We start from the raw sequence: 130156 nt of genomic DNA, 5'->3' as shown, positions 1-130156 counted from the left end.
GGCTTCTGGAATGGGTAAGAATATGGAGAAAGGGAACAGGGAAGGCTTCTTTTGGCAACACCCTCAGCCCCTGTGGCTGGGGTCAGCCTTTTGGGCTGCTCCTGTGCCTCTCGGTTCCCTCCCTTTCCAACAGCCCGAGAAGAGATGGGCGGCTCCAGAGTCCAGGAGAGGCTGGGGCTGAGGCAGCTGGGGCTTGACTGCCCGCCAGCCCCCTGCCCAGGCCCCTCAGCGGGAGTGGAATAGTGGCCGGGCAGCCCCTCCCAGGCTGCTGTCTGCTTTCCTTTGCCCCCTTGGCAAGCGGGGGAGAGGAAAAAGGAATAATTAAACCCAAACGTCCTGGTAACTTTTTCCTGGAACGCGAGGATGCAGGGCGGGAGGCTCTGGTCCCTGGAATGGCGGGTCAGACTGTCTGTCGACCCCCGCCTCCCTCCCCACTGCGGCCCCACCCTGCTTTGGTGGTCATCAGGCCCTCCTGAGCCTCTCGCCTGTCACCCGGCCTCCCCCAGCCCTCCCCGCTGTTCCCAGGACTGTGTCCTGACTCCCTAGCCTGAATTCCACAGCCCTGCAGCATCTGGTCGCCGTGAGTGGCCTGTGTGCCAGCATCCCCACCTAGCTGTCCCAACCAGATCCAGGGAATTGCCTTTGACTTTTCTTGGAATGAGGTGAAGAGTGGCCCCCAGAACCTATGTCCACCAGAATTTGTGAATGTGGTCTTATCTTCAGATGTAAGGATTGCAGGGGAGGATGTCGAGTTGAGCTCATCTGGGTTCCCTGGGTGGCCCCGCTCCCATGACAGGTGTGCTTTTGAGAGACAGAAGAGAGAAGACGAGACAAAGGGAGACACACAGGGGAGACAGCCACGTGCAGCCACAAGCCCAGGAACACCTGGAGCCCTGTGAAGCTGGGAGAGGCAGGAAGGATCCCATCCTGGGCCTCCGGAGGGAGCACGGTCCCTTAATATCTAAATTGCAGACTTCTGGCCTCCGCAACTGACAGAGTTTATTTCTGTTGTTTGAAGCCATCCAGTTTGTGGCTCAGTGATGGCAGCCCCAGGACACGCACGCACTTCTCTTCCCCATGTTCCTGTGCCCCCAGCCCTTCCGTGCTGCTTCCTGCCCCTGTCACCTCCTAACTGCACCCATTGTCGGGCCAGCTCTCCCCACCACTGCTGCCCTCCATCCAGGCCCGTGGCACCTCCCGGGTGAGCTTCCTGGGGGCCAACAGGGCAGGCCTAGGCACGGGAGGGCAAGGGGGATTCTGCTGAGTGGGAGGGACAGAAGGAAGGCCTTGCAAGCTTGCAAGCAATATCTTGGAAGAGTCTGTGGTGACTGAGGGCCCAGGCTAACCTAAGCAGGGAGGGAGGTGACCCCAGTGACCCACCGAAGACCAGGCCCAAGGAACAAGTCCGCCCCTGGAGCCCCTGCCTCCTGGCCCTCTCTGGAGCTCCGTGTCTCAGCATTGCCCTCTCTGCCTTCCCCACCTCCTTCTCGGGGCTGCTCTGGGCCATCCTTGCTCTCTGCCTCCGAATGCCCACTGGGGCGAAGCTCTGGGGCTACCACTCACGGGAGATGGATCCAGGCTCGGGGTACCAGCTGGTGCTCCTGAAGCCGGTTGTGGCTAAGCACCGGCACGCTGAGGCTGTGGATGTGGCTTAGTGCGCCCTCTGTCACCTCCTGGATAAGGTTTGTGCCCAGGTGCAGCTCCTAGGGTCAGGGGTCAGGAGTCGGGGTGAGGGGCCCACCTGCCAGTTGTTGGCCACCTCGTCAGGCTCCAACTCTGGCTGTCCCCATTCTCTGCCAGCATTGCCCCCTTCCACCCAGCCATGTCTGTGCAACTCAGGTGCCAGTCTCTGCCACTCTTAGGCCCATGGCAGGGGGTGGATTTTCAGGGGACTGTATGGTCCAGAAAGAGGGTATGGGCCTTACTCAGAGACCCCAGAGGGTGCAGAGCCATCCAGGAGGTCCCACTGTGGACTTCTGGAAGGTTAGGTCAAGTTGAGGAGAGGCCTGAAGCCTCGTGAGTTTTAGCGCACAGATGCCCCGTTGGCTGCTCCACGCCCCCTCAGCAGAAGCCGAGGCAGGGTTGTTTGACTGTTAACAATGTTGCCTCCCCATCCTGGGGGCTCCAGCTCACCTGCAAGGAGGCCAGCAGGCCGCGTGGGATGGTCCGCAGTCGGTTCTGGTCCAGCTTCAGATAGAGCAGGCTGCAGAGGGGCTGGAAGGCCAGGGGGGAGATGTCCCTGTCACGCAGCTGGTTCCCTTCCACCTCCAGTGTCAGCAGCTGGCTGAGCCCTGCAGGCGGGCAGAGGGGTGCGGTGAGCCATTGCAGAGCTCCTCCCGGTAGCTCCAGAACCCCTGCCTGCCCCTAGAGGCCAGGGCCCCTTACCCAGGCTGGCAGTCTCCTCTGTGTTCCAGCCAGGCTACTCTGGGCACTCTCCCGAGTGTACCTCCCAGAGGGCAGACCCACCCCTTGCCAGCCCCTGTCCTGGAGGGGGGTACCTGCCCAGGCCTGGCTCCCTGGGTCCCTGCCCCTGGAACTTGCCCGCACCATGGAAGCTGCTGCGTTGCAGGCCCTGCAGGAGGTTGTCGTTGTTTGAGCTCCTGCAGGGAGGCAGGTAGGGCTGGGACTGTGGTCAGCGAGTTCCCATTCAGGTTCAGCTGCTTTAGCCGCATCAGATTCTGGGGGGGCCATGGGGAACAGGTGGGCTGGGGTTGGGGTCCTGCTGGTCGGGGCACAGGTCTTCCTGGGCATGGCTTTGGGCCCATCCTGACCAAGGGCACTCTGTTGGTGGCATCATGGCTTCCTAGTTCCCACTGAATCCAGGCCTGTCTGGGAAGGTTTCTGTTTGCTCCTATACAGGGCCTGCAGGCCTGTGCTGCTCCCCCTACTCCCAGCGATGGAACATGTCACACCAAATTGCGGAAGCCCACCATGCTGGGTGCTCTCTGCCATGCCTCCTTCAGGCCTTACCCCCAAGCAGCTCCACCCTGCAGGGAACGGATGCCTTGGGTCGTCTGGGACCTGCCAGCCCCAACCCCAGCCCAGGCCCCCCAGGAGCAGGTGAATGGGCCGCAACATACCTTGAAGGCATGGGGGTGCAGGCCTCGGGGGTCCAGCTTGTTTTTGCTGAGATCCAGCCACTCCAGGTTGGCAGCCCCAGGAACGTGTGGGCTGGGATCTTGGCAATTTCATTCTCTGTGCGCACATGGGGCAGCCATATTCTCTGCCCCCTGCCCGCTGCCACTCTGTACCTCCCACACCAGACGGGGCTGCTCAGGAGAGCCAGGGTGGGAGCCCAGATGTCGGCCTTCTCACCCCTGCCATAGGGGTGGGTGTGGGGGGAGGAGGTCACCCACCTGCCAGGTAGAGTGTGGTCAGACCAGGGTCGGTCAGGGCAGGGACATGCTTCATCTTGACGTTGCCACAGGCGATGACTGCCTGGGCCAGGAGGCACGAGGCCGGCAGAGAGGGCATGGCCTGCTGGGTGGTGCCCAGGTTTGCGTGCCTGTGCCTGTGCCCGTGTATGCTTCCTGGTCTTTTCCACCCACGGCCCAGGGTCTTGGAGGTGCTGCCGCCACCATCCCAGCCTTAGCTGCGGTCCTTCTGTGGGCACTGGATCCTTGGCCCAGGTTGATGGGAGGTCCCTGGAGAAAGAGAGATAGCCCCCATTGGGTCACAAGCAACAGGGGCCCACTGAGGAACAGGGGTTTGCCCAGGGCTCCCAGGGCCTGCCAGTTACTCAGCCAGCCTGGGCTGGAGCGACAGGCTGCTGGGACCCCTCCCCTCAGCACCAAGGGCAAAGGCCCAAATGGGGCTCTGAGCCTGGGGAGGGGACGTGACTTTGGAGGGCTTCCCTCCTACCCCGCACTCGAGGGCACTTGGCTTGGAAACACTGGGAATGGGGCAGTGTCTGGGTGGCCAAACTCATGCGTGGTCTTGTCAGTCCCAGCAGGCCTCAGGCACCACCTGAGGGCCGCTTGTCCTTGCCAGTTCTCACCTTTGGGGGGCCTCCTGGGTTTCAAGCCCCTTCCCTTGTCTTCCCAGCCTCCTGCCTTCTGACCCTGGTCCTCCTCGGTGGCCGCTGCTCCCTCTTGAGCTTGAGGGTCCCTGCCGGCCTGCCAGGGCCTGAGCTTCAAGGGCCTGGGCTTCCCTGCCCCAGCCCTCCCAGCAGCTGTGGCTTGGGGCTGAGCCCACTCAGTGACCAGGCCCTTGTTCTGACCCTGCTCCTGCTCCGAGGTCACTGGGGGTGACTCCTTTCTCAGGGCCAGCCCTGGCCTGGGGGGGCGCTTTCCAGCAAGTGGAGGGAGACTTGGTAGGGGTTCCTTGAGCTCCCTGCTTCGGGGTGGGCTGAGACCGCAGCTGGTCCAGCTGCCCAGCCTCAGGCTTGTCTGGGCGGCCAATGCCAGGGATGGGCTGCAGCTGACCTGCGGAAGGAGCCATTGTGGGCTGGGGGCCTTGTCTCCTTTCCCCAAAGGGCTGTCAGCTGCTAGCCAGCCCATCGCCCTTCCTCTTTACTCAGGCCTCACCCTGCCTTTCCCTTCCCTCCTGAGGAGCACTGGCGAGAGAACAGGGTGTCCCCACCGTCAGCAGCAGGCCAGGAGACTTTGGGGCCAGTCACCCAGACTGCCTCTCAGAACTTATGCAGGTCCTCACTGTGGGGGGCGCTACAGGCCCATTAGGGCTAGGGGGTTGGACCTGTGGTTGGGCCCAGAGGGGCTTCAGCAGCCCTGGGTAGAAAGCCTTGGGCTGCTCAAGGGATCTTGGGTCCCACCTCCCCCTCACTTCCCCAGTGTGTCCCAAGAATGGGGGGTAGGGCATGGCCCCAGCATCCCCTTTGCCCCATACCTGTTGGTGAGCAGGGACCTCACATGTGCTTCCTGGGGACAGCTTCTGGGGAGATGAAGGGGTTGCTGCTACTTGGCACAGTTCGCTTTTAGAGATGAAAGCCCCAGTGTCTGCTACAGGGGGTTTGTTGGGGATTAGGCAAGCCCGGGCGCCACCTGGCCCCTTTAGAGGAGCCACTTTAGAGAAGTGGTGATAACCCCAATGCCTCCCCTCCTCTACGGAGCAGTTCCTCCTTAACCAGGGCCAACCATGGGGGGCACTGCTCTGTCTGCAGAGGTGCGGGCCAGACCCACCCACCTGGCCCCTCCTGCCCTACCCTCAAGCCTGGGGTAGGGCCACCAAGTGTGGCTACAACCACTGGCCTATAAGACAAAGGCCACACTCATAGCCCATGTCCTTGGACCCCTCGAGCCCCTCTCTGCCAGTGACCCCACTTCACCCCCAAGCCCTATACTTCCAGCCTCCCGAGATTCTTCTTGTCTCAGGAGGCATTGGGGCAGCCAGAGCAACTGCTCCCGAGCACAGCCCGACCCGTTTTCAGCCTCACTGTAGCGCCTGCTCCCAGGGAGTCCTCTTTCTTCCCTCACCCCTAGAGTCTGCACGCACCCCTCGCCCTCCAGGGAGTGCTCTCTCAGGGCCATGGGGCCATGGGCCCTTTGCAGCCCTGCCTGAGTACCCAAAGTGGGCCTGAGGTGGGCAGCCTGCAGCAGTCTTCTTCCTGCTGGTGCCAGCTACTCACCGTTGGGGGCCCCTGGTGGGCCGAGCAGCAGCTGCAGGGTGGCCAAGCCCATGGGGGTTGGTGGGGTCCCTCCTGAGAATCACCCCACTCACAGTGCCAGGATGGGGAGCAGCACACTCCTCTTGGCTGCCATGGAGGGAAGGAGAGCTGGGAGAGGCACGGTGGCGGCCACAGCAGGACGATGGCAGATAGCATAAGTTGGTCATTCTCCCTGAGCTCCTGGCCCTGGCTGCGGCACTCAGAGCCTTCCCTACCCACCCCAGCCCTTCCCTGGGAAGGCCCCCTTTCTGTCGAACAAACACCTCCCCAGACCTTGTCCCCAACTCCCTACAACGTGCACTGCTCCCACCTGAAGAGAAAGACAGATGGCCCTTTCCCCAGACCGGGCGGCCCTGCCCTTTTGCTGTGGGGCCCGCATTGATTCTCCGCTGGCTCTGGCCCAGTGGCCTCCATGAATGGGGCTTCTGTCTCACACGTGGCAGGCCTGAGAGGCCCACCACAGAGCCAGTCGGCCACCGCAGGCTGCTGGGCCCTGCACTCATGGCTGCGAAAGGAGAGGGGGTGGGTGCCAAGGCCATGGGCTTCTGCCGTGGGCAGCAGTGTGGAGGCCTCCGGGTTCCAGAGGAAATAGAATTTGCGGGCACAGCACAGGCAGCGAGGGTACACCTCCCGCGCCCGAGACCCCAGCGCTGCTTGGGCATGGGTGTGCCTTGGGCTGGGCTGGCTCCTAGTTCCTCTGCTTGCCCTCCACGTCTCTACTTTCTCCTCTGTAAAATGGGGTAGGGGGCAGACCAGATGTTCTGTGGCTGTCCTGACCCCATACATAGGAGCATGGGTGTTCCAGGCACTGCCTGGGTGAAGCCATGTCACAGGTGCCCCGCAGACTTCTTGGCCAACGGTCTGGGGTCTCTGATGTGCCTAAGCTGCACGCGTTCTCTTGGTCAGAGGGGCACCTGGGGGTCAGGATAGCATGAGGTGGAAAATAGGCTGGGCTCGATGAGGGGACTGCTGGGTGGGGCCAAAGGGGCGTGTGGTGGAGTAAGGGGCAAATAAGTGGATGTCTAGCCCCAGTTCCCAGAGCCCACCACCCTCAGAGGGCTGCCAGAAGTCCCTGCTCCAACCGGGGTGTCCCTGCAGCCCCATCCTCGGGTTCTGCTGTGGGAGCCAGGGTTGGGGGGAGCAGGCAGGCGGGGGCTGGCAGAGAGGACTGATCTCACCGCCGGCTCAGCTCTTCAGGGCCAGGGTTGAGGAAGCTTTTCCTACAGCCCTGTCCAGAGTTGACTTAGGTTTGGAAGCGATCTTAAGAAATGAGTTAATTGTGGGCAAGGCTTGGGTGGAGGGGAGAAGGGAAGCAGTGGAGGAGGGGCAGGGGCTTGCAAGGGCCATCAGGCAGGAGTCTCCATCCTGGGGCAATGGGGCAAAGTGTGAGACCCAGAGGGGTGCAGGGCCGGTCAAGGTGGGGAGGAGGCCTGGCAACTGGGTCTTCACTGGGCTCCTCGAGGAGCTGACACTCCAGCTAACAGTCCCGTAGGAGCCACATGGGATCCTCTGCCATATCCAGGGCACCTCCGCCGTCCAGGGCTCTGGTTTCTGACCTGAATTTGGACCCTGCCACGTACAGACTAGAGACAGGGACCATCTGGGGAGTCAGCAAATGCCTCTGGAGTCAGGGATGAGGCCACCATCTCCTTGTGCGTCCTGTGGGTGACACAGGATGGTCGTGGGCCAGTGTTCTGCCTGGGGGCAGCTGCCGAAGCTGGGACAGGGTAACACTGGGGCACGGCAGACTTGAAGTATGCCGCCGAGACTGAGTGAAGCTTGCCCCAGGATCCTGCAAGAGAGAGCACAATCGACTCCCCATTTTACAGAGAAGGAACAGAGAAGGAATGGGGCTCACCCAAGTGTCGACACCAGAGACCAGGCCTCCTGCCTCCTGGTCCAGGCATCGCCTGAGAAACAGGGTAGGTCCCTGCCTGAGGTGAGCCTAGAACCTGGGGTCTGGACACTGGACAGTGATGGGAACCCTGGGTCCTCCCCTCCCCCCGCCTGGGGATGGATTCTGGAATCCTGGCCCCCTACCCATTTCCCCTGTTTGCACTGCTCCCCAGGCGCTGACTAAACATCCTGCCATCTGGTTCCCATTAGCTGGGCTGGGGGTGGGGGAAAGCCTGCTCCCAGGTTTCTGTGGCACAGCCAGCCCAGAGGAGGGAGGGACTCTGCTCCTACCCACCTAGGCAGAAAGGGGTGAGGCCTGGGGTCCTCTTGGTTCCCAGCTCCTGTGGAGGCCTAGCCTCCCTGCCCTTCTTCCTGGTTGGGAGCCTGGTGGCTGACCCGAGTGGGCCCCTGGGGAGTGGTACTCCTGCCACCCACTCAGTCCAGTCCCAGGGCACCCGGCCATTGTGGAGACCTTGAAGGAACCCCCATGGAGCAGAGCCAGCCTCAGGGGCTCAGCAGAGCCAGAGGCTCCCAGCAAGTTTCTGCCTTGCCCTCTCCCCCGCCCAAGAGCTCACTGATGGACTTGTGCTGAGACAGGCAGGCCCCAAGCCAACAGTAATCCTGAGCCCGGTGTCTGGAGCAGAGGGTGGGAGGGCTGTTGGGATTTTCCAGGAACCAGGGATGCAGCCCGAGGGTTGCTGGAAAGAGCTTTGGGCTCCCAGTTCTGCCATGGACAGACTGGCCATGTGACGTCAGGAACAAGCTTCCCTCCTCAGTGCCCCAGTCTACTCATCTCAGTATGGTGGAAACAGGCTCCTTAGACAGTTCTAGAATCTGAGAGCCAGAAGGGGCCTAGAGAAGCTAGATTACACGATCAAGGTCGCTTCTAGTTGTACAATCCCAGGATTCTAAGGTCAAGGAAGGAAGTCCTGTCCCTTTTCCTCCTTCCCCTTCCCTTCCATGTAGCCCACTCTTCACACACATGCACGCACTCATGCACACACATACCCTCTGCAAGGAGGGACTCAGATTGGTAGCCTGGAGGATGCCAAAGCAATGCTGTTTGTCCCTCAAGGCTGTCATCAACGAGGATTGGAGAGTAGATTCTTTGCTCACTGACAGGGAATCAGGTGAGGACTGTGAGAAAGTGACATTTGGGCAGAGGCGTGAGTGAAGAGGCCATGGCCATGCAAAAAGCTGCAGAAAGAGCCCTCTGAAAAAGAGGGATGGCCAGTGCAAAGGCCCCAGGTGGGAAAGGGTTGGGCCCAATTTGAGCATTGGCAATGACAGCAATGTGGTGGCGCAGGCTGAGTGAGCCGTGGGAGGGTGTCTGTCCGGGTGGGCCGGCTTGCCTTTGTCCTTGAAAGAATCAGGGAGCCACCTTGGACTGCTAAGCAGAGGAGTCACAGGACCTGGCCCCCTCAGGCTGTGGGGTGGAGCACGAACAGATGTACTGGGGGCATAAGGGTAGGAGGTGGGAGCCAGCGTGCATCAGCTGAGCCCGCCAGGGGCCAGGTGATAGTGGCTGGCCCAGGGTGGAGGCAGGGTTTCAAGAAGGAGTGGGTGGGGTCAGGAGCATGTGGGCCTCAGGGTCAAAGTCTGGGGGCTGTGCCTGCTCTCCTGCTCTCTACAGGAGCACCTACTACGTGCCTGTCCTTTTCCCAGGGCTCAGGGCAGCCAGAGACACAGCCTTGGAGTGAGCCCCAGAGAAAGGGAAGAGGCCCGTTCTTGAGCTTTCCACATGTTGTCTGAATAAAAACAACAGCAGTTTGTGGCACATGGGTGGGATTCTCTGGGGACATGCTCCCGTAGTTATCTTACATGGTCAGTAACAATAGGGGGACTTTCCCCCTTAAAGCTTGGAGAAGAAAAAAGTCCCACTTTCCATGCCCTCTTCCTGTTGCCCGCAACTCTTCCCTGGAGGAAACCCATCTTATTTTAATGCCACTGAAACCTCAGAGGATCTGGTCCCAATTAAATGACTTTTCTTGCAGATGCTTTGGTGAGCACTAAATGCTTGAGACCTGGCGATCCTGCGCTAGAGAGCCTGCTAGGGGGTGGGGGTGGAGAAAAAAAGCAGGGAAGGGGAACACAGGATCCCAAATGGGACAAGGTTGGCTGCGGATGGTGTAGAGGGTGCCAGTGGAGTGGGACTGCAGAGGGTGGCACGCAGCAGGGACCGGCCCATAGGGAGCAGGGCCGTGGTTGGGATGGGGGCATAGTAGTTTCCCACTCTCCTTGCCCGTGTGAAATTCGAGTTCATTCCCGCCCATATCGTGGCTTCGCTGGACTCCGTGTGAAAGCGGCCCTGCCCCGCCCCCTCGGGTGGGCTTCGAGGATCTTGGCAGGGAACGGAGGTTGGGCAGAAGCTGGAGCTCAGGCCCGGTCGGGGAGCTCGGGCAAGGCAAGAAGGCGAGGCGGGCGCCCCCTCCCCCGGCCGGCCCTCCGAGCGGGCACGTTCGTGTTCCTGTCCTGGCGCCCTCGCCTCCCGCTCCAGACGCATGTGACTCAGCCTCGCAGGCCTTGCCAAGCCGTCTAGACCCGAGCGTCTCCCCGCGGAGGGGGCGATCCCGCCCGCCGCCATTTCCTTTGCCGCCGCCTGGGCGGCTGCGCCCCGCGCACGTGCAGCTGAGCGCGCCCCCGCCCGCCACCTCCCGCGAGCCGCGTGCACGCGCAGCCGCTCGCCCACCCCGGCGCCCCCACCCCCGCCCCCGCCTGGCCCAGTGCATCCACTGCAAACAGGCAGTGTGAGGGCAGAAGCGGGAAACCCAAAGGTCCCCAGGGCCCCAGACCATCCCTCCCATTTTTGGGGCCCGGGGCAGAAGGACAAAGATGGACAGCTGGGTCACTGCCTCCCTGCCAGCCAGACTCTGTCCACACCCCCTACAACTGCCTCTGGCCTCAGAGCAAGAGTCGCCCTGGGTCGCAGGCCCTGCCCTCTTGCAGGAGCCTGTGGCCTGGGAGACTGGGCGGGGCCGGTGATGGTAGCACCTCTAGGCCCACAGGAGGCGATGGTGATGGCGATGGTGGTACCATGCCGACTGCACTGGCTGCCGGATGTGCTCTTGCAGGAGCTAGTGGCCTGGGGGCAGGACGGGGCAGATGAGGCCCCTCAACTGCAGGAGGTGAGGATGGGGCCCTAAAGCAGGAGGCCCAGCATAGGGACTAGAAGTGACAGGAAGAGGAAGCCAAGGTCCCAAGGTAGCCTCTCCATTCTCATATGCCAGTAGACTCCAAAGATGAACACAGAGGCCTAGGAGGAGAACGTTCTAGAGTCGAGTCTTCAGGCAGCTCCCAGGTTGACAGTGTGGTCCCTGCAGAGCCAGGGCCACAAGCTGCGGGACTCCCCCAAGCTTACAGCCACTTCCTTGTCTCATTTGCAATATCCCCACCCCTGCTTTCATGTTCTCCACCTCTTCCCCCATCTGCGAGGATAGGGCTGGGTTTCGGGTGGGCTCCTGGTTGGCGCAGATGGCGTGGGCTGCCTGCAAGGCTTGGGTACTGAGCCTGCATGCCAGGATGCGGGGTGGATGGGTGACCAACAGCTCAGCCTGGCAGCTTAGCAGCAGAGAGGTCCCAGGAAGAGATGAGGAGAAGGAAGAAGGAGAGGAGAACAGGAGGGGGAGGGAGAGGAGGGGAGGTAGAGGCAGCCCCCTGGCTTTGCCTTGCCTGCGGAGAGCCTCACACTCAGACCATCCTGAGCCTGACCTCATTACTCTGTCACATTTCTCCCTCAAACCCAATGCCAGGGCTCGCCACTTTCTTCTCCCATGGGTGTGATCAGTTTCTCATCTCAGACCTGAACTCTCCCCGAAAACATCTCACACGCACACACGCGCGCGCGCACACACACACACACTTGCCTTGCTTCAACAGCTTGCCTTTGGTACTCTCCACCCTTACTAAGGAACTTTAGTTCCTTAGGTGATGGAGGACACTTCAGTCCCTCAAAGGCTCCTCCTCAGGTTCCCTGGTTCAGGGCGAGGAGTCGAAGTGGCCCCGTGGAGCAAGGCCTTCTAGGGCTTTAGCTCCGACAGCATTCCAGGACCTAGGCGCCCCCAGGCGGGGTGGCCCCCCTCAGGTCTAACTCCGGCCCCGCCAGAAGCAGACCTGCCTCTGCAGAGAGGAAAGTCCTTGGACTTCGGCTTCCTTTGATTCGCGGTGTCTTCGGGGGATGGGTGGGGGGGCCTGGTTGATTCCCGCTGCACCCTGGGGTCTGCCCTAAAGGTCATATGAAGAGCAGGGCCCAGATGCTCTGAGGACTTTTCAATACCCTCCACAGGTCAGGGAGGCTGCCCGCTTGGTGAGCTCAGCTGCTTGGCCATACATCTCTGGGCCCACCACACAAACTGAGAGGCCTCAAATGCCACCAGCACCTGCCAGCCCATCTCTGGCACAGCGGGGCTAGTGCCTGTCAACCAGTCTCATTTTCCAACCTGTTTTCCAAGCACTGGCACAGCTGAGGCCCTGCTGGGACGCATGGCCAACTTTCCTCCATAACCAGGACTCCCCAGCTTCCCCGCCACATCCACAGCTTTCCCCCAACATCCTTCCTCCAGGTCAATGGGTCCTTCAGCCACATTTTTGCCCCCTGACCCACCCAGGCCTCCCTCACAGAACCCGGGGTCTGTGGGCTGGAATGCCCCTTAGAGATGTGCCCCCTCCCTCCCCCATGGTAGGACTCAACCCTCCACATACCCGCCCACCCACCTCCCTGGGCTTGTAGACCTCCTAGGACCGGGAGCTCCCTCCCTCTCCTGGCAGCCACCTGGTGTTCAGACAGTGCTTTCTGGGAGGAGTGCTTTCTTGCATTGAGCTTGAGTCCACATTTCCAGAAGCTTCTACCTCTGGGCCCCTTCTTTCCCCATTCCTGAGAGGCCCAGCAGCCTCTCTGTTCCCTCCCCAGCCTCCAGCTTTTCCAGAGGAAGATGCCTGGGAGGTGCTATGATTCCGGTGGCGGGCGGCGGGTGGCTGGTGGTGGGGTGGCGTGGGCAGGGAAGCTGCGGCCTGCTGCCGAGTCTTCAGCGACCATCTCCATGGACTGAGGGCTGGCCAACAGGCTTTCCATGCAGGGGGATGGTCTCCATAACCTCTCAAGATGGTCTTCGCCTCTCAAGGCCCTGCCAGTTCCTTGAGGTCCCGTAGACTGAACTGCTGAGGTTGGGGAGGCCTGTTTAGCACACTGGTTCCATGGAGCTGGGTGGAGGAGGGAGATTTTCTTCCAGAGTACACAGGAGCTGGTTTCTTCCCGGTCCTCAGGAGCAGAGGATATGGGGAGGGTTGGGGGAGGCTGCCACACTGCCGTGGTTTCTTCCTCCAAATTCCCCAGTCCTAGGAAAGATCCACAGAAAAACCCACAAGAATTTGAATGTCTGAGCTGGGGCTGTGATTGAAATGAAATTTTCTAAAAAGAAAGAAAGAAAAACAAAAACAAAAAAGAGGGGAAAGAAAAGCTTAAAAAAAAAAATATCCCAAAGGCCCTGACGGCCCTCAGCTTCCAGAAGGGTCTGAGGCAGCAGCCACGTGGAAGGGTAGAGAGCGACCTTGAGGCACTTCGCTGGGCCTGTGTCGGGGCCTCCCAGGCTGAGGTCCCTTCCTGTGACCCCCCGGACTCCTGCCTGCTCCCTCCTCCCAGGACAGAGCGAAGTCCCCTCCTGTCACTTGGATGACTGCAGTTGGCTCCCAGCAGGTCCCTGGGTCTCCCTGACTCTAGACTTGCCCCCTGATCCCACCCTCCAGGAGATGGCAGGGCAGGGCATGGAGGAGGACAGACGGGCGGCAGCTGCCTGCTGCTGTCTCCTGGCTACTGGGCACAAGCCACCCTCCAACTCCTTCCTGCCTTGTCCAATCAGCAGGTCCCAGGGTAAGGGGCATTCAGTGAGCTGGGGGCTTTGCAGGTTTGGGGGAGGAGGGACTCACATATTTCATTGCAGACACATTGAGTCTGAGGGGCCTGAGGGATGTAGAAAAATCTGTTAAGTAGACAGGATAGGAAGGAGCCACAGATAGCCCCAGGAGCCGTGAGGGGAGCGGGGCCCAGCATATATTATAATAGTGCTTTGCATGCGCCGGGCACTGTCCCAGGGATTCCATAGGAATTATTACCGCCTGCCATCCTCATTAGCAACCCATTGGGGAAAGTGCTCTCATTAGCTCCATTAGGTGAGGGCAAAGAGGCACAGAGAGGTTAGGTAACTGGTTCAAAGGCCCACAGCTGGTGAGTGACAAGAAATTTCCCTCTAACTATAGCGTGAGCATGGTGAAGAGAAGACAGAGCCCCGTGCTGGGAGAGGAACGCTTCAGTCCCAGTCCCATTCTGCACCCAAGGCTCCCCTTGGTCCTCCTGGGAACCAGAGTCCCCCTTAGTGGTGGCCCAGGAGAACCCGATCAAGGCAGGAGCGCCCCCTCCTGGAAGAGCCTCGCTTCGACGCGTCATCACTCCCGGCCGGCAGCAGGGGCAACGCCAGCAAGGCCAGCGACTGAGAGCCAGCTTGGCCCATTCGCCCCGCCCCCTTCCCGGTGTCCGCCCCGCCCCCTTCCCGGTGTCCGCCCCGCCCCCTTCCCGGTGTCCGCCCCGCCCGCTTCCCGGTGTCCGCCCCGCCCGCTTCCCTGTGGTCCTGCCCCTGGGTGGTGCCGGGGCGAGGGTGGGAGCCCGGGGCCCGCGCCGGCGGAGCCGCCGCCCAATGGGAAGTGTCGGTGGGGAAGGGGGTGGGCGCAGGCGGGTGGGCGGGAAGAACAGTGGAGCTTGATTGGCGGTCGTGCCGACCAGTGAGACCAGGGCGTAGGCGGGGCGCGGCTCGGAGCGCGAAACATGGCGGGGCAGGACGCTGGCTTCGGCCGCGGCGGCGACGACTACTCGGGGGACGAGGGCGACAGCAGCGTGTTCAGGGCGGCTGTGGAGGTGTTCGGGAAGCTGAAGGTGCCGCTGGCCCAGAAAGCCACTCCAGGGCAGGGGACCGGGGAGGGCCCTGCCCGAGGCCCGGGCGGGCTTGCTGCGGAAGTTCGCTGCGCCACGCGGCCACCGTCGCCAGTTCCGGCTGCGCCCTGTTTCCCCCCAACAGGGGGTGCTTGTGGATGATTCATCTTTGCTCTTTGGGGTGCCCCAGGCCTTCGCTCTTGCTGTCTCCACGGCCTGTGACTGGTAGTTGGGGCCAGCACCGCCTGTGGAACTGCAGTACCCGGGCTGGGCGCTCGGAGCAAGTGCAGACACAGAGGACGCAGGCCTGGCCTTAGGGATCTTGCGGAGTCTCGGGGGACAGATGGGCAGAGCCTCGTGCCACTCTGTCAAGTCAGTGAGACTAGGGCTTGGTGTCAGATGCCGGGGGTGATAGCTTCCAGAAGTCCTCTACAGCCCCACAGGACAGAGCCGTCACTGCAGCAGTGAGGAAAGCTGGCCCAGGAGGTCAGGGAGCTGTCCCAGGTCCCCTCGACCCGCTCGCTCCTTCCCCCAGCCACTCCCCAATCCTGTCCACGACTGGCTCAGTGGCCCCTCTCCCCTCTCCGTCAGTCCCGAAACCTAGGACTCTCTCTTAAGTCTTAGCCTCAGGCGTTGCTCCTAGGTCCTGCTGCCGCAAGAGCCCAGAGTGGGAGTACTTGAAAGAGGTGGGGTCTGCATGCTGCGGGAGATGTGGGGTTAAGAATGGGGGAACTTGAACTCTTGGCAAGATGGCAGGACATGGGTAAAGAAAAGGGTCATGGGAGCTTGCAAATGTACACTGAGGGCTGCGTGCGGTGGCCCGCGCCTGTAATCCCGCCACTTTGGGAGGCTGAGGTGGGCAGATTACCTGAGGTCAGGAGTTTGACACCAGCCTGGCCAACATGGTGAAACCCCATCTCTATTAAAAATACAAAAATTGTACAGGCATGGTGGCACTTGCTTGTAATCCCCCAGCTACTCTGGGGGCTGAGGCAGGAGAATCGCTGGAACCCAGGAGGTGGAGGCTGCAGTGAGCTGAGATCATGCCACTGCACTCCATCCAGCCTGGACGACAGAGTGAGACTCCATCTCAAAAAAGTAAATAAATAAATAAAATAAAATGATGTACACTGGGACCTTCAGTGAATATTGCTTTCCTTTTCCTTGCTTAGGACCTAAACTGCCCCTTCCTCGAGGGTCTGTATATCACAGAACCAAAGACGATTCAGGAACTGCTATGCAGCCCCTCAAAGTACCGCTTGGAGATCCTAGAGTGGATGTGTACCCGGTAATGCGTCGGTTTCTTCCTCTTCCCACCTGGGGTGTGCATGGGCGCCACCCAGCCCCACCTGGGGAAGATGGGGTTTGTGGTTACTGTGAGTAGCTGTCTTCCCAGAGGGCTCCACCTGCTAGCCTGGACCTTGGAGTGGCAGACGGCTTGTCTGGCAGCCACTGCTGGCCCTGGAGGGACCAGCCCCTGGCCTGGGAACCTGGGAGGCTGGGAGGTGAGGCAGGACTGGAGATGGCTGGGTGGAGTGTGAGGGTCTTGAGTGAGCTCCCAGGAGGAGGCTTTTGTGGGAGGGGGCGCAAATTTGCCTGACTCAGGTGGAAGCTGGGGGCACTCGGGGAACTGGGGTCACCTGCTGGCCAGAGAGGAACGGGTAGGAGGCCAAAGCCATGCCCCTCAGGTGCTTCTACAGGTTGAATGTCCCACATCCAAAATGTCTGGGGGTCGCAAGTGTTTCAGATTTCGATGTCTTCGGATTTTGGAATATTTGCATTATACTGGTTGAGCGTTCCTAATCTGAAAATCCGAAATCTCAAATGCTCCAACGAGCATCTCCTTTAGCGTCATATCAGCGATCAAAAAGTTTAGGATTTTGGAGCATTTTAGATTTTCGGATTAGGGATATTCAACCTGTAGTACTTCTGTAAGTACCAGAAACCGAATCCTTTGAAAAAGCCGCCAGGGAGCATATGATGACGTTGTCTGATTTCGGTCTGGCAAGAATTCCTTAGGTGTTTTGAGAGTCCTACAAGAGAATCAGATGGATGGGAGTTTTCCTGTGAATTTCCCATTGCCTTTCTTTGTATGTGACTGCGCCCTGTCAGCCCCATTTAGGGCCGCCTTTTCATATCCTTTCAGTAGAACCTGGAAGCTGCACCTAGTGTTGGTCCTTGGTGTGGGTTGGGGCAGAGCTTATGGAGCCCCCTGGATTGTGGAGGTCAAGGCCCTGTGGGTTTCCTTGGGGCTTCCGAGGCCTCCAGCACTTTCTGTTCCTGCTCTGCCCCCTGCTGTGATGGTGCGGTGACTTGAATAATAGCCTTTACTGAGTCTGGCTGCTTGGGCTTCTGCAGTGTGGATTTTGAGTGTGTTCAAGGTTTACTGTGCCCGGCCTTGCACAGTGCTGGGTGAGTGCCCTCTTCTTTGAGCCTTGTGCTCAGAGATGTTTCCGGCAACCCCGCTGTCAGAGCCCAGCCTCCTGGCCTCCCCCTTCCTTCCCCAACCCCACTTGCACAGAACCTGCGGTTATCTTAATAAGTCACAGAGACGAGTGGTGCTGTGGAGGCAGCCAAGCCCAGCTCGATCTCTGTTGCGGTCCTGGGGCAAGTGTGGCCTCTCCAGGGAACAGCCACCAGCCCTTTCCCACCACATGAGTCAGCAGGCTCCTAGAGTGATGGCAATGGTGAGGTGTAGCCAGACTCCGGCAGCCTAGTGGAAAGCGCCTCCTTCTTTATGAAAGGCTGCTGTGGTGGCAGGTGCCTGGGGCTCCCTGGTAGGAGCCTGTGGTCCCAGTGGCCGGAGGGATGTTTCTGGGCCTCAGTGTCATACTGGGCTTGGGGCTTGGGGCTTGGGGCTTGGGGCTGGGGGTGCAGTGCTTGGGCTGTGCTCCCCTGAAGGAGGAGACCCAGTGGAGGGCTGAGCTGTGTGTCACCTGCGGCGCTTGTCTGGGTGTTCTGGGACTTCCTACCTTCCATGCGCTGTGCATGTGGATCTGGTTTTGCCCACCAGATGGCTTTTAAGGTGCCATGCTTCTGAGCGGCCCCTGTGTGCTGCAGTCAAGGCCAGGCCTTCACTGTGCCCAAGGTGATAAGCCTCAATTGTGACCACAGACTGTCGCAGCAGGAGCCCCCACATGGCTGAAAGCAGGCCTCACAAGCCTTTTCTGCAGAGGGCCAGGTGGGAAGAAAGTGCTCCACCCTGGAGCAGTTGATGCTGACCCAGGTGAGGCCGGGGAAGGTGCCAGGAGCCCGGGGCCAGCCCTCAAAACCCACCCGCGCCGCCATGTCGAGAAAGAGCCCCGAGTGCTGGCGGCTTCCCTCTCTGCCTCTGCTGCAGCCATCTTTTTTTTGTTTTTGGTCTTGAGAAGAATTTTCATCTCAGTATCCAGATTCACATTTCCAAGGTAAACTTGCTGGAATATTCTTTCCCTAATAATTCATGGAAATGAAATCCATGTGACACAAAAGTAACCATTTTAAAGTGAGCCGTTCCGTGGCATTGAGCACATACACAGGAATTCACTTTTTCCAGCGTGTGCAGAAGGCCCAGGGGGATTTTCTGGTTGTCTCTGGCCTGACCAGCTCTGCTATTTCCCTGCAGGGTCTGGCCCTCACTGCAGGACAGGTTCAGCTCACTGAAAGGGGTCCCAACAGAGGTGAAGATCCAAGGTAGGTGGAATCTTGGTCTATTCTGAGCTTGTTCACAGCCTCCTTATTGAGTTGTGGTGCATGTTCCATTGGACCGACGTTTTCTTTTAGGTGGTACACGTGGTGTGGATGTTGCTAGAGCCTTCTTGAACCCCACCCTTTCCTAGGCATGGCAGGTGGGAGAGCTCCTCTCGCAGGGACCTAGAGCACATCAGTCCCTGCAGCGCTGGTGGCCAGAGACAGAGATTCTTGCCGATGCCAGCAGTGGTTCTGTCTTCCTGTGTCAGTGGTGTGTGACAAGCTGTCTACACGTGGCATTTCTAGGGGCGCCTGTTGCTCTCCAGTGGGACTTGCCTTGTAACCTCCTTTCCATCATTTCTTGGTAGAAACTGTACTTAACCTGGTAATGAACAGTAGATAAAGGCGAGCAAAATTGTAGTCCCCAAGTTGATGGCTAAATTTTCACCTTCATGGTGATCTCTCTAGAAGTTGGTGGAATGTCAAAGGTCAAATTTTTCATGGGCCTATGTCTATTCTGGCCACTCCAGGGTAGATAAGCTGGACCCTGGAGTCGTGATTCCTGCCCCAGCTGGCATTGCCACGTGAGTTATCTGGGGCCAGTTCTCCCTGTGCTGAGGTGGGCCAGAAGAATGAGGTGTTGTTTTAGAGCAGCTGGTGGGCAGACCTGGGCCACACAGAGGCACTGCCCTTCTCCCCGGAGCTGCCATGTCTGGTACAGTCCAGATTCTCTGACGCACACCAACACATGTGCGACCTAGCCCAGCCTTAGCCCTGACACCGCCACTCCCAGCCTGTTTTCTCTCCTGTCAAGTGGGGATGAAACCCAGTCTTGCCTACCTCATGGGAATATACTGAATGTCAGACTTGTCAGAGTGCAGGTGGGAGAGACCAGGACCAGTAGGGCGTGAGGATAGTTCAGGAATTCATCTGACAAATGGTTAAGGAGCAGCCACCACATGCGAGGTACTGTTCTGGTCCTGGGGTACAGCAGTGAGTTCCACTGCTCTCGTGGCGCTTGCATGCTAGCAGGGAGAGACAGGTGCGCGAGGGTAGGAGAATTGTCCATGCATCTGCCAGTGGGAAGCACTGGAAACAGCCAGCTGAGGGCTGAGGGATCCTGCAGGGCTTGGGGGAAGGGTGGTGCTGTCGACATAAGACGACAGGAGGGGCGGAAGCCAGCGCGGCATATGCGGAGAGGAAGAGCATGTGCACAGGGCCCCAGGTGGGCTGTGCCTGGCAGCTTGGAGGCACAACAAGGAGGCTGGTGTGGCTGGAGTGCAGGGGAGGGCAAGGAGTGAGGTTGGGAGGGGACGGGCCAAATCAGGCCAGGCCATGTGGGCCAAGGAAGGCCGAGTTCTGCTGTTGGCTGTAACGAGATCCCTGGCCCACTGTGGTGGGAATAGGGCGCCCGGGGAAGAGGCAGGGAGAACGGCGTGGGGCTCTTGCAGCAAGTGGTCCAGGTGAAAGTTTGGAGGGGAATGCAGGAGGCAGCGCTGGCCAGATCCTGGATTTGTAGGGTTGGCTGGACTCGCTGAGAGGAAGAGAGGGGTCAGGGAGGACTTGAGGATGTGGGGTTAAGAAGGTGGTGGTGGAACAGGCTTGCCTAGGCGTGCAGTTGGCATTTGTGTGGTGGTCCTGGGGTTACTGAGTGCTTCCCCACAGACACTCTGCTTACTTCCTGCAACAGACCCTCCAGGGCTAGGGGGAGGGACAGGTCTGGCATCAGCCCCAGGCTTTATGGCTCCAAGTTACTCAGAAAATGCCCTGGGCATCCTGGCGGATGTGGCTGGACGATCTGCAGTGTGCACGGCACCAGATTCCCCATGCCTGAAATGCAACAAGGCCTGCCACCCCCAGGGCTGCCGGCAGGGTGATAGCAGATGATGGCAAGGTCCTTTAGGACATGGCCAGATGGGAGCAGTGATTCCATTTGCTTTGGCCTTGTGAGGTCTTGGAGAGGGTGGCACACAGTGCACTGTAGAGGTTCCCTGACCCCTGTCCAGTCCTCAGGCAGCTGCTGGCTTCTGCTCAAAGCCAGAGTGAGTGACCCCATACCTGGGAGAGCATTGGGTACAACTCCCGATTTTCAGACAAGGAAGCTGATGCCCAGAGAGGGGTGGGGCCACTCAGCAAGAGGCAGCGCTGGCACCTGGGTGCCTTCCACCTGCCTCCTGGCCCACACTGGTCTCCTGCACTGAGTCTGGCCTGTAGGTACTGGGCTTCCCGGGTGTCTGCTGTTCGCTGCTGTCTGGGCAGGTGCCTGCTGTGATGGGCTCTTTGTGTTTCAACAGAAATGACGAAGCTGGGCCATGAGCTGATGCTGTGTGCGCCAGATGACCAGGAACTCCTCAAGGTAAGGGGGCCCCTGTCTGCTCTGCAGACGACACGCACACTTTCTGCCCTGGGCAGGGAACCTCGTGGTGCCAGCTGACGTGGGAGGATTTTCCTCCCCTAGTGCCTTTGAGGTTCCTCAGGCCCTGGGGCTGGCTGAGTGCCCGGGCGGGCTGCTTCTCTAGGCACCCCTGGGGCCAGAACTGCTGGAATCCTCTTGGGTAGACCCTGCTTGTCCCTGGGGCACAGGGGAGAGGGCAGCTGTGCAGGTAGGGGCAGATCTCTGGCTTCTGATGACCAGTGGGATGGAGAGTGTCCTGTCCTTGGTTGATTACTTCATTCTTCATTCATCCCAGCGCCTGGCTCCCAAGCCCTTGTGGCCTGAGGGTTTCTCCTGAGGTCCCTCATCTACCCCGCAGTAGGTGAAAGAAACCCCAGCACCCACATTATCGTTTCTAAATTTTGAAATAATTGTTTTTACTCGATGATTATGAGTAACGCTACTATGAACATTCTTGCATATGTTTTTTGACTGAACAGGTTTTCTTTTTTTTTATATCTGAAGAGATTTATTCATGTGACCAATGGCCTATGACATAGCCCCAGGAGGTCCTGAGAACACGTGCCCAAGGTGGTCACTTATGCAGTGGCACACTGCATAAGATGTCAATGAATACATGTGAGATGCACATTGACTGGTTGAACACGTGTTTTCAGTCCTCTTGGGTATACAGCTAGGAGTGGATTTGCTGGGTCACAGGATCACTCTGTGCTTAACTTTTTGAGGAGTCCCCAAACTGTTTTCCGCTGTGGCGGCACCATCTTCCTTTTCCAGCAGCAGTGCGGGAGAGCTCCAGTTTCTCCTCATCCTCACGGGCACTCGCTGGCATCCGTCTTGTTGATTCTAGCCACCCTGCTCGGTGTGGGGTGGTATCTCATTATGGTTTTGATTTGCATTTCCCCATGACCGATGATATGGAGTGTCTTTATGTGAGCTTGTTGGCCATTTCTGTATACGCTTTGGAAACATTTCCATATTCATGTCCTTTGCCCACTTATTAATTGGGTCACTTGTCCAGTGAAGTTTTTTTTTTTTTTTTTTTAAATTAATAGACTTAATATTTTAGGGTAGTTTTAGGTTCACAGCAAAAGTAAGCAGAAAGCGCAGAGAGTCCCCACAGGCCCCCTGCCCCACACATACACAACCTCTCCCGCCATGGACACCCTGCACACAGTGGCTCCTTTGTCACAGTCCGTGAACCAGCATGGACACATTGTCACCCGAAGTCCACATCCAGTGAGTCTTCTCTCCTGTGGTTGAGAGTCCGTGGTTCTTCACGTGCCAAGTAGTTCTCTGGACATTTTACCTATTACTTTGGCTCTGGGAGAATGTATTTTCCACACAATTTTTTTTTTTATTTTTTATTTTATTTTATTTTTTTTTTGAGGCGGAGTCTCGCTCTGTCGCCCAGACTGGAGTGCAGTGGCGCAATCTCGGCTCACTGCAAGCTCCGCCTCCCGGGTTCACGCCATTCTCCTGCCTCAGCCTCCCAAGTAGCTGGGGCTACAGGCGCCCGCCACCTCGCCCGGCTAGTTTTTTGTATTTTTAGTAGAGACGGGGTTTCACCGTGTTAGCCAGGAAGGTCTCGATCTCCTGACCTCGTGATCCGCCCGTCTCGGCCTCCCAAAGTGCTGGGATTACAGGCTTGAGCCACCGCGCCCGGCCACAATTTATATTTGTATAAATATTTGTGCTTTAGCAGGCACTTGACCTGCTTAGGTTTAAGCAGCAAGTTCAGCTGCCTCCCTCCTGTTGCCTGCGGTTCCTTCCAGCATCAGCTCTGTTTCTGCAGCCTTTGCATGGCTCTTCGGGTCCCCCCTGTGTGTGCACCACCCAGTGGTCAACCTGGGAGTCTTTGCTGGGCTTATCAAGATCAGAGCCACTCATGCACAGGTGGGCCTGAGCCCAGGCATTATAGATTTGTGGGGTCACTTTCTTGAGCTGTTTCCTCTCCACTGTCTCTTCAATACTTTCTAGTTCCCTGGGGCTCCCTTTTTCTGTTCTCCAGACATAAACCACCCACTTCCGTGACGGTGGTGGCACGGCCAGCCCCCTGCCAGTCTGCAGGAGAACTCAGAATCCTGGTGTTCCTCCCTGACCCACCTGCTGCCATTCGCTTCTCAGAGCGTGCCAGCACCTGCCCCGTGCTTTCTGCCCAGCCGCGGGAGCATTGCGCTTGCTTTATATTTCCACATTGGCATTGTGGTAAAATGCACTTTACATAAAATCTAGCATGTCAGCCATGAAAACAATTTCCTAACAGGCCCTGTGGGAGCTCGCTTCTCTCTTTTTTTTTTAATTTAAAAAATTATGGTAAAGTACACATCACCTCAATTGTACCACGTTCACCATTTTTAAGTGTGTGGTCCAGGAGCATAAGCACATTCACGGTGCTGTGCAGCCATCACCATCATCCAGCCGCGGAACTTGTTCATCTTCCCAAACTGAAACTTCGTCCTCAATTTTTAAACTGTGTTATAGCATACAATTTAGTGGTCTTTAGTACATTCACAATGTTGTATGACCACCACCTGTATCCAGTTCCACATTTTCATCACCCCGAAAAGACCCTGAACCACTGAGTAGCCACTCTCCATTCCCCACAGGCTGTGGCAGCCACTGAGTTACCATCTGTCTGTATGTCCTTGGAGTGGAGTGCTGGAATATGTGGCCTTTGGTGCCTGGCTTCCTCACTGAGCACAAGGTTTTCAAGGTTTGTCCATGTTGCAGCAGCACGTAGCAGGATTGCATTCCTTGTTATGGATAAACAAAGGAATTGGAGAATTCCGTTGGCATTATTGAGACCTAGGAGTTGAAGGAGGGAGAAAGGAGATACAGATTTAAGATCATTAGGTAGGGTCAACCCTTGTAGTCCTGAGTTTTAATTGGGAATATCAGCATGAGCCCCCAGGCTTCAAGCGATCCTCCCACCTCAGCCCTCTGAGTAGCTGGGGTCACAGGCATACACCACCACACTCAGCTAATTTTTAAAATTTTTGTAGAGACAGGGTCTTGCCATGTTGCCCAAGCTGGTCTCGAACTCCTGGGCTCAGGCGATCCTCCCGCTTTAGCCTTCCAAAGTGCTGGGATGACAGGCGTGAGCCACTGTGCCCATCCTCTTAATATATTCTTACCTTAAGGAACATATATGTATTTCCTTATCTTATGCCCTGAAAATGCCTAGAACAGTGACATCCCAGCTGTAACACAGGCGGAAACACAGAGAGCAGCAGTCACCCAAGACTTGGGTCATGTCCGAGGAACTCAGGAGCCAACTAGCAATAGTCAGAGAGGGGCCAGTGGGAGCCTCCTAAGCATAGGGGTTGCAGTAGACAGGCACACTCCACATAGGCCCAAATCCAGGTGTTCATAATGATGTTTTATGAAGTCATCAATTTGACACTAAAAACATAAGCGACAAAAGAAAAAGATCAATTGGACTTAATTAAAATGAAACACTGGTCCACCAAAGGACACCATGAAGAAAGTGAAGAGACAGAAAAACCTACAGAATGGGGGAAAATAGTTGTAAATCACATGACTGATGAGGCACTTGTATCCCAAATCTTTTAGCAACCCTTAGAACTCAATAAGAAAGACAGAAAACCCAGTTCAAAACTGGACAAAGTGTCTGAATAGACATTTCTCCAAAGAAGATGAACAAATGGCCAAGAAGCAGATGCAAACATGGCCAGCATCACTGGCCATTAGAGCAACACAAAGCAAAACCATCATGAGATGCCACTTCACACACACTAGGATGGCTAGAATCAAAAAAGGAAAGGAGGCTGGGCCTGGTGGCTCATGCCTGTAATCCCAGCACTTTGGGAGGCCGAGGCAGGAGGATCACTTGAGCTCAGGAGTTTAAGACCAGCCTGGACAACATCGTAAGACCCCATCTCTACAGAAAGTAAAAAATTAGCCAGATGTGATGGCACACCCCTGTAGTCCCAGCTACTTGGGAAGCTGAGGCAGGAGGATCACGGAGAGCCTAGGAGTTCAAGGCTTCAGTGAGCTATGATGGTGCCATTGCACTCCAGCCTGAGCAACAGAGCAAGACCCTGTTGCTTAAGAAATAAAAGGAAAATCCCAGTGCTGACCAGGATGAGGAGAGATTGGAACCCTCCTGCATTGCTGTAGGAATATAAAGTGGTGCAGCTGCTGTGGAAAAGTCTGTCAGTTCCTGAAAGATGGCAACACGGTTACCCCGTGGCCCAGCAGTTCCAGTCCCAGCTGTCCACCCAGGAGAAGTGAAAATACACATGCACACAAAATCCTATACCTGAGCGTCCATAGAAGTGTTATTCTTAATGGCCCGAAAGTGGAAAGAGCCCAAATGTCCATCTACTAGTGAATGTATAAACTAACTAGCAATAAAAAGGAAATCAACTGTTGATCTGCGCTAAGACACACGTGATCCTCGCCAGCCTCATGCTTGGTAGTGTATGATTCCATTGCTGTGTAGCATCTAGATAGGCCAGGTCAGTGCTGTGGGGACGTGGCAGCCCGCTGCCCCCAGATCACCTTGGAGCACATGATTGTGGCCAGCACCACCATGCAGGCAGTGAGCCCTCCCAGTGCCATCACCCCTGTCCTGGGTGCCCTGAGCTTCTCGCACCTGTGCTCCTGAATCTTCCTCAGTTGGATGTCATGGTGATGCCCAGTCTCTATGCTATTAACAGTGTTGCCAATTTTACCTTATCATTGCCCCCGCTTGCCATACACTGTTCTGAGGAATGCACCAGAACGGACTGGCTCAGCCAGCCGCTGGAAAGCAGGCCACCGCTCAGCCCCATCCTGTCAGCTTCATTTGTTCCCAGCGGGGACAGCAATCCTTGGAGGAGAACAGGCCTTGTCCTGGAGGTGTCCCTGTGGGCTGTGTTCTGTCACAGCAGACCCTGCTGTGTGCTGCCCGCCCACCCAGCAAGCCATGCTGTCAGCTGCACGACAGACACATGCTCTCATAGGTTTCTGCAGTGCTTGGCCCATTCCGGCATGTGGTCCCAGCATCATTACAGCCCAAGGCAGGGAGCACTTGCTAGTCCAAGACATTGCCGGGCAGGCACAGAGTCGTTGATGGGCCAGAGCCCTCCTTTCCACTGGCTCCTGGCAGGGGTGGCATGTGGGGGCAGGGGCACTGGGGGCAGCTGGTCTTGGCCTGGCTTAGGCGGAGCCGCTGAATGCCTGCGGCCTTCCTTGCCCAGGGCTGCGCCTGCGCGCAGAAGCAGCTGCACCTCATGGACCAGTTGCTTGATGCCATCCGGAACCTGACCGTTGGCTGCTCCAGTCGCTCGAGGTAAAGGTGTGGATGGCCCAGGTGGGCAGTATTCACGGGCTTCTCTTGGTCGTAGTTCTAGAGCTTTTCGGGGCCGAGGTGTCACTCCCCCTCTGATGCTGGCTGAGGTGGGACACCCTCCTTGGGAATCTGGCTGGCCAGTCGGGCCAGGCAGCGTACAGGCAAGGGGCGGCTGTGTCCCAAGGGTGCTGGCTGCTGCCCAAGGCCCTGGGGGTGAGTGTGAAGGTGGGATGTGGGACTCAGAGCAGACGGGCCAGGCACAGAGGAGGGTGAGCACCTAGGGTGCCCCATGGGTGGGTGGGTAGGCGGACAAAAATGGAGGAGCCAGGGCAGACAGATGGGGCAGGATTCCGCGCAGTGGGGCTGGTCCTGGCCTCTGGGCCTAGCCCCGATGTGCCTCTGGGGCCTTCCCTGTGGGGCTGAGGGCCTGCTGGGCCAGTGCTCTGGCCTGTGACGGTGTGGCCCTGGGGGCTGCCTTTGCAGCCTGATGGAGCACTTCGAGGACACCAGGGAGAAGAACGAGGCCTTGCTGGGGGAGCTCTTCTCCAGCCCCCACCTGCAGATGCTCCTGAATCCAGAGTGCGACCCATGGCCCCTGGACATGCAGTCCCTCCTCAACAAGCAGAGTGATGACTGGCAGTGGTATGTGCTCCTGGAGGCCTTGGCAGCAGTACCCTGGCCTGCTATCCCAGCCCTAGGCCGCTTGGTTCTGTTACTGCAGGCAACCCTGGCAGCGGTGAGTTGCAGGTGTCCCCTTTCTCTCCCTGCAGGGCCAGTGCCTCTGCCAAGTCCGAGGAGGAGGAGAAGCTGGCGGAGCTGGCCAGGCAGCTGCAGGAGAGCGCTGCCAAGTTGCATGTGCTTAGAACAGAGGTAAGGGTGCTAGCTCCTGGGAGAGGGAAGCTTGGAGGCAAGGCCCTGCTTTGTGACCTCCTTCAGCACGTGAGGCTTAAGTGAGGTTGCTTGTGCACTGGGCCTGACATGTTCTAGAATACTGTGGTGCTCATTCCGTGGGGAGGTGAGACGTGGGTGCTGTGGCTGGGGGAAGGGATCAGCCTCAGGTATTGGGCGGTGCCCACGCCTGAGCACATTGCCATGTGCCTTGCCGCATGTGGTCCTCCTGGCAGCCCTTGACCTGGCCTCTGTTTGATTGTGGAGGAGACCGGGGCCCACGGGAGAGTGAGTGACGGGGCTGAGGCTGGGAGCCAGAAGGTCTTGCCCTGGCTTGAGTTGCTCGGTACGGTTTCCCTGTCTCCCTGTTTCTGGAAGCTTTCTTCCTTGCCCTGATTGTGCAGTGTCTGAGGTGAGGGCTGATGGCAGCCTGGCTGGCAGGCAGGGCAGCCTCGAGGGACTCTGCCTCTGGCTTTGCAGTACTTTGCACAACACGAGCAAGGGGCCGCTGCGGGCACAGCCGATGTCAGCACCCTAGACCAGAAGCTGCGTCTGGTCACCTCCGACTTCCACCAGCTAATCTTGGCTTTCCTCCAAGTCTATGACAACGAGCTGGGCGAGTGCTGCCAGCGCCCAGGCCCTGACCTTCATCCGTGTGGTCCCATCATCCAGGCCACGCACCAGAATCTGACTTCCTACAGCCAAGTAAGGGTCCCTTCCCCACCCCTCTTACTGCCCCCCTCCCCTGTTCACTCAGAGCTTATATCCTGCTTGGGCTCAGGGGCCTCAGTAGTCCCTGACGAGGGACCACAGGGCAGGACCAGGGGCTGAGAGGAGCTGGGCTGGGCTGGGCTCCCTGCGGGCCAGTGGCGTGGCAGGGCTCTGGGCCCCTCAGTGGGCTGGGGCAGGTGCTGCTTCTGGTCCGTGGACCTGCCCATCTCAGTGCCTGCCTGTCTGCCCATGAGCCTGCTCAGACAGGACGGGAGGAAGCAGGCTCATCAATGTTTGCTTGTTTTGTTGTTCCACATGTGAGATCCCCAGAGGCCAACCTAAAAAGCCGGCTTTAGTTATGATGACTACGGTTGTTATATGCGCAACTCTGCCCTTGGCTCAAGGATTCCGTGATGTTTATTTTGTTTTTTTAACTGAGAGGCTCCAAGCCTTCCAACTTCTAACTGGCTGGTCCTGTGAGACTCCTCGATCAGGGATGGTGAGGCCACAGGCCTCTCCTGTCCATTTTTCTTGGGACATTTATTTTCCCACCTTGCCAGTTGCTGGGGCTGGGAGGACATGCAGTGCTGGCTGGCGTGTCCCTAGGCATCGAGGGTTGCTAGAGTGACATGATAGTGTGGCATCCCCGCTGGGCCAGGAAGAGGGGACTCAGGTCTGAGAACTCTGATTGGTGACTTTCCTGCTGGGAGTTCTGTCCCTTACCCTTGGCTGTCTTTTGGGTGAGTGCCACCTGATCGTTGTGAACGGGGGTGGGAAGCAGGAGATGCCATCGCTAGGTGAGACTAGCGGCATTTAGTGCCCGCTCGCTCGCTTGCTCCCTCCCTCCCCTCCAGCTGCTGCAAGTGGTCGTGGCAGTTGCTGACACCTCTGCGGAAACCGTGGAGACGGTGAAGAAGCAGCAAGACGAGCCCATCTGCTGGGGCGGCAGCAGCTCCGTCATGAGTCTAGGTATGTGGCCACCCTCCTGGCCCTCTGCCTGGGGCTGCCCCATGCGCAGGCTCCCTTTTCTGTGCTCCACTAACCCTGGAGGAGCATTTGGGGACCGGCCCCTTCTTTTGTTTTTCATTTTCTAGTGCATGTTTTCCTTCACTTGAAAAAATGCTTTCAGTGGATTATCAAATGAAAACACTCATCGTAGAAAATTGGGGTAACCCAGTAATAGAAAATGTGAAGTAAATGATAGCAAATGCCTGAATGGAATAGTATTTGACAATTAAAAATGTTACTTGGGCCAGGCGTGGTGGCTCATGCCTGTAATCCCAGCACTTTGGGAAGCGGAGGAGGATGGACCACTTTGAGCCTAGGAGTTTCAGATCAGCCTGGGCAACATGGCAAAACTGCGTTTCTACTAAAGTACAGAAACTAGCTGGGCATGGTGGCATGCACCTGCAGTCTCAGCTACTTGGGAGGCTGAGGTGGGAGGGTCACTTGAGCCCACGAGAGGGAAGTTGCAGTGAGCCGAGATCACGCCACTGTACTCCAGCCTGGGTGACAAACTCTGTCTTTAAAAAAAAAAAAAAAAAAAAAGTTAAGGAAAATGGGAAAATACTTATAATGAGGGCCATCTTCCCAGAGTTGATTTTTGCATATGGAGTGAGGTGTGGGGGTCCAGTTTCCTTGTATCCTATATGGATACACATTTGTCGCAGCACCATTGACTGGAAGTCACTCTTTCTCTCATTGATCTACAATACCATCACTCTTGCTAATTATTAAGTATCCATGCATTATGTGTGGGCTTCTGGGCTCTTCTCTGTTCTATTCCTTTTTTTTTTTTTTTTTGCTATCCCTGCACTAATACCACATTTCAGGGGGCTAGAAAATAAAATAAACAGCAAAATAAACCCAAAGAAAGAAGGTAAAGCCAGTTTTCTACCTCTTCTAATTTATTTTTTAAATAACAGATCTACTGAATTCAAATTCATATAACATAAAATCTGTCCTTTTAAAAGTGTACAATTTCATGGTCTTTAGGATATTCACAGAGTTGTGTAACCATCCTCTCATCACTATCTGAGTCCAGAACATTTTTATCACTCCCAAAAGAAACCCCACATGATTAGCAGCCAACCCCCATCCCTCCCTAGCCTCAACTCCTGGCAACCAGTGTCATAGAGATGCTGTCTGTCTCTATGGATTTGCCTGTGCTGGACATTTCCTATAAATGGAATAACAATGTGTGGCCTTTTGTGTTTCGTGTCTTTCACTGAGCATAAAGTTTTGTAAAGGTTATCCACATAGTTCATTCCTTTTCATGGTTGAATAATATTTGATGGTGTGGATATACTACATTTTGTTGTAGTTGGTAGACGTGGGTTTCTACTTTTTGGCTATGTACATTGTAAGTCTTTGTGTGAACATATTTTTCTTTTTCTTTTTCTTTCTTTTTTTTTTGGAACGGAGTCTTGCTCTGTCACCCAGGCTGGAGTGCAGTGGTGCAATCTCAGCTCACTGCAACCTCCACCTACTGGGTTGAAGTGATTCTGCCTCAGCCTCCCGAGTAGCTGGGATTACAGGCACCCACCACCACGCCTGACTAATTTTTGTATTTCTAAGTAGAGATGGGGTTTTGCCATGTTGGCTAGGCTGGTCTCAAACTGCTGACCTCAGGTAATCCATCTGTGTTGGCCTCCCAAAGTACTGGGATTATAGGCATGAGCCACCGCGCCCAGCCTCTTTAACTCTGTTTTTTAAAGTTATTTTTTAAGTGGTTGCCTTTAGAATTACAGTTAGCACCCTAACTGAAAACAGTCTAGTACCAAATTAATTTCAATAGTATACAAAAACTTTTTCCTATTAAAGCAAAATATGTTAGTGTTAGGTATTTTTGGTTATACCATTTTAATTCCCTTGTTTCTTTAACACTTTTTTAAAAAGTTATTTTTAAGCGGTTACCCTTAGAATTGCATTTAGCATCCTAACTGAAAACAGTATATTACCAAACTAATTTCAATTGTATACAAAAACTTTGCTCATTAGAATGAAGCTATATTAAATGTGTATATTTGTACACATTTTCATATTTATCAGTGTTGTTACCTTTATTGGAGTTCTTTATTTCCTCATGTGAATTTGTGTTGCTATCTCGTGTCCTTTCATGTCAGCCTGGAGGCCTACCTTTAGTATTTCCTATAGGGAAGGCTCACTAGTGATGGACTCCCTCATTTTTTATCTGGGAATGTCTTCATTTCTCCTTCATCTTTGAAGGATAGTTTTGCTGAATATAGAATTCTTCTGTACTTTGAATGTGTCATTTCAGTGTCCTCTGGCTGCCAAAGCTTCTGATGTAAAGCCAGCTGGTATATGATGAGTCTCTTCACTTTCTTTTCAAAATTCTGTTGGTCCCTGGCTTTGGACACTTTGATTGTAATGTGTCTTCGTGTGAATCACTGTGAATTTATTACATTGGGAGCTTTTTGAGCTTTGTAGATGTGTCATTCATGTTTTTCATCAACACTCAGCCAGGCAGTTGACAGCTGTTTCTCCTTCACGTCTTGCTTGCTCAGAACCTCAAGGTCAGCCAGAGGTGAGAGCTCAGGGCCTTCTCAGGTCTCTCTCTCTCTGGGATTTTCACAGCCCGGCACACGCACATGGTCTTCCAGATTCCAAGGACTGTGCAAGAGCTTTGCAGAGCCTTTGTGGACCTCTGATTCTCCAGCCCCGCCTTCTGAGCTTCTTGTTTAGTCTCTTGTTTGCCCCGGCTATTATGCACTGCCTCAGGCAGCAGCAGCTAAAGCATTTGCTGTAAATGTTTTCCACTGTTGCACCCCCAGTTAGTGGTTTCAGGTCCATAGCCTCTGAGTCCTCGTTTTGGAGACTGTCTTTGAATGAACCCTCCAGCCAACTGTCTCCTCGGAGAGCCAGGCTTCTCACTGCTCTTAGCCTCGGCACATATCTGCCCCATGTATACCAGGCCCTGAGGAGTCTCTTCTTGCCGATTGAACTGCAACAGAACCCTCCACTTTAAAATTTATTATAGCGTTTATCCTAATCACCACTGTCACTATGACTCTCTCCCCAGTTTTTATAATTGCTGTTAGTAAACTGCTTATAATCTATGCCATCATTCTTATAATTGGTATTCTTAACAGTGTGCCATCTCACCTGTGACTGTGGCACCATAGGACTGGTGGCAGGTCTTGCCTTTCAGAAAAGCCCTTTATAGCGTCTTGGCTAAGATCAAGTGTAGTGTCTGTTCTTACCAGAAAGGCACCCTTTGCATCCAGGCTGTGTGAACTGGGCAGTGCGTTGTGTACAGGGAAGTGTCTGTTCACCCTCGAGCCCCAGCCACCTCGGGGGTCTGGAGAGACGCCAGGGGAGTGGGCCCAGGGCGGGCATCGGCCTCTCTTGGGGCTTTCAACTCAGCTCTCATCAGTTCAGCATCCTGATTTGGTTTGAGATGAATTCTTAGTGTCTGGACACATCAGAGAAAGGGTCAGCATCAAATCCACGCCAAAGGCCACTCAGGACAGTTCTTTACTTGTCCCGTTTCCCATCTGACCCCTTGAGGACCCTGGTCTCAATGGCCCTCCTCCCATTGTGGAAGGCCTGTGTTTCTGTGCTGTTTCCCCTCCCAGCAATCTGCATGCCCGCAGCCAGGCTCTGTTGGAGGTGTGGCACCACCTATGAAGTGAGGAGCAGCCGGTGTGACTTCTGGGCTCTTGCCGGGGGCGTGGCCTGTTGTGAGTTGGGAGGGCCTTGGCACTGTGGTTCAGCACCACCCACCAGGAGTCGCCCCCCAGGCTTCCTGAAACCTCACTGCCATGAAAACATCAATGTATTTGGAAACCAAAGCAATATTGTCAGTGCAAGAATGGGGCAGGAGAGTTGAGGGTACCAACAATGGAGAGATGCCACCGACCCTGGAAGTGGTGACGGGCTCAGCGGGCGAGGAAGGCGGCAGCCGAGAGGACAGCCCAAGGGGCAGCGGGGTGCCGGGGATGGGGCAGTGGCGAGCAGGTGGAAGCAGAGGGCACAGGTGAAGCAGGTCTGGAGAGGGCCACCTGCATGGGGTGGTGGCCCCGGCGAGACCCTAGCCTGTTCTTCTGTGAAGAAAATGATGGAAATGAATAAGCAAACCAGCTCCCAAGCTGCTGGCCCGGCCCCCACAGAGCCTGAGCGGCTCCTAGCTCGGCTCTTGATGTGGCTGATGTGGCTGACGGCAGCCCGGGTGAAGCCTACCTTTTCGCAGTCTCTGAGGGTCCATGGGCAAGAGCTGACTCCTGCCTCACCTCTGTGGAACTCCTCCAAACTGTCCTCTGGAGAGATACCCCACAGGCAATGGCTCCACCACAGCGGACCAGGTGGAGTGGCAGCTACCCAGATCCTCTCCCCAGCCGCGGTGGCTCGAAAAGCAGCCCCATACAGGAGAGAAGGAAGCCCTGGATGAGCAGGAAATCTGACCCAAAGGACTTTCCGACACTATTGAATACACTCAGTGCGACATCCAGACGTGCCTGGACAGCTGTGAAAACCCAGCCACAAGGAGACTAGAAACGAAATGAGGCTGGGATCTCTAAGAAGAGAGAAAAGAGACAGAAAAACCAGCACAAAGATCAGTGTCGTGCAGGCCCCAGCCAGGCACAGGGTCTCCAGGACAGGGGGCAGGGGAGATGGAGGGCAGGGCTCCGGAGGAGGCGGGCACACAGAACAAGCCAGGTGAGTGCAGGTGCTGAGCACAGGGCGGGTGGGACCCACCTCCTGCCATCTGGAGTACAGGGGCCGAGGGCTGGGGCCAAAGCTTCGGGAGAGACGACCTGTGGCCTCAGGAGCAGCCAGGATGCCTTACAAGCACTGAGGGCCCTGCACACCCGGCCTTGGGCTCTGGACCCTGCCAAGCTCTGCACCAAGAGTGAGGGCAGAGCAGGAAGGCTGGGATGGAGGTCTAGACGATTTGATAAGGGCAGATGCCACATGAGGGACACAGTCTGGAGCCTAGGAAAACAGTCTAGAGCAGTGCGCATTGCGGCAGGAAGCCCCTTAGCTGGGATGCCACTGGAAGCTGATGGCTAGTGGAGAGGGTCCTGGGGCAATTCCAGGCGGGCTGAGCACATTCCCCAGCTCAGTGTCACCCCGAGGCACACCCCATGATTCCTGAGCTTCAGAGTCACCCTTGGGATGGGCAGAGGATGACAAATTCAGGGTTCACAGCACCTAATGTCAATGCTAATGACCTCAACATGTAAAAGGCAAAGTGTAGCTGATAGTGGGGCCATGGATGGGGAGTGGACAGGCAGGGCAGGTGAGGGGCTGTGTCGTCCTCCTCTGTCTGCTGGGGGAGGGGGATGATGGCCATGGTCTAGGGTTGGCGACTGAGAGGCAGATGTGGTTACGGCAGATAAGGTGCAGTGCAGTCACCACGCTCGCCATCCGATTGGGCAGCCAAGGCCTTAGGGCTGTCTGTGTGATTGGGTTTGTTGTGTGTGCAGTTATCCATCTGATTAATACTGAACGTGCCACTGAAGTCAGGACAGTCCCTGCCTCCTCACTGTGTGCCATATGCTGCCCCTGGGACTCGGGGGGCAAGGGGCAGGTGGGTGGGGGCACAGCTGGGTCAGCAGACCCTGGCCTGGGTCTCGGAACTGTGCTGCGGTTGGTGTGACCCAGCCCAGGGCTCTCAAGCTCCTGGCCTGGCCCCCACAGAGCTTGAGCAGCTCCCAGTTTGGCAGTGCCTGTCCCTTCCCTGCCGTCCTGGTGGTAGCTGGGGCTCAAGGAGGATCAGCTGAGGACATGTGCCTTGGGCGGTGGGCAGGAGGCACCTCGCCTCTTGCGCCAGGCTCGCTTTCCTGTTGGTTTCTTTCCTCTGCAGCTACCAAGATGAATGAACTAATGGAGAAATACAAAGTCTTCAGTGATGGCCCATGCAAAAGCACAGGATAGTGGGGGCAGGAAGCCCTCTCCCAAGATCGAGTTGGCCGAGGATGGATGAATGTGGCAGCAGAAGCCGTTGCAGCCCCAAGTTGTGCTCTAGGCAGGGGCCTTTGGCCCCTTTGGGGACAGAGAGACAAGATGGGCGGTTTGATTTGGACACAAAGAAAGCCTCGGTTTCTAAGCAGCCTCCTTCAGCCTGCTTTCTGCTTCTGCAGCTCCGCGTCTCTCTTCTTCCCCCCAGCCTGAGCTGCTCAGGTGGCCCAGGTCTGGGCAGGCTGGCCAAGGCCTTCCTCTCATCTTGGCGGGCCTGGGCTGTGTCCTCTTCCTGTGGCTTCACTCCTCCCTGCTGTTGCCAGCCACTTGCAAGCAGAGACCCCACTGCTGCCTCCCCTGGCTGGCCTCAGGGTCCTGTGTGAGACGCACCCCTCAGCCGCCCTCCTTGAGTGCTCCTGGATCCCACACGGGGTACCTGTTTCCTGCTCCTCCCTGGCTGGGCACTCAGCTCTGGGCTGGGGAATTTAGCCTGACTGGTTGTCCAGGAAGATGCTATCTGGGTTTCCCAGGGTGACCCAGTATCTCCCTGAGGAGTGTGCCTGTCACAGCTGCCTCCCTCCCTGCGAGCACTGGAACAGGCACAACTAGTGGGGCCTCTGCCTCTTTGGGGCCATTGTTGCACCTGCTGCTGCCCGCCCCACTCTGCTCCTTCCTGGTACCATCTCCTTTGCTTCCCCAAGGTCCCTGTGGGCACACAAGGCAAGGAGGCCAGAAGGAGCCAGGTGCCAGACCCCCTCCATCCCAGTTGCCTGAGGCATCCCCCAGCCACCGCTGTAAGAGGTGGGAGGCCAGGCAGGCCTGTGGTCACCACGGTCCAGGTGCACCACCTGATTTACAGGCCAAGGGACTCCTCTTGGTCACCTCTCTGTGCCCCCAGCATGGGGCTGGCCCTGCCGTGCACCCACCACCAAGGGTTTCCTCCAGAATGAAGTCTTCAGGGCACCACCCCTCCCAGGACTGGGAAGGACCTGGTGCCTCTTGCCTGGAGTGGGGTGGGCAGGATGGGTCCCCGAGACGGGGGTCTGCAGGACTGGGCTTTGCTCCTCCTGTAGTCCCCGGTGCTCCCGGCCCACCCCTAACGTTGCTTGTCTCTGCACAGCTCCCAGGCCACGCTCATCTCCCTTCCCCAGCAGCCGCTGTTAGGTGCACGGTAGACATGATGAAGCGACGTCCTTAAAGCAGCGTCTCCCCTTCGCAGTGGGAAATGAGCCGGCAAGCTGTGTGAGCTGGGGTGGGCGATGCGTGGGCAGCCCCGAGGCTGCCCCATCCCTAGGTTTTGGGGGAGAACCCCATTCCCCTTTGGAGGCTGAGCACGGCATGTGTGGGCACCTTGTTCATACTCCAGAGCTTGCTTCATCCCCATGAGCAGCACCTGATCTCCAGTGACAGGGGAGACTGAGGCCTGGCAGAGAGGACCTGCTGCCTTTGTGTGACTGGCCCCAGGCCTGTCAGGCCTGGCAGCCACAGCCTGGCTGGGTGGAGGTTACTGCCTTCTGCACCACTCTGGCTTCCTCCCTGTGCCTGTGAAGAGCTCCTGGAGTCTGCGTGCGTCCCGGGGCCTGCTTCCTAATCTGTAAACATGGGGCGTGTGTCCCAGTGGCTGTGAGCTAGCGAGGGGGCGGAGAGCAAGCCGGCTGCGCAGGTCCTGCAGCCCCAGGCCTCATTGTTGGCCAACAGGCAGCTGGGGGCGGGCCGCCGCTGCTGATTAAAGGCCGCCTGGAGCAGCCTATGTGGCGACAGGTGCCCATAAGCCCAGGAAGCCGGTCAATGCCCGCCCCAGGTAAGCTGGTGCGGTGGGGTTGGCAAGGACAGTCGCCCCAGGAACCTGGGGGCAAGCAGGCAGAGGCCAGCTCGGGGCCAACACCTGTGTGCCAGGGACAAGGCCGGGGAGCTCGAGCCCAGGGCGAGCTGGGCGCACTGCATGGGCTCTTTTGGGTGGCTGCTTGCCTGCTTCCCCGCAGCTGGTTCCAGGGCTGGAGACCCAGCGTGCTATGCCCCAGGTTCCCAGCCAAGGCATTCCGGTGAAGGGGCTGGACCCCGCCGAGGCGTGGTCCCTGAGCTGCCTCTGCCTCTCCCAATCCCTGCTGGGGACTGTGGCTGGAGGCAGGCAGTAGAGCGCTCGGAGGCCTGCCTTTTCTGTTCGGTAGGGTGGCAGGAGTGGGGCTGATGCTCCCAGAGCCAAAGGTCACAGGCGCTGTGGTTGGGGGGTGACAGGAAGTGAGCCCCAGAAGGGTCAGAGCTTTGGCTAGGGGGAGGGTGGTACACAGCAGGGCCCGGGCGAACCCCTCTCTCCAGTCCTCAGAGTTTGTGCCTCTCGCTCTGGCAGTTTGAGGCCTGGCTATCCCCGTGGGAACATCACCATGTCCGAGGCATCCCGGGCTGAGACCTTTGTCTTCCTGGACCTGGAAGCTACTGGGCTCCCCAGCATGGAGCCCGAGATTGCTGAACTGTCCCTCTTTGCTGTCCACCGCTCCTCCCTGGAGAACCTGGAGCGCGACGAATCTGGTGCCCCAGTACTGCCCCGGGTCCTGGACAAGCTCACGCTGTGCATGTGCCCAGAGCGCCCCTTCACCGCCAAGGCCAGCGAGATCACTGGCCTGAGCAGCGAGGGCCTGGCGCGGTGCCGGAAGGCTGGCTTTGATGGTGTCGTGGTGCGGATGCTACAGGCCTTCCTGAGTCGCCAGGCAGGGCCCATCTGCCTTGTGGCCCACAATGGCTTTGATTATGATTTCCCCCTGCTGTGTGCCGAGCTGCGGCGCCTGGGTGCCCGCCTGCCCCGGGACACTGTCTGCCTGGACACACTGCCGGCCCTGCGGGGCCTGGACCGTGCCCACAGCCACGGCACCCGGGCCCGAGGCCGCCAGGGTTACAGTCTTGGCAGCCTCTTCCACCGCTACTTCCAGGCAGAGCCAAGCGCGGCCCACTCAGCGGAGGGCGATGTGCACACTCTGCTCCTGATCTTCCTGCATCGTGCCACAGAGCTGCTCGCCTGGGCGGATGAGCAGGCCCGTGGGTGGGCCCACATCGAGCCCATGTACTTGCCGCCCGATGACCCCAGCCTGGAGGCCTGAGCACCAGGGCCACCTCCTGTGCCACAGGCAGCGCCAGTCTCCACCATTCAGCCGGCCTCTACCACCCCCGGCTCCTCCTATCTGGGCAGCCTCAGGTCTGTGCACCTGCCAGGCCTTCCCTGGCTGCCTGACCAGCCACAGAGCCCTGGATTCCTCTCCAGGCCCTGCTTCCAGGGCCGTGCTCTCCCGGCTAGCCTGTATGCCCAGCAGAGTTTGCTGTTTCCCAATAAACATTGCCAACTGCTCACCCTCTGACTCACTGGCCAGATACTAGGGGCTGGACTCCCTCGACCCCTGCTGAGCAGGGCCAGGCGGTGAGCCATGCCAGGGGCCAGCACAAGACCTCCAGGGCCGCCTCCCTATGGCCTCTTCCCGCGATGAGGTCTGCGGGTGGCTGGGTGGGGAGACGTCAAGCTCTTGGTTTGGTGTGAGGGCTGATGGGTTTCGGCTGTGGGCTGAGTGCGGCTGGGGGCTGCATTGTCATCCCAGAGGCCCAAAGAAGCCATGAGTAGGGACTTAAGCCCACAGAGCCGGCCACCTGCCTGGGCACAAAGCTCAGCTGCAGTGCTCACCCGCCGTGGGACCTGGAGTCTCTGTCCCTGCTCTGTGAAGTGGTAACAGGGTAAAGTGTTAAGAAACAGGGTGCTGGGGAAAAGGGAGGTGCCCCCACATGCGGGCATGCACATGTACATGCTGAGGGCTCTGAGGGTGCATGGAGCAGAGGTGGGGTGGCTGGTGCTGTGAGGGTGACACTGGAAGGGAGCCTATCTTGCACCCCGTGTCCCCCTAGGGCCAGGAGGCCGCTCAGTGGGAGGGCAGCTTCTGCCCACCACACTGCGCTTTGGGTTCCCTGCTAACCTACTTCAGGGGCCCCACCCTGAGGCACTCCCAGTCTTGTGGGGAGGCCTCATGGGTGGGGAGAGACCTGTCACCAACGCTGGGTCAGGTAAGAAGGGGTGGGGTGGCCACGCCTGAGAGTGACTCACACGAGCAAAGCCTGAGCCTCCAGCCAGCTGGACAATCCGGGAAGCCCTAAGTAGGTCAGAATGACTGGAGCCACTGCAGCGTGCACGGTGGTAGGATGGTGAGGCCAGAGCACAGGCAGTGACCACCTCAGACCTTCCTTGTGGCCCGGGCCAGGCCTGACCCTGAGGGCAGCAGGGAACCGTGGAGGGTCATGAGCAGGAGAGGGGCAAAGTCTGGTGTAGGATTCTGCCATATGCTGCTTGGGCTGCGTGCCGAGCCGTTCGCGAGTTGCTGTGAAGAAATACTTGAGGCTGGGTCATTTACAAAGACAGCGGGTTTGTTTTGGCTCAGCAGCGCCGGCGTCTGTTACGGGTGGGGCCTCAGGAAGCTTCCACTTAATGGCAGAAGGCAAAGGGGGAGCAAGAGAGAGGCAGAGAGGTGAACTCACAGTGAGAATTCAACTCCTTGCAGAGGTGAGGACAGCACCAAGCCATTCATGAGGGATCCAACCCCATGACCCAAACGCCTCCCACCAAGGCCCCACCTCCAACATTGGGGGTTGCATTTCAACCTGAGATTTGGAGGTGACGAACGTCCAAACCACATCAGGTCGCTGCATGGAGAATGGGCCGGAGAGGAGAGTGATGGCAAGCAGGCAGAAGCAGAGCGTGGAGGGCTTTGGTGGAGGGAGGGAGAGCCATGGGCCTGGCCAAGGACAGTGGCAGCGGGGAAGGGGAGGGGCACAGTCTGGGGAAGCCCCACAGGGGCTAGTTTGGGAATGTGGTTTGTAACCAGAAGATCTTGTCACAGCCAAGCTTCCCGAGGACAGCATCCACCCGGGAGAGTGTCACAAGGCCTAGGCTGGCCCTGCAGAAGCTGGAGTAGGGGACACTGGGGGACACTGAGCTCCCAGATCTGCTGGTGCCCAGACAGGGCCTGCTTCTGTTCATCTGACTGGTCAGGCTCCATTGGGCAGCTGAATCCAGCAGGTGGTACCCTTAAAACCCTGGCCTGTTGGGCGTGGTGGCTCACGCCTATAATCCCAGCACTTTGGGAGGCCAAGGCAGGCGGATTGCTTGAGCCCAGGAGTTTGAGACTGACCTGGGCAACATAGCAAGAACCTATCTCTACAAAGATTAAAAAGAAAAATTAGGAGTGGAGGCACACATCTGTAGTCCCAGCTACTCAGGAGGTCGAGGGCCAGTGGATCACTTGAGCCTGGGAAGGTGAGGCTGCAGTGAGCCATGATGGCACCACTGCACTCCAGCCTGGGCGACAGTGAGACCCCCCTCCAGATAAAAAAACAAGAGAAAAACCCCAGTCTTGCCACTGACTTGCTAGGTAGGTGACACCAGGTGGGGCCCTTCTCATTGGGCATGCTAGAAGAGTCTCAATCCCGGGATGGGACAGGCAGGCAGGTGACAGCCTGATTTTGGCTGCTGCCGCCTCTGTGGAGGGATCTCTGGTTGTGGGCCCTCTCACCTGTCTTGAGCTGAGATGCCTGCCTCTCATCACTCTGGGCTCCCCTGGCCTCACGGTGGCCTGGCCTCAGGTGCCCTCCCTGAGTCCATGTTGAGACTGGCTAGGCCAGGCGTCTTGCGTACCATGCTTCACAGACAGGCTGTGACCTGCCTCTCTGCTGCCTCAAAGCAGCAGTGTGCTTATAAATGGTTAACAACCAGCTTTCCAGGAAAGGAAATGTACACGTATGTATGTAGGCATGGATCTCTCTCCCTTCCTCCTCTGTCTCTGTCTCTATATACACACAGGCACATGCATACATATATGTGAACACACAATTTACAAATAATAAAATCCACAATATATAAAAAATTCAACAAAATGTACAATATACTCCTCACTGTAAATTCCACATGGCCAGTCGATACTCACAAAATGCCTTCATTGACTTTTACTGAGTTCTTGTATCTGTATCCAGTACTTGATTGCAACGGATGGACGGGTGGTTCCCACATGTATGTTGGCTGATGTTTTCATTTATTTTAATAAGATCAACTCGAAGCAGCTAAGATGAGCAACTTCTTTGCTTAACTGGATGATAGTTTTCAAATACCAGAAATGTTTCTCTTTCTTTTTTTTTCTATTTGTAATGTAATGACCACAGACCCAGCGTTCTTCAGTTTAATCTGCAATATTAGCATTTTCCTCGTCGCTTTCTAAAGTCTAGGCAATCAACAAAGCAGTAATACATCAAGCCCTGGCAAGCCGTGGCATGCCCAGCTCTGTGGCGTAATACTTCCACTTGGCCAGTCTTGAGCTACCAACATGAAGTCACTGAAGGTGACCTTGGGAAGAGACTCCAGGATTTCCACCACAGACATCTGACAGATGGCAACACACAGCAACAGTAAAGCATGCTCGAATCATGAAGACGTGAGTTTTGAGTATCTCCTTTGTTTTTCATATAATTTGTCAGTTTACATAATTTAACTTTTAATAATGATAGTGTTTGTTTAGCTCTGAAAATTCCTGGACGTTTAATATCTATTAGAATGGGTAAAACAAAAACTACTGACCACACCAAGTGTTGGTTTAACACAGAGGAGATGTGGAGCAACGGGGGTACCTGTGTGTTTCTGGTGGGAAGGGAAAATGGGGCAGCCACTTGGGAAAACACTTCGGCAGTGCCTGAAAACGTTAAACATGCACCTGCCACATCAGCCAACAATTCCACTCCAAGATATTTACCCAAGACAAAGGGGTTGATGTAACCATACAAAGACTCATACTCCAATGTTCACAGCAGCTTTTTCATAATAGCCCCAAACAGGAAACAGCCCAAATGTTCATCAGGTGAGTGGCTGGACAAGCCGCAGTGCATCCACACCACGGAATACTACTCAGCAGGGAGAAGTGAGCTCCCAATGTGCGAGCTCATTTTCATGGGACTCATGGTGATGCTGCAGAGCCAACAGTGAACCGACTCCACTGCTCCAGCTCGCCCCTGGCCAGCTGCCTGCCCCTCGTCAAGCTGCGTCACTGACTGATGAGCCACATCAGGCCACCAGGGGTGTCTGCCAGTGGGGAGACAGTGGTGATCACAGAAGTGTGCCTGGGGGACATGTGACATAGGCCTATTGAAAATGGAATTCACTATGGAGAGGGATGAATACTAAAATCAAAGGCCATAGCATTTCCAGCTTGTCTTTGTGCAGAAGACAATGTGAGGAGCACACTGAAAGCCGCAGCAGAAGGTTGGGGAGTGCCACGGGAACACAGCAGGATGTCTGCATTTCTTGTAAATGATATCTGCCCCTGCAAAGAATTCAAGCAGCATTGATGAGTGTCAGCTGCAGAGGTTTCATGTAGGGGACCTCGAGAAACAGTATCAGCATTGTGGGGACACTGCTTTCCTGCAGCTCAGCTTGTGAACACACCTCCCACTCACAGATGTGCACACACACACTTGCACGCATGCAGACACACTTGCACATACACCCTCACACATACATACACGCACACACACACCTGTGCGCACACTTGCACACACCTGTGAACACACACTCGTATACATCTGCACACTTGCACACTCACACATTAACACGTGTGCACACCTGCACACACACATATACCCACACTCACATTCTTGCACACACCCACACACTTGTCCACACACACATACACTCACAACCACACTCAACCACTCACACACCTGAGCACATACACCCCCAAACACTTGTGGACACACACACATGGACACATGCGCACACCTGCACACATACTTGCACACATTCGTACACCCACACACACTCGCACACACTAGCACGCTCACCTGCACACAGTTGCACACACAACCACACGCATGCACACACACTTGCACATACACTCAGACACTCTCGCACACTTGTACACACTGTCAATCCATTCTAGACTTGTATTTGCCATTTAATGTCTCTGGAGCATCAACCTCTTCTAAGGGATTCAGCTGGGACAAGGACCTGGGAAGTATGACTTGCATTTTGTCTTAGTCCCTATGGGCTGCTGTAACAGAAATACTTTAGACTGGGTGGCTTATAAACAACAAACAGTTATTGCTCACAGTTCTGGAGTCTGGGAAGGTCATGATCAAGGCACCAGCAGGTTCAGAGTCTGGCGAGGGCTGGTTCCTCGAATTGTGGAAAGAACTAGCTGGCTCACAGGGTCTCCTGTAAGGGCACTAATCTCATTCATGGTGGTGCAGCCCTCGTGACCTACTCACCTTCTAAATGCCCCACCTCCTACTACTGTCACCTTGGTTATTCAGTTTTAACATGAATTTTGGGGGTACACATGCAAGTCCCCACTCCCCCCACCACATACACATGCACCCCCCCCACACATCACATACCCCCACCCCCACAATCTATACATGCACACACACACATTTACACTTGTACCACACACACTCCTGTGACACATACATGCCACTCCCACACATTCACTTATGATTTGGCATAAGCGGGATCTCACTAGGTGATGCTTTTAAAAAATCATAAACACCTTGGTGGTTTAGGAGTCTTCATAGTCAATTCGCTCTAGGGTTTTAAGTGGATTGACATAATTCTTTTCATTTGTTCAGTCTCTGTAGTGATGTCTCCTGTCTCATTTCCTCATCATGTATAGTTTTCTTGTTCCTCAACAAGGATTGTAAGAGATTTACACATTTCATTGGTCTTTTTCAAATAAAAAAATAGATTTTGACTCATGTTTTCCTCCCTTTTTAATTTTCTGCTTCATTCATATCAGTTTTTTCTTTATTAATTCCATTTGCCTATTTTCTTTTGGCTTAGTTTTCGTTCTTTGTTTTTAATTTCCTGAGATAAAAACTAACCTTTGCCATCTTCCTTCTTGAACAACTAAGGCACTCAAAGGCTGCAATTTCCTTCTAAATGTAGATTATTTTTTGGAATCAAAATCATGTCCTTTAATTGCCTTTTATACTTGGTATCATGCTGAACATAAATTATTTTAAGTTGCAGCATAGACATGAATCCATTTACAGCATGGCATTTCAATCAAAATACTGAGGAAGACAGCGTATGTTTGTCTGTGTATATATTTTGTGCATGGATTTTTTTTTAATCTTTAAAATTTATCCAGTATATCTTTTGGGTTTTTGTAGTAAAATTGGTGTATTATTGATATCAGCAATATCTTCCATGATAGAAAAGTTAAGGTTTTATGAAGTTTTGAAAACTTTTCAAAAATAAATTTAATACAGTTTCTGATAATTTCTTTAAGATTTCAGAAAGTCAAGAGTGTACAGATGTTGGTCCTCAGGAGCTTCATTTACCTGGCCCATCACCGAAGAGGCAGAAATGGAAGACCAGGCTGAGGGAGGCTGGGGAGAGGGGTATCCGGAGGCCCAAGAGGAAGACGATGAAGAAGATGCCGAGGAAGAATGAGAAGCTGAGGTGACAGCAGCTGGCAGTGAGTGTGGGTTTCTCACTTTACAGACACACCCTGTGGCATTCTTTTTGATATGGGAACTAACTTGTAAGAGAAACGCAGTTTCTCCATAGGTTTTCTAAAAGGATCTGATGGTCTGAATTTGCACTGGCTGACACATGAGGGAGCTCTTACAATGGCGCTAGTGCCACTTTTATGCTTTTGGAGGGCACGTTCAGGGCTGAAAAGCTCTGGAAGCAGGCATGTCAGTTCCTGCTCCATGGAGCCTCATGCGTTAAATGACACCCACGGGTCACTGGATAAGGTCATTCAAAATATATCCTCTGGGGGTATCCAGTTGTCCATCAGCCTGGCAGATCTCTGCGTGGTGAGGAAGAGAGCTGTTTTCTATGCCTGTTAGGAGAGCCAAATTGTTTTCTATGTGTAGAACTTTTAAAATTACAAATACCATCCACTGACTACATTCCTATTTCAATAGGGAGCAGCAGTATATGTGGGCATAGCATTGGCTGGGTGAATACAATTTCATACTTTCATATTCCAAAGCTACAGATAGTTTTTATTTTTATTTTTATTTTTTGAGACAGAGTCTCGCTCTGTCGCCTGGGCTGGAGTGCAGCGGCCGGATCTCAGCTCACTGCAAGCTCCGCCTCCTGGGCTTACGCCATTCTCCTGCCTCAGCCTCCCATAGCTGGGACTTCAGGCGCCGCCACCTCGCCTGGCTAGTTTTTTTTTATTTTTTAGTAGAGACGGGGTTTCACCGTGTTAGCCAGGATGGTCTCGATCTCCTGACCTCGTGATCCACCCATCTCGGCCTCCCAAAGTGCTGGGATTACAGGCTTGAGCCACTGCGCCCGGCCTACAGATAGTTTTTAAAGGTAATTATATGTTTAAAGAGAAGTGTCCAATCTTTTTTTTTTTTTTTTTTTTTGAGATGGAGTTTCCCTCTGGTCACCCAGGCTGGAATGCAATGGCACAATCTTGACTCACTGTAACCTTTGCCTCCTGGGTTCAAGCGATTCTCTTGCCTCAGCCTCCCGAGTAGCTGGGATTACAGGTGCATGCCACCATGCCCAGCTAATTTTTGTAGTTTTAGTAGAGACAGGGTTTTGCCATGTTAGCCAGGCTGGTCTCGACCTGACCTCAGGTGATCCACCCACCTTGGCCTCCCAAAGTGCTGGGATTACAGGCATGAGCCACCGCGCCCAGCCGAATCTTTTAAAACTTTGATGTATTAGTATCTTTTGAGTGATATGGGTATTTCAAGTTAAAGTGTGTATTCCATCTGTACCCTAAACATTATGGCCAGTGATGTATTTGGTGTTGAAATTGTATATGTCAATAAGCTTGACACTTTATTATCACTAAATGCAGATTTTACCGTGTCCTATAGGTTTGCTATTAAACATTCTTCTTTGCTTTGCTTTAGGGATAGACTGTAATTTTGCTTTCCATTCCCTTCTTGATTTCATGCTTATATAGTGCAGTTTATCTTAATTTCTGAGTAATTATGATTTCATGATTTTTTTCTTTTTTTTGAGACAGGGTCTCATTGTCACCCAGGCTGGAGTGCACTGTTGCGATCTTGGCTCACTGCGACTTCCGCCTCCCGGGCTCAAAGGATCTTTCCACCTCAGCCTCCCAAGTAGCGGGGACTACAGGCATGCGCCACCACAGCCTGCCAATTTTTGTTATTTATTGTAGAGATGGGGTTTTGCCATGTTGCCCTCTGGTCTTGAATTCCTGAGCTCAAGTGATCAACCCTCCTCGGCCTCCCAAAGGGCTGCGATTACAGGCATGAGCTACCACACCCAGCCAATCATGTTTTGTTGTGTATTTTAGTTCTATTGGATAATAATCTGAGGATGTGTTGCTTAAAATATCACCTTTTCGAATTAAGGTAGTTTGGGGGCTGCTTGAGTTCTCTAGGGATGCCATAGCAAAGTTCCATAAGCTAGGGGGCTTCAACAGCAGAAATGGACTGTTTCTCAGTTCTGGAGGCCAGAAGTCAGAGATCGAGGTGTTGGCAGGGCAGGGTTCCTCCTGGGGGCTGTGAGGGAGAATCTATTCCAGGTCTTTCCCCAGCTTCCAGGACTTTGCTGGCCATCTTTGGTGTTCCTTGATTTGTGGCAGCCTCTCCCCAGTCTCTGCCTTCATCTTCACACAGCCCTCTTTCTCCCTGCATAGAAGGCGCTGTGTCCACATTTCTTCTTTTTATAATGACACAGTCATATTAGATTATAGCCCACCCTAATGACCTCATTTTAACTTCATTACCTCTGTGAAGATCCCCAAATAAGGTTCCCTTCTGAGGTACCGGGGGTTTGGGCTGTAATATATCTTTTTTTAGGGGGGAGGAGGGAGGCAGACACAATTCAATGGATAACAGAGGCTGAATACATAAATAATTGTAAAAAATGTTACAGACTCTGAAACATGCATCTCCTTCAGAGATGCAGGCTTTTCTATATATCTCTAAAATCTGGTTGACAATTGTACTATTCAATTTCCTTTACATTTTTACTTTTTTGTTGACTATATCTGTCTGACTTAATGACAATATATTAGAACATTCCATTGTAATTACATTTTCTTGAAGTCTTCCTTCATGTCTAGTCATTTTTCTTTATGCGTTTAGTTGCTGTGTGTTTATGCTTACTGCATTATGACTGTATTAGAGCTCTAACACACATATATACACGACACATATATACTGATGAATACATGATACATATTATAGCCAGGCACTGTGGCTCATGCCTGTAATCCCAGCACTTTGGGAGGCTGAGGCAGGCAGATCACTTGAGGCTAGGAGTTTGAGACCAGCCTGGTCAACATGGTGAAACCCTGTCTCTACTAAACATAACAAAAATTGGCCGGGTGTGGTGGTGAGCCTGGGCGACAGAGCAAGACTCGGTCTCAAAAAAAAAAAAAAATCCAAAAAACCACACCAAAAATACACATTATATCCACGCCATGTATATAATATGTATCATATCGTGTGCATGTGCGTGTGTGTGTGTGTGTGTGTGCATGTGTGTGTGTGTGGAGAGAGATTTTAAGGAATCAACTCACGTGACATGGAGGTTGGCAAGTCACTGGAGACTCAGGGAAGACTTTAGTTTGAGTCCAAAGGCTCGAGTTGGAGGCAGAATTCCTTCCTCTTTGGGTGACCTCAGTCATTTTCTCTTAAGTCCTTCAACTGATTGGATGAAGCCCACCCACAGCATGGAGAACAATCTGCTGTACTCACTCTTCTCATTTAGATGCTAATATTATTTAAAAACACCCTCACCGCCACATCTAGACTGGTGTTTGACCAAAACTGGGTACTGTAGACTGGCCAGGTTGATGCATAAACCTTCCCAGTCACTATTGCATGGTCTGCTCTTTGTTCTCTGGAATTTTCTTTGTGCGTAACACCCACGAATCTGTACTTGATCCTTACAGACAGCCCAGTCAGCCCCTCTGTCATCACTCGTTTCAACTGCACACTTTGCAAGGGTGGCTGCCCACCACCTCCTCTCTGAGGCCTCTGTTCTGTTGCAGGGGTTGTTTAGTCTTGCAGCCTTGCAGTGAGCAGATGTTTGCAGAATGTAACCGACTCAAGTCTGGCCACTTGCTGTTTGGAGACCAGAATACAAGAAGCAAGGTGCGGTGAAAGCAGCTTTTTTTTTTTTCCAGAATCTTGTTCTGTCACCCAGGCTGGAGTGCAGTAGCACAATCTTGGCTCACTGCAACCTCCGCCTCCTGGGTTCAGGCAATTCTCCTCCCTCAGCCTCCTGAGTAGCTGGGATTATAGGCACGCGCTACCATGCCTGGCTAATTTTTGTATTTTTTGTAGAGACAGGGTTTTGCCATGTTGGATAGGCTGGCCTCAAACTCCTGACCTCAAGTGATCCACCCACCTTGGCCTCCCAAAGTCCTGCGATTACAGGCGTGAGCCACCACTCCTGGCCGAAAGCAGCTTTTACTCGAGTGCTAGCAGGTGGGAGAATGGCCAGGCTGGCCAGGCTCAAGCCTCAAAGGAACCATCTCAAGCTTTATGCAGGCGAGAGGGGTAAAAGGGAGCCTGGAATGGGAGACATGCAGGTGGGGCACTGGGCACAAGGTCTGTGTGCCTTGCTTCCTTGGCTATCTTGAGTCATGGTCCACCGGGAGCACGGGCTAGCATCATCTCTACAATGGCCAGGTTGTAGACTGACCACCTGGAATTTCACAGCTGGATTTCCATACTCGGTTTTTCTCAAGATTAGCCCCCTGGCACTACTAAGTAAGCACAAAATTAGGTAAGTGAGCAGTGCAAGGGAGTGTCTGGTGGAAAGGGAGGGAAACAAGGAGTTTCAAAGTATGTTAAGGCTGAAAGCAAGAAAGGAAAGAAGTTTCAAAATGCATTTTGAAGCTAACCTGCTTGGTCACAAGGATTCTTACTTTCCTTCCCTGCTGGGTGAGTGGTGTTTGGGATGAGGATCTGCGGGCTACCAGAGTTGCACAGGGAAGCTGGTCCACTCGGATCCGTTTCTGCTATAGCTGGTTCTTTCTGTTTGGAAGCTTCTGAGATGCTCCTGTTGTCCTGGGAGTTTGGGAGTGTTTGCCAGGCAAAGCCCAGTTCCCTGACAATCTGGTCTGGAGTGGAGCTCAGCTAGCCCTCCTGAGGTGGAGATGGGCTTTTGCCTCCTCTGGGAGGCCTTCATCAGTCAAGGGCTGACCTGTCTGTCCTCTGCCCCTGCTCCTCACTTGTTTGCTGGCCAGCATCCTCCCAATTTCCATCTTCTTGTTTCTAGCTGGATTTGTAGAAGCAGCGGCAACCCCTTAAGTGGTGTGAGGTGTGACAGTCGCCACAGTCCCAGCGGAAGCCCCAGCCTCCTGGGTTGTCAGTTACCCAGGTACCTCCACAGGCCCAGCTCATCCCGGGTAGCTGGATGCCAATCCTCACCCCAGGCCCGGGATCCATGGCCTCCGCTCAGCCCCTCCCACCTCTGGATCCTGGGCGCTCCATCCCTGCATGTACTGGGAAGACTGGAGGTCCTGGCAGCCCGGGGAGCCCTCTCCACAATGGGGGAAAGAAGGCAAAGGTGAGCTCAGCTGCAATGGGCATCACAGGCCGGGAAGGAAACCTCATCCTTTGCGCAGTGCATGTCAGCTACCCTTTGATCTAGTCAGGCAGATGCCATCTCAAGATGCCCTGCTGCATGTTCCCATCCATCGTGAGTGCACCTGGTCAGCAGTGTGGCCATTCTGCGCTAGTGAGTTGCCTGTATCCAAAGGAAAATGAAAGCTTTCTCTTGGCAGTTAGGGCTTGGAGCCGGGACCTAGGCTAAGTTCCCAGGAAGGCAGGGAGCTAGGGGTGCTAGCTTTATGTTTGCATTTCAAAGAGATGTGTCGGGGCCCTGCAGACACACCTCCCTGGGCCCTAAGCCTAGCGGGAGCTGTATTGAAAAGGTTTACAAAGTCTCCTTCCAACCTGGAAATCCGGCACGTGCAGCATTCCCTCTCCTGCCGGGAACCGGAAGCTCTGCAAAAGAACCCTTGGCGTTTCCCAGGTCCCCGGGGGCAGAGAGGAGGACTCAGCATTTGTGGTCCCCTCCCTCAAGGTCCAGGGCTGAAAGGGACCCAAGCCGTCGGGAGGGGACCTCAGCTAGTGGTGACAGCCTGGGTGCCAGGCCTCACCCCCCAACGCCCAACTCTGTGACTGGCAGAAATGACCTCACAACCTGGCCTCAGTTTCCTCATCTGTAAAATGGAAACAATACAGTGATCCTGGGAGGGTGGGTCATGCCCGGGGCCCAGTACATAGCACAGGTACAGTGCATGTCAGCTACGGTGACAGCTCCTGTTGTGTCTGAGCCCTTGCACCTCTTGTCATGCCCTCTGAGCCCTATATGACTGTCCCTGGCCCTGCCACCCTCATCCCTCCCCACTGCTCCTGGGAGGCCCACTGGGCTCCAGCCACACAGGCCTCAAATACACCAAGCCTGTTCCTGCCTGTGCTGGGTTGAAGGCAGCCCCCAAAAGATGTGTTCGTGTCCTAATCTCTGCCCCCTGTTAGTGGGACCTTATTTGGAGAAAGGGTCTTGCAGATGTAATTACATTAAAGATCTTGAGACAGGGTCATCCTGGATTACCCGGGTGTGCCCTAAATCCATTGACAAGCGTCCTTAGGAGAGACGCAGAGTGGAGGCACACAGTGGGAGGACGAGGCCACTTGAAGACTGAGCCCGGGGTTGTGGCGATGCAGCCAAAACCCAGGGAAGTCTGGGGCCACCAGCAGCTGGAAAAGGCAAGGGAGGGGTCCTCTAGCTCTACAACAATAAGAGAGTAAATTTCTGGTGTTTTAAGCCACCTGGTTTGTGGTTCCTGTCTCTCTCTTCCCTCCCTCCCTCCTTCCCTCCCTCCCTCCCTCCCTCCCTTCCCTCCCTCCTCCCTCCCTCCCCAACTTCCTTCCTCTCTCTCTCCCTCTCTCCTTTCTTTTCTTTCCTTCCTTCCTTCCTTCCTTCCTTCCTTCCTTCCTTCCTTCCTTCCTTCCTTCCTTCCTTCCTTCCTTCCTTCCTTCCTTCCTTCCTTCCTTCCTTCCTTCCTTCCTTCCTTCCTTCCTTCCTTCCTTCCTTGGACGGAGTCTTGCTCTGCTGCCCAGGCTGGAGTGCAATGGCGCGATCTCGGCTCACTGCAACCTCTGCCTCTTGGGTTCAAGGGATTGTCCTTCCTCAGCCTCCTGAGTAGCTGGGACTTACAGGCACCCACCACCATGCCCGGCTAATTTTTGTATTTTTAGTAGAGAGGGGTTTTTGCCACGTTGGCCAGGCTGGTCTGAAACTCCTGACCTCAAGTGATCCTCCAGCCTTGGCCTCCCAAAGTTCTGGGATTACAGGCGTGAGTCACCCCGTCTGGCCCAGTTTGTGGCACTTTGTTACGGCAGGAAACCAACACAGGAAACGAACCCACTGCCTCAGGGCCCTTGCATTGGCTGTGTCTCCACCTGGACTGTGTTGTTCTAACAGCCACCTCAACTGGGTCTCTGCTCGAGTGTCCCCTGCCCCAAGAGAGACCCTGTCTGACCACTGTCTCGCTTCTACCCACACAGAAGGCAGCCCTCCAGTCACACTTTCTCTCCTTCCTCTTGGTGTGTGTCCCTTCATTGGGAAAAAGGCCAGCTCTGAGGGCAGGACTTGGTCTTGCTCACTGCTCCCCAGCACCAGCCCAGGGGCTGGCATGGAGCAGTACCCCAGTGTGGATTCGCTGAATGAGAGGATGGACGGAGGCTCTTTTCATCTTCATCACAATGGGGAGCTGTGGGTCCCCTCCATCTTTTTTTTTTTTTTGAGATGGAGTCTCACTCTGCTGCCCAGGCTGGAGTGCAGTAGCGTGATCTTGGCTCACTGAAACCTCCGTCTCCTGGGTTCAAGCGATTCTCCTGCCTCAGCTTCCCAAGTAGCTGGGACTACAGGCATGCACCACCATGCCCGGCTAATTTTTGCATTTTTAGTACAGACGGGGTTTTGTCGTGTTGGCCAGGCTGGTCTTGAACTCCTGACCTCAGGCAATTTGCCCGCCTCAGTCTCCCAAAGTGCTGGGATTACAGACGTGAGCCACCACACCTGGCCCCCTCGGTCTTACACAAAGGAAACGAAGGTGCATGGCATCCGGAGTGACCAATGGTGGGCAAGGGATGGAAGAAAGTACAGGTGGCAGGGCTCCAAGGCCCGCAACCCCAGAGCTCCTGAGAGTCTCACCAGCTGAGAACCTAGATGGTACAGGGGCGGGGAGGGGGATGACCAAACACTTTCCCAATTCCAAGGCAGGATTTAACCTTTGGCTTCTTTCCTTTTGTACAACCTTTTCCAGAAAATCAAATGATTTTTATCTTTGGTTATGGCCAACTTATGGGCATCATCTCTCCAAATGGGTCAAGTTAGGAAAATGGTAAAGGCGACTGGATTCCCTCTAGTTTGGGGGCAGAGTTCACACAGCTGCTCTCCCTGGTTAACTGGAGTGAGCAGTAATGCTGGAGTCCCGGAACTTGGGCACGAATCTGTCGCCGCTTGCTAGTGGTGATCTCCAGACAATTCCCTCCCATCTTTAAGCCTCAGTTTCCACATCTGTAAATGGTAATCAGGATGCCGACCAGTGGGAGGGGCTTGAGCAAGGCTGGCCTCCTCCCCCTCGCCCCCAGCCTTCCAGGGTTCAGGTATAAAGAGCCGAGGGCCCTCAGGTTGATACCTAGGTGTGGGCAGGGCTGAGCTCCCTCCAGAGGCTCTAGGGGAGGGTCCTTCTGCCTCTTCCAGCTTCTGGTGGCCCCGGGTGTTCCTTGGCTCCTGGCCTCATCACTCCTATCCCTGTCTCTGTCTTCACATGGTCTTCTCCCTGTGTATCTGTTCCTTTGCATGGCATTCTCCTCTCTTTGTAAGGACGGCAGTCATATTGGATTAGGGGTGCACCCTACTCTGGTATGACCTTATTTTAAATATTTACATCAACAATGACCCTATTTCCAAATATGGTCACATTCTGAGGTACTGGGGGTTAGGACTTCAACCTACTTTTTTGGGGGATATAATTTCACTTATAACACCACCCAATCTGCATCCTAACCTTTTTCTCTGGGGATAAGACCCCAACTTTGTTCAAGGCATCAGTGGGCTCAGCCCCAGGTGATAAATCCATCCCATCCCCAACTTTCTCAGCCTCTATTGAGGTTAGGGGTGGCCACATGATCTAGTTCTGGCTCCTGAGATCTAAGTGGAAGTCTGCCAGGCTAGTTTCTGGGAAAATTGTTGCTTCCTTGATAAAAGGGGACAGAGTGTCTGTCTCTGCCTCTTCCTCCTTCTGTCTAATGCATATGTGATGGCTGGAGCTTCAGCAGCCATTTTGTGATCACGCAGCAAAGCCAAGCAAATCAGAAAGATGCTGGGTACTGCCAAAAGCTCTGCTGCTGAACCGATGCCAGAAAGCTATCCCAGAGTCCTTAGGTGAGAAAACAAAGCTTCTAATTATTTAATCCACCATAGTCAGGTTTTCTACTACTTGTGGCCACTTTCCTAACTGATATGCTGTGTTTATTTCTTCCTCCATCCCATTTCCATAACCAGAGGAGACCCTGTGATCTGAGTGTTCAGTCACCACAGTCAAGCTGCTCTCCTTCTCCTCACCTGTACCCTCCTCTTTCCTCCTTTGTCATTCTCTACCTCCTCTTACCTTGTTCTCATGTAACCAGCTAGAATATGGAAGGAAAATACATTATATAGTAGGTGAGGAATATTTTCATCAAAAAAATGAAAAAAATTAATTCTTACTTTCTTATTTTGATTTGATTTGAGCTCTCACAGCTCTGGAGGCTAAAAAGTCTAATGTCAACGTGCCAGTAGATCTGGTTCTTGGTGAGGTTCTGTCAGAAGCCTTTTCCAGAAAATGGTACTTAAAAATTATTGGAGCCTGGGCAACATAATGAGACCCCATCTCTACAAAAAATAATTAAAAAATTAGCCAGGTGGCCGGGCAAGGTGGCTCATTCCTGTAATCCCAAGAACTTTGGGAGGCTGAGGTGGGCAGATCACATGAGGTGTGGAGTTTGAGACCAGCTGATCAACATGGTGAAATCCCGTCTCTACTAAAAATACAAAATTAGCCAGGTGTCGTGGCAGGCACCTGTAGTCCCAGCTACACGAGAGGCTGAGGCAGGAGAATTGCTTGAACCCAGGAGGTGGAGGTTGCAATGAGCCAAGATCGCGCCACTGGACTCCAGCCTGGGCGACAGAGTGAGACTCATCTAAAAAAAAAAAAAATCAGCCAGGTGTGGTGGCACATGCCTGTAGTCCCAGCTATTTAGGAGGTGAAGGTAGAGGCAGGAGGATCGCTTGAGGCCAGGAGGGCAAGACTGCAGTGAGCCATGACTGAACCACTGCACTCCAGTCTAGGCAACAGAGCAAGACTCTATTTCCAAAAAAAAAAAAAAAAAAAAAAATTGGACACAGCTAAAAAATCTTGGACACACAGACACACGTAATATAAAACACAACTCTGGGCTGGGCACGGTGGCTCACACCTGTAATCCCAGCACTTTGGGAGGCCGAGGCAGGCGGATCACGAGGTCAGGAGATCGAGACCATTCTGGCTAACATGGTGAAACCCTGTCTCTACTTAAAAAAAAAAAATACAAAAATTAGCTGGGCATGGCGATGTGTGCCTGTAATCCCAGCTACTCAGGAGGCTGATGCAGGAGAATTGCTTGAACCTGGGAGGTGGAGGTTGTAGTGAGCCAAGATCGCGTCACTGCACTCCAGCCTGGCGACAAAGCCAGACTCTGTCAAAAAACCCCACAAAAACACAAAAACACAGCACAACAAAACAAAACAAAACTCTGGCCAGGCGTGGTGGCTCATGTCTTTAATCCCAGCACTCTGGGAGGCTAAGGCAGACAGATCACCTGAGGCCAGGAGTTCGAGACCAGCCTGGCCAACATGGCAAAACCTCGTCTCTACTAAAAATACAAAAATTTAGCTGGATGTGGTGGCATGAACCTGTAATCCCAGCTACTCAAGAGACTGAGGTATGAGAATCGTTCAAACCCAGGAGGTGGAGGTTGCAGTGAGCCAAGATCGCATGACTGCACTCCAGCCTCAGGGATAGAGCGAGACTCTGTCTCCAAAACAAACAAAGAAACAAACGGACAAAGAAACAAAAAAATAGCTCTGTCTTATATTATGGCTGAGGCTGCAGTCAAACACGGGCTGGGCTAAACAAAAACATCATAGGAACAAACAAATACACCTAATTCTGTCATCCTCATCCTCATATCGCAGCACACAGTTAACTGTTCAGTCTATATATCTGTTAGATAAATGAATGACTAAATGAGAATGCAGGGTTACTAGGAATGGTTGAAACAATACCCATAAACTCAATAACCATATGTAGGGATCTACTAATTATTTAATCCACTCTAGTAGGTTCTCTAGCAACCCATATCCGAGGTCTAGACATTGAAACTACAACCCATTGTTGAGAGAAATTAAAGAAGGCTCCCAACATGGAGAGATACACCATGTTCACAGATTGAAAGGCTCAATATTGTTAAAGATATCGATCCTCCCTCAAATGGTTTACAGATTCAATGCAATCCAATCAAAACCCCAGTAGGCTTTTTCCCCCCATAGAAATTGGCAGGGTATTCTAAAACTCATGTGAAAGTGTGACAAACTTTAAATAGACAAAACAATTTTGAAAATGAAGAACAGCATTGGAGAACTCACAGTACATGATTTCAAGACGTGTTACAAAGCTACAGTAGTCAAGAGAGTGTGGCATTGGCATCAAGATAGACATTGTCTCAATTTGCTTGGGCTGCTATAGCAAAATACCACAGACTGGGTGGCTTAAACAACAGACATTTATTTCTCACAGTTCTGGAGGCTAAAAATCGAAGGACAAGGTGCCAGCAGATTTGGTTCTTGGTAATAGTTCTCTTTGGCTTGGACACAGCTGCCTTCTTGCTATATCCTCGCACACAGTGGAGAAAGGAAGCCCTAGTGTCTCTTCCTCTTGTTGTTGGGAACCAATCCCATCATGAGGGTCCCACCCTCATGACCTCACCTAAACCTAATCAGCTCCCAAAGGCCCCACCTCCTAATGCCATGTGATATGGTTTGGCTGTGTTCCCACCCAAATTTCATCTTGAATTGTGGCTCCCACAATTTCCATGTGTCATATGAGGGTCCCAGTGGGAGGTAATTGAATCACGGGGGCGGGTCTTTCCTGTGCTGTTCTCGTGATAGTAAGTCTCACAAGATCTGATGGTTTTATAATGGGCAGTTCCCCTGCACAAGTTCTCTCTTCCCTGCCACCATGTAAGATGTGACTTTGCTCCTCCTTGCCTCCCACCATGATTGTGAAGCCTCCCTCACCACGTGGCCCTGAGAGTCAATTAAACTTCTTTTTCTTTATAAATTACCCAGTCTCGATATGTCTTTATTAGCAGCGTGACAATGGATTAATACACCATCCCACTGGGGATCAGGGCTTTCACATATGAATTTTCAGGGGACACAAACATTCAGTCCATAGTGCTGACTGATGAGGTACCATGAAGAGTCCAGAAATAGACTCACACACATGTGGCCAACTGATTTTCCACAAAGGGGCTGAGGTAACTCAACTAGAGAAAAGATAATCTTTTCAACAAATGGTGCTAGAAAAACTGGGTATCCATATATAGAAAAGCGAATTGTGAATTTGCCTCACACCATACATAAAATGGATCATAGACCTAAATGTAAGAGTTAAGATTATACAACTTCTATAAGGAAATACGTCTATGTTTTTATAAGAAGACACTGGATAAAGTCTTAGTGACTTGAGTTTTGCAAAGATTTCTTAACTATGACACAAAAAGCACAAACTATAAAATTTAAAAGTCCATACCTTAAACTCCATCAACATAATGCAACTTCTGCTCTTTAAAATGCACTGTTATGCAAATGGAAAGGCAAGCCAGAGTTTGGATGAAAAATATTGCAAAATACATATCTGACAAAGGACTTGTGTCTAGAGCTCTTACAACTTAATAAGAAGACAAACATTCTCTTTTAAAAAGGGGCAAAAGACTTGAACAAATACTTCCTCAAAGAAGACATATGAATGGCCAATGGGCACATGAAAAGATGCTCAACATCATTAGTTATCAGGGAAATGCAAATCAAAACCACAATGAAATACCACACCACACCCACTGGGATGGCTATAATGAAAAGACAGACAGTAACAAGTGTTAGTGTATTAGTCCGTCCTTGCATTGTTATGAAGAAATACCTGAGATTGGGTAATTTATAAAGAAAAGAGGTTTAATTGGCTCACGGTTTTTCAGGCTGTACAGGAAGCATGGTAGCATCTGCTTCTGGGGAAGCCTCAGGGGCTTTTACTCATGGTGGAATGCAAAGCAGGAGCAGGCACATCGTGCTGCCAGACCAGAAGCAAGAGAGAGAAGGGGGAGGTGCCACACATCTTTAAAGGACCATCTCTCGTGAGAACTCAATCACTGTCATGAGGACAACACCAAGAGGATGGTACTAAACTATTGGTGAGAACCCTGCCCCCATGATCCAGTAACCTCCCACCAGGCCCCACCTTCAACATTGGAGATTATAATTCAACATGAGATTTGGGCGGGGTCACAGATCAAAACTTTATCAGTTGGTGAGGATATGGAGAAATTGAAACGCTTGTACACTGCTGGTGGGAACATAAAATGGTGCAGCTGCTGTGGAAAAGCTTGGCGGTTCCTCCCACAGTTAAACACAGAGTTACCACATGACCCAGCAATTCCACTCCTAGCCGTATATCCAAGAGAAATGAAAACATACGTCTACACAGAAACTGGTACACAAATGTTCACAGTAGCTTTATTTGTCATGGCCAAAACCTGGTAACAACCCAAATGTCCATCAACAGGCATTCAACAGGTATTGTGGTCCACCCATACAATGGGATCCTACCAACAATGAAAATATGAAGTATTGACATGCACAAAAACATCTGACGAAAAAGTAATTGTGCTGAGTGAAAGAGGCCAGACGTACACTGTATGAGTCCATTTCTATGGAATTCTAGAAAATGGAAATTAATCTATAGTGACAGCAAGCCAAGCAGTGGCAGTTCAGATGGGGGACAGTGAGGAGCAGGAAAGAGGGGTTGCTGGGGGCGCAAGGCCACTTTTGGGAGTGGTGGATCAATTCACTGTCTCGATTATGGGGGAGGTTTCATGGGTGTACACACATGCCCCAAACCCTCCAACTGTACACTTTAAAGACGTGCAGTTTCTTGTATACCCACTATACCTTCATAATGCTGTCAAAGAAAGATTAAACAATCACTGACCTTCAGGTCTGCAGCAGGCCTCCATTTCCCACATGAATATTCCCCGGTAGTGGAGAAGGATCTCGTTTGGCTTTCCTGAACACAAAAGGAGGGCACTGCGCTCCTCTCAAAAGTCCAAGGACTTCAATTAAAGGTGTATAAGAATCTGCAGAGCAGCTGTCCAGAACTCCTGGAGGACCCCCGTTTTGTGAAGACAGTGACAGGTGCACTGGGGTTGGCATCAGATGGAACCAGCTGCAAGTTCCATGGCAAGTGGGAGCCCCTGAGACACGTGGCTGGGGCCCTTGTGTCAAAGCTGTCCCCTCTCATGCTGCCTCAGCCTCATCATGCCCCCAGCCCAACACCTCATGGGCACCACAATCATCCGGACGACTACAGTTATAAAATCTGTGGTGGTCAGTGTGTAAATTCAAACCCTGTGGTAGTCACAATTTACATTAACTTCCCTTTGTCATTCTTAGAATAATTCTTTCATGTTTTGGAAAATTGCTCCTCATCAGGAGCCTGTTAGAGCCCAGACTTTTGTATATGGCATCCCAGACTCACCACACTCTGGTTCTAACTGACCTTTTAGCTCATACATGTCCTACCAAAACCTCTCTGCCCTTCTAAGCTTCCCTGAACACACCTCATACTTTCCCTTCTTCCCTGCCTGTCCCAACCCAAGTAATTCCCAGCCAAGGACTCCCTTCCTTTCCCTCTACCTCCACTTCTGTCTCCAGAGCTGCCCTTGTAACTACACTGGTAAGTGTGGGAGCTGTCATGTTGCCTGAAGTCTGGAAACAGAAACGACTGGAAAGAACACACAGCTGTGTTCTCAGGAGACTGATGTGGCACTTTGCTGGGGAACACAGGGGATTAGGTCCAGCCTCCCTTCCCTCTGGTCTCAGAGTCATGGTGTCTGAGTGGCCTCGGGTGGCTGCCAGTGGTACCAGAGAAGCCTGCACTCCTGGGCTGACCCGAGGCAGTTCACCCACAAGGCCTTTCTGTCTCACCTTCACAGGGACCCCCCAAGGAACACCCAAGGCCCGGCTCTGGCCATTTCCCACAATCCCAGGCTTACAGCCTTTCCTATAACCTTGAACCCAATGTCTTCCCATGTAGTTTAAACCCTCAGAATAGCCCCTCTACACTAGAGGGCTCATTTCCAGGCCAATGCTCACAGACCTTCCTTACTTGCAACCAAAGTAAATGAGAACAATTCCATTTCACAACGAATCCAGCCAGGACAAGTTACTAGTTACATGGAGACACTGCCAGAGCATTTATGTGGCTCTTGAAGCATTCACAGTTTCAAAGGGCAAAAAGCCCAAAGGCAAAGGGGATCCAGGTTGGCATCCAGGAAAGTTCTTGGGTGGCGGGCTGGAGGAAGCCTTGGAAAACAGGCCAGACTTTCCCGATAGTTTAAGCTTTTACATTCTAGCTGTCCATCACAAAGCAAGCATGGGTTACCCTCCCAGTTCCCCACATAGCGAGAGGGAGGGAGCCCAATTTCAAGGCACCATTGAAGGAAAAACACAAATGTCCTTTTCGGACATTCTGACTTTAATTCCATGTGAAACCCGTTCAGTTCACGTGGCATACCTAACTGCCACACCCAAAAGAAAATGATAGCAATGACCACCTTTCAGTAAGAATGTCATTAAGAGGAGCTAAATTAGACCAAGCAATGATAAAAGGCTTCACTATTTTAAATGCCATTTATCTAAGTAAGCACTGGGGACCCTGGAGCTTTTCTGGGCACTCCAAAGTCACAGTGCAAGTGCCCAGCATATCTCCTGGCAACTCCACTTTCTGTTGAAAACTCCTGTACCTTGTCCTGCTTGTATCTAGTCAGTCTTGGGCGCAGGTCCTGAGGCGGAAAAAAAAGGAGCTTCTGTTAAAAACAGAGTCTGCTTATGCATCAGAACCAACAGCATGGCAAGATACTAAGGAGTCGACTCTTCTTTAGTGAAAGCTGGCCATTGCATGGCCTCCTGCCACGGGCACCTACTCTGCATGAGGATTGTGTTCCTGGACCCATGCCAGCCCTTGCAAAGACTGCACAGCAGAAAAACCCAGACTTCCCAATGGCCTCATCAGGGACCTCAAATACACCATTCCTAATACTTCTTTTTCTGGAAAATCCAAAGTCGTAGATGCTTCCGATTGCCTCAAGGCAAGGCTGGAGCCGACGATGGTCCCAAGCCTGAGTCTGAGGTGTTAGGACTGCAAGATCCATTTCACTCATGCTTACTGATTACCAGCACTGGGCCTGGCATCAAGGACACGGGGACAGGCATGACACACACTTGTGGGCTTATGAGACAGGCTTGCAGGCAAGAACACAATCACAGGACAGGGGACAGGGACCTGCTGAAGGACGCTACGGTATAAGTGCAACTTACAAGAACTCTAGAAGTTTTCAAAAAATATATATATATATATAAAACCTGTGTGTGTGTGTGTGTGTGTGTGTGTGTGTATAACATTTCTGGAGTTGTCCTAGTGACTGGCACTCCAAGCAGTATTCTCCGAGGGAATCCTGTATGTTCGGTCTTCCCACACTCTCCTGATAGGAGCCAGCTGTCTTTGAACCTCCTCCACCTCCACCACACCTACCACCCACCTGCCCTCAGGCCTTGTGAATGACAAACCCTCTCTCCCCTGGGAGGGGACAGGGCTGGAAGGAGGTGGCCGCTGACCAGGACGCTGGGCTGAGAGCACCAAGGGGCAGAGCTTGTGAGCCCAGCTCTGGGGACAGTGCTGGGGGACTAGGATAAGGCCTGCCAGCAGCTGCCTCTGCCAGCCCCGAGCCTTTTCCTTGAGAATTCCCCTTGGCTTTCAGTAAAGTGCCATTTGAAGGGTCTGCCCTGTTTCTGCAGGGCTAAGGGGAAGAGGGGTGGACTGCATCATTGTAGGGAGAAGAGGGGTCAGGCTTGCCACCACACTCATCGGTTTGGGGGGCAGGCCTGGAGTGGCCCCCTTTCTCCTGCCTGAGGTCTTCTCAGAGGGCTGGGGGAACTCTTATTTAGGCAGTGATTCCCTGATACTCCGATATGGCAAAATCTCTATTTTCAAAGTACATTACCCCTGAATACAAAAACATTCAAAGCAACGGAATGTCCAATATTCTACAAAATGCCACGCAAAAGACATTCGATGAAAGATTTGTTCCTGGGCTTGCTCTGTTGCCTAAGTGCAAATTCCTAACCCGTCTGGCTTTCCTCCTAATCGTCACCAGCCACAAGAGAGGCTGCCTGATGGGGAGGAGCAGGTAAGTGTGAAGCTTTAGGCACTGGTGGTGGGGCGGGGCAGGGGGACAGGGGACAGAGAGGCCAGGGTGGCCTTTGCTGGTGGGGTCTGGGGGGCAGAAGGTAGTGGGCGGGCAGGGGGGAAACCAAAGTCAGCAGCAGGGTGGCTAGCTACAAATGTCCAATTGTGAGTGACCTGAAGGGTCTTATCCTCTCTGCAGGGCCTGGGCTAGCCATTCCCAGAACCACAGGTGCTCAGGCATGATGGGGCCTGGGCGCTACTCCTCCTTCCAGAAGCAGCTGGGGGCACCCAGACAAGGCGGGAGTTTTCCGGCACAGCCCCCCATCCTGTACCCACATTCAGGGAGTCTCTTGCCTCTGTGCTAACTTTAGCGCCTCCTCCACCTCAATATAAGCGCTTAAAGGATTAAAGTGCTTTCAGTAGCTTCTACCTGGGAACACTAACAACTCTTAGGACGAGGGGAACGACCCCCAGGGAGGAAATGGACCACTCCTCTATAACTCAAAGCCAGCGTGCCCCCGGCTGGCTGGCCTCACTGGCCTCACGCGGCCTCCCCGCTACCCGCAGCAGGCGATTCTGATGCAAATCGGGGGGTGGTTCGTGCATCCCCTCCACACACGTCTGTACACACACAATAGTACCTGTGGCTCAGGGACGAGTGGCCCAGGTGCCGTCTCTATGCCTCAGTTGCAAGGCCCAGGACTCAGGAGGGAGTAGAGGGCCTCCATTCCCAGCCCGCACTGCCGTTAATGGAGGAGCCAGGGCAGGCGGCAGTCCTCGGTTTTGGGTCCTTCCTGCGTTTCTCAACTTCAGGGTGAGGCTCTGCCTGTGGTCTTCTGATGACCAAAGAGGTCAGGGCTGTGGCCGAAATCGAGGCCCTGGGAGGGCAGTCTTCCCATCTGAAGGGGGCTGAGCCTCGACGTCCCCAAGAAGGCCCCCCACGCAGACCGGCCCCATGGGGAGTCAGCGGCGACTGGGCCTCGAAGGCCTGGCGGCCGCGCTCGGCCGCGGGGGGCTGCTGGCCGCCAGCGCGCTCCCAGGGCCACCGCTCCCAGGGCCCGCTCTCCGCCGCGCGGTCTCCGCTTTCGCGGGGCGCCTGGCGCCGTGCACTGCCTGGTGCTTGAATAGGTTGGCGCGCCGGCCGAAGGCCTTGCCGCAGTCGCTGCACTCGTAGGGCTTCTCACCGCTGTGCACGCGCCGGTGCTGGCTGAGGCCCGAACGACCACGGAAGGCCTTGCCACACTCGCGGCACGCGAAGGGGCGCTCGCCGCTGTGGCTGCGCTGGTGGTGGATCAGCTGCGAGACACCCTTGAAGGCCTTGGCGCACTGGCGGCAGGCGTAGGGCTTCTCGCCGCGGTGCGTGCGCTGGTGTTCTATGAGGTTGGAGCTGCGGCTGAAGGCCTTGCCGCACTCGGGGCACGCGTAGGGCCGCTCACCGCTGTGCACGCGCGCGTGCTCCAGGAGCGCGAAGCTGCGGCGGAACAGTTTGCCGCAGTCGCCGCAGGCGAAGGGCCGCTCGCCGCTGTGGATGACCTGGTGCTTGATGAGGTTGGAGCTGCGCGTGAAGGTCTTGCTGCACTCGGGGCAGGCGTAGGGCTTCTCGCCGCTGTGGATGCGCTGGTGCTCTAGGAGCGCGAAGCTGCGGCGGAACAGCTTGCCGCACTCACGGCACGCGTAAGGTTTCTCGCCACTGTGGATGATACGGTGCTTGATGAGGTTGGAGCTGCGGCTGAAGGCCTTCCCGCACTGCTGGCACAGGTACCGCTTCTCTGCGCCTTTGGGGCCCTGCGGCCCCGCGGCCGAGCTTGGCCCCAAGCCCTGGGAACCTCTCTGGAGCACAGACGACCTCGCCTCCTGCCCCTCCTTGCCACCTTGTGAATCTACCCCGGGGAGTTGTCGTCCAGAATGCTTCTGCGTTGAAGTCGAAGTCTTGCTCTGTGTTCTGTCACCTGGAAAGACAGTGCACCAGGCAGTGTCACCCCCTTGCCAAGGCATGAGAGAGATGAATGAGCAGGAGGTGAGGACATAGGAGGATGGAGCAAGGTGACCACAGAACATGAAGTAATCACACAGGCAGACAGGAGAGATGAAGGGGCGGGAGGATGGGCTGGAGACAGCGGGGCTGCTGTGACACCTGGAGATTGCCACCTGCCTCCAAAGAGGATTTCCCACCCAAAGCGGCAGCGTACCCTCCCCTGCCCCCTTTGCCACTGCTATTTCTTTTCCCCCTGACGGGGAGCTGGTTGAGCACCTCACTCACCTATGTGCAATCCTGCGGTGGTCCAGGTTCTGGGGATGTCTGCTACCCAGGGTCCTTCCCCTCGCTCCAATTGAGAGATCAGGTGAGGCTTGGAGAAGGAAAATCCTGGGCGTGGAATATGAAGCAGGTCAGGACCACTATGGCTAAGGACAGGATCGCTCCTGAACTCAGGGCATTCTCAGTATCTTCAGGTAACAGAGAACAAAGAACTCTCTAAAGAGCACTATGGGAAGGCCCAGAGAAAGGGCCGAGTCCCTCTGGGAGGGCAAGGGCTCCCGCGCGTCCAGGGCCAGGTGGGCACGGAGATCTTCAGTAGCTGGTGATTTGAGCCATGAGGACAACTGTGCTTGTCACCCGGCCTGCAGGGAGGCTGAGAAGCTCATGAGAACTCGGGAATGTGTGTGGGGACCCTGAGGGACAGAAGAAGGGCTTGCAAGCCCCAGGGAGTATTGGGAGGCCAACAGCCATGTGCCCCGAAAGCTGAAGTGCCCTGTTTCATAATCCAGCTCCACTGAGGATCCCAGACCCCTCCCTGGAACCCCAGGTCTGCCTGGTGAGGGTCAGAAGGAATCCAGGGGATGAAGCTGCTTTCCCTCTATGGGGCTAGATTATAGAGGCAAAAATCTGTGGAGTCAGACCCCCACAACCGCAAAGGCAGTAGGGTTCAATGTTGAAGCCCCTCTGGATTTTCCGTCCAGCGGCAAGGGGAAATGGACTGTTTCCATTTCCACTGGGAAGTGGAGTGTCTGAGCTAAGCTGCAGCAGCCAACCTTGCTGGGCACACTGGGGGAAAGACCAGAGGCCCAGTCCCACTCTGTCTCATGCATGCATCTCTCATCAGCTGCGCGAGGCAGGGGCAAGTCACTGGCACCCTCAGAGGTTCTGCGCCCCACCTGAAAACATTCCTGAGTGCTCCGGCCCCTATCTGTCTAGCCTGTGAATCCTGCTTTTGCCTTTTAATTGGCAAAATTGCTGCCCCTTCTGGCAGTGGGGGTGCACTGGCATGGAAGGGGAGAGCAGCGTGCTCCAAGCTGCCCCAGCTCCTCCAGGGACTTCTCAAGGCTTGACATCCAAGTCTACACTTTGTCCTTATGTGGGACCTCCCTGGTCTATGGAAGGAAAAAATGTTGCTAAATTTTATAAAGTGGAATGGATGCAAAACGCAGCCGTCATAGAAACAAATTAAGTCTAAAAGAGTGCACATAAATATTCCAGCAGAATTTGCATCTCTCTTTTGAGAAGAAAAAGATTTAGTTGATTCATGATTTTATATACAAGATAAGTCTGATACTGAAACTTACAGGCCAAAGCATTTACCTAAAACATTTACAGACCACTTAGCTAAAAAGCATCTGACTGAGATGGCAGCTGGCCTGCAATGGATTACTGGTATTACTGGCCTGATGGAGAAATGCATTTATTCTTGGGCTCATAGCAACCAATAAACAGGAAACTCGGAAATAAATTGAGCCCAGAGACAGAGTAGGTGGGACTGGGTGTGTGTATGTCGTGGGGGGATCACTTACCCAGTGACACCAAATGGCTATAGTTCTCCAGCATCACCCGCTTGTAGAGGACCTTTTGTCTGAGGTCCAGAAGCTTCCATTCTGTCTTTGTGAAGTACACGGACACGTCCTCAAAAGATACTGGCACCTAAAAGAAGGCATTCTTGTGGCCACAGGGGAATTCAACCCCCTGGGCCCCTGGAGGAGCTGACAGAAACAAAATGTGGGGTTGGGGGAGCCCTGGAAGGCTCAGCAGGTGGAAAGGCTCAGGTTGCACGAGTTGTAAGACAGAAAAACAGGCAGCACAGCCGACAGAGGCAGGAAGCCCAGATTGTGGGCCTCAGGAAATGAGAACGATGCTAAGGGCAGCCTAAGCTCAGCCCAGTTGGACAGGCTCGGGCATGAGGAGGCAGCAGACAGGGGCTGCCAGGGGGAGAGGCCAGGGAGAGGGGCCACCACTCACCTTGGGTCTCGTGGTCAGAAGAATGGCCGCCATCCCCAGGGCACAGAGGAGCTAAGGGAAATGCAAAGAGCCCCCTGTGAGCCCAGGCCAGCCTGGAGCAGCCAATCTGTGACCTGCTTCAAGACCCTGCTTAGTTTTTCTTGTGAAATAAGAAGCACAGCAGCCACCTGTGGTGTTCTCACTTCTGCAGCTTCACCAAGGGCACCTGACTATCAGACCTTCTGTATGGCTTCCTGGGGCGGCCATAACAAGGACTACAAATCGGGGCCTTTAAGCAACACACATTTTTCTCTCCTGGTTCTGGAGGTCAGAAGTCCAAGATCCAGGTGCTGGGAGGCCCCCGCTCCACTGAAGCCCCTTCCTCGCCTCTTTTAGCTTCTCGTGGTTGCCAGCAATCCTTCTCGGCCTCTGTCTTCGTGCAGCCATCCTCTCTGTGTGTGTGTCTGTGTCCAAATTTCCCTGGTCTGTTGAGAATGCCAGTCACTGGATTAGGGCCCACCCTGCTCCTACAGTATGACCTCATCTTACCTTGATTACAGCTGCAAAGACTCCCTTTCCAAATGAGGTCACAGTCACAGGTACCAGGATCTTGAGACTTCAATATGTCTTTTTGGGGGGCACCATTCAAACCCAGGACACTTTCTGCAACTGAGCTGCCATGCCCACTTCCCATACTGGCACTTGCCTGACCAGGCTTTCAAGGGAGCCCATTCCTTCTTTCTTCTTTTGCTGCTTTTCCTAGCTGTCTCCCCATGTGGCCAGTGCCCCCTGACCCCAACTTTTCAGCCATTCCTAGAAGCTCCACTGCCAATCCCCTTCCCCCAGGTTGGGATTCTTAAGGAAACTCCAAATGCACACGTACCACCTCCCCTTGTGACATGAGACTTGCTTTCAAGGAAGAGAAGAGAGGTGAGGGCAGTGCAGAATCAAGGGGGACCTACAGTAGTGGGGGTGCTCTCTGAAGGGGTGACATTCAGGCGGAGAGCTGGAGGCTAAGAGTGGCAAAGAGAGTAGCCAGCCAATAGCACAGCACATACCCTGGCCCTCAGATGGTCCTGCATTTGGCATTCATGGTGCTGAAAATTAGGGAACAGGCACAGAGGATGACACCACGTGGGACCGTGGGGGGACAGCAGGAAGTTGAGTTTCAGGCTAAGAGTAGGGAACATGAAATTGACAAAGTGGACAAAATTCATCTTGGCCTCAGGACTTCTCCATATCAGTTCTCAATGCCAGATGACAGTCAGTGCTGTGGGTTGGATATCTGAGCCTCCAAACGTCACGTTGCAATTTGATCCCCAATGTTGGAGGTGGGGCCTCATAGGAGTTGTTTGGGTCATGGGGGTGAGTCCCTCATGAACAGGTTAATGCCCTCCCTCAAGGGTGAGTGAGTCCTTGCTCTGTGAGAGCTGGTTGTTAAAAAGAGCCTGGCCCCTCCCCTCATCTTGCGTCCCCTCTGGCCACGTGATCTCTGCACATGTGCCACCAGCTCCCCTTCGACTCCCACCCTGAGTGGAAGTAGCTTGAGGCTCTCACTAGATGCAGGCGCCCGGTCTTGAACTTTCCAGCCAGCAAAATCCTGAGCTAAAGAAACCTTTTCTCTTTATAAATTACCCAGCCTCTGGTATTTCCTTTACAGCAACACAGGAGGACTAGGACAGGGGGGTAAAAGATTGTTCCTTTCTCAGCACACACCCCCACCAACTACTTCCTGGTTTCTCTGCTTCTCTGTCTGGAATTTCCATTTTGTTGGTCTCCAAGCTTTTATTGATGTTCCAATGGGTAACTACAACAGTTTGTGCCAACAACACCACAGGAGAGAGGGAGAGGGGACAGGGTCCCAGGAGCATAGAGAAGGACCGCTATAGTATTCACTTGGCATTTAAATTGCTCCAAAGTCCCTTATCATCCATGATGACCTGCCAGCCAACATTGGTCCAAGATACATAAGCTGATGTTCTGAATGCCTGAGGGTGGAATGGATGCTAAACCATTAGGTTAAAGACTGAGAGAGAAAGGAGTATCACATATCAAAATGCCATCCTGTGATTATTTGAGGGCTGCAAGAGAGTAAACGCAGCCTTGGCACTCAATGTCCAGTGTCCAGAGGCCCTTGGGAATAGATGACACCACGAGGAAGCAACCTGCCTGACCCAGAAAGTGGGCTGTTCCACAGAGCAACCGGTCCAGTATCCTCTGCAAATCAGTGTCATGGGGGGAGAAAGGAGACTGGCGAGAGAGGCTGTTCCAGATGAAAAGAGATTTAAGGGTCCCAGCACCCAAGTGCAAGAGGGGTTGTCAATTAGATGCTGGCGTAAATGAGAGAGTCGTCAAAGGCATTAGGGATCACTGGGAGGGGGTGACTATGGGGTGGCCCTCAGAAGACAGTAGGGGATCATTACTGCTCTTGTGTTGGATAGATAGTGGCACTGGGTCATGGAAGAAAATGTCCCTTTTAAAGAAATGAATATTGAAGCATTTCGGGGAGGGAATGACATGCAACTTACTTTAAAACCTTTCACAAAGAGAAAGAGAAAAAAGCTGACACAAAAAAGGCAAGATGGTGATTAAAAAGAAGAAAAAAAAGGAACTATGGAAAACAGACTGGTGGCTTGTCAGTGAGTTAAACGTAGTTACCGTATGACCCAGCAATTCCACTTCTGGGTATATACCCCCAAATAATTGAAAAGAGGTGGTTCACACAAACCTTTGTGCACCCGTGTTCACAGCAGCATTAATCACTACAGCCGAAAGGTGGAAGCAGCCCGAATGTCCATTGATGGATGGATGGACCAACACCATGAGTCTATATATATAATGGAAGAGTATTTGGCCATAGAAAGAAAGGAAATTCTGACACATGCTACCATGTGGATGAACCCTGAGGACACTACTCAGTGAAAGAAGGCAGATGGAGACTTGAAAGGTCACATATTGTATGATTCCATTTTGTGATGTAACATCACATTTCCCAAGAGCCGTCTTGACCTAGTTTTGAAATAGTGGCTAAAACCTCTCATCTCTATGCCCTTCGAGGGCAGTTTGCTAAGTCCCCACTCCCACCATTTTTCTACAATTTCCCTCTCTCCGGGTCCACCAAACACACACCCAAATGGCCCCTGCCTCATTGAGCCCCCACACTCTGGGGCCAAGGCACGCACCAGATGAATAGGGACAGCCCCTATGCCCTGGAGCCTGAAAACTTATGCAACTCAATCAATCCAAAGGAAGTCCAAGAAACCTAGCCACCCGCCTCTGCTGGCCCCTCCAGCCCCAGCTGCTGTTTCCCTGTCCCCAGGTCTAACCCCTGTGTGGCCCTGCCTGGCAGCCTTCTCTCGTTCAGAGCTATACAGAACAAAAAGCTGAGCCTTTCATCTATCCCAGGGTCCTGCCATCCAAAGAACCTTTAACTCTCATAAAAATGTTTGTCCAGATCTGGTAAATCCATCGTGTCAGAAGGCAGATTGGTGGGTGCCAGGGGCTGGGGGGATGGGGAGTGACTGCTAATGGGTCTAGAGGTTTCCTTATGGGGCAATGAGAATGCTCTGGAGCTAGATAGGGGTGGTGACTGCACAACATGGTGAATGTACTAAATGGCCTCTGAATTGTTCTCTTTAAAATGGTTAATTTGGCCAGGCGTGGTGGCTCACACCTGTAATCCCAGCACTTTGGGAGGCTGAGGTGGGTGAATCACTTGAGCTCAGGAGTTGGAGACCAGCCTGGCCAACACAGTGAGACCCCATCTCTACAAAAAATACATAAAATTAGCTTGGCGTGGTGGCATGTGTCTGTAGTCCCAGATACTTGGGAGGCTGAGGTGGGGTGATGGCTTGAACTGGGAAGGTTGAGGCTGCAGCGAGCCGTGATTGCACCACTGTACTCCAGCCTGGGCGACAGGGTGAGACTCTGTCTCAAAAAGTTAATTTTTATGTTGTGTGAATCTCACCTCAATCAAAAAGGAGGAAAAAGAAATGCTCCTGTAAGGTAAAATCATTCTAATGTCCGCGGGCAACACCTCATTTCACTGGGAGTCCTGTAAAACTAAAAGTGCAGGGGGAGGTGCTACTGATAATTTGCCAGTGCTTTCAGACTAGTATAAAATTATTGTTTTGAAAAGCAACATAAGCTCATTTTTTTCCCTACCATAACAGTACTGAAAGTTCACTACCCATTTTGGACAAGTTGAAAGGGGGAGGAGTTATCTCTAGTCCCTCCACCCCAAGATGTACTGAGGCAGGTCTGAGCCCCAAGGGAGCACAGCACTGTTGAGTGGTGACCCCCTGAGTGAACACCCCATCGGCGGGAGTCCGCCCAGAGACAGAGACCCGCACTCAAGTGCAGCATCCGAAGACCCAGCGGAGGTGCTGGTCACACCAAGCCATCACGCAGAGCAGTGCCTGTCCTTGAGAACTAGTTCCCGAAAATCCTCTACAATTTCAACTCCTGGAAAGAAAGACACGACAAACCCTGTGCCCATAGAACTTAAGTAACACCCAGGCGGGCACTGCTCTGTGCATCTGAGGACAGAAGCACCTGGAAGGCGCCTGGTGGAACTAGAGAGCAGCTTCTTCCAGCTGGACCGGAAAGACCCTGTGACCTTTGGGGACCAGCAGAGCAGAGGCCAAGCAGAAGGATAATCCTGGGCTCCGAAGCCAGGCTCCCCCGAGGCGCAGCATTGGGCACGCAGGTGAGAATCCACCAGACCTCGGCGCCTCAGGTAAGAAGCCAGGAAGGCCCATCAACCTGAGTGACCCGTGCCACTGCCAGTCCCTCCATGGCTGCTCCACCTCTGTGAGGGGCCTCGGACCCGAGACCCCTGCTTGTGGACCTTAGCCTATGGGTGGAACTGAGTATGCAGGGTGCTCCACGCGGGGAGGGCCGGGAAGGGGATGAGTGCAGGGCCACTGCTGGCAAGGAAGCCTGGCCAACCGAGGGGAGAGCTGGCTCCAGCAGGATGCCTTAAGACGACCACTAGATGGGGAGATATTCCCAGAAAAAGAAAAAAGAACCCACACAGACAAACAACATTCAGAAAAGCATCTAGCAGTCCCACTCAGTGGGAGCAGGAATTGGGGCTTTTTCATCCACAACAAGGGACAGGCATGGCCACTTTGGTTGGGTTTCTTCCATCCTGGGAGATCTTGCTTTTCTCAGCGCCACCAGCTTTCCTTGGCCTGAGGCCCTAGTTACCTGCTGCCCACCTGGCAGAACGGCTGGAGAAGGAAACTGGAGAAAGCTGGAGCCAAGGCCTGGCCTGGGTCCTGCATGGGTCGACCAGGGCCCTCCATGCAGCCTAGACTGAAAAAGTCCTCTGAGGAGCTTCCTTGCAGCTGGGCAGGCCTTGCCCTCTGGGGGCAGAGGCTAATCTAGCCAAAAGGGGGCCACCCAGGCTGCTGAGGGATCCTTCTAAGAGGCGGGTCGGGTCCTGTCCTGCTCTGCTCACAGTTATCCCTGGGCTGCCCGTGTCACTCAGAGTAAACTCACACAGCCCTTCCTGACCTTGCCCAACCCTCCTCCCACCTCTGCACCTCCCTCCGCTCCGCCACACTCTTGCTCCCGTGAGCCAGGCCAGTCCTGCCTCAGGGCCTTTGCACAGGGGATTCCCTGTGCCTAGAATGCTCTTCCAAAACCATAACCACATGCCTCGCTCTTTCACCACCTTCGAGTTTTGGTAGAAATGTCGCTTTGAAATGAGACTTATTCTAACCACACCACCTAAACTGGCAACCAGACCTCCCTTCCCCAGCTCTTACTGCCTTTTAACAGACTCTATAATTACTAATGGAAAACATTTTCTGCTTATTGTCTGCGCTCAGCCACTAGAACGAGAACCACAGGGCAGGGCTTACTACCGTCGCGTCCCTGGCAGATCTCAAATGCTTGCTCAGGAGGTATCTGTGGGATTGAATCAGTGGCAACTAGCCCTGCAGGGAAGCGCTGGGCGCTGCTTTCTGCCCAGCTCGACTGGCTCCTTCTCTCACCCTTGCCCACCACCTTCCATAGGCCCTTCGCTTCCTCCTTGGCTTGGCTAAGCTTATGCTTTTCCATGGTACGCCAGTCACCTGGTCAACACCCTGCGCCACCGCGAGGCACCAGCCCCCACCTGATACCCTCTGGAGCACAATTTTGGGCATCGTGCCCCCATCTGGAGACCCTCAGGGCCGGTGCCTGGGCAGCAGTGCCACAACCTCACAATACCAGTATGCCCAGCACTCTCACACCCAGAGGTGCAAAATCCAAACTCACCAGGCGGATCAGCGACGGGATGCTCTTTAGCCAGCCTCGGAACCGGTGGCTGGAAACCAATCAGGAGAGAAATTGACAAACACGGGCCGCGGCTCCCAGCGCCCAGCCCTGGATGGCTCTTCTCCCCTGGCGCCCCTGGTACGGGGCGGCCCCGAGGGCTGGTTCGGCTGCTTAGTGCTAGCCCGCCTCCCAGGGCGTCCCTGCCTGTCGCCGCCGCCGCCGCCGCTCCCTCATCCCCCTCGCCACCTGCACCCTGCCGAGACGGACCCCTTATCCGCTTACCCGCACCCCTGCGGCCCAGCTCGGCCCTCCTACCTGGGCTCGGCGGGCGGCTGAGGGAGTCGGCCTCCCTTCCCGCCCCCGGCAGGCCCGAGGCCAAGGCCGCCACCTCCTCCGAGAAGCCCTCGGAGGCCGCGTCCCCAGGAAACGGGGGCGGGGGTGAGGGCTCCCAGGCGTGTCTCGACCTCGCCTCTGGGTACCGCTCACGAGGAGCGTCCTGAAGGGGAGTCTCCGTCCGGTGCAGGGAGCGGGCGGGGCCGGGGCGGTGGCAGCGTGGGAACGGGGCGCGGGGGGGTGGGGGGCATGGAGCATGCGCGGCGCGGCGGGATGGCGGCCCGCCCCGCGCCAGCCCCGCAGGGGCGTCTGGCCTCGCTCCCCACGCGCTCCGAGGCACTTCCGCTTTCTGTCTGGGCTGCTCCGAAGGCTGGAGTCGAAGTGGTCAGCGCACCGCGGTTCCTGAAGGGGACAGGGGAGGGACCCGCGTTGACAGAACACCTCTTAATGGGCTAGACCCCTGGGCATTATTACGTCCATTGATTCAGTTATTCATCTCGCTGGGATCCCCCGGACCTCTGCAGGGCAGCTAGCACCAAGTGGCCCGGCCACGGTCGTTCAGTAAAGGAGCATCCCTGGTGACCCAGGATGGCAAGGATCGGAAAGTGGGGAAGAGGTGAAAGGTGACTCGGGGAGGATGGTGTGGAGACAAAGGGAGGTCAGGGAAGCGCAAGAAGCCAAGACCTTTTGGGTGCATCTGGCTTTCCCTCAGGTTACCGCAGGGGATCGCACCTGGAGTTTGTCCTTTTCCAACGGGTCATGCTCCACGTGGTACAGCCGGGATTGAAATCCAAGGCTGGTTGGGCTGTTGCTCTGTTGACAATTGTGAGATCCTTAACAAATAGTGAAGTGTATGAAAAAGACCGTAAAAGAAAAGCAACAGGGAAAAATCAGCCACATCACATATCCCAGCCCCGGCCACTGGGAACTAAGCACGAGGTGGGAGCCCCCTTGGCCTCTGAACCAGAGCTCAGAGGTTTCTTTTCTTCAGAGACCCTGGGCCCTGGCCAGGAGCACTTAGCCCACAGCAAGGAGCCCTCTGCAGGCTTGTGCTCCCAGAACAAAAGCTGTCCATCCGGGGCATAGAGGAAAGGCGAGGACGTGCTCAGGAAATCCCCGGTTGCAGGGAGCAGGGCCCCCAGGGGGCCCAGTGCAGGGACAGCTTCCGAGTCCCTTTCCCACAGCAGGGCAGGGAGGCTCCCAGTGGCCCTCGGCTGTGTGTCCTGGTGCCCAAGCTTGTCCCTTCACCGGGGCTCTGGTTGGGCAGGCTGGGGCCTGGGCTGTTGAGATGTTGTGGGGTGACTGGTTGGTGCCCCCTGAAAGATACGTCTGTATCTTGACACCCGGGCCCTATGAACAGGGCCTTATATGCGAAAAAAGGGTGTCTGCAGATGTCATTAAACTGAGGATGTGGAGATGAGAGCAACCTAGAGGATCCAGGGGGACCCAAATCCAAGGACAGTTTCCTTAGAAGAGACAGGAGAGAGAGAGACAGAGAAGGCCATGTGGAGGCAAAGGTGGGGAGTGCCTAGAGTCCCCAGAAGCTGGAAGAGGTGGGTGGATCCTCCCCCAGAGCCACAGGAGGAAGCGCCCGATTCTGGACTCCGGCCTCCAGAACTGGGAGAGTCAATTCCTGTTGGCTGAAGCCACGCAGTTTGTGGTCATTTGCCTCGGCAGCCCAGGCCACTCTGACACGAGGGAATGGGCTGAGCCCAGAGTCTTCCTGGGCTGTGGAGGCAGGTGGCAGGGGGATCTTTGCACCCACATTGTCCAGTAACCTGGTGGGGACTGGAGCAACCTTGGGAAGGCAGCTCCTGTTGTCCTTGGCTCATTTCCAGAGAGCGTGAGTGGCCAACCTTCATGGAGGCTGGGGAGTGTGTGCCTTGGGGAGGGGAAGGGGGCCCTTGGGAGTGCACCCCACTTCCATTGCAAGAGAAAGGGCCATGTGCACTGGGCTGCGGGTCCCACACAAGCCTAGAAATGGGGGAGCAGGGGCCGCCGTGTGCACCATTGCCTGCACTGCGTGTGCGGACACGTTGGTGGTGGAGGCAGCACTGCGGTCAGCTGAAGAGCACGATGCCCAGAGCAAGTGAAGACGACCTTGACAAGTCCGTGATCCTGTTGGGAGATCAATCTCCCTTCCAGCATGTTTTCAGTTTTTTACTGTAAAGAATTGCAAACACACGCCCAGCCTACAGAGGATGACAGGGCACACTGGCCCCTCTGGCGGTCCTCACACGGCCCTCTCTCCTCCTCTCCCCTCCCCTTATTGTGGCCCTGAGGCCTGGGTCCTCCTGAGAGAGGCATCTCCATCCCTGCTTTAGGTAGGGACAGGGCCTCCTAGGCAGCAAACCTGGATTCAGCACCTGGGGAGGAAGAGTTGGGGTCTGGAAGTGGGGAGATCTCCTCTCCTCCCTGGGTTCCCACCACCCCAGCCCTCTCCCAGTCTAGCTGGCCTGGCTGCTCCCCAGCTCCAGTCTCCTGTTCTCCTCTTGTCCCAGGCTGGCCCAGGATGGGCAGTTGAGGTAGCTGGGGGACAGGGGAGTGGGCGCTTTCCCACAGCTGTGGTGCTGCCCACTGTGCTGTGGGCCCCCGCCAGGCCACAGGCAGCCCCCTCCTGGGGGCAGGTTGGCAGCAGGTCTCCCAAGCCACAGAAGGTGCCCAGGGGCCCAGCAGGGAGGCCCAGGGTGAAGCCAAGCTGTCTGTGGGAAGTGAGCGAGCAAGTGGGGGAAGGTCAGACCAAAGGGGACTGTAAGCCACCTTCACAGCAGGGCAAGGGTCAGGGCGGCACCTCTCCCAGGGGTCAGCTGGGCTGTGGCTGACTGCTCTGCTGGCGCGCCCTTGGAGGGAGGTGGTCTTAGGCTGCATGCAGAGCCTTGGGAATATGCTGCCAGCCTCAGATATCCATTGAGGGTGATAGCGACTGTGAGCTCCTGTAGGGACAGGATGTGTGTCTGGACTGGATGAACTGTTTTTGTGCAACTCCTGCCCCCGTCCCCTGCCAGAAAAGTGCTGTAGATGGGGTGTAGCTAGTGAGTGGAGGAGGGGATGTCCAGGCTGCAGTCCCAGGAGACAGTGGCTCTGGGGAAAGCAGGGGATGGAAGGCACGCGGCAATGCCTCAGGCCACGCAGGCTGCTCCTTGACCCTGCAGAAGGGTTGGAGTACTGTGTGGCTCATGGCGTGGAGAACGCCTTGTGTCATGTGGGGCAGTTTGTCCAACCCTGGGACCCTTGAGGCTTGATGGGACCCTCAGGGTGAGGTGGGTAGGGGCAATAGTGTCAGGCCTGGGTGCCAGGAGGGAGCAATGCCCAGGCCTCAGGGCAGGCCATCTTGGCCTTCAGAAGCCTGAGGGCCTGCAGCTTAGCTGGGCGCATGCCCCAGGAGGTGGTCGTCCACTGCTGGTGTGGCAGCTTCTCCCATGGCTGCAGCTGTGGCTCCAGTTCCTGAATGTCCCAGAGGGGAGCCACCACTGGCCCTCTGCTGACCCTCTTTAGAGTGGCCACTACCATTCTCACTGTCCCTCCCAGGACGGCTTCCCTCTCCCTTCACTGACACTCCCAGTCTGATCATAACTGTTTCTCAACTATCTCTCCCAGTGTGGCTACAGCTATCCTTATCGTGCCCCCTCTAGTGGCTTCACTGTCCTGAGCTGTCACCCAGGCCCCAGCCTCTTTCCCACCTCAAGTCTTGGCTCTGGCTTCAGGCTGCTGCCTGTGTGCTAGAGAATGTTTGTCAGTGTCCGCTGGGATCACGTACTTCCTTGTTCCTGCTCAAGGAAAGAGAGGCCCCTCTTCTGTGGATAAAATCTAAAACCTTCCCTTTGGTCTGACTGGGCCGTTTGGACCATGGACTGCTCGGATCACTAACAGTTGCCCCAGGAACACATATGCAGCTGCATTTGAACCAATCAGGGCCACCTGTTGATTTGGGGATGGGAGTCACCATGCCCTGAGCCATGTGGCTAGTAATGAGGGAGGGACGGAGGCTGGAACAAAAAGGGGGTTCTAGCCGGCATGGTGGCTCACGCCTGTAATCTCATCTCTTTGGGAGGCTGAGGCAGGAGGACTGCTTGAGACCAGGAATTTGAGACCAGCCTGGGCAACATGGTGATACCCCATTTCTACAAAACATAAGACAATTTTAGCTGGGCACAGTGGCATGCACCTGTAGTCCAAGCTACTTGGGAAGCTGAAGTGGGAGAATTGCGGGAACCCAGGAGTTTGAGGCTGCAGTGAGCCATTATGGCCCCACTGCACTCCAGCCTGGGCAGCAGGGTGAGACCCTGACTCTACAACAAGCGGGAGTCCACTGAGGAAAAAAGAGGGGGAATGGCTGCTGGGAGGGCAGCCAGCAGCATCTAGTCTCCAGACATTCCTTCAGGTGATAGGGACCAAAGCCAGGAGGGTCACCAAAGGTAAGGAGCTGAAGAGTCACCCAGCCTTGCCAAGACATCCTGGCATAGGAGAAGGCTTAGCCATCTACTGGCCTGGAGGCTGAGCTGGAGTGTGACTGTGCCTGGCCTCTTGGCTGGCCTCCCTAGCCTCAGTGCCTGGCATGCCCCCACCTGGATGCACCTGCTTTTTTGGTATTTGCACTTGGATGCGCCAATGCACACATCCAAAACTGAGCTTGTGATCTCGTGCCAGGGCTAGTGCTCTTACCAAGTCCCCAGCTGCAGTAAGTGGAACACGCCCATGTCAAAGGCCAGAAGGTGGGGATACATCCCTTGCCCACCCTCTACCTCCCGTCATTCGCGGTGTCTGGTTAGTTCTCTGCATGGTTTAGATCTGTTAAATGGACCCTCTATATCTGCTCCATGACACTGCCCTTGCTGTAATCTAGGCTAGTCATCTCTCACAGGACAACTCCAGCCACCTTTGCTAGTCTTACTGTATCCACTCAGCTCCCCACATCATTTCTCCACAAAGAAACCAGAGATAACTCTTTAAAATGCAATGAGCTTGTGTCACTCACACAAATACATGTCTGTGCATGCATGTGCAGCACTGGCTTCACATCTGTCAGTGAGTTCTCAGCTTTTTCAGGATGAAGATGAAACCCCTCCGAGGTCCATGAGGCCTGCACCGTCTGGCCTCCGCAGCATCGGTGCGTGGCATCCCCATCCCTGCAGCCACACCAACCTTTCAGCCCAGTATTCTCCTTGTCCCTTCCAGCTCCAGGACCTTTGCACATGCAATTCTCTCACCTGATGGGGAGCTTCCCTCCCAAAAGAGGAGTGAAAAATGTCTGGGCTTTCCCAGCTTCCCTTGTAGCTACGGCATGGGCACCTAACCCAGGCTCTACCAATCAGATGCACCCGCTACCCACTGAGTGTGAGGCCCAAGGTACGCCTGTGGTATACCCTCTAGCTGGCTTCCCCTGGGCTTCCATCAGCCAGTCTGTTCCTGTTGTGTGCAACTAAGAACCCCAAGGGACTAGCTCTCCCTCAATGCTGTCGGATCTCCCGCTGCTTTAAATGCTCCCCTCCCCAGGCTCAGGATGCCACTGGCCCTTGGTTTGCTTCTCAGAACTTGAGCAGCTCTCTGCAGAGTCCTTTTTTGACTCTTGTTACTTCATCTGTCCTCTAAGATTGGTGTCTGTTCATGGTTGTGAATATTTAGAGGCTTCATATTACTTGTGGGATTGATGATCCAGCCGACAATGCCTCCCTGGGTGACTTTTGGTGCCATTTACTAAGACAATGCTGCTCAGAAGAGTAGGCTTGGAGGAAATCTCACCGTGCCGCTGTAGACTGCTGGGCATTATGGGGATATTAGAGTCTTAGTTATCTATTGTTACATAACAAATTACTCCCGATGACTTAGCTGAGGGGTTCTGGCTTAGGGTCACTCACGAGGCGACAGTGAAACTGTCATCCAGGACAGCAGCCTCTGAGACTTAACTGGGGCTGAGGGATCCACTTCCAGGCTTACTCACGTGGCTACGTGGCTATTGGCAAGTAGCTCAGTTCCTCAGCACGTGGGCCTCTCCACAGGGCTGCTCATAGCAGGGCTTCCTGCAAAACAGTGATCTATTTTGGGGGGTGAGGGAGAGAGAGAGTGAGAGAGGCAGGGGGATCTATGTGTGTGTGGGGAGACAGAGTGAGGGGTGGGGAAAGGGAGAGGGAGGGAGGAAGGCGGGGGAGGAAAGGAGAAAGGGGAAACAAGTGCAAGAAGGTGAAGAGAGAGCACCCAAGACACACGCTGCCTTCTCTGAGAAGCCATGCTTGCCAGTTACAGCCCACGGATTCTGCTGAACTCTATTTGTTACTAAGTCTAGACTCCACTCAAGGGGAGAGGGATCCAGCTACACTCCTTGAAAGGGGAGTATCACAGAGTTTGTGGACGTATTCTTCAAATCCTCTTTTTAGTCACCTATGATAACTGCATCAGGTCCCATGAATGAGAGGATGGGTTGGACAGGCAACAACACTTGAAGGAAAGTGGGGGGTAGAGTCTCAGTTATCTGTCACTACATAAGTCCTGGTGGCTTAGCTGGGAGGTTCTGGCTTAGGGTCACTCACAAGGCGACAGTGAAACTGTCATCCAGGGCATCTTGTTAAAACTTGCCGTAGTGTTGGCCCCAGGGATCTTGTTAAAACTTAAGTCAGGTTCTGCCTTCAGCAATGGTGGAGTCACTCCTATCAGATCAACCCTCCCACAGATGACACCTATGAAACCAGAAATACTAACAACAAAACCTTCTGATGGCATGAGGGACTAAGCAGAGGCAGAAACCATAAGGGGTTAACACCCGGAAGAAGGGGCCGGCACTAGGTGAGTTTCTTGCATGTGAGCATGGGCCACAGAGGACGCCATGCTGGGTGACCAAAACTCAGAGACCCAGAGAGCAGGCTTTGGGGTGGCCATGGGAGAGGGAAAGCAGGAGGGGTATCACCTGGGAGCAGAGAAGCACCATGTGGAGGAGCCCCATGTTTGGCCTGTACATTCTGCCCAAATCTCTGGCTGACCCCAGAGCTATTAATACACAAGGCAGAGTCTGAGAAAAGAACTGAGCAGAGGTTTCGGCGGATGCCCAATACCGTGGAAACGGAGTCTGGAGATTGCAGTTGGTACCCAATACAGGGGAGACTTAGTGTGAGTTTAGCTAGGTTAGTTGTCTACTAAGACAACAAACCACTGTCACCACCACCACCACCACCACAACAACAGCAACAATAACAAACAATGACCCATCTTTGGAGAAATATAATAGAAGCCAAGAAGCCAAAGCTACTAGAACTCATTATGGACAGTGTCCAGGATATAATGCTCGATTACTAAAAGAAACAAGAATTGTCCTGATACTCAAGGAAAAAAGCATTCAAGAGAATCCAAACCCTGAGGTGACCCCAGTAATTCACAATATTAAAAAAAAATATTCTTAAGGAGATAAAGCACACTTCTGCCTGTAATCCCAACACTTTGGAAGGCTGAGGTGGGTGGATTGCTTGAGCCTAGGAGTTTGAGGCCAGCCTGGGCAACATGGTGAAACTCTGTCTCTACAAAACATACAAAAAATGTAGCTGGGCATTGTGACATGCACCTGTAGTCCCAGCTACCTGGGAGGTTGAGGTAGGAGGATTGTTTGAGCCTGGGAGGTGGAGGTTGCAGTGAGCCATAATCACACAATTGCACACCAGCCTGGGCAACAGAGTGATGCTGTGTAAAAAAATAAAATAAAATTTAAAAAAGCATGCTCCTAACACTTTATTTATTTATTTATTTATTTATTTATTTATTTATTTATTTATTTATTTTGAGGCAGAGTTTTGCTCTGTTACCCAGGCTGGAGTGCAGTGGTATGATCATGGCTCACTGCAACCTCCACCTTTCAGGCTCAAGCAATCCTCCCATCTCAGCCTCCCGGGTAGCTGGGATTACAGGCATGTGCCACCACACCCAGCTAATTTTTGTATTTTTTGTAGAGATGGAGTTTCTCCATGCTGCCCAGGCTGGTCTCAAACTCCTGACCTCAAGCGATCTGCCCCCTTCAGCCTCCCAAAATGCTGGGATTACAGGTGTGAGCCACCATGCCCAGCCACCTAACAATTTTTTTAAAACCCATCTCACTGCTCACTGATTATGATTTTTTTAAATAGGACATTTCAGAAGATAAACAGAAACTATAGATGTTCCTTGACTTACTGTGGTTAAGTCCTGACAAACCAGCAGTAAGTCAAAAATATGGTAATTTGAAAATGCATTTAATATCCCAATAAACCCAGGTGCTCCTTGACTTAGGATGGGTGATGTCCCAGTAAAGCCAGTGTAAAGTTGAAAAATCATAAGTCAAACCATCATAAATCAAGGACTGTGTAAGTTGTAAATAAAGAACTAAGTGTGAGTTCTAAACTGAAAAACAACATCGGAAGTAAAATCTTCATTGGATGATCTTAATAACTTTGTAGATGACAGGTGAGTTGCAAACTTACAGATAAATAGAAATAATCCTTTCTGAAAAACCGAGAGGAAAAAAAGAGTTTTCAAAAATGAAAAGGGCACCTCAGTGAGCTGTGGGACAATATATAGAGGTTTAATGAATGTGTATATGGCCTCCTAGGAGAGAAGGGAGAGAATGGGGAAGAAAAACTACTTGAAGAAATAATGGCTGAAATTTCTAAAATTTGGAGATAGACATAATTTACAGATTCAAGGAGCTCAGTGAATTCTGAGGATAAATACAAAGAAAAAACACATGTAGGCACATTGCAGTCAAAGTACTGAAAACAAAGAGTAATGAGTGAATTGTGAAAACAGTAAAATGCAACTCGAAAAAGAAGAGAACATTCACAAGTTCTACCAAATTCTCATTAGAAGTAATGGAAACCAGGAGAAAATGGAACAGGATCTTTAAAGTAGTGAGAGAAAAAACAAATAAACAAACAATCCTTTCAACTCAGAACTCTGTATCTATATCCAGGGAAAATACTCCTCAAGAATGGAGGTGAAATAAGGATGCTTTGAGACACACGAAAGCTAAGAGAATTCATCAACAGACTTGCATTAAAATAAATGCTACAGAAAGTCTTTTGATCTTAAGGAAAAGAGGGAAATCTCGATCTTTGGTTAGAAATGAATAACAAATTATGTGGGTAAATATTAAGGAATATTTATTTTATCTTTATAAGTTCTTTATGATACACATGACGGTTTAAGGTAAAATTATAAATAATGTATTGTAGGGTTTATAACATGTAGATATAATATATATGACAACTATAGCATAAAGGATGGGGTGCAGGGGGAAGTAATCTATATAACGAAAATGGTCTTAAATTTAGGTGATGTGGTACAATGTAAACTGTAAGTAGAGAGTGAAAAGTAAAGGATATATACAGGAATCCCTAGAGCAACCACTAGAAAACAATGCAAAATGTTATTGCCGAAAAGGTAAAATAAAAGGTAATAATGATACAAGGATCGATTAATCAGGAACACATCGAATTCATACATATGTTTGCACCCAATGACAGAGCTTCAGAGCTTTAAAATATATAAAACAAAAGTTGACAGAATAAAGACAGAACGGCATCTTCACAACTATAATTGGAGATTTTAATACTCCTGCCCCAGTCATTGTTACTACTAGAAAAGGGATCAATAAAAACATAGGGCCTGTAATCCCAGCACTTTGGGAGGCCGAGGTGGGTGGATCACCAGGTCAAGAGATCGAGACCATCCTGGTTAACATGGTGAAACCCCGTCTCTACTGAAAATATCAAAATTAGCTGGGCGTGGTGGCACGCACCTATAGCCCAGCTACTCGGGAGGCTGAGGCAGGAGAATCACTTGAACCTGGGAGGTGGAGGTTGCAGTGAGCTGAAATTGCACCACTGCAGCCTGGCAACAGAGCGAGACTCAGTCTCAAAAAAAAAAAAAAAAAAAAAAAAAAAATTCCAGCCTGGCAACAGAGCAAGACTCAGTCTAACAAACAAAAACAAAAACAAAACAAAACAAAACAAAACAAAAACACCAAAAACAAAAAACCAAAACAAAACATAGTATCTCTTTATGACATTACCAACCACATTGGAAAGCAAACAGTGGAGAAAATTGGATCGATTTACCGCAATGAACTTTCGCTTTGCAAATGTACTCCCTCGATCCTCGTGGGCAGGCCTTTCCATTGGCGGAGGGGCAATGGTGTGCCTGCCGCTTCTGGGCTTCGAGACTTTCCACCTTTTGATTCACGTGTAGTCGCCGTGATTACAACAGTGCATTCCCACGTGCTCCTCTCTCGTGCTCTCCCTGTCCAATCATTTGCCTTGCATAGCAACACTGGCCTGGGACTTTCTTTCAGAACTCCCTGTGGCTTTTGGGAGAACCAGGGGTTTCTGGGAGCCCGGGTGGCCGTTGGCGCCAAGTGCCTCAGAGAACCATACGCTTCCACACTGCGGAGCTGAGGTGATCTCTTCAGACCCTTGGGAGAGACCCAGACATCTGACTTCCCACTGAGAGACCCGGAATTGCCCAGAGTCTGAGAAAGTGAGTAGACCGCGGGGGTTTGCCAGGACCCAGGCCCAGGAGGTGTTGCCGGAGCCCAGGATGGGGGCCCAGGAGGATCCTGGGGTTGGGGTGGGAGCGGGCGGTGTGGCAGGCCGCGAGGAGCCGGTTGTGGAGCTGGGGGGCGGTGGTCCTGCCTGGCCCGATTTAGGCGCAGCGTGGGTGTCACCGTGGGCTTCTCACCAAGGAAGGCCCCCTTGGGAGGGCGGTTGGAAGGAGGGCTGAGGGGAGGGGTTCCCCAGTGTGAGGTGGTCAGAGGAGGACCCCGGGTCCCTGGGCGGAGATGGTCACCGAGCACGCGGGATAGAGGAGGCAAGAGGGAGGGCGACTCGCCCAGTGCTGGGGTTAGGGGGCATCGAGGGCTTCCGGCTGTGGGGCTGGGGTCGGTAGGGAGCTCCCTGGGGTGGGAGGGCGAGGGGGCCGCAGGGTCCCACGTGGGAGAGGAGGCTGGCGGGCTCCCAGCGTGGGGCGGCGGGGATGGAGGGTGGCCCAGCCTGAGTCTGAGGCGCGAGATGGAAGGGCCCATGGCTGGTGCCGTGGTCAGGTCCCAGGGGTGGGTGGGTGAGGGCAGAGGTGATTCCTAAACCTGGTGGAGGGCCGACCAGAGCGGAGGGCGCCCTGCCTCTGTGGGCTATGGGGGCTCCTGACTTGGGGGTGTGGGGCGGGATTGTCGGGCCCCCCACTGTGGGGAAGCCTCTGAGGGAGGCTCATGTCTAAGCACGTGGGACGCCCTGCTGCCCGGGGCTACACCGGATTGCTGCCAGCTGGGCGTAGGGGGCGCCTGGTGTGGAAGGGCACGTTGGAGGCAAGAAGGGACTGTCCCCGGTGCGCGGTGGGGGATGGGCTGGAAGGAGGGCCAATGCCTGAGAGTGCACGGGGTGCGGAGCCGGAGGCTGCCTGGCAGCCAGTGGCACAGGCGACGGTGAGCGCCCCCTGGAGGCTGTCGGATGTGGCAGTGCCGTGAGGAGCCTGGCCCCCTACAGGTGGAATTGGAAAGGCTTCAGGTCGCCTCTTCCGTGGGGAATGGCGACAGGAGTTGCAGTGGTTAGAGGGGGCAGACCTTGGCCTCTGTAGAAAATACGGATTCATTACAAGGGCAAATTGTACATTCACTTAGATAGACCATATGTCGAGCCATTTAAAAATCCTCAGAAACTGAAAAGGATCGCACGTTTTCATAAGTTCTCCGATCACAGTGTAATTTTATTTGAAATTAATAACAATAACATATGTCTAAATATTTTGAAATACATGGGTCAAAGATGAAATCACCAAGGAACTTAACAAGATATTTCAAACTGCACAAAACATTCAACTTACCCAAATTACTAGCCATTTGGAAGGAAGTGGTCAGAGGAAAATTTCTTGCTTTCAGTGCTTAGAACAGAAAAATAGAACATAAAATCAATGGCCGAACAGTCCATTTAAAGAAGCTCGAAAAAGAACAAAAGTAAACACAGAATGAGTCAAATAAAGAAATAACAGATAAAAAGGACAATCAGTAAACCCCGGCTTTTTAGAGTACCGAAATTAATGAACCCTAGCAAGACTAATTAAGATGAGAGAGGACTGGGCACAGTGGCTCATGCCTGTAATCTCAGCACTTTGGGAGGCTGAGGTGGGAGGACTGCCTGAACCCAGGAGTTCAAGACCAGCCTAGGTGACATAGTGAGACCCCTTCTCTACAAAAAATACAAAAAATTAGCCAGGTGTGTTAGTGTGTGCCCGTAGTCCCAGCTACTCAGGAGGCTGAGGTGGGAGGATCGTTTGAGCTCGGGAGGTCGAGGCTGCACTGAACATAGATCGAGCTGCTGCACTCCAGCCTGGATGACAGAGTGAGACCCTGCCTCAAAAAACAAACAAACAAACAAAAAACAACACACACAACACACACAAGAGAGAATGAACACTAATCAATGTCAGGAATGAAGGATAGGATATTACTACAGATCTTATAGACATTAAAAAGATAATGAGGGAATATTGTGAACAGGTTTTTATCAAAAGTTCTGAAAACTTAGATAAGCTTCCCACCAGGTTAGATAAGCTTGGCACCAGGTAACATAGAAAATGTGACTAGCCCTGTATCTTGCAAATAAATTTAATTTGCCATTGAATTTTCACTAAAATCAAAGCGACAAAACAAGGAGGCAGAGGAGCTCCAGCCCTGCTCCCCCACCCCAACACATGTAGGGGCAGATGAGTGGTGGGAGTGAGTGTTTGGCACAAACAAGCTTCTCTCTTTGCACTCACAGGCTGCATCAGAGACTGCAGCAGTCAGCACTCATTCCTGTCTGATCAGGCTCCCTCCCTCAAGTCCTCTGCGATGGCTCTGGCGATGCTTCAGGACTGGTGCAGGTGGATGGGTGCAAACGCAGAGCGCTCCCTGCTCATCCTGGATATCCCTGACAACTGTGAGGAACATGAGTTCCAGGAGGCCCTGCGGGCTGCCCTGTCGCCCCTGGGCAGGTACCGAGTGCTCACCAAGCACTTCAGAAAGGAGCTCGGGGCCAAGGCAGCCTTGGTGGAGTTCGCTGAGTATTTAAACCGAAGCTTGATTCCCCGCCAAATACCAGGCAATGGGGGCCCCTGGAAAGTGATCTTCCTGCCCCAAGTACCTGATGTTGAGTTTCAGGATATGCCCAGTTTCCTTGCACAGCCCCAGGGGCAAGCAGTGGCAAAAGTTGCAGGTGAGGCAGGAGGCACAGGTGAGGGAGGAGCAGCAGGTGCGGCAGGAGGTGCAGGTGAGGGAGGAGCAGCAGGTGAGGCAGGAGGCGCAGGTGAGGCAGGAGGCGCAGGTGAGGCAGGAGGTGCAGGTGAGAGAGGAGCAGCAGGTGAGGCAAGAGGCGCAGGCAAGGCAGGAGGTGCAGGTGAGGGAGGAGCAGCAGGTGAGGCAGGAGGTGGAGGTGAGGCAGGAGGTGCAGGTGAGGGAGGAGCAGCAGGTGAGGCAGGAGGTGCAGGTGAGGCAGGAGGCGCAGGTGAGGGAGGAGCTGGAGATGAGTTGAGAGTTGTAGAAGAGGCAAGAGAGTCAGATGAGGGAGCCGCAGGTGATACAGGAACTGCAGGTGAGGTAGGAGCTGTGGGTGAGGCAGGAGGGACAAGAGCCTGGGTCCAGCCTTGGCGCTGCACCCTACAGGCTGTGCTGGAAAACAGGGCCTACCGGGAACTGAGACCCTTTTCAGGGAGGGAGCAGCCAGGCTGCGAGGAAGAGTCCTTTGAGAGCTGGGTGGAGCACGCCAGGGATATGCTGCAGCTGTGGTACCACGGGTCGGAAAGGGAGAGGAAGAGGTGGCTGCTGGAGAGGTTGGACGGCCCGGCCCTGGACGTCGTGAGCGGCCTCCTGGAGGAAGATCCCAACTTGTCCGCGCTGGACTGCCTGGCGGCGCTGGGGCAGGTATTTAGGAACCAGGACACTCGAATGACTTCGAGGCTGAAGTTCCTGACCTGCACGCAGGGGCCCCAGGAGGGGCTGTTTGCCTTCGTGGTGCGCCTGGAAGGCCTGCTGCAGAGGGCTGTGGAGAAGGGGGCCGTCCACCCAGCCTTGGCCAACTACCTGCGATTACGGCAGGTGCTGTCTCGGGCCCGCCTCAGCGAGGCACTCCAGGATACCCTGAGGGGGATGCAGCTGGAGAGGAGGCCACCTGGCTTCCTGGGGCTGCTCCGGCTCATCCGGGAGATGGAGGCGTGGGCAGCTTCCCCAGCGAGGAGCCAGCAGGGTGTGACCTGGCCAGAAGTCCCACTGGAGAGTGAAGACCCAGCTGCTGCCCAGGCCTCCTCAGCCCAGGGGGATGCCAGCGAGTCTGATCCTGGAGTGGAAGATGCTGCCGAGGCCGCTTCTGCCACCAAAGAGGCTGCAAGGGGCGCCCCTGCCGCTGGGGAAGGTGAAAGTGCCCCTGCAGACCTCGAAGGCCTAGGTCAGGCAAGGCCCTGGAGCTCCTCCCCAGCCCGGATGAGCAGTGCTGCCTGGGTGTTCCCAGGAGGTCCTAGCTGGGGTCCAGAGGGCCTCATCCAGGTGAGAGGCCAGGAAGCCAGGAATCCCCCACTGGCGGGGCTCCAGACCATCTTGGAGGACCCCGAAAACGAGAATGAGGACGGGGCTGGGGATGCGGGCCAGTCCAAGTCCTCCCAGGGCAAATAGGCTCCTAGGGCCCTGGGGCCTCCTGTCCTCTCAGGCAGTAGTGCCTTGGAGGCAGACGGAGGCCAGGCCAGGGCCAGTCTCTCACCCCACATCAGGAGTAAGGGCCCCCCCACCTCCCCCAAGGGGCTCTGGCCTCCACCCCCATTCCTTTCCCGTGACCCAGATGACCAGGTTTGATACAAAATGGGGTGGGGAGAGGCGCCCCTCCTTCCCTCCCTTGCACCCAGCACACCCAGCCCCAGCCCCAAACCCTGCTGCCACAGGGAACTGGCTTGGAGGGAGCCCTGAGTGGCCAGCTGTGGCCTGGGTGGGAGCACCTGAAGATGTCTGCCCCCAACCCAGGCCCTGAGTTGGGAGAGACAGGGGGAAAGAGGCCCTCTCAATGGTGCCAGCTGCCTGGGTCTTTCAAGAGGGGTCCACCCACTTGCCATCCCTGGGGCAGGCTGCCCCCTGTTCCGGGAAGCTCACCGTCACCTGTGTAGGCCCTGTGTGACCCACGCGCCCAGCAGACGCCCACCCACTGCTAGCCATCACTCCTGCGAAACGTCATGTACTGTGCGCCCATGCAGGTGGCCGCCTCTGGGCCTGGGGCATGTGCTGTGAGCTTCCTGCGAGCCCGGCTCTGCTCGCTGCTGTCCCGCATCATGAGCACCACCTCTGCTTTCTCGGCATAGATCTAGGCCAGGGACTGCTTGTTCTTGTGGAGCTGTGTGTGTTCTCTGAGCACCTTCTCCCCGGAGGCCCCCAGCGCAGTCCCAGGAGATGGCGGGAAGGAGGAGCCAGGGCACGGTGGACGCTCACCCTGTGACCGTGATGGTGACCGTGACTGCGGGAAGAAGAACCAGACCTGGGGCAGAGTGGGGCTGCGTGAGGCTCCATAGAGACTATGCTTTGGCATTCCACCCCTGTTGTTACTTGTGACTCAGTTTCCTCAGCCTGGTGAGGTGTTCCCTGGTATTTCCCAGTGTTCTGTGATTGTTCTGTGAGGGCCATAGGGATGGGTTCAGGAGGGGGCTCCCTGAAGCCAGTGGACACTGCCAGAGTCCACTGTCCTGGCAAAAGGCAGACCCTGGGGCCCTCGGGAAGGAGGGAGGTGGCAGCAGGGGCAGCAGCGGGAGGGGAAGCAGATGAGGCACCTTGCCAGGAACCCCAGGAGGAGGGGGCCCAGGACCTGTGGCCTGTGGTGGCCGTTTGCAGTTTCTCTCTGTATTGTGGTTTCCTTCTCTTCAATAGTTTCACTATATGTTTCTCTTCAATAAATTTCATTCCGTGTTCCAGCCGGTCTCGCGTCTGCTGTGGGAAACTAGGGGAGGGGGATGGACTGGGGATGGGGTGGGCATGGAGGAGAGGAAAAATATTCCTGCCCAGCACCCCTGGGGGACATCTCCAAAAAGAGTTAAGTGAGAGCACTTTGACCAACATGAGAGGGCATGGCAAGGGCTTTTCTTATATTTTATAGGTGAATTGTCAAGTTTTAGGGTTTCATTCATCCTTAAATTTGTGTTGTCCTGTTCCCTGCAGCTTTTAAAAATGTGTGGGGATGATGCTGGTTGTTTACTTGACTCGGAGGAAGGTGCCACTGGCATTCCGTCCTTAGGGTTCAGGACTTCTGAATGTGGGTCACGTGTTTCTGAGGCCATGCAAGAAAGATCAGTCCTGCCCACAAGCTCAATAGCACCCACAATGAGAAAGCCAGTATTAGAGTTACAGGGGCTTCCTAAAACCCCCAGATGATTGAAAACTTGAGATATCCTAAAACTTGAAAATGTCACCATGGAACAATAATGAGCAACTTCAAATCTCTAGAGCCCAGTGGGGCTTCCGGCAGGATGGGTGCGAACATTCATCTGACCTCCACCTAAGACTGGAGATGCGCTATCCAGGAAGAGGAGAGGCAAGGGAGGTACAGAATGAAGGGGGGACCTGCAGGAGCCCGGGTGCTCTCTGAAGCGGTGACACTCAGGCTGAGAGCTGGAGGCTGCGAGTGGGCAAAGACTGGCAGTCTGTTCAAAGAAAAACTTTAGACGAAAGTTTATTTGAGCATGAAAGGGTTCAAGGATCAAGCAGTATTGGTGATGGGGAGTTCAGAGAGCTGTGCTGCAGCCGTGTAAAAAGTGGGAGGAGGAATGTGGAGGCCGAGAAAGGAGTTCCTGGATCGGCTGCAGTGAGGCGTTTGCCTCATATGGGTGTGATACGGTGGGAGGTCCCTAGTTAGAGGTTAGATGTCAGTTTCTCCTTGGCCAAACTTGTGTTTTGGTTTACGTTGGGCTTAAGTTTGCTTGTGTAGGAATCCAGGGCATGGGAGCTGTCTCAGCCTATTGGTCTAATTACATTTCTTTTTAATAAGGTCAAGGGCATGACACATACCCTGGTTCCCAGAAGGGCTTGAGCTTGGCATTTTTGTGCTGAAAATTGAGGAAATAGGGTGCAGAGGAAAAGACTATTTGGGGCCCTGTGGGGATGGGGAGGAGTCAGCTTTAATTCTCAGGGCAGCAGGGTGCTGTTGGCCGATTTAGGCCTCTCACGAGGAGCAGAAAATGCCAAGTCTGTATTCTCCCAGCTTCTCCTGCAGCGATGTCTTTGGTGCATGACCTGGGCTCTGCCAATCAGATGCACCCACTGCCTACTGAGTCTGAGGCCCAAGGTGTGAAGAAGCAGGGGCCACACATTCCATGGATCAGTGGTGGCTGCATTAGGCCACTCTTGCATGGCCATAAGGAAATAACTGAGACTGGGTAATTTGTAAAGAAAAGAGGTTTAAATGCAGGCTGTACACGAAGCATGGTACAAGCATCTGCTTCTGGGGAGGCCTCAGGAAGCTTTTACTCACGTGAAAGGGGGAGAGGGAGCAGGCACTTCACGTGGTAAAAGCAGGAGTGAGCGAGGGAGCATGCCAGACACACACACACACACACAGAGAGTGCACGAGAGAGTGAGCTGGGGACGAGGTGCCACACACTTTTAATTGACCAGATCTTGTGAATTCAGAGCGAAAGCTCACTCATCAGCAAGGGGATAGTCCAAGCCATTCATGAGGGATCCGCCCCCATGACTCAAACACCTCCCACCAGGCCCCACCTCCAACACTGGGGATTACAATTCCACGTGAGATTTGGGCGGGGACAAATATCCAAATTATATGACCATGATTCTCGTGGCAGCACCCTGAGTCCCACAGTGTCTGTGCCCACTCAGTCATGGGTGGGAGCCACAGGGGAGCCCTCCCCTGCCCAGCACTCGTGGGGTTTGGAACCTCATTCCTCTCTGCAAAGCCTCCTAGCCTGGTTCTCCAGCCCTCCCCAGACCAATCTTGGGATAGTGTCCTAGGCCTGGCAGTTCTTCTGGACCCGCTGTTGTTGGCTACCCAGAATGCAGTGGCCCTTCCTCTTAGTTCTCGTAGGGATTTTGGGAGAATCCCTCACTGTTTCCAATTTTGGTGGAAAGTAGGGCCCTGTCACACCATTGAAGGCACAGGGACCAGCTCTTTTCTTTCTGCTTGGGCCCAGCCAGGGGGTGGGCATGTGACTTGGGCTTGGCTAATCAAATGCCTTGTCCTGGGTCTCTGAATCTGAACCTGAGGTGCCTGGACAGGGGTGGTTGGAGGCCTGGACCCAGGTGGTGGCGGCAGCATGCTGGCTGGCCTGTCCTTGCCCTTGGCCTATGCTCTGGTTTTGGAAGCCCTGGGGGAATTCCAGCATTCCAAACCCAGTTCCCGGTCTCCTGCCCTTTCCATAAGCCCCCGGGAACCAGACAAGTAGTCCTCATTGTGCCTCAGAGAGCCACAGGCTGTCCCGGTGCAAGCTGGTCACTGACTGGCACATGCTGCCCGCTCTCTTGGCTGCCATGTGGTCCTTTTGAGGCAGCTGCCCTCCCTCAACTCTACTAAATCCTCAGCACCAGCTCAAAGTGTCCCCTAGGTGGGAGCAGCTGGAGGGCAGGGGTGTATCTTGCTCATCCCTGTGTTGGGCATAGCCAGACAGGGGCGGGGGCAGCGGTTCCTCAGGGAGTTTGTGAAGGTGACTCTACCGGCTCGGGCTGACCCTATCTGAGCACACTTGCCCTGACATTTGCAGCCCCTCCTGGGCAGTCCCACGTGACTAAGCCCCCAACCTTCTTCAAATGAAGAAGCTCCTCACACGTCCCAACTGGGGCCATCGTGCTCCATGAGCCCCAGAGAGTGGTCAGCCAGTGAGTAAGTCTGGGGCTGGCCTGCATGTAGCAACACAGCCAATGGTGAGTTCTCCATTTTCAGGTCTGGGGCTCCACCTGTGCCTGAGTTCCCCCTTTCAGAGGAAAGAAAGCAACTCAATGCCTCTGGCTCCCTCCCACTTTCCTCTGCCGCTGCCCTGGAAGGGCCATAGACACTCCATGGCCACCATGGACTGCAGAGCTGCTGCCCACTTGTGACCTGGCGGAGGCAGAGTGCTGGTGCTGAGGCCCGTTGGGTGGGCAGGTCTGGGGAAAGCTCTCGGAGCTGAAGGTGAGGGCCTTGGGGAGCCCCTAGTCCAGTGTAAGCCCTGCTGGAGAAGCCTTCCCAGCCCCAGTTACAGTTGGGCCCTTCCCACAGACACTGCTGCCAGCTAGGTGGCACCAGTCCACGGGAAGGGGGCGTCTGGCATCTGGCAATGCTTCGGTGGTGGGGGTGGGGTTGTAGGAGTGGCTGTGCCATGTGAGTGTGCGTGGTGTGCGTGGTGTGCGTGGTGTGCATGGTGTGCGGTGTGTTTTGGGCAGGGTGGCTTTTCTCTCAGCTGGTCTCATCTTCTCTGACTGGAGCTGGAGACTTCGGTGGCTTCCCTCTTGCCCACCAACCACAGCAAGGGCATGAGGGCCACCTCCAGCCCAGGGCAGCATGCCTCCCTTGCTAAGCTCAGCCAACTAGGGGGCATAGCAGGCTGGCTGCTGGGGAGTGCTCTGTCACCAATTCCCCACCCTGCTGCCCCTGCCCGAAGCTTCTGGGACGTAAGTAAAACACCAGAAACTTTGAGGGACAAGGTGAGAGATTTCTCCACAGGCCTCGATGACACCATTCACATTTCCTTCTCAGTCTCCATGCTGTGCCCTCTGTCTGGACTTGAGGTCCAAATCCATGTTGGCCTGACCCCTTCCTGCGCCCACCTGCAGATCCTGCACCCTACCCACCCACCCTGTCCACCGAGAGTGTCAGGTCCCAGAGTTGATGCAGGCCGAGAGCCACAACTTGGAGAGGGTAAAGCACCTTGCAGCACAGTGGACAGCCTCCCTTGAAGCCCAGTAGACTCTGCTGGGGTACCCTCCTATGTCTCCATGTCTTTTGAAGGTTTGGGGCTGGAGAAGCCACCAAAGCCCTGCTCCCAGGCAGGACATGCCCCAGAATCGTTGTGTAAGTGCACAGCTGTCTTGCTGGCTTTACTCCCAATGGCCTGGGTGTGGGCTGCTCCCTGCTCAGTGGCTTCCAAGGAACTCTGGATCCTCTTTGGGTGGGGAGTGTGGCATTAGGTTCGGCTGCGCAGTGCAGGTGACACGCCCGGCAAAGCAGGGTGTGGAGGCTTGGGGAACCTCTGAAGGAGAAGGCTGATGTCCCTGGCTGCACATACAGAGGGGCCAGCAAGGGTTAATTGTGTGGCATCCCCTGGGCTGCACTGGCGCGAGTCTTCTCAGAATACCTGTTCTTAATGGTCCCAGGTTAGGGTTGGGCAAGGAGAAATTTGCTTGAGATGTGGAAAGGAGAAATGAAGCCAAAGCTGTTTTTCCTTTAAACACCCAGAAGGTCGTGGTAGGCCGGGAGCCATTGCAGACCCTCTGCCACCTTCATCTACCGCCCCCACCACACCCCTGCTTTCCACTTCTTCCAGCATGGGGTGGGCGTGACTCCTGCTGCTCCCTGGTTGCGGAGATTTGAGGTGCTCCACCTCAGCTCTGTGATGACTGTGATCCCACAACACATCACTGCATCACTCAGGTGGGAGTTCTGCTTGGGACCAAACCTTAGCCAGCACACCACAGGCCTGGGCTGGAGTCAAGTTTGTTCCCAGGGCACCTTCAACTACTCTGCCTGCAGGGCCCTCCTGCCCTGGCCTGCCCCGGCCTGGCCCCCTCCCCGAGCCTGGGACTCCTCACCTTCCCTGCTCTGCTCTGCACTCCTGGGACTCTTGAGAGCTGCTTGCAGTCAGGGCACCCGCTCTCCTTGCCCGTGGGCCTCACTGCCTTGGCCTTTCAGGAGTGACTCCAGGCCACATCCTCTTTAATGTCTTCCCAAGTGGATTGAAGGTCCTTGATCCAATGTCCCAGGTCACAGTTTAAGAAACAGTCCAGAGTTGCCTGAGAAGCCTCATCTTGCCCAGCTGAGATAGGCTGGGTCTTCCTGGCCTGGAGTAGCCTTCAAGCAGGAGCTACAGATGCCCCCTCCCCAGTCCAGAGCTCCTGGCAGTTTGCCTCCCAGTGACTGATATGGCCTGGGAACAGATGGAGCTGAGCACTGTATGTTATATATAGGTATGGCCTATGATGTTATCTGCTTGCAAAAGATACAGACTAAAGAAACAACATTCCTTCATGGTCTTAGCACTTTTCTTTTTTAGTTATACAGAAAAATGATGGGCTGGCCTTGCTTCAAATACAACTTCAAAGAGAAAAATACCATCGAAAACTGCTACAACCTCAGACCACAAATTAGCCAGAGGCCCAGCCTCACATTGCTAAGTCTGGACAGGGAGTAGAGAACAAGCCGAGCCGAGCCAGCAATACCTCCTCAGAACTGAGGCAGAAATCAGATCGCCCCCAAGCTAAGGGTCACTGTCCCCAGAGTAATAGAACACTTGAAAACAAATCTCTGACTAGATTAATGAAATTGAAGGCCACAGGCCACTGGTGTGGCAGAACATCCTGGTCAGATGATGCGGACGAGGGAGATGATGGGAAGATGCTGGTGAAATCCAGTGCCTTTGCAAACCAACGCAGGTTTTACACATATGATGGCAACAGCAACAACGGCAAAAGCAATAGGTGGAAGGGAGAGCTAAGAGCAGATGAAAACTACAAGGGGGAATTACGAAAAAACACAGAAAGCCCCCAGACAAAAAATGCTCCATGGACTCAGAGGAAGTCCCGAAAACATGACTCTCAGAACAAAAGGCATAGCTTAATGGAGGGATACAGGGTTCAGAGAAAAGATGATAAGAAAACAGAAGGAAACAAAATGAAGGTCGCAGAGCTCAGGGAAAAAAATGGAAGAAAAGAATAAAAATATTACCAGGACGAAAATCCCATGCAAAGCAATGACAATTTCAGGAAACTAAACCACAGACATACTGGTCATCCAGGGACTTCGTGGCAAGACTTGAAGAAGTCACATGATACAAAGCGGAAGAGAGACTATGGAAGATAGAAAAATAGACACTGCATATATAGCATGATATTCCTGAAAAACGGCACAAATAAACCGAATAGAACAGACTTGGAAAGAATCATGTTGGCTTTAGACTTCTCCAGATCAGTCCTTAATGCCAGAAGACAGTGGGGCGAGGTTTACCAACTTCGAACTTTGTCTGAAGTTTACAAGCTTCACTTTGCTTCAATAATGTTATAGCTATCCAACTTGGCCTTTAGGTCTAAAAGCAAAATGAAAAATTACTACTGGACAATAAAATTGAGCCAATTAAAAGATGTAATAAAAAAAGAACTCAGAAATGCAGGAACAATTGCGAACATTGAATCCATTTATACACAGATCGAATATTAAACAACTGTGGAATTATGCATTGGTGCCTCCTATAGAACTTAAAGGCGAGAAACCTTGACATTAGAAAATTAACAAAGATCCCAGGTGAAGGACTGAGGCTGAGGAGAGATTTCTTCATCTGTTACAGCAAGGCACTGTGTTAAAACATGCAATTATTATTATTACTATTATTTTTTGAGACAGAGTCTCGCTCTGTCGCGTAGACTGGAGTGTAGTGGCGCAATCTCGGCTCACTGCAACCTCCGCCTCCCAGATTCAAGCTATTCTTCTGCCTCAGGCTCCTGAGTAGCTGCGACTACAGGTGCGTGCCAGCATGCCCAGCTAATTTTTTTGTATTTTTAGTAGAGACGGGGTTTTACTGTGTTAGCCAGGATGGTCTCGATCTCCTGACCTCATGATCCGCCCGCCTTGGCCTTCTAAAGTGCTGGGATTACAGGCATAAGCCACTGTGCCCGGCCAGAACATACGATTATTATAAACAGAATATTTCAAATAGTTCAGCATTTTTCATAGTTTTATTCCTTTAGTGGGATTTTTTGGGAACTAATACTTGTGAAGAAACATTTATTACAAGTTCAACAATCCTTTCAGCTTTATTTCAGTTTGTTTTCTTTTTAAAATTTTTTGAGCTGAGGTCTCACTCTGTTGCCCAGGCTGGAGTGCAGTGGTGCAACCCTGGCTCACTGCAGGCTTGACCTCCTGGGCTCAAGCGATCCTCCCACATCAGCCTGCTGAGTAGCTGGATCTACAGGTGCATGCCACCATGCTCAGCTCATTTTTGTATTTTTTGTAGAGACAAGGGTCTCACTATGTTGCCCAGCTGGTCTCAAACTCCTTGGCTCAAGTTATCCTCCTGCCTCTGCCTCCCTAGGTGCTGGGATTACAGATGTGAGCTACCACACCAGGCCCTCAGTGTTAACAAATAAGATGAGTATACTACTTTTGATTAAACACAATGTATAGACATATAATGATCCCATTTTTGTTGAGATGTATCATTTACATACCACAAAATTAATCTTTTTCAAGTGTACAATTCAGTGGTATTTAATATGTTCACAAACTTGTGCAACCATCACTACTATCTACTCCCAGAACGTTTCTGTCACCCTAAAGGAGACCCTGTCCACATCGGCAGTCACTCCCCACTCCTCCCAGCCCCAGCCCTTGGCAACGACTTATTTGTTTCCATCTCTGTGGATTGGTCTCTTCTGGACATATCATAGAAATAGAATCACAATATGTGGCCTTTTGTGTCTGGCTTCTTTCACTGAATACATTGGATGATCCCATTTTGGGGAAATTGTTCTGCCACCCACCAGTTCCTTCATCAGCCCGTCTTTCACAGTCCTGGGTCTGGGGTGATGTTCATGGTGGCATTCTAGGTGCTGCGATGTGGGGTGGACACAATGTCACCTTGGACTTTTCTGTGGTGCTCGGCCTTCCCTAGCAAGCCTGCACTCCCTCTCCTGCTCTCCTTGCTAGTTGGCTCATGGTGGTCTCTCTCTGCTTCTCAGTTATTGATTCAAGGAGTATTTGCTGTGCTCCTCCTGTGTGCAAGTGAGTGGGGCTGGGGGCCTGGTCTTAGGAGATGGCAGGCAGTGTGGAGAGGAGTGGTGGATGGGTTGGGGGCTGCTGAGGGGCCCAGATAGCAGGAGTTCATGAGTAATGAGCGAGGTGCCCGGTGGGGTGGGGGTTTCTGGATGATGCTGAGGTGTTCAACCTGGGCTGCCGGCATGGAAGAACCCATGGTGAGGGGGCGTTGAGCAAGACATTGGACTGGAAGTCAACCAGGTACAGCGTCACCTTTCCCCTCTGTGGGCAGTTTCTGCCAGGGCGCAGGCCCCATCTCGACAGCCTCCTCCTCTGGGTTCAGTCTCTCCCTTCCCTCACCATGCTGGGAGAGCGTTGAGGGAATGAATGCCTTATAAGGGGAGAGAAATGGACTCCAGGCTCCAGATACTAGTCTCCTGTCAGTCTGTCCCTGGCATGGGGTGCATGTGTGCGTGTGTGTGGTGTGTCTGGTGTGTGTGTATTCATGTGGGGGGTTTGTGTGGTGTGTGTGTGTTCATGTGTGTGCTGTCTGTGTTAGTGTGTGGTGTATGCGTTCATGTGTGGGTGTGGTTGTGGTGTGTTTGTTCATGTGTAGTGTGGGTGTGGTTGTGGTGTGTTTGTTCATGTGTAGTGTGTGTTTATATGTGGTGTGTGGTGTGTGTGTTCATGTGTGGCGTGTGTGTGATCTGTGTGTTCACGTGTGGTGTATGTGTTCACATGTGTGTGGTGTGTGTTCATGTGGGGGTGTGTGAGGTGTGTGGTTTGTGTGTTCATGTGGGGTGTGTGTGGTGTATGTGGGGTGTGTGGTGTGTGTGTGGTGTGGGCTGTGTGGGGGTTGCAGGGTGTGAGGTGTGTGAGTTTTCATGTGTGGGGGTTATATAATGTGTGTGTTCATGAGTAGGGTGTGTTTGTGTGTGTTCATGTGTGGTATGTGTGGGGTGTGTGCGGTCTGTGTGGTGTGTGTGGGGTGTGATGTGTGTGTTCATGTGTGGTGTGTTTATCTGTCATGTGTGTGTGGTGTGTGTTGGTTGTGTGGGGTGTTTTTCATGTGTGTTGTGTGTGTTCATGTGGGGGAGTGTGTGGGGTGTGTGTAGTGTATGTGTTCATGTGGGGTGTATTTGGTATGTGGTGTGGGGTGTGTGGGGTTTGTGTAGTGTGGGGTGTGTGTGTTCATGTGTGGGGGTTGTGTGATATGTGTGTTCATGTGCAGAGTGTGTGTCTTCATGTGTGGTGTGTGTTGGGTGTGTGTGGTCTGTGTGAAGTGTGTGTTCATGTGTGGTGTATTTGTGTTCATGTGTGGTGTGGGTTGTGTGAGGTGTGTTTTCATGTGTGGTGTATGTGGTGTGTGTGTTCAAGTGGGGTGTGGTGTGTGTGTTCATGCGGGGAACTGTGTGTGGTGTGTGTGTGGTGTGTGTTCACGTGTGGTGTGTGTGGTGTGTTGATGTGTAGGGTGTGTGTGTTCATGTGGGACTATGTGGAGGGTGTTTGTGGTGTTTGTGTTCATGTGGGGTATGTGAGGTATATGGTATGTGTGTCCATATGTGGGATGTGTGTGTTCATGTGTGGTGTGTTTATGTGGGATGTGTGTTCATGTGCGTGGTCCATGTGGTATGTTGTGTGTGTTCATGTGTGGAGGTGTGGGTGGTGTATGTGTTCATGTGTGGTGTGTGATGTGTGTGCTCATACGTGGTGTGTGTTCATGTGTGATGTGTGTGGTGTGCGTTCATGTGAAGTGTGTGGTGTGTGTGTTCATGTGTGAGATGTGTGTGGTGTGTGCTGTGTGTGTTCTTGTGTGGTGTGTGTGATCTGTGTGGTGTGTGTGTTCATGTGGGGTGTGTGAGGTATGTGGTGTGTGTGTATTCATGTGGGGAGTGTGTGTAGTGTGTGTGTTATTGTGGGTGTGTGTGTCATGTGTGTGTTCACGTGTAGTGTTTTGTGTGTTGTGTGTGTTCATATGGGGTGTGTGTGGTGTGTGGTGCGTGTGTTCATGTGTTGTATGTGGTGTGTTTGTGTTCATCTGTGATGTGTACGTGGTGTGTGCTCATGTGTGATGTGTGTGTTCATTTGTGATGTGTGTGTTCATTGTGGTGAGTGTGTGGTGTGTGTGTTCATGTGTTGTATGTGGTGTGTTTGTGTTTATCTGTGATGTGTATGTGGTGTGTGTTCATGTGTGATGTGTGTGTTCATCTGGTGTGTGTGTTCATGTGTGTGTTCATGTGGGTGTGTGTGTGGAGTGTGTGTGGTGTATATATTCAAGTGGGGTGTATTTGGTGTGTGTGTGCTCATGTGCTGTTGTGTGTTCATGTGGGGTATGTGTGGTGTATGTATTGTTTGTGTGGTGTGGGGTATGTGTGTTCATGGGCGGGGGTTGTGTAATATGTTTGTTCATGTGTAGGGTGTGTGTTGTGTATGTGTTCACGTGCGGTGTGTGTGGTGTGTTTGTGTTCACGTGTGGTGTGTGTGGGTTGTATGGGGTGTGTTTTCATGGGTGTGGTGTGTGTGGTATGTTCAAGTGGGGGTTGTGTGTGGTGTGTATGTTCATTTGGAATGTGTGTGGTGTACGTGTGGTATATGTGTTGTGTGGGCTGTGTGGGGGTTGCGGGTTGTGGGGTATGTGTTCATGTGTAGGGTGTGTGCTCTGTGTGTGTGTTCATGCATGCAGTGTGTCTTCATATGTCTTGTGTGTGGTGTGTTTGGTGTGTGGGGTGTGGTATGTGTGTTCGTGTGTGGTGTGTTTGTGTTCACGTGTGATGTCTGTGGGTTGTGTGAGGTGTATTTTCATGCGTGGTGTGTTTGTTCAAGTGTGGTGTGTGTGTTCATATGTGGTGTGTGTGGTGTGTGTGTTCATGTGTGGTGTGTGCTCGTGTGTGGGGCTTGTGTGTGTGTTCATATATGGTGTGTGTGTTCATGTAGGGGCATGGGGGTGTTTGTGGTGTGTGTGTTCATGCAGGGTGTGTGAGGTATGTGGTGTGTTCATGTAGGGTGTGTATGTAGTGTGTGTGTTCTTGTGTGTGTGTGTGGTGTGCATGTTCATGTGTGATGTGTGTGTGATGTGTGTGTGTTTATGTGTGGTGTGTTGTGTATGTGTTCATATGTGGTGTGTGTGATCATGTGTGCTGTGTGTGGTGTCTGGGCTGTTTGTGTGTTCGTGTCTGAGGTGTGCGTGATGTGTGTAAGGTGTGTGTTTATGTGTGGTGTGTATGTTCATGTGTGTGATGTGTGTGGTTTGATTGTGTGTTCATGTGTGGGGTGTGTGTGATGTGGGTGGTGTGTGTGTTTATGCGTGGTGTGTGGTGTGTGTGGTGTGTGTGTGTTCATGTGTGGTGTATGTGCTTATGTGTTCATGTGTGTGGTGTTTGATGTGTGTGGTGTGTGTGTTCATGTGTGGTGTGTGTGTTCATGTGTGGTGTGTGTATGGTGTGTGTGTTCATATGTGGTGTATGTGTTTATGTGTTCATGTGTGGGTGTGTGATGTGTGTGGTGTGTGTGTTCATGTATGGTGTGTGTGTGGTATGTATGTTCATGTGTGGTGTGTATATGGTGTGTGTGTTCATGTGTGGTGTGTGTGGTGTGTGTTCATGTGTGGTGTATGTATGGTGTGTGTGTTCATATGTGGTGTATGTGTTTATGTGTTCATGTGTGTGGTATGTGGTCTGTGTGCTCATGTGTGGTGTGTGGTGTGTGTGTGTTCATGTGTGGTGTGTATGGGGTGTTTGTGTGTTCATGTGTAGGGTGTGCATGATGTGTGTAGAGTGTGTGTATTTATGTGTGGCATGTGTGTTCATGTGTGGTGTGTGTGTGGGGTGTGGGGTACATGTATTTGCAGAACTTCCCATAGATGGAGTCAGGCCATGCTCTGTAGGCAACCAACATTTCCCAGAGGTGGGTGATGCCCTCCCACAGTGCCACACCTCCCCAGCCCTGGAACTGCATTGGGTGACAGAGACTGGGCAAGAGGCCAGAAGCCTGGCCCCCTCCCCAGCAGCTCTCACACAGTAGCTGCAGAGGCTCACCCTAGCCTGTGAATTTCCAATGTTTCCCCCTTTCTGTCTGTTCCTGGCTCTGTCCTGCCTCTCTGTCTGTGTGACACACACAGACAGCAGAGGGGCCCCCAAGGAAAGCTGAGACCCCGCTGGGTACAAGGTAACACTGTGTGGCTTCCAGTCAAAGCCAAGAATTATCTAGCCCTTCCTGTTCTCGGAACTGTGCTGTTTCCTAGACAACGTATTTTGTATAATCATGGTCAAGGCAACGTACATTTCTGCCCAGAATCAAGGTCACAGCATAATACCGATTCACCACGGCAACAGCAGACTGCTCATCTGACATGGGAGATGAGATTTGCAATGAAAACCACATGCAGATTGCTAGTTGCCCAGCGACTCTGCACCACGAAATAGGTTTGACTCCAATGGAATCTGGAATCATGTCCTTAAAAGACACAGAGCCCCTGGTAGTTCAACATATGTAACTGGCCAGCCAGAGCCAGCCAGGCACATGGCGCCACTAGTAAACAAACCTGCACGTGATGGAAGCCTTTCCACCTGCCCTGGCTTCAGGAGTTTAGCTCAGTCCACAAATCCACGCCAGGAACATTTCCCTATGTAAACAAGCCCTGCAATGCTCCTAGTTCATCTGAGCTCACTGTGGACCAAGACAGGCGAATGGTGGTTCTAGAAGAAAATCTGGTCATTTAGGATTTGATCTTTTTCCTAGCTTCTCAGCCCAAGATCAATTGTTGGTGATCCCCTAGCTCTCACACCTCTCTTCTCTGGCCCCCTGAAATCAGAGAGAGGTAGCAGGGCCTCCTCTATTTTTGTAAGCTTGGGCTTGGGGCTATCATGCGATCTGTGGGTCTGAGTCCCCAAGGCCTCTGGCTTGGGCTGAAGGAGAGAAGTAGGAACTGGGGCCCTCCAGCCTGTGGGGTGAGGTCTTCATGAAGGTGAATAGCTGAACTGTCTCCCCTGGGACTCCTCCAGCCCTGCTGTTGCTCCCCGGGAGAAAAGGCCTTTGGTGCCTGCCTGAGGCCTTAAAAGTCAGTTTTAAGTCCCCCTCCGAGACATGGCAGGTGATGGGTCTCTGGAGGGCCCAGGGGACAGAGAAAGAGTGAGAGCGGCTGCATTGTATTCATGTCACCAGTATCCAGCCAGAAAGGAGGCTGAGATCACCTGGGGAGGTCACCCTCACCTTCTGCTGATGCCCAGAGGAGCTAGGTGACAGATTTTGTCAAAAGAATCAAATAGTCCGGTGCACATCCCCATTGGGCGCCTGATGCCCTCACAGGCCACCTCTGTCTCACCTTCTGGCCTGAAGGCCACCCTCAGGGGCCCCTTGAAGCCCAGCTGACCTCTCTTCCACCTGCTTTGGTGGCTTCTATTGCAGAGCCCTGAGGCCTCGAGGTTGAGAACTGGGAGGATGGCTAGTGCTGACAAGGACAGCTATCCTGGGTGACAGCTTGGCGGACAGAAACTTTAACTCAGAGTCCTGTGACTTAGGCCAGGGCCGCCTGTCTGTGCACGGCTGCCCAGGAAGGGCTGCAGGCAGCTTCCGTGGCCATGCGGGCCAGGGATTACAGCCCGCCTGCCAGGAAATCCTCTCAGCTCAACTGCTTTGGTTACCAACTTTCCTAAACTTACAATCTGTTTGCATCTCATGGTCCAAGGAAATGCCAGAAGCACTTTGTAGCAGATGCAGTGCTGGGCACTTTTCCTCACCTCACTTCATTTCCTCTTTACAAGCCATTCCCTTTGCTGATTCCTCGAGGGCTGGGTCCTGGGGCACACTGATAAACTGGGTGGGTGTGGCTCCAGAGAGCCCAGAGGACGCACGGAGGTGGCCATCAAAAAAGAACAGACTGGGAGAAGTGCTGTGAAGTGACCCAGGAGGACAAAGATGACTGGGGTCTGGGCTCAAGGAAGGGGCTCTGAGTAGGTGACCCTGAATCTGAAACCTGAGTGAGGCAAGAGAGCATTCTACAGGAGAGGGGCACATGGGCCATGGCCTCGTGCAGCAGGCAGGCTTGAAACGGTTGGACATGTTAGGAAACGGAGGTTCACATTGGTGAGTGTCACGAGTGGCTCTGATGTGTTGGAGTTTGTGACAGATCCCTGTTGTCCTCAGAGCTCCTGTCACCAGCAAGATTACTTCAGGCCCCACTTCTTTCCTGGCATGATGCCCATCTCTTTCTCTCTTGAGGCCATGAGGTCCATGAGGGTTCTCGAGGCACCCCAGCCCTTAGCCTCTGCCTCCGTGCAGTAGGTGTTAATGACACAACCATACGTGGAGAACGCACTTGGGCCAGCCCTGGGTTAGGAGCTCGGGGCACAGACTCAGAGTCTGGCCAAGGAGCTGGAAAACTCCCTATAGACCCAACCCTCTGCACCCAGACTCCCCTGAGCAGGCCTCCAGGTGAACCCAGTGGTCCCTCCACCTCACCTCCCGACCCTTGGAGGTGAGCACTCAGCAGTCTTCTCCCCACTACTCCCTCCTGGCCCTGCATTCTTGCCTGGGCTCTCCTCCTCCCCCAGGCCTCCCACTGTGCCCCTGCCCTTGGCCCTTGTGTCTGCCTTCTCCTCCACCGCCTGCCTTGGGTGAGGCTGACATGTGTCCAAGGCCATGGCCCCACGTACCACAGTGGGAAGGTGAAGGGGCCAGCACCCCCTCTGCCCTGCGATGTCACGTCTGGCACTGCACCCCTCCCCTTTAGGCCTGCCCCATCTAGTCATGCCTGTCTGGAGTGTCCCTGCTGTTGTTTATCCCCCTCGATCTCCCGCTCTCATGGGTGCACCTTGGACCTGCCCCCGGACCTCTCACTCCCAAGCACCCTCTGTCAATGGAAGCCTCTTCCTCCTTCCTCTACATCCCTGTGACCTTGATGGGGGAGAGCAACAGCCCCTGTCCCCACCCACCTTGGCCCCAATCTCTTCCAGTCCTCCTTTCTTCACCACGTGGACTCCAGGACTGCCCCTCAACCACCCCTTCAGCACTTCCCGCCACCCCTTGTTCCCCTGCCTTCAACGTGTCTGCTCCACGAAACCACAACTGAGGCCCTAGAGGCAGAGGATGAAAGCGAATGTGCCCATTCCCCACCTCCATTCACTGAGACCCCACTGTGTGCCAGGGCAGGCACTATGCTGGGTGCTGGGGTACAGCAGTGAGCCAAGATCCGCCAGCCTCCTGCACTTGTGTATACTGTGGTCTAGACATTAAAAAGTAACTTTCCAGTTACGTGATAATTACAAATGGTGACAGTGATGTATAGGCGAATGCCAGATGTTCTGAGAGCACAAAAGGAGTTCTGATGTCATCTAGGAGGAGAGAGGGCAGAGAAGGGTCCCTGGAGGAAGGGACATTTGCACTATAATCTGCAGCAGTCCCATCTGCATTTGGGATAGCTGCTTACTCCACCTTGTGTCTCCCTTGCTGGCAGGGCCCCTATCTTGGGGCCACGTGCTCAGTCCTCCAGCCAGGAGCTGAATTGACATTGTAAGGGGATTAGTTAGGCATTGCTGTGGGACAGATTGCTGCAAACTTAGCAGCTGTCTCCAATGCTCCTTTCTGTGGGTCAGAAGCTCTGGGAGTGAAGTGGCTGGGTCTGAGGCTCAGGGTCTCACAGGCTGCACTCCTATCTGGAGGCTCTGGGGAATAACCCACTTCCAAATTCTTGAAGGTTGTTGGCCAAATTCAGCTCCTTGTGACTATCGGACTGAGGTCCTGTTCCTTGCTGGCTGTCAACAGGGGCCACTCTGGGCTTCCCCAACTTCAAAGCTGGCAGAAGAGCTGCTGTCTCATTGAACCCCTTTCACGCCTGGACTCTCCGACTTCCCTGTCTCTGGCCTCTAGACCCAGATTTCCAGGGCTCATGTGATTAAGTCAGGCCTACTGAAGAGAGCTTCCCTTTCTTAAAGTCACCTGTGCCATGTACCATAACCCGATCATAGGGGTGATGTTCTCTCAGATTCACCACCTGGGGTGTCACATGGGACTTGTGACCCAGGGGATGGGGAATTGGGGGCTATCTTAGAATTCTGCCTACCACCGGAAGCCTCCTGTGGGGGGTCTCATTCCATTTGCTGGTGGGTGGTTTAGGCAGGGTAGGGGTGGATCCACAGTTTATGGAGCCTAAAGTTTATGAATTTGGAGGGCCTTCTTTAAGGAAAAGAATATAAAATTACAAATACAAAATCTCTGGGACCCCTCCCAGGCCGTGAGAAGAAGTCTGTGCAGTGAACGGCCCTAAGCTCATACAGAGGGCTGTGGTGGGAGCAGAACTCCCAAATCAGTTTCATTGGGTCACAGTCAAGATGCCAGCAGGGCTACACCCTCTCAGGAGGCTCCAGGGGAGAATCCGGTTCACACCTTCTCCAATTCACACCTTCTCCAGTTCACACCTTCTCCAGCACCTACAGCCGAATTCCTTAGCTCATGGACACTTCCTTCATAATTAAAACAATTTTTGTGGGTATATGCATAGTAGGTATGTATATTTATGGGGTACATGAGATGTGTTGATACAAGCATGCAATGTGAAATAAGCACATCATGGAGAATGGGGTATCCATCCCCTCAAGCATTTATCGTTTGAGTTATAAACAATCCAATTACACTCTAAGTTATTCTAAAATGTACAATTAAGCTATTATTGACTATAGTCACCCTATTGTCCTAGCAAATAATAGGTCTTATTTATTCTTTCTAACTATTTTTTGTACCCGTTAACCATTCCCCCCTCCCCCTCTAGCCCCCCACTGACCCTTCCCAGCCTCTGGTAGCCATCCTGCTACTCTCTATCTCCATGAGTTCAATTGTCTTGATTTTTAGATCCCACAAGTAAGTGAGAACATGTGATGTTTGTCTTTCCGTACCTGGCTTATTTCACCTAACATAATGACCTCCAGTTTTATCCATGTTGTTGCAAATGACAGGATCTCATTGTTTTTTTATGGCTGAATAGTACGCCATTTTGTATGTGTACCACATTTTCTTTATCCATTCTTTTGTGTTGATGGACACTTAGGTTGCTATCAAATTTTGGCTATTGTGAGCAGTGCTGCCATGAACATGGGTGTGCAGATATCTCTTCGATATACTGATTTCCTTTCTTGTGGGTATATACCCAGCAGTGGGATTGCTGGATCATATGGTAGCTCTATTTTTCGTTTTTTGGAGGAACCTCCAAACTATTCTCCATAGTGGCTGTACTAATTTACATTCCCACCAACAGCATACGAACAGGGTACTTTTCTCTACATCCTTATCAGCATTTCTTATTGCCTGTCTTTTGGATATAAGCCGTTTTAACTGGGGTGAGGTGATATTGCATTGTAGTTTTGATTTGCATTCCCCTGATGATTAACAATGTTGACATCTTTTCATATGCCTGTGTGCCATTTTATATTTTCCTTTGTGACATGTCTATTCAAATATTTTGCCCATTTTTGATTAGATTATTAGATTCTTTTCCTGTAGAGTTTTTTGAGATCCTTATGTATTCTGGTTATTAATTCCTTGTCAGATGGGTAGCTTGCAAATATTTTCTCCCATTCTGCGGGTTGTCTCTTCACTTTGTTGATTGTTCTGTCTTTAAAGCCAGCAGCACCTTCCAACCTCTCTGTGTTCCATCACTTGGTCTTCTCTCTTTTATAAGGATGCGTGTGACTGTGTTTGGTCCACCTAGATAATCCACCCAGATAATCCACACTCATCTCCCCATCTCAAGGCCCTTAACTAAATCCCATCTGCAAAGTCTCTTTTTGCCATGTAAGGTCACATTAACAGGATTCAGGGATGAGGACGTGGACATCTTTTGGGGGACATCGCATGTGCAGTGGACTTGGCCACATGGACCCTGAGCCTTACATGAGGGACAGAAGCCTGAGAGCACAGCCAGGGGTGAGTTGTCCCCTCTGGAAAATTCTGCTCTCTGCAGGGATCTACAGCACAATCTGAATGGAATGTCAGAACTGGGAAACCCGCCTAAAGGCTTTAATCCCTGTAGCAGCTGAGTCCCACGTATCCAGGACTTAATTATGCTTATTTGGGAACAGGAAAGGATTGGAAAGGACCTGGCCCAGCTGGGAACCACTGAGCCCAAATTGGAGCCTATGGAGGGTAAGGCCTGCTACAGCTGCCTAGAAGGGACGACATGGCAGATGGATCTTTCCATCAGGAACTACCCTGAGGCCCAGCCAGGTAGGGGTTGAGGGAGTGCTCTCATAACTGCCCTGTTTTCCTGTTTCATTTGCTTTCTCTGCTTATTTTAGATGAGTACACATTAAGCCATGCTGGCTTCAATATGAAATCAAGGCCTCTCCTTGGTCTCCAAAGGGCTGTGTGCACACCCCAGACCAGGTGGCTCAGGCCTGAAGATCTCTTTCCCACCTCCTCTCCAGCCACCTGGCTGACTCAACTTTGCCACAGGCCTCCTGACTGGGCTGGCCCTCTCTTCTCCGGACCACCCCAACTGCCTTGTCCCAGCTTGCCTGGCAGGCCAGTGTCTCCAAACCCCTCTGCCTGCAGCCACTGAGAGCCCTGGACGCTGCAAGCCACACCTGCCCTCTTGGGCTTAAAGCCACCCTGGGGAACAGGTCAAGCTTCCAGAGGGCCATGCTTTCCAGGGGTGGCAGAGCTGGCCCGGTTCCTCCACAGCCTCATCTGCCCCCTCCTTTGTGTGCACAGAAGCCACCAGTGTGACACACATATGTGCCTTGGACACAGGCCATCCTTGCCTATCTCAGCGTTTGCTCATGCTTCTTTGATCAAAGCCTTCATTTCCTTCAGGATCTGGCTTGATTATACCTTTTGCAGGCAGCCTTCCTCATAGTATCAGCCTTTCTCCCTACCCAAAGTTCTCACCGAGTTGGCAAGTAGACATCCCACTCTGCCTGGTACACTATGGGCTTTAGTGTCCTGTGGCTGCCAGAACAAAGCATCATAAACTGGGTGGCTCACAACAGAGGAAGTGGATCCTCTCCCAGTCGTAGAGGCCAGAAGTTCAAAATCAGGTGTCTCAGGGCCACACTCCCCCCAAAGGTGCTAAGGAAGGCTCCTTCCTGCCTCTCCCAGCTCCAGAAGTCTCCAGGCATCCTGAGCTTGATGGCTGTCTCACTCTAGCCTCTGTTGTATGTCTTTCTCCTCTTCTGTCACTTACAAGGCCCCTTGTCATTAAATTAGGGCTCATGCTAATCTAGAACGACCTAATTTTGACATCCTTACCTTAATTATAACTGCAAAGACCCTTTTCCCAAAGACAGTAGTCTCTTCTCCTCCTCTGTTTTACTTTCTGTGGTTTCAGTGACTTGTGGTCCAAATACATTAAATGGAAAATTCCAGAAATAATTAAAAGTTTTAAATTGTGCACCACTCTGAGTAGCATGATAAAGTCTTGTTCCGTCCTGTCCAGCATGTGAATCCTCCCTTTGTACAGTGGCTCCACACTGTCAACGCCTCCCTGCCAATTAGTCACTTAGTAGCCACCTTGGTTCTCAGAATGACTCTCCCGGTATCACAGTGCTTGTGTTCAAGTTACCCTTCTTTTACTTAATAATTGCCCTAAAATACATGTTGAGGTTGCTAAGAGCTGCAGTAAGAACAAATCTTCCATCCATGAAAATGTGAAGAAGGAATAAGAAATTTGTGCTAGTTTTTGAAGCTGCAGAAATTATGGCTGGGTAAAAGGGAGGACTCACGCTCCGGGTAGGATGGAGAGGGGTTGAGGTTTCATCACACTGCTCAGAAGCGGGTGCCATTTAAAATGGTTTATTTAATTGAATTGTTCATTCAATTTAAAATGAATTATTTATTTCTGGAAGTTTCCACTTAATATTTTTGGGCAGAGGTTGGCCATGGGTAACTGAAACTGTAGAGAGTGAAACTGCAGATAAGCAGGGGACCACCACACCACCCAGGCATGCTCAGGACCCCTGTGGAAGATCTCTCCCTCATGAGGACAAATTCTCAGACTGCAAGCATAAAACACAACAGAAGTCCTGTGCCCTGAAAGAGAGTCCTGGGAAATTCCAAAGACAGAAAGGAGGACTAGCACCCATAGAAGAAAATTGGGAGGTCACAGAACAAAGACAGGCAGATAAGAAACGCCAAGGTGAAATCTTAGAAAGTAAAAATGCTCATTGAAATAAAATCTTAATAGATGAGTGAAACACCAGAGTGGACAGAGCTGAAAATTGGGATTCACTCAGATTTGGGAGTGGATGGATTTGTTCCAGTTGCCATAACAAAGTACTACAGACTTGGGAGCTTCAACAACTGAAATGGATCCAGGTTATTGGCAAGGTGGGTTCCTTCCAGGGGTTGTGAAAGCAGGATGTGTTCCAAGCCTCTCTCCTTGGCTTATAGATGGCCATCTTCTCCCTGTGTCTCTTCACATCATCTTCCCTCTGGGTGTATCATCTGTGCCCCAATTTCCTTATTATGTTCTTATAAGGACATGACTCATATTGGATTATGGTCTACTCTGATGATTTCATTTTAACTTGATTACCCATAAGGTCATTTCGATATTTGTCACTTTGTCTCAAATCTTTTTAATCTATTTCTTCATTATTTCTTGTGCTAAAAAAAGTCCTTGTTTTCACCTTTTATGTCCCTTAATCCATTATCTGTTGTGTTTTTGTGTCTCTTCCAATTTAGTTTTCCTTTTTAACATTTAAAAATCTTGTTTCTAATTCTTTCCTGAGTCCCATCACCTAATTTCCGAGTTTTGCTAATTCTGATATATGTTTTTCTTTCATGTCTTGCATTACTTCTTAATTTCTTTCTGCTTGTTTGGGAAATCGTAATTCTAGTTTGGATTTGTTTTGAGGACATAGCTTTCTGGTGTGCTTGCTGTCTTTCCAGATAGGAATCTGTTCTTTTCAGATAGATAGGAATCTGTTCTTTATTTGCTTTTTTCCTTACAGTACAGCTTTTTTTTTTTTTTTTCCAAACAGCTTTCATTATAAGAAAAGATATGGGATTTTACCATGACAGTTTTCATGTGAAATTATTTTTCTTTAACTTTTAGAAGGAGGCATGGTTCAGCATAATTTTTCTAACTTCACCCATCTCCCTCTTTCTTTCATTGTTTTCTTTTGATGATCAAAAATGTGGTGATGTGCCTTCTGAAACTTCTGGCTCAATTCCTCTGGCTGACCTTGAGCTAGATCTCCTCTTTCTTTTGGCTCCACTCTCTGTGTTTTCCTTGATTTCAGCTTCTCTCCGGCAGTTTCTCCCAGTGTGGTGCTCTGTCCTAGAAGGGAGCCCTGTCTGGTAGGTTTCAGGTACTCACAGAGGCCAGACTTTACTAAGGGCCCCCTTTGCTTACTTGCCATTGCCTTCAGCAAAACCCCTCTCAGATTGAGCTGCTGTTCTCAAATTGGCCTGCCTGGTTTTCCAATGAGCACCTGTTGACTACTTTGGGGTCCCCTGTTCTCAAGTCAGTCACCTGTCCTTTTATTCCCTGGGCTTAGTATGATCATGGCAGTGTGGTTATGTTAGTAGAGTATGTTTATGGGTCCACTCTTACAATCTATGAGAGAAATCATAGGATGTCTGGACTTTGCTTCAGAATACTTCAGGAAATTCTGGGAAGATGGCAGTGGCATGAATCTTTAATCCCTCCAAATCCTCACATAAAACAGAACCCTCCACTCAGGCTGCTCTGTGGATTTTGTGGCTCTTGGTGGTTTGCACCCACCCACTTGTATTTTGGAGCTCATTAGGAAGACCTTTCCACTTTGCACTGTTGTAAATGTTGTCTTTGGAGTTTTGATTCTGCCACTGGTTCTGTTTTATGTGAGGATTTGGGGAGATTAGAGAGCTATGCCACCGCCATCTTCCCAGAATTTCCTGAAGTATTTTGAGGCAAAGTCCAGACATCCTATAATGCCATGATCACACTAAGAATTAGTGACAATTTTTAATTATTGTCAAATAGCCAGTCAGTATTCAAGCTCTCCATTGTCACATACTTCCTTTATAGTTTGTTTGGATAAGAAGCCATCTGAGGTTCATACATTGATTGATGATGGTTTTATGTTTTTTTTTTTTTTTTTTTTTTTTTTTTTTTTTTTTTTTTTTTTTTTTTTTTTTTGACAGAGTCTTGCTCTGTTGCCCAGGCTGTCATCCAGGCTCACTGTAGCCTTCATCTCCCAGGTCAAGCCATCCTCCCATCTCAGCCTCCTGAGTAGCTGGGACCACAGGCGTGTGCCACCACACCTGGCTAATTAAAATTTTTTTTTCGTTTTAGAGATGGAATCTCACTATGTTGCCCAGGCTGGTCTCGAATTCCTGGGCTCAATTGATCCTCCTGTCTTGGTCTCCCAAAGTGCTGGGATTACAGGAGTGAGCCACTGTGCCTGTCCTAGTTTTAAGTGTCTTTTAATCTACAGGTTGTCCCTCTGTCTCTTGTTTTCCCCTTGCAATGTATTTGTTGAATAAAACAGTGTTATTCGTACTGTAGCATTCCCCTCAGTCTGGATACTAATGGCTGCAGCCCTGTAGGGTAGTAAACTCTGTATTTCCTGTATTGGTAGTTGGATCCAAAAGGTTAATCAGATGTGAGTTCATTTTTTTTTCAAGACTAATTCATATGCAGTGTTGGAAGACTTTAACACACCTTTGTCGGAAATTGGTAGATCAAGCAAACAAAATACAAGTTAGAATATGGTTTTGAACAGGAACTGGCAGCTTAACCTAATGAGCATATGTGGAACATCACACTCAACTGCAGACTGCACATTCTCTTGGGCACACATGGAATATTTATAAAAACCAACCACAAACTGGAACTTAAAGCAAATCTTACCATGTTTCAAAGGGTTAAAATCATTCAGAGCATGATCTCTGACCACAGTGTCATTAAGCTAGAAACCCAAGAGAAAGGGAAAATAAACAGCAGACCCTGACATTTGGAAGTTGGCCTGGCCCTCGCAGCGAGGCCATGCTGTTCTCCTATTGGACATAAACAATCTCGCAGAATACCAACCTCAGACAAGGTTACTTGGAGACCATGAAAAAATGAGACACAGCAAGGCCACTTCATTATTTTGTCTAAGTGCAGATAAAAACAAGGTTAACGTGCAACCCACAAAATACCAAACGTCCTCCTCTTGCTTGGCTAGTGTGGGTGACTGCCGCTTCTTTACAAATTACAACTTTAACTTTGTTCTAGCCTGCCCTCCCCAGAGAAAAGATTTACTAAGATACCCAATCATAGACTTGTTCTCACTCTCTGATAGTGCTTAGAGCAAACCCCAGCTTCCTCAGACCCTCCTCAAAATACCCCACAAAAGTCCAAATCTAATAGGTTTTTTTTCTAACATACTTTCTCTGAGATGGTGCACATCTCCCTCACTGCAGAGAGGAAGAAGCCCACCGTATACAACTAGAAAAATCCCCAGATGTTTAGAAAAGAAGAAATGCACATTGAAATCACCCAGGGTGCAAGGACAGTAACATGGGAATTAAAAAATATTTTATTGAATGATAAAACATACCACACATCTGTAACAGTCAGCTGTCTGACAGGAAACGAATGTCACGTGCAGACTGAGTAATTTGAGGAGAGTTCAAGAAATGGATTGAGGTGGCTTTGTCATGTGTCACCTTGGCTAGCCTGAACTATGTTTTCTAGAATTCCCTTTCCTATAAGTTTTGGTAAGATGGGCAACATGAGAGATTCTGATGGGAGATTTGGAGAACAGAAGGGAAACAAAGATGTAACTAAGTTCTCATAAATAGAAGATAGCAGGAACAAAAAATAAGAAAAATACATAGAATACAATAGAAAAATGGGCCAAACTCTTGAACAGACAATTCTTCACAACATATGAAAAGTGCCCGACCTCACTTGTCATTTCAGAACTGTAAGTTAACGTTAGCAGGAGATACCATTACACACCCACCTGATTGGCAGAAACCAAAAAGTATCACAATTGTAAGTTTGTGAAGCTGTGCAGCAATGGAAACTTCCCACACTGCTGGTGGGGGTGTGCGCTGGGAAAAGGGTTGGCATCCTGTAGTAACATTGAAGACACACTTCCCCTATGACCCAGCAGTTCCACTGCTAAGTATACAAACTCTGGAGACACTTGTGTAGGTGGGCGCCAGAAAGCAAGTGTAGACAGTTGCAATACGTTGAATGGTGCCTCCCACTCCACAACAAAAATGATATATGTCCAGGCCCTAACCCCTAGGCACCATGAATGGGATCTTATTTGGGAAAAGCGTCTCTGTGGATGTAATTAAGTTAAGAATCTTGAGAGTACATCATCCTTGGCTATCCATGTGGGCCCTAAACACAGTGAGAGGTGTCCTTATAAGAGCAAGGCACGAGGCCATTTGTGAAAATGGAAGTAGAAAGTGGAGTGATGTGGCCTCAAGCCTGGAGTACCAGAAGCTGGAGGAATAAGCAAGAAAGAGAGTCTCTCCTTAAACCCTCAGGGGAAGTGTGGCTCTGCTAATGCCTTGGTCTTGGATTTCCGGCTTCCAGAACTGTTGGAGAATCCATTTTTGTTATTGTAAGTTGACCACTTTGTGGTACTTTGTTGCAGCAGCCACAGGAAAATTGTACAATGGTTCATCACAGCATTTGGTGGCTGAAAATAAACCAAATACTCAGCAGATGTGGGATGGATAAATACATCATGGTAACGTTGTACAGTGGAATACTCTACCGGGATGCACAAGAATACACTCTACGTCTGCTACAGTAAGGATGGATTTTAAAGACACAGTGATGCATGAAAGAAGCAAGACACACAAAAAACATACATTACAGTTGCATTTATGTAAAGTTCAAAAATAGCAAAGTGGAATCATATGATTTATGGATGGATGTGTGCTTCAGTGGCAAAACTCTGATGCAAAGCAAGGAAAAGGTTACGAAAAATTTAATAAGAAGACGATTGCAAGGGACACACTCTGGGCTGGGGTGGGGGCCAAGGTTCTAGCCCTTGATCTGGGGTCCGGAGGGTTAGCTAAATATGTTCACTTTATAACTGTAGAGTTTTAAAGTGCAGAAAATACATGTAAAATATATATGATTTATGCAGTCCTCTCTATCTAGGCTGTATTTCACAATCTGAAAAGTTGGAACATTAGAAAGCGGAATTCAAGCAATGATTATTTGCAGATTATATATTATATATATGTCTCTGCACTGGGAAAAATCTAAGGGAATCTACTAAAAAAAGTTACAAAGAGTAGGGCCGGGCGCAGTGGCTCACGCTTGTAATCCCAGCACTTTGGGAGGCTGAGGTGGCGGGATCACGAGGTCAGGAGATTGAGACCATCCTGGCTAACACAGTGAAACCCCGTCTCTAGTAAAAATACAAAAAAATTAGCCAGGCGTGGTGGCACACACCTGTAATCCCAGCTACTCGGGAGGCTGAGGCAGGAGAATGGCATGAACCAGGGAGGCGGAGCTTGCAGTGAGCCAAGATCGCGCCACTGCACTCCAGCCTGGGCGACAGAGCGAGACTCCATCTCAAAACAAACAACAACAAAAACAAATTTAAAAAAAAGTTACGAAGAGTAAGGAGAATTCAGTAAGTTCTGTGGGTACAAAATCATTGAGACAAACAACAAGTTAGAACATATAATAAAAGATGCCATTTAATAAAAACAATAAAATACCCTGAAATAAATTTAACAAGGAATGTGCAAGATCTGTGTAAAGAAATTTTAAAATGTTCCTCAGGGCCGTCAAAAAAGGCTTGAATGAATGGAATGGCCTATTATGTTCTCAGATAGAAAAAGTCAACTTCATAAAGAAGCAAAATTTCCCTACATCAGTCTCTAAATTAAAGATGCTTCCAAACACACAACCACAGAAAATTTTGGAATTCATCAAGATGATTCTAACATTGGTGTAGAAAACTAAAGGAGTAAAATTAGCCAGAAGTATTCTGAAAAGGAAGACTAATGAGAGGGGCACTAGTCCTGTCAATATAATACTTATTATAACATAATAAGTATGTTTGATGTAATATGTTTGATGTAATATTTAATATAATATTTATTATAACATGTTTGATGTAATATTTAATATAATACTTATAATATATGTTTGATGTAGTATTTAATGTAATACTTATAACATAATAATACATGTTTGATGAAATATTTAATATAATACTTATAACACATGTGTGATGTAATATTTAATATAATACTTATAATATGTATGATGTAATATTTAATACAATACTTATTATATTAAAACATAAATTGAGAGTAATTTAAAAGAACAATGTAGTACTAATATATGAATAGAAGACAGAACAATAGAAAAAACAGAAAGTCTAAAATACATCTAAATACAAACGAGGATTTAGAATGTGATAGAAATGTTATTTCAGTTCCTTGGAGAAAGATGGGTTATTCAATCAATGGTGTAGGGACAAGTAGGTGGCCATCTGGGAAAAATGTGAAGTTGAATCCCACCTCATAAGCAACCAACTAAATTCTGGATGGATCAGATTTAAAGATAAAAAAAAAACTATAAAAATATTGGAAGAAAATATGGGACATTTAAAATATGTTGGAAGAGAGAAGGCCTTTTAAAATATGACAGAAGCCAAAACAGAGAAGTTTGATTAATTCAGTAGATAAAAACAAAAAGTTACTTCAATACAAAACTTCCTGCCAGCAAAGTCCAGGGCAAATGTTAAACCGGGAAAATTATTTGCAATTCCTGTTGGAGACAAGGAGGCTAATTTTCCTATTATTTAATAGCACCTACAAAATAGTAAGAAAAATGGCAACAACACAATAGCAAAACAGGCATAAACTAGGAATATGGTTCATGGGAGAGAAATACAAATGACTTCCGAATAAGAGAAATCCAAATCAAAACCACCTGCTTTCATTTATCAGGCTGGCAAAAGTAGAAAAGTTTGATAGCACCCAATGTTAGCAAGAGCGTGGGCAAATAGGCACTGTCCTATGTTGCTTATGGGAGTTGGACCTGGTATGACTTCTGTGGGGGTAATTTGGCAACATCTATCAAAATTACATTTTGGGACCCACCAATTGCACATGCAGGAATTGATTCTACAGATGTATTTTTGTGAAAAGATAAAAGAATACTAGATGAACATTAAAGAGAATGAAGAAATTAGGTGCTGTTATAAACCATCTCCAACACACATTGTTAATTTAAGAAAGAAAAGTAAAGCACAGCGTGAGTAGTATGCTAGCATTTGTATAAAACAGGAATGTGTGTGTGTGTGTGCATGTACATGCATAGAATGTCAACGGATAATTGTTGAAGTTGGTTGGTGGGTATGTGGAGGTTCATTATACCATTTGCTATTTATTGTGTATGTTTGAAATTGCCCATTATAAAAAGTTGAAAATATACTTAAATGATGACAGTAAAAAGAACATCTCTAGAAGAACATCTCTAGAAGACAGTAAAAAAAACTGGGGAATACTGGTTGCCTCCACAGGCAATGTATTAATTAGGAACTGTGTTCAATGGAGTAACAGACAACCAGCAATGGAGATTTAAACACAAAAGAGTTTATTTTTTCCATGTATGGAGATGTATGGAAGTAGGCAGTTGCTGGCTTTGGTTAGTTGCTCAAGGATGTCAAGAGAGATCTTTGCAATTTTCTTGGCTTTTTTTTTTTTTTTCCTATACGCACCAACATAGCTGCTGAAGCTCCAGCCATCAAATATGTGTTCTAGGTTAGGAGAAAGAGAAAGTGTGGGGACCAAACGGGGCAGCTCCTGGTAATTCAGCCCACTGTCAGGAACTTTCCAGAAGTTCCACCCAATGACTTCCACTCTCATTTTACTGGCCACCCCTATCTGCAAGGGAGAATGGGAAATGTAGATTTGAAACTTGCAACACTACTACTCCCAACAAACTTTTTACAAAACAAATAATGAGAAGGGTCAAAATAAATGGATTTTAAAAAGGCCAGGAAAATACTAACAGAGAGAAAGCAAGTAGAACAATACTACTATCATGTAAAATGGAGCTCAAAGCAAAAAGCTTTCTCAGGGACAAATATGACTATTCCTATAGGTAAAAGACACAAGCTTAAAGGGTTGGTGCCCAGTATAGTTTCATAATATGTGAAACAAAAACCTGATAGAAGTTCAGAAAAATTGACAAGTTCATAGTCAGAGTGAAAGAGACTTGCTATACTTCTCTCAGGAACTGATAGAACAAGGAAACAACAAAATAAATAATGATATAGAGGCTCTGAATAACGCAAGTCAGGAGCTTGACCTAAGAGGTGCGCAGTGTGCATAACTGCATCTGACAATCAGATAACACAGATTTTCTTCTCAAATGTATATGAAACAGTATCCAAGACTGACTATATATTTGGTCGCAAAGAAAATCTCAAGTTCAAAGGCAGAAACCATATTTATTGAATACAAAACACTAAAATAAGACATTAGTAACTAAAGGAAAGCCTCCAATACTGAAAATAATGATTAATAAAATAAATTGCAAAAAGCCCAGAATAGTTGAAAATACCAATATTTAAAAATGCACAAATTAGGCCGGGCGCGGTGGCTCAAGTCTGTAATCCCAGCACTTTGGGAGGCCGAGACGGGCGGATCACGAGGTCAGGAGATCAAGACCATCCTGGCTAACCCGGTGAAACCCCGTCTCTATTAAAAAATACAAAAAAAAAAAAAAAAAAAAACTAGCTGGGCGAGGTGGCGAGCGCCTGTAGTCCCAGCTACTCGGGAGGCTGAGGCAGCAGAATGGCCTAAACCCATCAGGCGGAGCTTGCAGTGAGCTGAGATCCGGCCACTGCACTCCAGGCTGGGTGACAAAGCGAGACTCCGTCTCAAAAAAAAAAAAAAAAAAAAGCACAAATTCATGGAGATGTTGGTCAGGAGAAAAGAAGGTGAAAAAACAAATAAATATAATAAGAAACAGGACAGGGTGTAAACTTCAGATGCAGAGTCCATTTTTCTAAAACATGTAAGAGAATACTATGTATAGGCCGAGCACAGTGGAGGCTGAGGCGGGCGGATCACCTAAGGTCAGGAGTTAGAGACCAGCCTGGGCAACATGGAGAAACCCTATCTCTACTGAAAATCCAAAAATTAGCCAGGCATGGTGGCACATGCCTGCAATCCCAGCTACTCAGGAGGCTGAGACAGGAGAATCACTTGAACCCAGGAGGCGGAGGTTGCAGTGAGCCGAGATTGTGCTACTGTACTCCAGCGTGGGCGACAGAGCAAGACTCTGTCTCACACACACAAAAGAATACTATATATAGTTTTATGTGAATAAATTAGAAAATACAGATAAAATAGAAAATTTTCTAGAAAAATACAAATTATAATAATTGGTTAAGAAGTTGAAAATCAGAATAAACCAATATCCGTAGAAGAAATGTAAAGATAGTCAAAGATTTATGCTTCAATATTGCATCAGGCCCAGGTGGTTATATGGTTAAATTCTGCTAAATCTGAATTGAAATAGGTAATTCTCATATTGTACAAACCTTTCTCTGCACTGGAAAAGATGGAAAGCATCCAAACGCATTTTATGAGGCTATTATAACTCTGATACCAAAATTGGAATAAGATTGCACAGTAAAAGCACTGTGTAGATCAATTTTCCTCATGAACAAAAACACAAAGACACCTCATATCCATGAGGGCATTACAAGGATCCTTTATCATGTCAAAGTACAGGTTCCCTCCAAGAATGCAAAGATAAATCAATATTAACAGTTATTAATGTAATTCACTTCATTACTGGTTAAAGGGGAAACATAATATATTATCTCAACTGATGTAGGAAAAGCATTTGATAAAATTTAGCATCTATTCTCAGCATCCTTGCCAACGTTCTGTAATGGACTCAGCCTGATCAATGCGAGACAAGAAAGAAATACAGAGTATAAATGTTGGACGAGAAAAGACTATAATTATTCAGATATGTTGTGCTCATTTTCTAAAGAATCTAAAAGAAGCACCTGACAAATCTTTAATGTTCGTATGAGATGTTTTCACAAGCTCTACCTTTCCAGCAATGAACAATTAACCAAATATACTAGTTTTAAAAACCTCGTAATCCTCAGAGCAACACAAACTATAAAATCATTTGAACTTAAAAGGCATAAAAATGCATAAGACTGATATAAAGAAAAATATAAAAACTCACTACAGGACATAAAAGTAGCCTGAATAAATGATAAGATATATCATGTTCTTGGATAGAAAGACTCAACTTTGAAAGACATGTGTTCTTCTGAAATTAATCTATAACTTTAATGCAATCCCAATAATAATCCCAAAAGGATTTCAATAGAACCTGGGAGGCAAATCTTAAATCAATTTGGAAGAGAAATGTACAAGATTGGCAAAAAATCTTAAAAGAAAGAAACTACTAGATATCAAAACTTATAAAGCAATAGTTACAACAGTAGAGTATTGAAGCAAGAATCAACGTATTAATTGATAGCACAACAGAAATTCCAGAAACACACCCATGAAAATTTGGCTACTTAGAATTCATTCATTCATTTATCCATCCATCCAGTTGACAAATCATCATGTGCCAGACATTATTTTAGGGGTGAGGAAAACAAAGCCTCTGCCCTCATGGAAGCATGGAGCTTACTTTCTACGTGATGAACTTGGTATTTCAAATAATCGGGGGAAGGATGGTGTTGGGACAATTGGCTATTCATGTAAGGAAAACAAAATAATAGATCCTAACTATATATCATAGGAAAAGACATATTCCTTGTGAATATGTGAATAATAAAAAGTTTAAACATAAAAAACAAAACTGTAAAAAGAAAACTATATAAGCAAATTTATAAAAACAAGACTAGAGGACAAAGAAGATGTTATTAAGTAAGGCACAAAATGCACACACCATAAAAGAAAAGCCTGATACATTTGAGGACATAACTGTGAAAAATATAACTTCTGTAGGACAATAAATGTGCCATTAACTAAGTTAAAAATACGACTGTGGGGCCGGGCACGGTGGCTCACGCCTGTAATCCCAACACTTTGGGAGGCCGAGGTGAGTGGATCACGAGGTCAGGAGATCGAGGCCATCCTGGCTAACACGGTGAAACCCCGTCTCTACTAAAAATACAAAAAATTAGCCGGGTGTGGTGGCGGGCGCCTGTAGTCCTAGCTACTCAGGAGGCTGAGGCAGGAGAACGGTGTGAACCCGGGAGGCGGAGCTTGCAGTGAGCCAAGATCGCGCCACTGTACTCAAGCCTGGGCAACAGAGTGAGACTCCATCTCAAAAACAAAACAAAACAAAATAAAAACAAACAAAAAAACACAAAACACAGTGGAAGAAGCATCTACAACATACATAACAGACAAAGGGTTACTATCAAGCATATAGAAAGAACTGCATGTCCATACGGAAATCAGCAAAGAGTATGAAAGAGCAGTTTAGAGAAGAGGCCATTGAATGTTCTGTAATAGTAAAAAGATGCTCAACCTGACAGCACTAGTAATCAGGGAAGTGCAAATGATAAGGAAGTATCTGCCATTTTTGCCCATTGGTTTTGGCTAGGGTGGGGGGACATGGGAACTCTTGCCACTTGGTACAGGCTTTTTTGGACAGAAAGTTGCCAGAATCTACTTTTAAAATGCCTGTACCCTTTGAACCCAGTAAATGCCACTTCTGGGGATCTCTGGGCAAGACTGCTCATTGTCTCCCTGGCCCAACGGCTATTATTCCTGGGTGCTAGGCTGCTCAGCTAGACAAGATTACCCCAGCATCCCTTGGGGTGAGTGTGGTGCCCACTCCCCACTCGAGCTCCTCCTCAAGTGGAGCTGCTATAGCAGGGTCCCTGAACCACTGTGCACCCACAAATTGTTTGTTAGTGGTGGGTCCATGACCAGCGTTAACTTTTAAACAAATCTATAAATTTGGAAAGGAGAAAGGAGACTTTACTTCTTTTTAAGGGTTACAGCTTGCAAGGTGGTCATCCCACAGGCTGGGAAGTGTGCTTCTGGCCAAGACAAGAGACATGCACTTTGAAGGAGGAGGGGTTGGGCTAGGATCTTAGTGCTGGACAGGTTAGCTAAACATACATATTCAACAAGTTACAGGAATAGCTATGAATATTCATAAAAGGGGTCCTGACACACGTGTACTGAACAAACATGCATGTAACATATGGCCCATGTTCACTTTGGGGTAGAGACTTAACATTTAATGTATTACAGTTAGGTCTTATACATCCAAAGGTCTTTTCAGGACATGAAGTCACTCAAGCATGAAATCTCTGTAAACTGGCAAGAACCAGCATGTGGCTGCTGGTCTTATCAGGAGAAAGTTACTGAAATCAATCTCTTGTCCCATCAAAGCCGTAGTTACGTCTGGTGGAACAAGGGTTCAGTTAGTCCATGTCTGAAGTTGGCTGAGCTGCAATTATTTATAATCTTGCTTATTTCAAGGCCAGTGCTTGTTTAGCTGCTAGAGAAAAAGAAAAAGCTTGTGGCAGTGAGAGCACAGTTCATTCTGTAAGTGTAGGGGTGTGGGACTTAACCCTTGTGTGGCATGGCCTTGGGTCATGTTTATAATTTCGCATCTAATTGTCATCAAGAGTCTGTTCTGTCAGTCTTAATGATCTCTATTTTAACACCAATGCAGGTTAGTTGTTGTGCTTAATCTCCAAAAGGGAGGGAGTACAATGAGGCATGTCTGACCTCCTGTCTCATCATGGCTGTGAACTCAGTTTTAAGGTTTTCTAATGTCTCCCTGGCCAAGAGGGGGTTTGTTCAGTCAGCTGGGGGCTTAGGACGTTATTTTTAGTTTACATTGGTAGTACAGATATTAAGGCTTTTATAGTAACAGAATATCACCATGGCATCTTTATCGTAAGTTAAAAAAATTTCACTCTACAATTGAATGACATAAACTGGCCTTTCACCATAGACAGTTTGAGAAGTGCTGTCCTAGAGAAGAGAGGAAAAAGGCAATGTGAGGAGCTGGGGTTTCTGAGTGACTGTGTGGAGCAGAGTTGCCCCATCAACCAGGACTACATGGCTCAGACTTCCATGAGAAATGATCCTCAATTTTCTCTAAGCTACTGCTTTATTGCAGGTCTCTTTGTTGAAGCAATCTAGTGTCACTCTACCTAACTCAGCATCTGTTGTACAGCTCACACCTGTGCACAGGAGCTCCGAGCAAGGCTCTTTCAGCATTGTTTCTATCAGCAAAACCCTGGAAAATACCTGAATGTTTACCAAGAAGGGGAAGGGTCAAATAAACCTCACTATGCTCATGCTACGAAATACTGAGCTGTAGTTAACAACACTCTCCCAACATTCTCCCATGCTTAGTTATGTGAAGAAAGTAAGTTGCATGATAAGCAGATGGCATGATAAACTGTCTATTGTGTGTGTACATATATGCAGGTAAATAGGCAGAAAAACGTCAGGACAGATCCTTTCAGAAAGGGGAGTGTGATTGGGAGGGGACAGATAGTGACTAAACGGGGTTATTTTATTCATATTTGTTTAATATTTTAAAATGAGATTATGTTCACATTTTGTTTGTGTAATTAAAAATGAATATAAAATAGACAATATTCATATTTTTTTTTTTTGAGACACAGTCTCATTCTGTCACTCGGGATGGAGTGCAGTGGTGCAATCACAGCTCACGGCAACCTCTGCCTCGCAGGCTCAAGAGATCCTCCCACCTCAGCCTCCTGAGTAGCTGGGACTATGGGTGCGTGCCATCACACCCAGCTAATTTTTTTTTGTATTTTTGGTAGAGATGGGGTTTTGTCATGCTGCCCAGGCTGGTCTCAAACTTCTGAGCTCAACTGATCTGCCCACCTCAGCCTCCCAAAGTGTTAGTGTTATAGGAGTGAGCCCCTGTGCCCGGCCTGTTCATACATTTTTAATAACAACACAGAACAGAATAAGAAATCTCACTTGATGATTTGGCACACCAGCGTTTGTAGCATTGAATAAAGGAACTTTAAGAATGGAATTTAGTTTTTACTTGTTTGACTCCATTTAAGTCATAAGTGTCTTCAGAAAGAGCACCATGGGGAATTCTCATCTTGCAAGAATAAAAAGGAGAACCTCCAGGAGGAAAAACTCCAAAGCTGTGTACAATTGTGTCTTTGATAAATTGTCTCTAATCCCCCCAAAATAAAGAATATAAAAATATAAAGAAAAAAATAAAGCACTGGAGAAAAATGTGGTTCTCAAACATGTTTTAAAAAACTTATTTATTTATTTACTTATTTATTTTTGAGACAGTATGTCACTCTGTCTCTCAGGCTGGAGTGCAGTCAAACACATTTTTATCTCAACTACACAAACTTCAAGACAGACTTTACAGAATGCTTTAGGAAAACAATTGCTGAAAAGTTTAAAGGAAATCTTGTGACTATGACCGCTACAGATGCTGGCAGTTTTCTGTAGTTAAGGGCAAAGAGTTTTTGAGATATGACCCAACTGTTAATCCTAGGAGCCAGGTTCCTTCTGGAAAACATGCCACTGAAGCCTTTCTTCTGGAATCCAGTTGGCTGCTCCAGGAGCATCAGGTGTCATCCTGTGGCCAGCAAGAAGTGGGTAAGAGCCCAATACAGGGACCCCAGGAGTCTGCTTTGGGCACCAGAGGGCCAGCTCTGAAAGTGAGGATGAAGACGAATCATTACATTATAGTAACAGGTTTGGAGATTTTAATACTCTGTTTTCATGCTCCTGATAAAGACATACCCAAGACTGGGCAATTTACAAAGGGAGGAGGTTTAATGGACTTACAGTTCCACCTGGCTAGGGAGGCCTCACAATCATGGTGCAAGGTGAAAGGCATGTCTCACATGGCAGCAGACAAGAGAAGAGAGCTTGTGCAGGGAAACGTCCCTTTAAAAACTATCAGATCTTGTGAGACTTATTCACTATCACGAGAACAGCACAGGAAAGACCTGCCCCTATGGTAACTGAATAATTACCTCCTGCTGAGTCCCTGCTACAACATGTGGGAATTCAAGATGAGATTTGGGTGGGGACACAGCCAAACCATAGCATTCTTCCCTGTCACCTCCCAAATCTCATGCCCTTACATTTCAAAATGAATCATGCCTTCCCAACAGTCCCCCAAAGTCTTAACTCATTTCAGCATTAACTCAAAAGTCCACAGGCCAAAGTCTCATTTGGGACAAGGCAATTGCCTTCCACTTATAAGCCTGTAAAATCAAAAGCAAATTAGTTACTTGCTAGATACAATGGGGGTACAGGCATTAAGTAAATACAGCTGTTCCAAATGAAAGAAATTGGCCCAAAGAAAGGGGCTACAGGCCCCATGCAAGCCTGAAATCCAGCAGGGCAGTCAAATCTTAAAACTCCAAAATGATCTCCTTTGACTCCATGTCTCATGTCCAGGTCATGCTGATGCAAGAGGTGGGCTCCCACGGACTTGCGCAGCTCCACTCCTGTGGCTTTGCAGGATACAGTTTCTCTCCTGGCTGCTTTCACAGGCTGGTGTTGAGTGTCTGCAGCTTTTCCAGGTGCACAGTGCAAGCCATCAGTGGATCTACCATTCTGGGGTCTGGAGGATGGTGGCCCTCTTCTCACAGCTCCACCAGGTGGTGCCCCAGTAGAGACTCTGTGTGGGGGCTCTGACCCCACATTTCCCTTCCATACTGCCTAGCAGAGTTCTCCATGAGGGCCCCACCCATGCAGCAAACTTCTGTCTGGGTATCCAGGCGTTTCCATACATCCTCTGAAATCTAGGTGGAGGTTCCCAAACCTCAACATTTTTTTTTTTTTTTTTTTAGATGGTGTCTTGTTCTGTCACCCAGCCTGGAGTGCAGTGACATTATCTTGGCTCATTACAACCTCCACCTTCTGGGTTCAAGTGATTCTCCAACCTCAGCCTCCTGAGTAGCTGGGATTACAAGCATGCACCACCATGTCCAGCTAATTTTTGTAGTTTTAGTAGAAACAGGGTTTCTCCATGTTGGCCAGGTTGGTCTCAAACTCCTGACCTCAAGTGATCTGCCCACCTTGGCCTTCCAAAGTGTTGGGATTACAGGTGTGAGCCACCATGCCTGGCCCCAAACCTCAATTCTTGACTTCTGTGCACTTGCAGGCTCAACACCACGTGGAAGCTCTCAGGGCTTGGGGCTTCCACCCTCTGAAGCAATAGCCCAAGCTGTACTTTGGCCCCTTTTAGTCACAGCTGGAGTGGTTGGGGCACAGGGCACCAAGTCCCTAGGATGCACACAGCAGAGGGACCCAGGGCCTGGCCCACAAAACTATTTTTTCCTCCTAGCCCTCCAGGCCTGTGATGGGAAGGGCTACCACAAAGGTCTCTGAAACACCCTGGAAGAATTTTCCCCATTGTCTTGGTGATTAACATTTGACTTACTGTTACTTATGCAAATTTCTGCAGCTGGCTTGAATTTCTCCTCAGAAAAGGGAATTTTCTTTTCTATCACATTGATAGGCTGCAAATTTTTCTAACTTGTATGCTCTGTTTCCCTTTTAAAACTGAATGCCTTTGAAAGCACCCAAGTCATATCTTGAATGCTTTGCTGCTTAGAAATTTCTTCCACCAGATACCCTAAATAATCTCTCTCAAATTCAAAGTTCCACAAATCTCTAGGGCATGGGAAAATGCTACCAGTCTCTTTGCTAAAACATAACAAGAGTCACCTTTGCTCCAGTTTCCAATAAGTTCCTCATCTCCATCTGAGACCACCTCAGTCTGGATTTCATTGTCCATATAATTACCAGCATTTTGATCAAAGAAATTCAACAAGTCTCTAGGGAGTTTCAAACTTTCCCACATTTTCCTGTCTTCTGAGTCCTTCAAAATTTGGAATCCAACCTCTGCCTGTTACCCAGTTCCAGTCACTTCCACATTGTTCCGTGCAGAAAATGCATGAGGGGAGAAGAAAAGACACACACACAATACTTTTAAGGGTAAACAACCTTTATCCCATGTAAATGGCAAGGCAGATATAATAAGCAAATGATATAATAATAAGCAAATGATATAATAAACAGATTGATACAATAAGCAAATTGCAATGGGAAGGGGAGAAGGGAATATATATATATATATATATATATATATATATATATATATATATATATATACATACATATATTTACACTCACCAGATTATGGAGGATTCACCACCAGACTGGGAAGCAACAGTCTGGGCTCCAGAGTCAGAAGCAACAGCCTGGGCTCCAGAGTCAGACACTTCACTCACCAGACTATGGAGGATTCACCATCAGACTGGGAAGCAACAGCCTGGGCTCCAGAGTTGGCCACTCATCTGCGGCACAGATGAGGAGAGGTCTCATGAAGCTTTGGTGCAGTCTGGGACCCTAGCTCTTTTTGTAACGAGTTGTTTGGCATGAGGCCCAGTCACAAGGGCCCTTCACGACTGGGCTCAAGGAATATAAAAAGGTCAACTTGTTTTTGCAATTGTCTATTGTTTTTCATTGTATAGGAATAGATTGAAATGGAGATTTCTCTGAAACAGCAGTGGATGAACGTCTCAAGGGGCTCACACAACCTGTTCTGGGACTTGGTGACCATTGTTTGTGTCCATGTTCAATTGAGTTCAAATTTAACATTTAACTTTTCCTCCACACACATTTTCGGGTATCTTTTCAGCAGTACCCCACTCTACTGGTGCCAATTTACTGTTTTAGTCTGTTTTCATGCTGCTGATAAAGACATTCCCAAGACTGGGTGATTTACAAAAGAAGGAGGTTTAATGGACTTACAGTTCCACGTGGCTGGGGAGGCCTCACAATCGTGGCAGAAGGTGAAAGGCACATCTCACATGGCAGCAAACAAGAGAAAAGAGCTTGTGCAGGGAAATGCGCCTTTTAAAAACCATCAGATCTTGTGAGACTTATTCACTATCCTGAGAACAGCATGGGAAAGACCTGCTCCCATGGTAATTGGATAATTACCTCTCACTGGGTCCCTCCCACAACATGTGGGAATTCAAGATGAGATTTGGGTGGGGACACAGCCAAACCATACCAGAGATAAATTTCAGAATTACTATTGAATCTTGGAAGTTCATTCCCTGATGGTGAAATTTGGGCTTTGGCTTTGGTCATTGGCATTTGTTGCCCTTTCAAAGTGGGCTTGGTGCCCTGAGGCTTCTTGAGGTTCAGGGGCAACGCACCCATCCTCCACCATTTGGCCCCTCCCATTTGGCAGCTCCTGGCCTTAGGGACCTTCTGAGCCATGGTGGAGGCTTCATCCATCCCCATTCTCGAGGCACCTGCCACCCACCTGCCACCTCCAACCAGGAGGTCAGCACCTTTGTGCAGTGGCCACCCAGAGGCCTGGGAGGGACTTGGATCTGGAGGGTCTCCTGCTGTCAGGCCTTGCCTAAGGCTCTGCACCTTCCCTCCAGCCCTCCAGCCCTCCACCTTCCTCAGGTGGGGACCTCCCCATGTCTCTCTCTCCAGGTGTGTAAAACCTGAGGACACCCTGGGGAGTTGGGGAGTAGAGGGCTCCCTGCTGCCCAGGTCCCCAGGCCCCCCCACCTGCATGCGCTGCAGAATCCTCCAAGTGCACCAGTTCCCCAGCTCTGCATATTTGCCCGCCAGTTCCTTGTCTGCCTCCCTGAGCTGCTCCGCCAGGTTCAGCAGCATCATGGGTAATGCCATGGGCTCTGTGGCTGGGGACCCATGGAGCTGGGGCCGGCCCAGTCCTGATGAGTCCTCCCACACCCAGTGGACGATCTGATCCATCATCTCCACCACTTCCATCTGAGGGTGCAGGAGATGAGGTGAGGCCCAGGCTGAGGCTACATTCTGTCCCACCTGTCCCATCCCCAAGGACATGGCCCTGGGTGGGAGAGCCAATTCCTCTCATGAATTCCAAAGACATCTTCATCCAGGGCCCCAGTGTCCAGTGAGGTCAGGGAGATCTGCACCACTAGGGGGCTCCCAGTCTAGGGGTGCAACCCCTCCCAGGCTATGGGGTCAGGGTCTGGCAGCACAGGGAGCCCAGAGAGAGGGAGGGGCCTCTTCCCGGTTGGGGGCAGGGTATAGTTAGTACCCTCTCTGTCTGGGCCCCTGTGGCATCCAGCAGGGGGGTGTTCAAAGGTGAAGGAGACTTCTGTGGGGGAAGGGAGACACCTGTAGACACCAATGACAAACAGCTCAATAAGGGGTGGTGGTGCCAGAAGCCCTTGGACTGTAGAGGCCCAGAGGAAACACCTCAGGACTGCAGAATTTGCAATAGGGAAGAAAGGGATGAACAGACTTAAACTTGTGGGAGAAGCTGGCTTGTTGGAGGAGATGTGGCAGAGGACTGGGATGGACAGAGAACTAGCAGTAGAGTATCCCGGGAGTGACGTAGACCAGTCAGCTCACAGCACCCTGAGGTGCCGGCCCCACCCACCTTTGAAAGTGCTGAGGTGACAGGCCGACCTTTCAGTAAAGAACTCTCTGTAGCACGGTGGGGCCTGCTGGGCTCGGGTGAGGACCACCCCACTGCAGCTGCCTTTCTTCCCCAGAGGTCGACAGGTACAGAGTGGAACATGGACTGGGCCCAGAAAGGCAAGGCAAGGCAAGGCAAAGAGTCATGGATGCCAGTGAGGCTGATGGAGCAGGGCTGGGGCAGGGATGGAGAGGTGCCAGAGAGTAATGTATTAATAAAATCCCATAGCATCTGAGGAGGGAGTGGGGGGATTTATCCACTAATGTTGTATATGCATTTGGCTTGGTAGTTGTTGTGCAACCTGCCTCCACTCAAGTGGAGTGGAGGCCACTCCTACCTAGGAGCACAGCTTGGTGAACATTTACATAGGCCCCACTTGTGGTGACATTTTGGCTGCATGTCTGTTTCTCTCTGGCACTCTGTCCTTGAGGGCAGGGACCTTATCACTTGCTTTTACATCTCTGGGGCCCAGCACAGAGCAGGTGCTCAATAAATACTTGTTGAATAAAGGTCAGCAAAGGGATGACAGAGCATAGAGTTTTTCTGACACATCTTGCCTGAAAAAAATTTGAGGCCATGCTTTTTATTGTGCAGTGAGCTTTTGAATGAAACCCATTTTAGCCCAGAAGGTGCATCACGTCTACTGGAGACTAATGAGGGTGGACAAAGACACAGCTCTGGAAGCTTCAGGAAAATGGGCTGGGAGAGTGTTGGGGAGGGGAAGCTAAAATGCAGTAGGCATGAAAGCAGAAGCCCTCATTTCTACCTGCTGGCCTGTCCTTCCTGCAATGAGAGGTGGGCAGGGGCGGAGGGCTGTGATGGGGAATCTGGGCTAGAGGAATCGGGGCTGCAGACACTGGCCCAGAGATTAGGGGCTGGGGACTGTGAACTCTCAGGCCAGCAAGAGACTTCTAGGGTGTAGCACGTGATCTTTCCAATAATCTTGGCTTTTTAAATGTTCCACCAGGGAGGAGAGCCAAAAGGCACATCCCATTTCCTCAGATACCTTCTTGTTTGTTCTACAGAGGGTGGTGTTGGAAGAGCTACAGTGCTCAGGCAGGCGGGGGCACTAGGAGAGGGGCAGGAGATAATATTCTCAATCCTCTACTAGGGGCCCATAGGACCCCCAGAGGAAACCCCATGCTGTCCCCTCCTGCCTGGGGTGCAGTGTCAGCTGTGCAAATGGACCCATGCACATCTGAGGCTTGCCAGAAGAGCTTGCACACGTTTTAAGACAAAACAAACAGGTGGAATTCTCAGTAACAAGCACCATAATGATGCTTTTCCAGCAACTAAGTGACTTGCAAGTGGCGAGGGCTGGGCCACGCCGGGGCAGGCATTGGCTAGGGGTAGACGCACTGGGAGGTGGCTGCCTTGCCAAGTAGGAAGCAACCCTCAAGGGGGTGCAGTATCGCTCCACCCACCCAGAGCTGCACCTGGGGTAGAAGAACTGACAGTGGTGATGAGCATGGGCCCCTGCCAGAAGCCAGGGAGACTGGGGCAGTGGAGACAGTCATGTTGTCTCCTCCTGTTGGCTCCCATCGGGATGCGCACCCCGGAGCCCGAGGGATGGGATGTCCTTCTGCAATTGGGCTGCTGGCTCCACAGCTGAGCCATTGGCATTTAGAAGGGTCAGGAAACTGGGGCCTGCTCCTGCCCCTGACTTCTCTGAGGCAGTGGTCACCAGGCAGAGGGCCAGCCACAGGCCAGCAAGAGGACTGAACTCCTGCTCCCACCCCTATGCAGCCTAGAGAGGTGGGATGATTCTCAAGTCCCAAAGCCATGTTAATCCCATTCCCAGTCCCTGAGGGAGGAGCTGAGGATCTGGCCTTGTCTTCTGCTCCCACCTGGAATTACGACTTGGGGAGCCCTTGCTGCAGTGAGGGGAGGCTCAATGAAAGACCCCTTTCTGCCGAGGGAGAGCTCAGAACTCCAGGCAAACCAGCCTCCCCATCAGGGTGCTTCCTCTTCCCTCCAAGTGCCCAGCAAGCACTGGAATAACCATTCCCAGCAGGGGCCTGGACCCTGGACAGCACCTGGACCCCAGGAGGGGGCAGTTTCCAACTGCAAGGACAAGTATAGAACCCTATGGCATGGAGAAAGGAGCAAGGGAAGTGGCAAACGAAGCTGTGACAAAAGACGTCAGGGAAGACCAATGCCATTTAACATATATTTATTGAAATCTACTTGATGCAAGGCACTGTGCTAGATTTGGTAGGGGATCAGACACGAAAGGCCACCCCTGTCTTCTAAGAGCTCACAATTAAATGGGTGGGGGAGGGCTGAGGAGGAGGGGGTGAAGCCAAGTCCACAAACAGCTCTAGTGCAAGGCTGATTATAGTGAGTGCCAGAAAACAGACAAGGTAATGAGATGGGGGGAATGAGAAAAGAGTGCCAACAACCCAACAGAAAAATACAGAGATACGCAAATGACACTGAGGGCCAAGTTTAAAGAGACAGTTTCTGCTTTGCAAAGTAAACACCCAAAGTGATGCAATGAGAACCACAGAATGCAAGCACATTAGTAAGAGAGAAGTTAGCAATCCCCCCATCTGATGGACATGCTGGAAATTGTGAAACACTTCAAAAATAAGAGAACAGGGTGCGCTGTGACTTCACTCATTTTATGGCCTGCACGTGGTGGGTTCAGTAAAGGAACAATACCTAGACATAAAATCACAGGTTAAATTCACTGAGACTAGAAGGCATCAACTTTCACCCATCTTAGAGAACAGAGAACACACATTTAAACAGGTGTTCACGCAGTCAGGTGCGACTTGGCCGGGAAGCAGTCAAGTGGCAAAATGCAATAGAAAACAGTAGAGACCCACTCAAGCTGGCTCAAGTCAAGGAGTCTGTAGTGGGGACACATGTGGACCAATGACGGCTGCTGCCAGAAATCCAAGAACATCCCATGGCCAGGCCTTCCTCCCAGCAGGTGCCACACTCCTCACTCCTCTGAGTGCTGTGCTGCCCCCACACCTTCTGATGCCTAGAAGCTTCTGTTTCCTTGTCTGCATTGCAGATCTGGAAGGCCTGGTGTTGTCCATGGTCCATCGTGTTCTGCCAGCTCTATGCTCTGAAGACTGCTTGCTGCCCTTGGGTCAGGTGTTC

General features: G+C 51.7%; 5 protein-coding genes and 1 long non-coding RNA gene across 14 annotated transcripts in view; 4 read left to right on the top strand and 2 right to left on the bottom strand.

Moving 5' to 3' along the window:
• Window positions 1-14258: 14258 nt before the first annotated feature.
• Window positions 14259-34469, top strand: HAUS7 (HAUS augmin like complex subunit 7). Its single transcript, XM_030933464.1, has 10 exons — window positions 14259-14438; window positions 15608-15723; window positions 18040-18107; window positions 20399-20460; window positions 25704-25795; window positions 26279-26437; window positions 26566-26665; window positions 27164-27388; window positions 28249-28363; window positions 34224-34469. The coding sequence occupies exons 1-10, from the start codon at window positions 14331-14333 to the stop codon at window positions 34292-34294; spliced, it is 1116 nt and encodes a 371-aa protein (XP_030789324.1). The 5' UTR covers window positions 14259-14330; the 3' UTR covers window positions 34295-34469.
• Window positions 28275-37657, top strand: TREX2 (three prime repair exonuclease 2). 4 transcript variants are annotated; one of them, XM_030933466.1, is made up of 2 exons: window positions 28275-28363; window positions 36666-37657. In XM_030933466.1, the coding sequence occupies exon 2, from the start codon at window positions 36700-36702 to the stop codon at window positions 37408-37410; it is 711 nt and encodes a 236-aa protein (XP_030789326.1). In that variant the 5' UTR covers window positions 28275-28363; window positions 36666-36699; the 3' UTR covers window positions 37411-37657. The 4 variants fall into 4 exon arrangements, with proteins under 4 accessions (XP_030789326.1, XP_010360063.2, XP_030789325.1 ...); XM_010361761.2 differs by lacking the exon at window positions 28275-28363 and adding an exon at window positions 34619-35560; XM_030933465.1 differs by lacking the exon at window positions 28275-28363 and adding an exon at window positions 34619-35884.
• A 1986-nt stretch (window positions 37658-39643) lies between these two features.
• Window positions 39644-45391, top strand: LOC115898723. The gene is made up of 3 exons (XR_004058411.1): window positions 39644-40770; window positions 43618-43806; window positions 45331-45391. It is a non-coding gene; the product is annotated as an uncharacterized LOC115898723 (long non-coding RNA).
• Window positions 45392-57151: 11760 nt separating this feature from the next.
• Window positions 57152-71886, bottom strand: ZFP92 (ZFP92 zinc finger protein). Of its 4 annotated transcripts, XM_010361763.2 has the most exons (7): window positions 71696-71886; window positions 71381-71429; window positions 65418-65598; window positions 65135-65185; window positions 64693-64819; window positions 63167-63271; window positions 57152-62855 (listed from the first exon to the last, which is right to left on the bottom strand). In XM_010361763.2, exons 4-7 carry the CDS (start codon window positions 65165-65167, stop codon window positions 61870-61872), a joined length of 1251 nt encoding a protein of 416 aa, XP_010360065.1. In that variant the 5' UTR covers window positions 65168-65185; window positions 65418-65598; window positions 71381-71429; window positions 71696-71886; the 3' UTR covers window positions 57152-61869. The 4 variants fall into 4 exon arrangements, with proteins under 4 accessions (XP_010360065.1, XP_030790605.1, XP_030790603.1 ...); XM_030934745.1 differs by lacking the exon at window positions 65418-65598; XM_030934743.1 differs by lacking the exon at window positions 71381-71429 and having other exon boundaries at window positions 65135-65598.
• A 12659-nt stretch (window positions 71887-84545) lies between these two features.
• On the top strand, window positions 84546-86357 carry PNMA6E (PNMA family member 6E). Of its 2 annotated transcripts, none has more exons than XM_030934358.1 (2): window positions 84546-84695; window positions 85410-86357. In XM_030934358.1, the coding sequence occupies exons 1-2, from the start codon at window positions 84546-84548 to the stop codon at window positions 86355-86357; spliced, it is 1098 nt and encodes a 365-aa protein (XP_030790218.1). The 2 variants fall into 2 exon arrangements, with proteins under 2 accessions (XP_030790218.1, XP_030790217.1); XM_030934357.1 differs by having other exon boundaries at window positions 84558-85197; window positions 85267-86357.
• Window positions 86358-129198: 42841 nt separating this feature from the next.
• The window catches only part of ZNF275 (zinc finger protein 275), a 24596-nt gene continuing 23638 nt past the window's right edge, over window positions 129199-130156 (bottom strand). For both annotated transcript variants that reach the window (XM_030934355.1, XM_030934356.1), the window contains one exon: window positions 129199-130156. This exon is cut by the window's right edge and continues 5195 nt beyond it. The gene's annotated coding sequence lies outside the window, so the exon portion shown is untranslated.

Source organism: Rhinopithecus roxellana, chromosome 7 (genome assembly GCF_007565055.1).
Source record: "Rhinopithecus roxellana isolate Shanxi Qingling chromosome 7, ASM756505v1, whole genome shotgun sequence".
Taxonomy (NCBI): Eukaryota; Metazoa; Chordata; class Mammalia; order Primates; family Cercopithecidae; genus Rhinopithecus; species Rhinopithecus roxellana.
This window is presented reverse-complemented; position numbering and strand designations above follow the sequence as displayed.

Bases quoted from the DNA above. Each gene is read 5' to 3' on its own strand.
- ZFP92 (XM_010361763.2), bottom strand. From the start codon at position 65,167: ATGGCGGCCATTCTTCTGACCACGAGACCCAAG. The intron at 63,272-64,692 runs GTAAGTGATCCC...TTCCACGCCCAG, and splicing joins TAGCCATTTGGTGTCACTGG to GATTTTCCTTCTCCAAGCCT. The intron at 62,856-63,166 runs GTGAGTGAGGTG...CTGTCTTTCCAG, and splicing joins CACCGCAGGATTGCACATAG to GTGACAGAACACAGAGCAAG.
- HAUS7 (XM_030933464.1), top strand. From the start codon at position 14,331: ATGGCGGGGCAGGACGCTGGCTTCGGCCGCGGCGGCGACGACTACTCG. The intron at 25,796-26,278 runs GTAAAGGTGTGG...CTGCCTTTGCAG, and splicing joins GGCTGCTCCAGTCGCTCGAG to CCTGATGGAGCACTTCGAGG. The intron at 27,389-28,248 runs GTAAGGGTCCCT...CCTCCCCTCCAG, and splicing joins ATCTGACTTCCTACAGCCAA to CTGCTGCAAGTGGTCGTGGC.
- PNMA6E (XM_030934357.1), top strand. From the start codon at position 84,558: ATGCTTCAGGACTGGTGCAGGTGGATGGGTGCAAACGCAGAGCGCTCC. The intron at 85,198-85,266 runs GTGAGGGAGGAG...AGGGAGCCGCAG, and splicing joins AGGTGAGGCAGGAGGCGCAG to GTGATACAGGAACTGCAGGT.